The 143,808-nt window shown below is 54.2% G+C and overlaps 1 long non-coding RNA gene across 4 annotated transcripts; it reads left to right on the forward strand.

Annotated features, from left to right (window-relative positions):
- Positions 1–61,089: 61,089 nt before the first annotated feature.
- On the forward strand, positions 61,090–64,009 carry LOC142050874 (uncharacterized). Of its 4 annotated transcripts, none has more exons than XR_012658181.1 (3): positions 61,090–61,225; positions 61,498–61,881; positions 63,714–64,009. It is a non-coding gene; the product is annotated as an uncharacterized LOC142050874 (long non-coding RNA). The 4 variants fall into 4 exon arrangements; XR_012658180.1 differs by having other exon boundaries at positions 61,091–61,225; positions 61,498–61,838; positions 63,714–64,005; XR_012658182.1 differs by lacking the exon at positions 63,714–64,009 and adding an exon at positions 63,007–63,126 and having other exon boundaries at positions 61,091–61,225; positions 61,498–61,838.
- The last annotated feature ends 79,799 nt before the right edge of the window (positions 64,010–143,808 follow it).

Genomic DNA, 143,808 nt, shown 5'->3' on the forward strand with positions numbered 1-143,808 from the left:
TACATCGCTGTACATTCCAGTTCTGTTCCTGTACATCCCAATACATCCCCGTTCCATGCCAGTACATCCCAGTTCCCTACCAGTTCATCCCCGTACATCCCAATTCCCTCCCAGTTCACTACCACTTCTTTCCCAGTGCCTCCCAATACATCCCAGTTCCGTCCCATTACATCCCAGTACATCCCAGGTCCCTCCCAGTACATCCCAGTTCCCTCCCAGTACTGGGAGGGACCTGGGATGTACTGGGAGGCACTACAATGTGCGGGGATGCCCTGGGATGTACTGTGGAGGAACTAGGATGTACAGCCTTGTACTGGGTTGTACCGGGTGGAACTGGCAGGTATTTGGGATGTACCAGGATCTACTGGGATGTACTGGGAGGTAACTGTTATGTAATGGGAAGGAACAGGGAGGGAACTGCGATGTACTGGGAGGGAACTGGGATGTACTGGGAGTGAACTGGTATGTAGTAGGATGTACTGGGTGGGAACTGGGATGTACCAGGATGTACTGGGATGTACTGGGAGGGAACTGGTATGTACTGGGAGTGAACTGGGATGTAGTGGGAGGGAACTGGGATGTACTGGGACATACTGGGAGGGAACTGGGATTTACTGGGAGGGAACTGGGATGTACTGGGACATACTGGGAGGGAACTGGGATGTACTGGGAGGGGATTGGGACGGACTGGGAGGGAACTGGGATGTAGTGGGAGGGAACTGGGACGTACTGTGAGGACACTGGGATGTACTGGTATGTACTGGGAGGGAAGTGTTGTGTACTGAGGGGAACTGGGACGTACTGGGATGTGCTGGGAGGGAACTGTGAAGTACTGGGGTGTACTTAGCAGGAAGTGGGAGGGAACTGGGATGTAGTGTGATGTACTGGGAGGGAACTGGCATGTACTGGGATGTACTGGAATGGAACTGGGAGTGAACTGTGTGTGAACTGTGAGGGAACTGGGATGTACTGGGAGGGAACTGGCATGTACTGGGATGTACTGGAATGGAACTGGGAGTGAACTGTGTGTGAACTGTGAGGGAACTGAGATGTACTGGAGGGAACTGGGATGTACTGGGATATACTGGAGGGAACTGGAATGGACTAAGAGGGAACTGGGACGTACTGGGAGGGAACTAGGACGCACTGGTAGGGAACTGGGACGGAACTGGGATGTACTGGGACGTACTGGGAGGGAACTGGGACGCACTGGGAGGTAACTGTTGTGTACTGGGAGTGAACTGGGAGGGAACTGGTATGTAGTAGGATGTACTGGGAGGGAACTGGGATGTACTGGGACGGAGTGGGAGGGAACTGGGATGTACTGGGATGGAACTTTGAAGTACTGGGATGTACTTAGAGGAAACTGGGAGGCAACTGGCATGTACTGGGATGTATTGGAATGGAACTGGGAGTGAACTGTGTGTGAACTGTGAGGGAACTGGGATGTACTGGGAGGGAACTGGGACGGACTGGGAGGGAACTGGGACGGACTGGGAGGGAAATGGGATGTACTGGGCTGCACTGGTAGGGAACTGGGATGTACTGGGAGGAAACTGGAATATCCCAGTTGACACCCACTTCCCTCCCAGTGCCTCCCAGTATATTCCAGTTTCCACCCAGTATATCCCAGTTTCCTCCCAGTACATCCCAGTAAATTCCAATTTGCTCCCAGTACATCCCAGTACATCGCAGTACATTCCAGTTCCGTTCCTGTACATCCCAATACATCCCCGTTCCATCCCAGTACATCCCAGTTCCCTCCCAGTACATCCCAGTTCCCTCCCAGTACGTCCCACGTCCCTCCCAGTACATCCCAGGTCCCTCCCAGTACTGGGAGGGAACTGGGATGTACTGGGAGGCACTACAATGTGCGGGGATGCCCTGGGATGTACCGTGGAGGAACTAGGATGTACAGGCTTGTACTGGGTTGTACCGGGTGGAACTAGCAGGGATTTGGGATGTACCAGGATCTACTGGGATGTACTGGGATGTACTGGGAGGTAACTGTTATGTACTGGGAAGGAACTGGGAGGGAACTGTGAGGGAACTGTGAGGGAATTGTGAGGAGGGGGGCGGCCCCCCGGGCCCCAGCCCCTCCCCCCCGCCTGGGGCCAGGGCGCCGCGGCCGCCGGCCCCTTCCTCCTCTGCCCGCTCCCGTCGCAGACGGCTCGGTATGTGTCACGAGCGGCAGCCCCGTTCAGCAGCTCTCGGAGGGCGCGCGGCTCTGCCCGGCCGTGACCGGGGCCCGCAGGGGTTTCCCGCTCGCCCCGAGAAGGCGCTGGCCCCGAGCCGGGGCGTCCCGCCCCGCCCCGCCCGGCCCTCGGCGCCCTCGCGAGCTGAGCGCGGCCCGGCCAGCAGGGGGCGCTGGCGCTCACCGGCTGGGCGCGGGGGCGGTCCGGCGCGGGGGCGGGGCCGGTGGGGGCCGTTCCTTCCGGCCGCCCTTTAAGGGCCGCCCCGCGGGGCTCGGGCTTCCGGTGGCGCGTGCGCGGCGCGTCGGAGCGGGGGCGGGAGCGGTGCGTGTGGAGGCCGAAGGGCCGGTGCGTGTGGCGGCCGGGTCGCGAGGCGTCCCTGTGCGGTGCCGGGGCCCCTCTGCGGCCCGGCGTGGGAAGCCCGCGGCCGGCGGAGCCTGCTCGGAGCTGGGCGGGGAGCGCCGCGGCGGTCCGGCCGCCGGCAGCCATCCCCTGCGGTGGCCGGCAGCCCCTCGGGACGCCTGGAGGCCTGGCGGTGCCCGAGCCTCGCCTGCGGCAGCCGCCTGAGAGAGCAGCGCGGCCGTGTCCGGGGGCCGGAGAGCGCTGGTGGGTGAGTTCGGGCAGCGGGTGGGTCTCCGTGTGAGGTGAGGCCTGGCGCGGGCCGGGGGGTATCTCCGTGCGGGTCGGGCCGGGGGCGGGGCGGGGGCCGGGCCCCGCAGAGAAGCCCCGGTCGGGCATCGTTCGCTTTTCCACAATGTAGGGCTCTCCCCGGTTATTTTTTGTGTACTGTGTTTTGGGTCACCTGAAAGCCTTTGGCCGGTTACGTTTGGTGCGGGGAGATGGCAGGTCTGGAGCCTGAAAGATCTCTGGTGGGGGGTGGGGGAGGTATTTCTTGCCTTAAAACTCTGAGCCCACCTCGTGAGTCTCGTGACTGTGGCAAATGGCTGAGTCGGGCGTTTTCTGATAACTAACTTCTGAACGTGTGCGTGTGTAGGCACGGGGAGATTTGTGCAGTGTGACGGAGCCCCTTGTGCTTCTGTGCTAATGTCTACCTGTTCTAGACCTCCAGAGTTGGAAAGCCTTTGTTTAGTGCCTAGTTGTGCCTGCGTAACAAATGTTTTAGCTGCTGATGGGTTATACCTCTGCTGCGAACTTCTTGCTGGGTGGCTTGATTGTTTCTGGTTGTCCGTGTAAATCTAGGCAGCTATTTTCTGCCCGGTGGTGAAGCCTATCGCTTTGGATAACAAAGGGCAGGAGTGCAATAAAGAAAAAGGTGATTCGTCTGCTGCAGCTCCTTGGAAACAATTCGTTCCTTATTTTCTGCCCTTGGGCAGGCGTTGTGCTTTCCAGATAATGCAGCCTCTCCTGTGCCTGTCCACGCCGTGCATTTTGTCCTGCCCTTGCTTGAAAAGGCTCTCCTTGCCTTCCTCCCCTCTGCTGCAGTTGCCTTAATCTCTCGCTGCTGCTGCTGCTGCTGCTGCTGGAAGAGGGATAAAGGGAGTGTTGTCGATCGGGTTGTTAAAAGCTTTTTCGCGGGCTGTAACGCGCGGGAAAGGGGGGCCGGGGGGGAGGATCAGTTTGCGGGGAAAATGGGAAACCAACATCACCTTCCCCTCCTACGGCGCAGCCCGGCCGCACGGCTCCCCGGGGATGCCCCTGCCCGCGGGTGTACCGTGTGTGCGCCCCCCGCGTGGGGCGGGGGACGACGACACCCCCCCACACACCGTCGGCGGCACTGGGGCAACCCCTGCCCCAGGGCTCCGCGCTCGTACCCGGCTCTCCCCGCTCCGGCACGGCACGGGGCTGGACGCACCGAGAAGACCCCGGAGCGGCTTCTCGCGTCCGGGCGAGAACAGGGCCCGGCCCCGAGCAGCAGAGCGGGCACCGCCGGTAGCTCGGAGGAGCGGGGCCGGCTCGGCTCGAGGCGTCAGAGCGAAAAGGGACGAGAACCGTCCCGGAGCGTCCGGGGGTTGGGGGGGTTGGCGGATGGTCCGGTGGCCGGGTTCGGCTCCGTGCCGGGCCGTGGGGCAGCCGGAGCCGCGCCAGAGCAGGTGAGGAGCCGCATGGCCGGGCGCGCTGTGGGTCGGCGGGTTTGGGCTGTGGGGTCTCCCGGTCCGCGGAGCCCCCGGGGGGGCGGCGGGGTGCGGGCAGCAGCGGCCCCGGGCCGAGCGCTGTCGTGGGTCGGTGGTTGGGTTTTGGGGCCGAGCCCGTGCCCGTCCCCGGGGAGTAGGGGCAGCCCCACCCGGCTCTCGACTGCTCCTCGTCGGGGTCTGGCGGCGGCGGCGGCGACCCCGGCGGGGGCTCCTGCGGTGCCGGGCGGGTCCCCCCTTGCCCGCGAGGCAGGCAGGGACCCCGGCTGCTGCCGCCGCGGTTTGCTGGAGGCGGGCTGGGCCCGGCCCCCTGTGGGGTTGGGGTGCGGGCCCGGCGCTGCCGGGGAAACGAGGCCTGCGAGAGCAGGAAGAAAGCGCTGCCGGGCCGGTGCTGGGCTGCCCCGCCGGGGTGCGGGGCCGGGCCCGCGCAGTTCAGTTCCCAAGGCCTCCCCGACAGTGCCCGCGTGGGCCGTGGGGGTGCAGGGCTGCGGGGTGGCTGCGCTCTCCGCGGCCCTGAGCGTTGCCCGTGGGGACTGCGGAGGGGGCCGGGACGCAGCCAGGTTCAGCTGGTTTGGTCCCTGAGCGTGGAGAGCACAGCTCTTCTGTTCCTGGGCCTTGAGAGCAGGCTCCTGTGGCTGACGCCGGGGCCCTGAAACAGATCGAGTCGTGCGTTTTGAGGGCCTGAGCGAGGGGACTAAGTGGTGTGGTTTTGGGCTGAGGAGCAGAGGTCAAGTGCTGTGCTTTTGGGACTTGAGAACAGGCTCAGCAGCTGGGCTTTTTGGCTCAGAACCGGTCCCAAAGTGAGCTGGTTTGGGGGCCAAAAGCAGAAGCCGGTTTGGCTGCTTGTGGGGGTGGCGTGGGGGCATCGGGGGCTGCAGGGGAAAGCAAGGGTTGGGCAGGGTACGAGGACCCTCCCCGGAGGTGGGGGTCCGGTCACATCGGACCCCGAAGTTCGGGAGGCCGGCATGCACCAGAGCGAACTCGCCACCTGAGGCGGGTCTCTGGAGGAAGGGTGCTTTTTGGATCCAGCGCAGCGCACCCTCTTTGGGTCCAGCTCTTCATTCTGCGCTGCTTAGAAGAGTTATTAACCAATTAATTAAACATACAAACTAAGTCACAACAGCTCTATCGGCTCCATCGTGGTTTGGAGCTCTGAATCGGTTTCATTTGGTGTCTAACACATTTTTTCCCCGAGGAGAGGCTACGTTTCAAGTTAATTAGTTTTCTCACAAGTGTGTCAGTCGATAAAATTGAGTTACGATTATTAAAACCACAAAGGTGACAGGAGTCTCACGGATCGGGTCTATTTCTGAAAATGTATTCATCCCATGCAAATGTCATCGGGATACAGATCATCTGCACTTCATGCTCTGACAAGACAAGATGCTGAGACAGGGATGAGCTCCAAAAGGACTACTGAAAAGAAAAAAAACCCACGCACTTCATGAAGTCATGGGGGTTTTTTTTGTTTGCATTTGGGGGGGGCGGGGTGGCTTTAACAAAAGAGTGCAGTGTTGGCTGGCAGCAGCCTGCAGAGCATTTTTGCTGCCTGATCTCTCCTGTTCTTCTCTTCCACTCCTCTTTCAGGGCTGTAATTGTCATTTGGATAGTTTTAGAAGAGCAGTTAAGTTCCTCGCCTGTGTCTCAATGTGCTGGTAATACCAGGAAGGTGAATGCTTGAACCGGTCGGGCGGGTGGGAATAACTTGGCTGCAGGTAGAACTTCTGAGGGAAGACCAGCAAAACCAGGAAGCAAATAGCAAGTTCCCCAAAAATGTGCGGGTGTCAAACACATAAAAGTTTTATTGCCGAATGTTTTGTTTTTGGCAATATGTTCCAAATGCCTATTTTTGGTAAACATAACTTTTCAGGAGATTCAGGGTTGTGTGTGGCAAAACATGTCCCTCTGTTTTTGTGTCCTGCCGCACAAACGGCCGGCGGCAGGGCTCTCGTTCCCTGCTCTCGCTATTGCCACAGCAGGGCTGCGATATTTAGACCTAAGGGATGGGTTTAGGAATGGAAGGAGAGAGAACGCCTGTGTTCTGTAAGGGCTATGAATGCTGACCCTTTGCCTCCGTCTGCCGCTTTTCCTGTGCGGGTGATGAAGCCGTTTTACTTTCCTCTGTTGTTCCTGGTCTAAGTAGTTGCAAGGCTGTCGCCGCTGTGGGTGTGCAATTTGTGTTGCTGTGTTTCTGTGGAGTTCTAGCTACGGCTCGCTTCTAGTGTGGCCAAGCGTCAAGGTAGGGCTTTCAGCTTAAAGCTTCAGAAGCGCTGCGTGCCGAGATGGGTGTAGGTGAAACTGCTGTTGCGCCTGCAGCTGTGCTCGCAGGGATGCTGGGTGGCTCCGCATCAAACCGGCGAGGTGCGCGTGGACCTCCGTCGGGCTGCGCCCTGGGTGCGCGAGCGTGCCGTGTTTTTGCTGTTCCGGCTTGTATGTGCGAGGGCTTAACGTTTGATTTAATGCATTTCCTTTAACGGCAGGCTGTAGTTGGGCTCTAGACGGTATTCCTACGTGGGCGCAGGAGCTGTGGAATGGTTAAGCTGTTGCTGTGCCTCCAGGTGACTTGTTCAGTAACACTGTTTTTCCAGGTGCAGATGGATGAGTCGTGCAGGGCAACGGAGGAGAGCCCAGGGGAGCGCTGTAAGAAGGTGAGTCTGTGTGTAGTACTGGAGGGAAGATGTGACTGATGGCTATAGGGCTCCATTATGGGTTTTACTCTTTTTTTTTTTTTTTTTTTGTGATCTGAGGGTGCTAAGCGATGAGCCGAGCGTGATGTGGGCCCTGGAGGTGAGTCAGGCAAGGTGACCGGTGCTTGGTGGGCTGGAGTAGGTGTTCTTTTTCAGGTTATTCAGGGTTTTTTCTCCTTCTCTTCACTTTCCCATCCCAATTTGGGGCCGATTCCCTCAAACGGGGACTTCCCCCTGTGGGGCTGCTTATGCAGCCTGGGAGCTGCTGCCTGGGCACAAAAATACCTCAAACCCCTTGACTCTGGGCCTGCAATGAGGGGTGAAAATACAGGAAGAATTCTGGTGGAAAGAAAACAACTTGGGGCTTCTGGGAAAGCCAACTCCAGCTGGATTTGTGCGGCTGGAAAGGAAAAAAAAAAAAAGGGGGTGGGGGGAAGGAACAACAACCTAAAAGCACCCACCAACCATTCTCATGCACAAAACCGAAAGTGAAAATGACCATTTTTTGTAGGGCAAAAGCACAAAAAATCCCCACAGAACTCAGTAGTTTGGAAAAGCAACCCCAATTATTACATTATGTAAAGAAGGCGGGGGAAAAAAAAAGAAAACCAAACCAAAACCCGATCACAACCCTGATGCCACATGCCTACAAGCAGTTCCTGGGGCTTATTCTGCGGGGGTGGGAACCCAACCTTGTTCCCCAGGTTTGCTGTGCTGCTTCTCCTCCCTCGAGACACTTTGCTGTTTGGTGCAGAGGCAATGAATGGTGCTGCTGGGGCTGCGAGGGGGAAAGGTGCAGAGGAATAGAAGCTCTGTGGATGCAGCCAAGTTACGGTTTCTGGATGGTATTAATCGAGAAGAGTAATTCAGATAATGCTGCTGCCCAGCGACCAGAATTGGGTACTGAGCCCGGGAGCCGCGCACGCGCGGTGGCGTCCCTGTGATCCCCATTGCTCTCTCCGCAGGTAACAGCCCTGCGATGCTGCAGTGCCTGCGAGGTGATGCCGCCGTGCTCGTTGCTGCTTCCTGGTAAGGAAAGGCCTCCTCTGCTCTTGCTGCAGCGTGGTGGTGTGTCGGACATGATTCCCTGTGTCGGGTGAGGCCTAGGGCTGCCGGCGAGGTGAGCGAGCCCCTTTGGTGGGTGCAGGGGTATCTCCTTGTGTGCCTGTACTACTGGGGCTGGTGGGATGGGAAGCTTCAAATGACCCGCCGAGGCAGGCTTCTGGTATGCTAAAGGCGAGCGGGTGAGGGCAGCCCTAGGAGTTACCCGGGAGCTGATAGAAGGGAAGAGGGAAAGGAGGAGGAGGATGATGACCTTTTCCCCCTGCAGCTTCTGGGTGCAGAAGATGGCCGACTCCCCAGCTCACCAGAGCTCCCCCTCAGCCTCCCCTGGCCCCCCTTGCCCCGTGCGCCTGCCCCCAGCTCCAGCACGGGCGAGCTAGGCTACGTGCCTAGGAAGCCTCATCTGGTAAGAGCTGTAAGACACCCACGTATTCTCTTCAGGTGGAGGACGGCCTAGAGTCTGGAGCTGCAGAAGAGGCAGGGAGGAGAGGAGGGGAAAGAAGCATCTGAACGGCTAAATTGTGCCAGCAGCGCTGAGAGCGAGAGTCGCGGTGAGTCCTGGGCCACTGGGGCCCCGTTGCCTCTCTTGTGCGTCCTGGGCCCTCCCTGTCTCTCCCCCGGCCCCCTCTCTTTCCTTACCTGCTGCAAAATTTACTTTTTTTTTTTGCGCCCCCCCCCCCCCCGCACCTTCTTTCTCCATCTCGCTCTGAGTGTCTCCCTGCCTCCCCATCTTTTCAGTCCTCCCTCTCTCTGTCCTGTAGCCTGTGGCTCCTTTTTCTTTCTCCGCCTCTCTCTGCCTGGCTCTGGCTCCGTTTTTTTTTTTTTTTTCCTCCTGCTCTGTCCTGTAGCCTGTCGGTGTTTTGTTGTTCTCTGGCTCTCTTGATCTGACTTCCTGTGTTACCGAAAAACGCGTTAAAATCGGAAACGACTCCTCAACACCAATTTAGTATTAAAGAGCAGGCATTCTTTATTCGCGGCGCCGGATGCACGGGGGATCGCTCCTCCTGGCGTGCGTACCTCACGCACCTTTCCCGTACAATTTGTAGATCAATGTTTTACGTATTCATACATATTCATTATTGTCCTGTCTGCTGATTGGTACAAACTTGCTCGTTCCGTATGTAAATCGCTGCGCAGGCTCGGTTGTCCTCTTCCGTTGTTCTCTTCTGTTACTTGGGTCGGTGGTGGTCTGTGAGTCGGTGGTCGCGATCTCCCCCTGCCGGAATTACCTTTTACCTTCTTGGCTCTTAATCTTGGCAGTCTTGGCTAGTTTTCTCAGTCCGCTAAGCGAAACCGCGTTTTGTCATCCTTTTCTGACAGAAGCACGTTGTCTGTTGTTCTGCTGACATTAACGATCGCCTAGGGACTAAAATGCAGATCGACAGGTGCGCTGATTGGTACGCTCCATGTTCCCGTAATGGAACACCGTCTCTGGTTGATTTCATCACTTTGGTTACATTTCCCCTGTTTGGAAGTTCTGAAATAATAATTTTCTCAATACTTCCATCCTAGATCAATAACATTCCACTATGTCAGTTTAGTGTTTGCTTCATGTTCTGAAATTTTTCACTTGATTGTGGTCTCCAGGGTGTATGCAGGTCCCATTTTCTACCCAAAATTTTATTAATTTGAAGTACCTCTGCAAAAAAATGTGGTGCTCTATCAGAGGACATTCCCGTTGGCACTCTAAATCTTGGTATTATTTCTTTCAGCAACGTTTTAACTACTACTCTAGCTTTGTCGGTGCAGCACGAGAAAGCTTCTGGCCATCTAGAAAATTTGTCAATCAGCACTGACAAATACTGCTATATCTATTTTGTCTGGGTAACTCAGAGAACTTAATTTGCTAATAATTTCCGGGAGAATTTTTTGTTTTGTTACTCCTAAAGGTTGTTTCCTTTGGTTCAGGGGATTATTTCTAGGACAGATTGGACACTTAGCTACTATGGGTTTAACTATTCTTGTCATGCCTACACACGCTACAGATGTTTTTAAACTCAAAACCGTAGCGCCTACACCCTAATGTGTTTGCTCATGGTTTTCTTTTGCAAGTTCTGTCATAACTTGTGGGGTGGTTGTTGTTATTACTTGTTTTTCTGGTGTTACCTACCATCTCTCTGTGTTTTGTGATGCTTCCAATTGTTCTGCTAATTGCTCATCCAATTTATTATATCTCGGTTTCAACTTTGGAATTCTGATCTGTTTTACTGGTACTAGTGCAAGGATACCTTGCTCTGCAGTCCTCTTTGCAGCTTTATCGGTCAGTCATTTGCTTATGTTTACAGCCGTCTGGCCAAATTGATGAGCTTTGCAACGCTTTACCGCCACTTCTTTTGGTTTCTGCACGTCTTCCGGAAGTTGGAGAATTTCTTCTTTATGCTGTATTGATGATTCTTGGGCTGATGGCAGTCCTTTCTCCTTCCCAATAGCTCCATGATCGTGGATCACACCAAATGCACGTTTGGAATCAGTCTAGATATTTATCCTTTGTCCTTCTGCCATTCGCAGAGCTCGCTTCAATGCTACCAATGCTGCTTTCTGTGCTGAGGTGTTTGCAGGCAGCACCCCTGACTCCGTTCCCTCGGCGGCGATAACGACAGCATATCCGGCCATTCGCTTCTCTTCTCGCCCAGAGCTTCTTCCATCTGTAAACAACTCCAGATCAGGATTTTCCCAGAGGTTTGTGTCTCAGGTCTGGTCTGCTGGAATAGACTTGTTCAATAGTTAGCAAGTGATCATGTTCTAAATTGTCCGTAAGGTTTTCTGTTGTTAAAAACGTAGCAGGATTCAGTATAGCAGTAGTCTTCGATTCCACATCGTCTTGTTCTAACAGAACAACTTGATATTTCAACATTCTGCTAAGGGATAGCCAACGACCCCCCTTTTGTTCTAAAACAGTCACCGCTATGTGCGGGACATATACTGTCATCTTCTGTCCCATTGTTAACTTTGGGGCTTCCCGGATCGGCAGCGCTGTTGTTGCTGCTGCCCGTAAACACCTAGGCCATCTTTTACTCGCGTGGTCGAGTTGTTTGGAGAAGTAGCCCACAGGTCTCTTCCAGGTTCCCAGTCGCTGTGTCAGCACTCCAAGGGCTAAATGTTGTCTTTCGTGGACAAACAACTCAAAAGGTTTAGCGAAATCAGGTAGGCCTAATGCAGGGGCCATCATCGAGGCTCTTTTCAGTTCTTTGAATGCCGTTTGGCATCCGGGCGTCCAGGTTAAATATTTATCCTTTTGAGTCTTTCAATGCCTCAAATAATGGTTTTACATACAGTCTATAGTTCAGAATCCAGAGCTGATGCTATTTCATTGTTTTCAGAAAAGCTCTCAGTTCCTTCGGGCTGCTAGGTTCGGGAATTTGACAAATAGTTTCTTTCTTTTCACTTTCTAATTGTCTTTGTCTTTGAGATATTTCAAATCCTAAATAAATGGCTGCTTCTTTTCCTATTTGGGTTTTGTTTCTGGAAACTCCGCATCTTCCTTGGCCCAGAAAATTTAAAAATTTCAAAACATTTTTCTTTACTTTGTGCCGCTATCAGAATGTCATCCGCATTCTGTAACAAGATGCCTCTCCCTGGGTTCTGTTTTTTCTATATCTCTAATTTTTTTTTGCCAGCTGAGTCTCAAGTATCGTAGGACTATTTTTAAATCCTTGTGGAAGTACGGTCCATGGTAGCTGTGTCTTTCATTCTGTGGTGGGGCTTTCCCATTGCAAAGCAAATAGGCTTTGACTTTTTATGCCTGGAGGTATGCAAAAGAAGGCGTCCTTCAAATCTAGTACAGTAAACCGTTTATGCTCCTCCTTTAAAAGAGGTCAGTAAAGTGTATGGATTAGCTACTACCGGATGTATATCTTGGACCACCTGATTTATAGCCCTTAAATCGTGAACTAGCTAATACTCTTTGCCTCTAGATTTCTTTACTGGCGACACAGGAGTACTATATTCTGATTCACATTCCACTAAAAGCTCATATTCTGAAAAATTTTATAATTAACTTCTGTAATCCTTTTCGAGCCTCTCGCTTAATAGGGTATTGTTTTTGTCTTACGGGCTTGGCTCCAAGCTTTAAGGTTACTTTTACCGGCTCTGCCCACTTAGATCGCTCCGGAGCTCCGCTCGCTCAAACCAAAGGAATTACTACGTTTTCCACTTCCTCGGGAACCCGTTCCTCCCTGGAGGAATCCTGTAACATAAACGCTCTCGCCTCTGTGGCTTTTGATTCTGGTATTAGTGATTTAATCTCTCCATCTTTAAAAGTTACTTGAGCATCTAATTGACCTAATAGATCTCGTCATAACAGAGGCAGTGGACATTCAGGCATATGCAGAAACTGGTGAGTTGCCCATTGCTTCTCCAATTTAAACTTTAATGGCTCTGAGAGGGGCTAATTTTTCTTTGCCCTGTTGCGCTAGCAACATCTACTGATTTATGATCAAATTTCTCTTCACGTGTATTCAATACCAAATAAGTGGCTCCCGTATCTACCAAAAATTCTATTTCTTCATTCCGTAGCTTCAGTGTAACCAGGTGTTCAGCTAGGGTTGATTCCCCTGGTCTCCTTCATGCCAAGCTACTTCAAGCATTTAACCCAGATCTCTGGATTCAGGTTGTTCTAGTTTCTGAAGGTTGTTTTCTCTCCCCCCGCCCCCATCTGGGGCTGATTGTCTTATGAATATAGAGACCAGCTGAATTGCTTTTTCTGGTTTTTCTGGGTTCAAATGAGTATATTTTCTGGTGGTCACCTTCAGTCTTTCCATAAAGGCTGAAGGGGACTCACTTAATTCTTGTCTCACTTCATAAATTTTGACCAATTTATTGCTTTTGGCATTGCTTGTCTTACTCCAAATAAAATCTCTCTCTGACATCTAGTCAACATTCCCCTGGGTCCTGGCTGATTAGGGTCCCACTCGGGATTTGTAGATGGAAAATTCTTATTCATTGTTCTCTGTAAATTCCCGTTAGCATGTGCTCCCTGCACCTGCCTTCTGGCTGTATTCCATACTATTTTCTTGTCAGTTTCATCAAGCGAAGTATCCAGTATCACAAGTAGAGCAACACTCTTTCAAGTTCTCACCACGTTTTCCTCTTTTCAGAAACATTGCCGTAGAATCTTGTGGACATACCTCACGCTGTTTCTGCTGCTCGGGATGATTCCACGGTGTAAAGAACAAATCAACATATGCCACTTCTTCCCGTTTGCCTTCCCTTTTTACAAAACAACATTAATTGCAAGATGGTACGATATTGCAATGTCTCATGTTCTGGCCATTTGTGCCCACCTTCCAATTGATACGTTGGCCACCAATGATTGCAATATTCAATTAATGGTTTCCGAGTTAGTGGGTCACCGCCCCCGACGTCTTTCCAGTGCTTCAAAATACATCGCAAAGGTGTTCTCTGTGGGATAGGTTTCCTACTCAGTAATGCTCCCGTCTCCCAGTCGACTAGTAGTTGTGATAGTGCACTATCACAAATACTAGTCAGAGGGACTCCAACCCCCGTTAGAGGTCTCACTGGAAATCTGCCACTGGGATCTGTAGCCCCCTGCTAGATATCCCTGGAGACTTCAACCCCCTGTTGAAGACTCCCCTACCCTCGGGTCCCGCTCCACAGGCTTTCGCCTAGCAGAGACTTACCAACCGAGGCACCTCTTGGCCCCGACCCTGCGTGGCTTTCGCCGCGCCTTACGGGCAGGCCTGTGGGACTCAAACCCGCTATCCTATCCTATGTGGGAAACTAACCCCACGTATTATTCTACCTAAGTTTCTTCTTCAAAGAATGCCTTGTTTACCTCAATCCAGGGGATCTTGCTCAGAATTCTCTGGCCCGGGGATCGGAAGCTCTCCCGGAGAATTCCTCGGGGCCGGCTGCAGGTCCCACGATCCCACGGATCCGTCGAGATTCAAAAGCAGGTTCCCACCTGGGGTGCCAAAACTGTTACCGAAAAACGCGTTAAAATCGGAAACGACTCCTCAACACCAATTTAGTATTAAAGAGCAGGCATTCTATATTCATGGCGCCGGATGCACGGGGGATCGCTCCTCCTGGCGTGCGTACCTCACGCACCTTTCCTGTACAATTTGTAGATGAAAATTTTACATACTCATACATAGTCATTATTGTCTTGTCTAGCGATGGGTACAAACTTGCTCGTTCCCTATGTCAATCACTGCGCAGGCTCGGTTGTCCTCTTCCGTTGTTCTCTTCTGAGTAGGTGGTGTTACTTGGGTCGGTGGTGGTCTGTGAGTCGGTGGTCGCGATCTCCCCCTGCCGGAATTACCTTTTAGCTTCTTGGCTCTTAATCTTGGCAGTCTTGGCTAGTTTTCTCAGTCCGCTAAGCGAAACCGCGTTTTGTCATCCTTTTCTGACAGAAGCATGTTGTCTGTTGTTCTGCTGACATTAACGATCGCCTAGGCACTAAAATGCAGATCGACAGGTGCGCTGATTGGTACGCTCCATGTTCCCGTAATGGAACACCGTCTCTGGTTGGTTGATTTCATCGCTTTGGTTACACCTGTTCCTGTTGTTCAGTTTCTTCTTTTTTGGCTTTGTGTGATTCTCTCTGTGATTCTGTTTTTCTCTGCCTCGCTTTTCCCAGCTCCCCGTCCCTCACTTTTAATGCCCATTATCCTTCACCAGCACACTCTCCCTTGGTTCCCATCCTCGTTTCTGAATTCCTCCTGCTTTGCCACGTAGCCCGTGACTTTTTTCTTAATCTCTCTCTGTCTGCCTCAACGCTCCCCCCGTGCTTTTTAATTCGTCTTCTCTGCTCTGTACCCTGCTACTGTTCTTGCCTTTCTGAGTTCTTCTCTGTCCAGCTCCCTTGCCCTATTCATGAATTCCTGTTCTTCCTGCAGCCACCGCTGTTCCCTGTGACCTCCATCTCTCTCTGTCCAGCTCCCTGTCCCTAGGTTTTAATTCCTGCCTCTGCCCGCTGTAGCCTGTCTAGATGTTTCTCTCGGCCTCTCTCTCTGTCCGGCTCCCTCTCTCTGTGTTCTAATTCCACGTTCTCTGTCACGTGGACCCGTGCTATTTGTTTGTCCTCATCTCTCTCTGTCCAGCTCCTTGCTGCGATGTTTTATTTCCTCATTTCCTCCCTCTCTGTCTTTGTAGCCCATTGCTGTTGGTTTTTTTTTTTTTTTTTCCACTTGTTTCTTCATGTGTCTCTGTCTGCCTCCCAGTCCCTGATCTTTAATTCCTCCTTCCCTGTAGGCCGCTGTTCCTTTTTTCCATTCTACATTGTGTTCTCTTTGGTCTCGTGTTCTTATTCATTGATTCCCTCCTCGCTGCCCTGTGGCTTGTCCCCATTTTATTGTTGCTTCTCTCTCCCTCTCTCTGGCTTCTTGCCCCTGTTTTTAAAATTCCTCCCTCTCTTCTCTCTTCCCTGTAGGCCGTGTGATCTTTAGCCTTTCTCCATGTCTTTCTGCCCATCTCTCTGTGTCTATTCATTAATTCTTCCCTCTCTGCCCTGTAGCCTGTAGCTTCTGTCCTTTCTCCATCTTGCTGTCCCTGGCTCCCGCGTGACCCTATGCTAGAATTGTTTCTCTCTTCTCTCCGTACGCATTGCGATTCCTTTTGCTCTCTGTCTCCCTTTGGTTTTTTTCTTTTTTTTTTCTGGCTCCCTGTCCCTAATTCTTAATTCTCTGCCTTCTCGTGCCCCATGGTTTGTTCTGTGGGGTTCTCTCGCGGTTCCCTCGCAGTTCCCTCCAGTCCATACTGGGCTATATTGGTCTAGTCCATACTGGGCTATATTGGTCTAGTCCATACTGGGCTATATTGGTCTAGTCCATACTGGGCTATATTGGTCTAGTCCATACTGGGCTATATTGGTCTAGTCCATACTGGGCTATATTGGTCTAGTCCATACTGGGCTATATTGGTCTAGTCCATACTGGGCTATATTGGTCTAGTCCATACTGGGCTATATTGGTCTAGTCCATACTGGGCTATATTGGTCTGTCCCGGCTTCCTCCCACTTCTTTCCCAGTGCCTCACAGTAGGTCCCGGTTCCGTCCATGGGATGAACTGTGAGGGACCTGTGAGGGACCTGTGAGGGACCTGTGAGGGACCTGTGAGGGACCTGTGAGGGACCTGTGAGGGACCTGTGAGGGACCTGTGAGTAGGGGGGCGGCCCCCCGGGCCCCAGCCCCCCCCCCCCGCCTGCGGCCAGGCCCCGCGGCCGCCGGCCCCTTCCTCCTCTGCCCGCTCCCGTCGCAGACGGCTCGGTATGTGTCACGAGCGGCAGCCCCGTTCAGCAGCTCTCGGAGGGCGCGCGGCTGTGCCCGGCCGTGACCGGGGCCCGCAGGGGTTTCCCGCTCGCCCCGAGAAGGCGCTGGCCCCGAGCCGGCGCGTCCCGCCCCGCCCCGCCCGGCCCTCGGCGCCCTCGCGAGCTGAGCGCGGCCCGGCCAGCAGGGGGCGCTGGCGCTCACCGGCTGGGCGCGGTGGCGGGGCCGGTGGGGGCCGTTCCTTCCGGCCGCCCTTTAAGGGCCGCCCCGCGGGGCTCGGGCTTCCGGTGGCGCGTGCGCGGCGCGTCGGAGCGGGGGCGGGAGCGGTGCGTGTGGAGGCCGAAGGGCCGGTGCGTGTGGCGGCCGGGTCGCGAGGCGTCCCTGTGCGGTGCCGGGGCCCCTCTGCGGCCCGGCGTGGGAAGCCCGCGGCCGGCGGAGCCTGCTCGGAGCTGGGCGGGGAGCGCCGCGGCGGTCCGGCCGCCGGCAGCCATCCCCTGCGGTGGCCGGCAGCCCCTCGGGACGCCTGGAGGCCTGGCGGTGCCCGAGCCTCGCCTGCGGCAGCCGCCTGAGAGAGCAGCGCGGCCGTGTCCGGGGGCCGGAGAGCGCTGGTGGGTGAGTTTGGGCAGCGGGGGGCGGGTGTGTGTCTCCGGGCGGGGCCGGGGGGCTCCGTGCCCCGCAGAGGAGCCCCGGTCGGGCATCGTTCGCTTCCGAACAATGCAGGTCTGTCCCTGGTTATTTTCTGTGTACAGTGTTTCGGGCCACCTGAAAGCCTTTGGCCGGGTAGGTTTGGTGCGGGGCGATGGCAGGTGTGGACCCTGAAAGATCTCGGGTGGGGGGTGGGGGAGGTATTTCTTGCCTTAAAACTCTGAGCCCACCTCGCGTGTCATGTCGTGTTATCATGTCGTGAGTCTCGTGACTGTGGCAAATGGCTGAGTCGGGCGTTTTCTGATAACTAACTTCTGAACGTGTGCGTGTGTAGGCACGGGGAGATTTGTGCAGGGTGACGGAGCCCCTTGTGCTTCTGTGCTAATGTCTACCTGTTCTAGACCTCCAGTGTTGGAAAGCCTTTGTTTAGTGCCTAGTTGTGGCTGCGTAACTGCTGTTGCGCCTGCAGCTGTGCTCGCAGGGATGCTGGGTGGCTCCGCATCAAACCGGCCGCCGGGCGGCCGGGTTGTGCCGCAGAGCATGCCGGGAGCTGTAGTCCTTGCGGCTGCCGGGCGGCCGGGTTGTGCCGCAGAGCATGCCGGGAGCTGTATTCCTGGCGCAGTGGCTGCCGGCCCTGTCACGTGGTTCGCCGGGCATGGCGGGAGGCGCGGTCTTCCGGCGCTCGGGTGCCGGGCGGCCGTGGCGCGTACGGTACGCGAGGTGTATTTTTGGGGTTGGCTTCGTGTTGATTACTGGGGGCTTGCGGGTGCGGCCGCTTCCCGAGAAGCGGTGAGTTCCCCGGGAGCTGACAGAAGGGAAGAGGGAAAGGAGGAGGACGATGACCTTTTCCCCGTGCCCAGGGCGCAGATGATGGCCGCGTCCCCGGCCCACCGGAGGTCCCGCTCAGCCTCCCCTGGCCCCCCTTGCCCCGTGCGCCTGCCCCCAGCTCCGGCACCTCCCCATAAGCGTGCTGCATAGCCTTAGGCCGCCCCCAGGCCCTGTCGTGAAGGCAGCAAGCCGTCCCTCAAGCGCACTGGATTCCCCCTTGGTGCAGGGGCCCTTAGCAGTAGCGTGGGGAGGGAGCGGTGTGTCCAGAAGCCCCTGCGGAAGGAGAGGCTTTGGCCAGGGTCGATCGACGGTAATGACGGTCGCTGTTTCTTCTTTCCCTCTCCCAGAGACCGTGCTGAGGACGTGGTTGTCTGTCCTTCCCCCGGGGATGCCGTTGCCTGCGGCCGTCTCAGGCTCGCGTGGCTTCTCTCTGCCCGTCCTCGCCGTCCTCGCAGCGCAGGGCCGAAAAGGGATAGACAAAGCCCTTCCCGGCTGCGGACAGGAGCTGCCTCGGCTGAAGCTGGAGACGCCAACGAAAGGTAAAGAAGAAGAAACTGAAGGTGCTCTGGCTGCCAGCTGCCTTCCTGCCGCAGGCAAGAGAGAGCCTGTCCATGCAGGTGGGGGAGGAAGGATCCCCCTTCATAGCCCGCAGCGGGCCAGGCCACCAACGTGCACCGTAGGGTCTGTACGCGTAACCCGGAGTTGGGTACGGGCGTGTAGTGCACGAGCGAGCTAGGCTACGTGCCTAGGAAGCCTCATCTGGTAAGAGCTGTAAGACACCCACGTATTCTCTTCAGGTGGAGGACGGCCTAGAGTCTGGAGCTGCAGAAGAGGCAGGGAGGAGAGGAGGGGAAAGAAGCATGTGAACGGCTAAATTGTGCCAGCAGCGCTGAGAGCGAGAGTCGCGGTGAGTCCTGGGCCACTGGGGCCCCGTTGCCTCTCTTGTGCGTCCTGGGCCCTCCCTGTCTCTCCCCCGGCCCCCTCTCTTTCCTTACCTGCTGCAAAATTTACTTTTTTTTTTTGCGCGCCCCCCCCCCCCCCCGCACCTTCTTTCTCCATCTCGCTCTGAGTGTCTCCCTGCCTCCCCGTCTTTTCAGTCCTCCCTCTCTCTGTCCTGTAGCCTGTGGCTCCTTTTTCTTTCTCCGCCTCTCTCTGCCTGGCTCTGGCTCTGTTTTTTTTTTTTTTATTCCTCCTGCTCTGTCCTGTAGCCTGTCGGTGTTTTGTTGTTCTCTGGCTCTCTTGATCTGACTCCCTGTGTTACCGAAAAACGCGTTAAAATCGGAAACGACTCCTCAACACCAATTTAGTATTAAAGAGCAGGCATTCTTTATTCGCGGCGCCGGACGCACGGGGGATCGCTCCTCCTCGCGTGCGTACCTCACATAGCTTTCCCGTACAATTTATAGATGAAAATTTCACATACTCATACATAGTCATTATTGTCCTGTCTGCTGATTGGTACAAACTTGCTCGTTCCCTATGTCAATCACTGCGCAGGCTCGGTTGTCCTCCCAGTACAGTGCGAGGAATGGGGACGTACAGTGCGGGGAACGGGGACGTACCAGGATCTACTGGGTTGTACTGGGAGGGAACTGGGACGTACTGGGAGGCTCTACAATGTCCTGGGATGTCCTGGGATGTAGTGTGGAGGAACTAGGATGTACAGGCTTGTACTGGGTTGTACCGGGTGGAACTGGCAGGAATTTGGGATGTACCAGGATGTACTGGGATGTACTGGGAGGTAACTGTTATGTACTGGGAAGGAACTGGTAGGGAACTGGGATGTACTGGTATGTACTGGGAGGGAAGTGTTATGTACTGAGGGTAACTGGGACGTACTGGGATGTACTGGGAGGGAACTGTGAAGTACTGGGATGTACTTAGAGGCAACTGCGATGTGCTGGGAGGGAACTGTGAAGTACTGGGATGTACTTAGAGGGAACTGGGATGTACTGGGAGGGAACTGTGAAGTACTGGGATGTACTGGGATGTACTGGGAAGGCACTGGAATGTAATGGGATGTACTGGGAGGGAACTGGGATGTACTGGGAGGCTCTACAATGTCCTGGGATGTCCTGGGATGTAGTGTGGAGGAACTAGGATGTACAGGCTTGTACTGGGTTGTACCGGGTGGAACTGGCAGGGATTTGGGATGTACCAGGATGTACTGGGATGTACTTGGAGGTAACTGTTATGTACTGGGAAGGAACAGGGAGGGAACTGGGATGTACTGGTAGGGAACTGGGATGTACTGGTAGGGAACTGGGATGTACTGGGAGGGAACTGGGATGTACTGGGAGGGAACTGGGACGTACTGTGAGGACACTGGGATGTACTGTTATGTACTGGGAGGGAAGTGTTATGTACTGAGGGGAACTGGGACGTACTGGGATGTACTGGGAGGGAACTGTGAAGTACTGGGATGTACTGGGAGTGAACTGGGAGGGAACTGGTATGTAGTAGGATGTACTGGGTGGGAACTGGGATGTACTGGGAGGGAACTGGTATGTACTGGGAGGGAACTGGTATGTACTGGGAGGGAACTGGGATGTACTGGGATGTACTGGGAGGGAACTGGTATGTACTGGGAGGGAACTGGGATGTACTGGGGACATACTGGCAGGGAACTGGGATGTACTGGGAGGGGATTGGGATGTACTGGGAGGGAACTTGGATGTATTGGGAGGGAAGTGTTATGTACCACGGGGGAACTGGGACGTACTGGGATGTAGTGGGAGTGAACTGTGAAGTACTGGGATGTACTTAGAGGAAACTGGGAGGCAACTGGGATGTAGTGGGACGTACGGGAATGGAACTGGGAGTGAACTGTGTGTGAACTGGGAGGGAACTGGGATGTACTGTGAGGGAACTGGGATGTACTGGGAGGGACTGGTAGGGATCTGGGATGTACTGGGCTGCACTGGTAGGGAACTGGGATGTACTGGGAGGACACTGGAATGTCCCAGTTGACACCCACTTCCCTCCCAGTTTCCTCCCAGTATATCCCAGTTTCCTCCCAGTAAATCCCAGTTTCCTCCCAGTACATCCCAGTTTCCTCCCAGTACATCCCAGTAAATCCCAGTTCGCTCCCAGTACATCCCAATACATCGCCGTACATTCCAGTTCCGTTCCTGTCCATCCCAATACATCCCCGTTCCATGCCAGTACATCCCAGTTCCCTACCAGTTCATCCCTGTACATCCCAATTCCCTCCCGGTTCACTACCACTTCTTTCCCAGTGCCTCCCAATACATCCCAGTTCCGTCCCATTACATCCCAGTACATCCCAGGTCCCTCCCAGTACATCCCAGCTCCCTCCCAGTACTGGGAGGGAACTGGGATGTACTGGGAGGCACTACAATGTGCGGGGATGCCCTGGGATGTACCGTGGAGGAACTAGGATGTACAGGCTTGTACTGGGTTGTACCAGGTGGAACTGGCAGGAATTTGGGATGTACCAGGATCTACTAGGATGTACTGGGATGTACTGGGAGGTAACTGTTATGTACTGGGAAGGAACTGGGAGGGAACTGGGATGTACTGGGAGGGAACTGGGACGTACCGTGAGGACGCTGGGATGTACTGGTATGTACTGGGAGGGAAGTGTTACGTACTGAGGGGAACTGGGACGTACTGGGATGTAGTGGGAGGGAACTGTGAAGTACTGGGATGTACTGGGAGTGAACTGGGAGGGAACTGGTATGTAGTAGGATGTACCGGGAAGGAACTGGGATGTACCGGGAGGGAACTGGGATGTACTGGGAGGGAACTGGGATGTACTGGGAGGGAACTGGGATGTACTGGGATGTAGTGGGAGGGAACTGGGAGGGAACTGGGATGTACTGGGAGCGAACTGGTATGTACTGGGAGGGAACTGGGATGTACTGGGACATACTGGCAGGGAACTGGGATGTACTGGGAGGGGATTGGGACGGACTGGGAGGGAACTGGGATGTACTGGGCTGCACTGGTAGGGAACTGGGATGTACTGGGAGGAAACTGGAATGTCCCAGTTGACACCCACTTCCCTCCCAATGCCTCCCAGTATATCCCAGTTTCCTCCCAGTATATCCCAGTTTCCTCCCAGTACATCCCAGTAAATCCCAGCTCGCTGCCAGTACATGCCAATACATCGCTGTACATTCCAGTTCTGTTCCTGTACATCCCAATACATCCCCGTTCCATGCCAGTACATCCCAGTTCCCTACCAGTTCATCCCCGTACATCCCAATTCCCTCCCGGTTCACTACCACTTCTTTCCCAGTGCCTCCCATTACATCCCAGTACATCCCAGTTCCCTCCCAGTACTGGGAGGGACCTGGGATGTACTGGGAGGCACTACAATGTGCGGGGATGCCCTGGGATGTACTGTGGAGGAACTAGGATGTACAGGCTTGTACTGGGTTGTACCGGGTGGAACTGGCAGGGATTTGGGATGTACCAGGATCTACTGGGATGTACTGGGAGGGAAGTGTTATGTACTGGGAGTGAACTGGGAGGGAACTGGGATGTACTGGGATGTACTGGGACGGACTGGGAGGGAACTGGGATGTACTGGGAGGGATCTGGGATGTACTGGGATGCACTGGTAGGGAACTGGGATGTACTGGGAGGAAACTGGAATGTCCCAGTTGACACCCACTTCCCTCCCAGTGCCTCCCAGTATATCCCAGTTTCCTCCCAGTACATCCCAGTAAATCCCAGCTCGCTGCCAGTACATCCCAGTACATCGCAGTACATTCCAGTTCCGTTCCTGTACATCCCAATACATCCCCGTTCCATGCCAGTACATCCCAGTTCCCAACCAGTTCATCCCCGTACATTCCAGTTCCCTCCCGGTTCACTACCACTTCTTTCCCAGTTCCGTCCCATTACATCCCAGTTCCGTCCCATTACATCCCAGTACATCCCAGGTCCCTCCCAGTACATCCCAGTTCCCTCCCAGTACATCCAGGGTCCCTCCCAGTACTGGGAGGGAACTGGGATGTACTGGGAGGCACTACAATGTGCGGGGATGCCCTGGGATGTACTGTGGAGGAACTAGGATGTACAGGCTTGTACTGGGTTGTACCGGGTGGAACTGGCAGGGATTTGGGATGTACCAGGATCTACTGGGATGTACTGGGAGGTAACTGTTATGTACTGGGAAGGAACAGGGAGGGAACTGGGATGTACTGGTAGGGAACTGGGATGTACTGTGAGGGAACTGGGACGTACTGTGAGGACACTGGGATGTACTGGTATGTACTGGGAGGGAAGTGTTATGTACTGAGGGGAACTGGGACGTACTGGGATGTACTGGGAGGGAACTGTGAAGTACTGGGATGTACTGGGAGTGAACTGGGAGGGAACTGGTATGTAGTAGGATGTACTGGGAGGGAACTGGGATGTACTGGGAGGGAACTGGGATGTACTGGGATGTACTGGGATGTAGTGGGAGGGAACTGGGAGGGAACTGGGATGTACTGGGAGCGAACTGGTATGTACTGGGAGGGAACTGGGATGTACTGGGACATACTGGCAGGGAACTGGGATGTACTGGGAGGGGATTGGGACGGACTGGGAGGGAACTGGGATGTACTGGGCTGCACTGGTAGGGAACTGGGATGTACTGGGAGGAAACTGGAATGTCCCAGTTGACACCCACTTCCCTCCCAGTTTCCTCCCAGTATATCCCAGTTTCCTCCCAGTACATCCCAGTAAATCCCAGTTTGCTCCCAGTACATCGCAGTACATTCCAGTTCTGTTCCTGTACATCCCAATACATCCCCGTTCCATGCCAGTACATCCCAGTTTCCTACCAGTTCATCCCCGTACATCCCAATTCCCTCCCGGTTCACTACCACTTCTTTCCCAGTGCCTCCCAATACATCCCAGTTCCGTCCCATTACATCCCAGTACATCCCAGTTCCCTCCCAGTACGTCCCAGTTCCCTCCCAGTACATCCCAGGTCCCTCCCAGTACTGGGAGGGAACTGGGATGTACTGGGAGGCACTACAATGTGCGGGGATGCCCTGGGATGTACTGTGGAGGAACTAGGATGTACAGGCTTGTACTGGGTTGTACCGGGTGGAACTGGCAGGGATTTAGGATGTACCAGGATCTACTGGGATGTACTGGGATGTACTGGGAGGTAACTGTTATGTACTGGGAGTGAACTGGGAGGGAACTGGGATGTACTGGTAGGGAACTGGGATGTACTGTGAGGGAACTGGGACGTACTGTGAGGACACTGGGATGTACTGTTATGTACTGGGAGGGAAGTGTTATGTACTGAGGGGAACTGGTGTGTACTGGGATGTACTGGGATGGAACTGTGAAGTACTGGGATGTACTGGGAGTGAACTGGGAGGGAACTGGTATGTAGTAGGATGTACTGGTTGGGAACTGGGATGTACCAGGATGTACTGGGATGTACTGGGAGGGAACTGGTATGTACTGGGAGGGAACTGGGATGTAGTGGGAGGGAACTGGGAGGGAACTGGGATGTACTGGGAGGGAACTGGTATGTACTGGGAGGGAACTGGGATGTACTGGGACATACTGGCGGGGAACTGGGATGTACTGGGAGGGGATTGGGATGTACTGGGAGGGAACTTGGATGTATTGGGAGGGAAGTGTTATGTACCAAGGGGGAACTGGGACGTACTGGGATGTAGTGGGAGTGAACTGTGAAGTACTGGGATGTACTGTGAGGGAACTGGGATGTACTGGGAGGGAACTTTAAAGTACTGGGATGTACTTAGAGGAAACTGGGAGGCAACTGGCATGTACTGGGATGTACTGGAATGGAACTGGGAGTGAACTGTGTGTGAATTGGGAGGGAACTGGGATGTACTGTGAGGGAACTGGGATGTACTGGGATGTACTGGGAGGGACTGGGAGGGATCTGGGATGTACTGGGCTGCACTGGTAGGGAACTGGGATGTACTGGGAGGAAACTGGAATGTCCCAGTTGACACCCACTTCCCTCCCAGGTTCCTCCCAGTATATCCCAGTTTCCTCCCAGTATATCCCAGTTTCCTCCCAGTACATCCCAGTAAATCCCAGTTCGCTCCCAGTACATCCCAATACATCGCCGTACATTCCAGTTCCGTTCCTGTCCATCCCAATACATCCCCGTTCCATGCCAGTACATCCCAGTTTCCTACCAGTTCATCCCCGTACATCCCAATTCCCTCCCGGTTCACTACCACTTCTTTCCCAGTGCCTCCCAATACATCCCAGTTCCGTCCCATTACATCCCAGTACATCCCAGGTCCCTCCCAGTACATCCCAGGTCCCTCCCAGTACATCCCAGTTCCCTCCCAGTACTGGGAGGGAACTGAGATGTACTGGGAGGCACTACAATGTGCGGGGATGCCCTGGGATGTACTGTGGAGGAACTAGGATGTACAGGCTTGTACTGGGTTGTACCGGGTGGAACTGGCAGGGATTTGAAATGTCCTAGTATCTACTAGGATCTACTGGGATGTACTGGGAGGTAACTGTTATGTACTGGGAAGGAACAGGGAGGAAACTGGGATGTACTGGGAGGAAACTGGGATGTACTGTGAGGGAACTGGGACGTACTGTGAGGACACTGGGATGTACTGTTATGTACTGGGAGGGAAGTGTTATGTACTGAGGGGAACTGGGACGTACTGGGATGTACTGGGAGGGAACTGTGAAGTACTGGGATGTACTGGGAGTGAACTGGGAGGGAACTGGTATGTAGTAGGATGTACTGGGTGGGAACTGGTATGTACCAGGATGTACTGGGAGGGAACTGGTATGTACTGGGAAGGAACTGGGATGTACTGGGACATACTGGCAGGGAACTGGGATGTACTGGGAGGGGATTGGGACGGACTGGGAGGGAACTGGGATGTACTGGGAGGGATCTGGGATGTACTGGGCTGCACTGGTAGGGAACTGGGATGTACTGGGAGGAAACTGGAATGTCCCAGTTGACACCCACTTCCCTCCCAGTGCCTCCCAGTATATCCCAGTTTCCTCCCAGTACATCCCAGTAAATCCCAGTTTGCTCCCAGTACATCCCAGTACATCGCAGTACATTCCAGTTCCGTTCCTGTACATCCCAATACATCCTCATTCCATGCCAGTACATCCCAGTTCCCTACCAGTTCATCCCCGTACATCCCAATTCCCTCCCGGTTCACTACCACTTCTTTCCCAGTTCCGTCCCATTACATCCCAGTTCCGTCCCATTACATCCCAGTACATCCCAGGTCCCTCCCAGTACATCCCAGGTCCCTTCCAGTACATCCCAGGTCCCTCCCAGTACTGGGAGGGAACTGGGATGTACTGGGAGGCACTACAATGTGCGGGTATGCCCTGGGATGTACTGTGGAGGAACTAGGATGTACAGGCTTGTACTGGGTTGTACCGGGTGGAACTGGCAGGGATTTGGGATGTACCAGGATCTACTGGGATGTACTGGGAGGTAACTGTTATGTACTGGGAAGGAACAGGGAGGGAACTGGGATGTACTGGTAGGGAACTGGGATGTACTGTGAGGGAACTGGGACGTACTGTGAGGACACTGGGATGTACTGGGATGTACTGGGAGGGAAGTGTTATGTACTGAGGGGAACTGGGACGTACTGGGATGTACTGGGAGGGAACTGTGAAGTACTGGGATGTACTGGGAGTGAACTGGGAGGGAACTGGTATGTAGTAGGATGTACTGGGTGCGAACTGGGATGTACCGGGAGGGAACTGGGATGTACTGGGAGGGAACTGGGATGTACTGGGATGTAGTGGGAGGGAACTGGGAGGAAACTGGGATGTACTGGGAGGGAACTGGTATGTACTGGGAGGGAACTGGGATGTACTGGGACATACTGGCAGGGAACTGGGATGTACTGGGAGGGGATTGGGACGGACTGGGAGGGAACTGGGATGTACTGGGCTGCACTGGTAGGGAACTGGGATGTACTGGGAGGAAACTGGAATGTCCCAGTTGACACCCACTTCCCTCCCAATGCCTCCCAGTATATCCCAGTTTCCTCCCAGTATATCCCAGTTCCTCCCAGTACATCCCAGTAAATCCCAGCTCGCTGCCAGTACATCCCAGTACATCGCTGTACATTCCAGTTCTGTTCCTGTACATCCCAATACATCCCCGTTCCATGCCAGTACATCCCAGTTTCCTACCAGTTCATCCCCGTACATCCCAGTTCCCTCCCGGTTCACTACCACTTCTTTCCCAGTTCCGTCCCATTACATCCCAGTTCCGTCCCATTACATCCCAGTACATCCCAGGTCCCTCCCAGTACATCCCAGTTCCCTTCCAGTACATCCCAGGTCCCTCCCAGTACTGGGAGGGAACTGGGATGTACTGGGAGGCACTACAATGTGCGGGGATGCCCTGGGATGTACTGTGGAGGAACTAGGATGTACAGGCTTGTACTGGGTTGTACCGGGTGGAACTGGCAGGGATTTGGGATGTACCAGGATCTACTGGGATGTACTGGGAGGTAACTGTTATGTACTGGGAAGGAACAGGGAGGGAACTGGGATGTACTGGTAGGGAACTGGGATGTACTGTGAGGGAACTGGGACGTACTGTGAGGACACTGGGATGTACTGGTATGTACTGGGAGGGAAGTGTTATGTACTGAGGGGAACTGGGACGTACTGGGATGTACTGGGAGGGAACTGTGAAGTACTGGGATGTACTGGGAGTGAACTGGGAGGGAACTGGTATGTAGTAGGATGTACTGGGAGGGAACTGGGATGTACTGGGAGGGAACTTTAAAGTACTGGGATGTAGTGGGAGGGAACTGGGAGGGAACTGGGATGTACTGGGAGCGAACTGGTATGTACTGGGAGGGAACTGGGATGTACTGGGACATACTGGCAGGGAACTGGGATGTACTGGGAGGGGCTTGGGACGGACTGGGAGGGAACTGGGATGTACTGGGCTGCACTGGTAGGGAACTGGGATGTACTGGGAGGAAACTGGAATGTCCCAGTTGACATCCAATTCCCTCCCAGTTTCCTCCCAGTATATCCCAGTTTCCTCCCAGTACATCCCAGTAAATCCCAGTTTGCTCCCAGTACATCGCAGTACATTCCAGTTCTGTTCCTGTACATCCCAATACATCCCCGTTCCATGCCAGTACATCCCAGTTTCCTACCAGTTCATCCCCGTACATCCCAATTCCCTCCCGGTTCACTACCACTTCTTTCCCAGTGCCTCCCATTACATCCCAGTTCCGTCCCATTACATCCCAGTACATCCCAGTTCCCTCCCAGTACATCCCAGGTCCCTCCCAGTACTGGGAGGGAACTGGGATGTACTGGGAGGCACTACAATGTGCGGGGATGCCCTGGGATGTACTGTGGAGGAACTAGGATGTACAGGCTTGTACTGGGTTGTACCGGGTGGAACTGGCAGGGATTTGGGATGTACCAGGATCTACTGGGATGTACTGGGAGGTAACTGTTATGTACTGGGAAGGAACAGGGAGGTAACTGGGATGTACTGGTAGGGAACTGGGATATACTGGGAGGGAACTGGGACGTACTGTGAGGACACTGGGATGTACTGGGATGTACTGGGAGGGAACTGTGAAGTACTGGGATGTACTGGGAGTGAACTGGGAGGGAACTGGTATGTAGTAGGATGTACTGGGTGGGAACTGGGATGTACTGGGAGGGAACTGGGATGTACTGGGAGGGAACTGGGATGTACTGGGATGTAGTGGGAGGGAACTGGGAGGGAACTGGGATGTACTGGGAGGGAACTGGTATGTACTGGGAGGGAACTGGGATGTACTGGGACATACTGGCAGGGAACTGGGATGTACTGGGAGGGGATTGGGACGGACTGGGAGGGAACTGGGATGTACTGGGCTGCACTGGTAGGGAACTGGGATGTACTGGGAGGAAACTGGAATGTCCCAGTTGACACCCACTTCGCTCCCAATGCCTCCCAGTATATCCCAGTTTCCTCCCAGTATATCCCAGTTTCCTCCCAGTACATCCCAGTAAATCCCAGCTCGCTGCCAGTACATGCCAATACATCGCTGTACATTCCAGTTCTGTTCCTGTACATCCCAATACATCCCCGTTCCATGCCAGTACATCCCAGTTCCCTACCAGTTCATCCCCGTACATCCCAATTCCCTCCCGGTTCACTACCACTTCTTTCCCAGTGCCTCCCAATACATCCCAGTTCCGTCCCATTACATCCCAGTACATCCCAGTTCCCTCCCAGTACGTCCCAGTTCCCTCCCAGTACATCCCAGGTCCCTCCCAGTACTGGGAGGGAACTGGGATGTACTGGGAGGCACTACAATGTGCGGGGATGCCCTGGGATGTACTGTGGAGGAACTAGGATGTACAGGCTTGTACTCGGTTGTACCGGGTGGAACTGGCAGGGATTTGGGATGTACCAGGATCTACTGGGATGTACTGGGATGTACTGGGAGGTAACTGTTGTGTACTGGGAGTGAACTGGGAGAGAACTGGGATGTACTGGGAGGGAACTGGGATGTACTGTGAGGACACTGGGATGTACTGGTATGTACTGGGAGGGAAGTGTTATGTACTGAGGGGAACTGGGACGTACTGGGACGTTCTGGGAGGGAACTATGAAGTATTGGGATGTACTTAGAGGGAACTGGGATGTACTGGGAGGGAACTGGGAGTGAACTGGGAGGGAACTGTGAAGTACTGGGATGTACTTAGAGGGAACTGGGATGTACTGGGAGGGAACTGGGATGTACTGGGTGGAAAGTGTTGGGAATTGGGATTTACTGGGAGGGAACTGGGATGGACTGGGAGGGAACTGGGATGTAGTGGCACATACTGGGAGGGAACTGGGATGTACTGGGGTGTACTGGGAGGGAACTGTTATGTACCGAGGGGGAACTGGGATGTACTGGGAGTGAACTGTGAAGTACTGGGATGTACTTAGAGGGAAGTGGGAGGGAACTTGGATGTAGTGGGAGGGAACTGGGATTTACTTGGAGGAAAGTGGCATGTACTGGGATGTACTGGAATGGAACTGGGAGTGAACTGTGTGTGAACTGTGAGGGAACTGGGATGTACTGTGAGGGAACTGGGATGTACTGGGATGTACTGGGACGGACTGGGAGGGAACTGGGATGTACTGGGAGGGATCTGGGATGTACTGGGATGCACTGGTAGGGAACTGGGATGTACTGGGAGGAAACTGGAATGTCCCAGTTGACACCCACTTCCCTCCCAGTGCCTCCCAGTATATCCCAGTTTCCTCCCAGTACATCCCAGTAAATCCCAGCTCGCTGCCAGTACATCCCAGTACATCGCAGTACATTCCAGTTCCGTTCCTGTACATCCCAATACATCCCCGTTCCATGCCAGTACATCCCAGTTCCCAACCAGTTCATCCCCGTACATTCCAGTTCCCTCCCGGTTCACTACCACTTCTTTCCCAGTTCCGTCCCATTACATCCCAGTTCCGTCCCATTACATCCCAGTACATCCCAGGTCCCTCCCAGTACATCCCAGTTCCCTCCCAGTACATCCCAGGTCCCTCCCAGTACTGGGAGGGAACTGGGATGTACTGGGAGGCACTACAATGTGCGGGGATGCCCTGGGATGTACTGTGGAGGAACTAGGATGTACAGGCTTGTACTGGGTTGTACCGGGTGGAACTGGCAGGGATTTGGGATGTACCAGGATCTACTGGGATGTACTGGGAGGTAACTGTTATGTACTGGGAAGGAACTGGGAGGGAACTGGGATGTACTGGTAGGGAACTGGGATGTACTGTGAGGGAACTGGGACGTACTGTGAGGACACTGGGATGTACTGGTATGTACTGGGAGGGAAGTGTTATGTACTGAGGGGAACTGGGACGTACTGGGATGTACTGGGAGGGAACTGTGAAGTACTGGGATGTACTGGGAGTGAACTGGGAGGGAACTGGTATGTAGTAGGATGTACTGGGAGGGAACTGGGATGTACTGGGAGGGAACTGGGATGTACTGGGATGTAGTGGGAGGGAACTGGGAGGGAACTGGGATGTACTGGGAGCGAACTGGTATGTACTGGGAGGGAACTGGGATGTACTGGGACATACTGGCAGGGAACTGGGATGTACTGGGAGGGGATTGGGACGGACTGGGAGGGAACTGGGATGTACTGGGCTGCACTGGTAGGGAACTGGGATGTACTGGGAGGAAACTGGAATGTCCCAGTTGACACCCACTTCCCTCCCAGTTTCCTCCCAGTATATCCCAGTTTCCTCCCAGTATATCCCAGTTTCCTCCCAGTACATCCCAGTAAATCCCAGTTTGCTCCCAGTACATCGCAGTACATTCCAGTTCTGTTCCTGTACATCCCAATACATCCCCGTTCCATGCCAGTACATCCCAGTTTCCTACCAGTTCATCCCCGTACATCCCAATTCCCTCCCGGTTCACTACCACTTCTTTCCCAGTGCCTCCCAATACATCCCAGTTCCGTCCCATTACATCCCAGTACATCCCAGTTCCCTCCCAGTACGTCCCAGTTCCCTCCCAGTACATCCCAGGTCCCTCCCAGTACTGGGAGGGAACTGGGATGTACTGGGAGGCACTACAATGTGCGGGGATGCCCTGGGATGTACTGTGGAGGAACTAGGATGTACAGGCTTGTACTGGGTTGTACCGGGTGGAACTGGCAGGGATTTAGGATGTACCAGGATCTACTGGGATGTACTGGGATGTACTGGGAGGTAACTGTTATGTACTGGGAGTGAACTGGGAGGGAACTGGGATGTACTGGTAGGGAACTGGGATGTACTGTGAGGGAACTGGGACGTACTGTGAGGACACTGGGATGTACTGTTATGTACTGGGAGGGAAGTGTTATGTACTGAGGGGAACTGGTGTGTACTGGGATGTACTGGGATGGAACTGTGAAGTACTGGGATGTACTGGGAGTGAACTGGGAGGGAACTGGTATGTAGTAGGATGTACTGGTTGGGAACTGGGATGTACCAGGATGTACTGGGATGTACTGGGAGGGAACTGGTATGTACTGGGAGGGAACTGGGATGTAGTGGGAGGGAACTGGGAGGGAACTGGGATGTACTGGGAGGGAACTGGTATGTACTGGGAGGGAACTGGGATGTACTGGGACATACTGGCGGGGAACTGGGATGTACTGGGAGGGGATTGGGATGTACTGGGAGGGAACTTGGATGTATTGGGAGGGAAGTGTTATGTACCAAGGGGGAACTGGGACGTACTGGGATGTAGTGGGAGTGAACTGTGAAGTACTGGGATGTACTGTGAGGGAACTGGGATGTACTGGGAGGGAACTTTAAAGTACTGGGATGTACTTAGAGGAAACTGGGAGGCAACTGGCATGTACTGGGATGTACTGGAATGGAACTGGGAGTGAACTGTGTGTGAATTGGGAGGGAACTGGGATGTACTGTGAGGGAACTGGGATGTACTGGGATGTACTGGGAGGGACTGGGAGGGATCTGGGATGTACTGGGCTGCACTGGTAGGGAACTGGGATGTACTGGGAGGAAACTGGAATGTCCCAGTTGACACCCACTTCCCTCCCAGGTTCCTCCCAGTATATCCCAGTTTCCTCCCAGTATATCCCAGTTTCCTCCCAGTACATCCCAGTAAATCCCAGTTCGCTCCCAGTACATCCCAATACATCGCCGTACATTCCAGTTCCGTTCCTGTCCATCCCAATACATCCCCGTTCCATGCCAGTACATCCCAGTTTCCTACCAGTTCATCCCCGTACATCCCAATTCCCTCCCGGTTCACTACCACTTCTTTCCCAGTGCCTCCCAATACATCCCAGTTCCGTCCCATTACATCCCAGTACATCCCAGTTCCCTCCCAGTACGTCCCAGTTCCCTCCCAGTACATCCCAGGTCCCTCCCAGTACTGGGAGGGAACTGGGATGTACTGGGAGGCACTACAATGTGCGGGGATGCCCTGGGATGTACTGTGGAGGAACTAGGATGTACAGGCTTGTACTCGGTTGTACCGGGTGGAACTGGCAGGGATTTGGGATGTACCAGGATCTACTGGGATGTACTGGGATGTACTGGGAGGTAACTGTTGTGTACTGGGAGTGAACTGGGAGAGAACTGGGATGTACTGGGAGGGAACTGGGATGTACTGTGAGGACACTGGGATGTACTGGTATGTACTGGGAGGGAAGTGTTATGTACTGAGGGGAACTGGGACGTACTGGGACGTGCTGGGAGGGAACTATGAAGTATTGGGATGTACTTAGAGGGAACTGGGATGTACTGGGAGGGAACTGGGAGTGAACTGGGAGGGAACTGTGAAGTACTGGGATGTACTTAGAGGGAACTGGGATGTACTGGGAGGGAACTGGGATGTACTGGGTGGAAGGTGTTGGGAATTGGGATTTACTGGGAGGGAACTGGGATGGACTGGGAGGGAACTGGGATGTAGTGGCACATACTGGGAGGGAACTGGGATGTACTGGGGTGTACTGGGAGGGAACTGTTATGTACCGAGGGGGAACTGGGATGTACTGGGAGTGAACTGTGAAGTACTGGGATGTACTTAGAGGGAAGTGGGAGGGAACTTGGATGTAGTGGGAGGGAACTGGGATTTACTTGGAGGAAAGTGGCATGTACTGGGATGTACTGGAATGGAACTGGGAGTGAACTGTGTGTGAACTGTGAGGGAACTGGGATGTACTGTGAGGGAACTGGGATGTACTGGGATGTACTGGGACGGACTGGGAGGGAACTGGGATGTACTGGGAGGGATCTGGGATGTACTGGGATGCACTGGTAGGGAACTGGGATGTACTGGGAGGAAACTGGAATGTCCCAGTTGACACCCACTTCCCTCCCAGTGCCTCCCAGTATATCCCAGTTTCCTCCCAGTACATCCCAGTAAATCCCAGCTCGCTGCCAGTACATCCCAGTACATCGCAGTACATTCCAGTTCCGTTCCTGTACATCCCAATACATCCCCGTTCCATGCCAGTACATCCCAGTTCCCAACCAGTTCATCCCCGTACATTCCAGTTCCCTCCCGGTTCACTACCACTTCTTTCCCAGTTCCGTCCCATTACATCCCAGTTCCGTCCCATTACATCCCAGTACATCCCAGGTCCCTCCCAGTACATCCCAGTTCCCTCCCAGTACATCCAGGGTCCCTCCCAGTACTGGGAGGGAACTGGGATGTACTGGGAGGCACTACAATGTGCGGGGATGCCCTGGGATGTACTGTGGAGGAACTAGGATGTACAGGCTTGTACTGGGTTGTACCGGGTGGAACTGGCAGGGATTTGGGATGTACCAGGATCTACTGGGATGTACTGGGAGGTAACTGTTATGTACTGGGAAGGAACAGGGAGGGAACTGGGATGTACTGGTAGGGAACTGGGATGTACTGTGAGGGAACTGGGACGTACTGTGAGGACACTGGGATGTACTGGTATGTACTGGGAGGGAAGTGTTATGTACTGAGGGGAACTGGGACGTACTGGGATGTACTGGGAGGGAACTGTGAAGTACTGGGATGTACTGGGAGTGAACTGGGAGGGAACTGGTATGTAGTAGGATGTACTGGGAGGGAACTGGGATGTACTGGGAGGGAACTGGGATGTACTGGGATGTAGTGGGAGGGAACTGGGAGGGAACTGGGATGTACTGGGAGCGAACTGGTATGTACTGGGAGGGAACTGGGATGTACTGGGACATACTGGCAGGGAACTGGGATGTACTGGGAGGGGATTGGGACGGACTGGGAGGGAACTGGGATGTACTGGGCTGCACTGGTAGGGAACTGGGATGTACTGGGAGGAAACTGGAATGTCCCAGTTGACACCCACTTCCCTCCCAGTTTCCTCCCAGTATATCCCAGTTTCCTCCCAGTACATCCCAGTAAATCCCAGTTTGCTCCCAGTACATCGCAGTACATTCCAGTTCTGTTCCTGTACATCCCAATACATCCCCGTTCCATGCCAGTACATCCCAGTTTCCTACCAGTTCATCCCCGTACATCCCAATTCCCTCCCGGTTCACTACCACTTCTTTCCCAGTGCCTCCCAATACATCCCAGTTCCGTCCCATTACATCCCAGTACATCCCAGTTCCCTCCCAGTACGTCCCAGTTCCCTCCCAGTACATCCCAGGTCCCTCCCAGTACTGGGAGGGAACTGGGATGTACTGGGAGGCACTACAATGTGCGGGGATGCCCTGGGATGTACTGTGGAGGAACTAGGATGTACAGGCTTGTACTGGGTTGTACCGGGTGGAACTGGCAGGGATTTAGGATGTACCAGGATCTACTGGGATGTACTGGGAGGTAACTGTTGTGTACTGGGAGTGAACTGGGAGGGACCTGGGATGTACTGGTAGGGAACTGGGATGTACTGTGAGGGAACTGGGACGTACTGTGAGGACACTGGGATGTACTGTTATGTACTGGGAGGGAAGTGTTATGTACTGAGGGGAACTGGTGTGTACTGGGATGTACTGGGATGGAACTGTGAAGTACTGGGATGTACTGGGAGTGAACTGGGAGGGAACTGGTATGTAGTAGGATGTACTGGTTGGGAACTGGGATGTACCAGGATGTACTGGGATGTACTGGGAGGGAACTGGTATGTACTGGGAGGGAACTGGGATGTAGTGGGAGGGAACTGGGAGGGAACTGGGATGTACTGGGAGGGAACTGGTATGTACTGGGAGGGAACTGGGATGTACTGGGACATACTGGCGGGGAACTGGGATGTACTGGGAGGGGATTGGGATGTACTGGGAGGGAACTTGGATGTATTGGGAGGGAAGTGTTATGTACCAAGGGGGAACTGGGACGTACTGGGATGTAGTGGGAGTGAACTGTGAAGTACTGGGATGTACTGTGAGGGAACTGGGATGTACTGGGAGGGAACTTTAAAGTACTGGGATGTACTTAGAGGAAACTGGGAGGCAACTGGCATGTACTGGGATGTACTGGAATGGAACTGGGAGTGAACTGTGTGTGAATTGGGAGGGAACTGGGATGTACTGTGAGGGAACTGGGATGTACTGGGATGTACTGGGAGGGACTGGGAGGGATCTGGGATGTACTGGGCTGCACTGGTAGGGAACTGGGATGTACTGGGAGGAAACTGGAATGTCCCAGTTGACACCCACTTCCCTCCCAGGTTCCTCCCAGTATATCCCAGTTTCCTCCCAGTATATCCCAGTTTCCTCCCAGTACATCCCAGTAAATCCCAGTTCGCTCCCAGTACATCCCAATACATCGCCGTACATTCCAGTTCCGTTCCTGTCCATCCCAATACATCCCCGTTCCATGCCAGTACATCCCAGTTTCCTACCAGTTCATCCCCGTACATCCCAATTCCCTCCCGGTTCACTACCACTTCTTTCCCAGTGCCTCCCAATACATCCCAGTTCCGTCCCATTACATCCCAGTACATCCCAGGTCCCTCCCAGTACATCCCAGGTCCCTCCCAGTACATCCCAGTTCCCTCCCAGTACTGGGAGGGAACTGAGATGTACTGGGAGGCACTACAATGTGCGGGGATGCCCTGGGATGTACTGTGGAGGAACTAGGATGTACAGGCTTGTACTGGGTTGTACCGGGTGGAACTGGCAGGGATTTGAAATGTCCTAGTATCTACTAGGATCTACTGGGATGTACTGGGAGGTAACTGTTATGTACTGGGAAGGAACAGGGAGGAAACTGGGATGTACTGGGAGGAAACTGGGATGTACTGTGAGGGAACTGGGACGTACTGTGAGGACACTGGGATGTACTGTTATGTACTGGGAGGGAAGTGTTATGTACTGAGGGGAACTGGGACGTACTGGGATGTACTGGGAGGGAACTGTGAAGTACTGGGATGTACTGGGAGTGAACTGGGAGGGAACTGGTATGTAGTAGGATGTACTGGGTGGGAACTGGTATGTACCAGGATGTACTGGGAGGGAACTGGTATGTACTGGGAAGGAACTGGGATGTACTGGGACATACTGGCAGGGAACTGGGATGTACTGGGAGGGGATTGGGACGGACTGGGAGGGAACTGGGATGTACTGGGAGGGATCTGGGATGTACTGGGCTGCACTGGTAGGGAACTGGGATGTACTGGGAGGAAACTGGAATGTCCCAGTTGACACCCACTTCCCTCCCAGTGCCTCCCAGTATATCCCAGTTTCCTCCCAGTACATCCCAGTAAATCCCAGTTTGCTCCCAGTACATCCCAGTACATCGCAGTACATTCCAGTTCCGTTCCTGTACATCCCAATACATCCTCATTCCATGCCAGTACATCCCAGTTCCCTACCAGTTCATCCCCGTACATCCCAATTCCCTCCCGGTTCACTACCACTTCTTTCCCAGTTCCGTCCCATTACATCCCAGTTCCGTCCCATTACATCCCAGTACATCCCAGGTCCCTCCCAGTACATCCCAGGTCCCTCCCAGTACATCCCAGGTCCCTTCCAGTACATCCCAGGTCCCTCCCAGTACTGGGAGGGAACTGGGATGTACTGGGAGGCACTACAATGTGCGGGTATGCCCTGGGATGTACTGTGGAGGAACTAGGATGTACAGGCTTGTACTGGGTTGTACCGGGTGGAACTGGCAGGGATTTGGGATGTACCAGGATCTACTGGGATGTACTGGGAGGTAACTGTTATGTACTGGGAAGGAACAGGGAGGGAACTGGGATGTACTGGTAGGGAACTGGGATGTACTGTGAGGGAACTGGGACGTACTGTGAGGACACTGGGATGTACTGGTATGTACTGGGAGGGAAGTGTTATGTACTGAGGGGAACTGTGAAGTACTGGGATGTACTGGGAGTGAACTGGGAGGGAACTGGTATGTAGTAGGATGTACTGGGTGCGAACTGGGATGTACCGGGAGGGAACTGGGATGTACTGGGAGGGAACTGGGATGTACTGGGAGGGAACTGGGATGTACTGGGATGTAGTGGGAGGGAACTGGGAGGAAACTGGGATGTACTGGGAGGGAACTGGTATGTACTGGGAGGGAACTGGGATGTACTGTGACATACTGGGAGGGAACTGGGATGTACTGGGAGGGGATTGGGACGGACTGGGAGGGAACTGGGATGTACTGGGCTGCACTGGTAGGGAACTGGGATGTACTGGGAGGAAACTGGAATGTCCCAGTTGACACCCACTTCCCTCCCAATGCCTCCCAGTATATCCCAGTTTCCTCCCAGTATATCCCAGTTCCTCCCAGTACATCCCAGTAAATCCCAGCTCGCTGCCAGTACATCCCAGTACATCGCTGTACATTCCAGTTCTGTTCCTGTACATCCCAATACATCCCCGTTCCATGCCAGTACATCCCAGTTTCCTACCAGTTCATCCCCGTACATCCCAGTTCCCTCCCGGTTCACTACCACTTCTTTCCCAGTGCCTCCCAATACATCCCAGTTCCCTCCCAGTACATCCCAGGTCCCTCCCAGTACATCCCAGTTCCCTCCCAGTACTGGGAGGGAACTGGGATGTACTGGGAGGCACTACAATGTGCGGGGATGCCCTGGGATGTACCATGGAGGAACTAGGATGTACAGGCTTGTACTGGGTTGTACCGGGTGGAACTGGCAGGGATTTGAAATGTCCTAGGATCTACTAGGATGTACTGGGATGTACTGGGAGGTAACTGTTGTGTACTGGGAGTGAACTGGGAGAGAACTGGGATGTACTGGGAGGGAACTGGGATGTACTGTGAGGACACTGGGATGTACTGGTATGTACTGGGAGGGAAGTGTTATGTACTGAGGGGAACTGGGACGTACTGGGACGTGCTGGGAGGGAACTATGAAGTATTGGGATGTACTTAGAGGGAACTGGGATGTACTGGGAGGGAACTGGGAGGGAACTGGGTGGGAACTGTGAAGTACTGGGATGTACTGGGAGGGAACTGGTATGTACTGGGAGGGAACTGGGATGTACTGGGTGGAAAGTGTTGGGAATTGGGATTTACTGGGAGGGAACTGGGATGGACTGGGAGGGAACTGGGATGTAGTGGGACATACTGGGAGGGAACTGGGATGTACTGGGGTGTACTGGGAGGGAACTGTTATGTACCGAGGGGGAACTGGGATGTACTGGGAGTGAACTGTGAAGTACTGGGATGTACTTAGAGGGAAGTGGGAGGGAACTTGGATGTAGTGGGAGGGAGCTGGGGTTTACTTGGAGGAAAGTGGCATGTACTGGGATGTACTGGAATGGAACTGGGAGTGAACTGTGTGTGAACTGTGAGGGAACTGGGATGTACTGTGAGGGAACTGGGATGTACTGGGATGTACTGGGACGGACTGGGAGGGAACTGGGATGTACTGGGAGGGATCTGGGATGTACTGGGCTGCACTGGTAGGGAACTGGGATGTACTGGGAGGAAACTGGAATGTCCCAGTTGACACCCACTTCCCTCCCAGTGCCTCCCAGTATATCCCAGTTTCCTCCCAGTACATCCCAGTAAATCCCAGCTCGCTGCCAGTACATCCCAGTACATCGCAGTACATTCCAGTTCCGTTCCTGTACATCCCAATACATCCCCGTTCCATGCCAGTACATCCCAGTTCCCTACCAGTTCATCCCCATACATCCCAATTCCCTCCCAGTTCACTACCACTTCTTTCCCAGTTCCGTCCCATTACATCCCAGTTCCGTCCCATTACATCCCAGCACATCCCAGTTCCCTCCCAGTACATCCCAGGTCCCTCCCAGTACATCCCAGGTCCCTCCCAGTACTGGGAGGGAACTGGGATGTACTGGGAGGCACTACAATGTGCGGGGATGCCCTGGGATGTACTGTGGAGGAACTAGGATGTACAGGCTTGTACTGGGTTGTACCGGGTGGAACTGGCAGGGATTTGAAATGTCCTAGGATGTACTGGGATGTACTGGGAGGTAACTGTTATGTACTGGGAAGGAACAGGGAGGGAACTGGGATGTACTGGTAGGGAACTGGGATGTACTGTGAGGGAACTGGGACGTACCGTGAGGACACTGGGATGTACTGGTATGTACTGGGAGGGAAGTGTTATGTACTGAGGGGAACTGGGACGTACTGGGATGTACTGGGAGGGAACTGTGAAGTACTGGGATGTACTGGGAGTGAACTGGGAGGGAACTGGTATGTAGTAGGATGTACTGGGTGGGAACTGGGATGTACCAGGATGTACTGGGATGTACTGGGAGGGAACTGGTATGTACTGGGAGGGAACTGGGATGTACTGGGATGTAGTGGGAGGGAACTGGGAGGGAACTGGGATGTACTGGGAGGGAACTGGTATGTACTGGGAGGGAACTGGGATGTACTGGGACATACTGGCAGGGAACTGGGATGTACTGGAAGGGGATTGGGACGGACTGGGAGGGAACTGGGATGTACTGGGCTGCACTGGTAGGGAACTGGGATGTACTGGGAGGAAACTGGAATGTCCCAGTTGACACCCACTTCCCTCCCAATGCCTCCCAGTATATCCCAGTTTCCTCCCAGTATATCCCAGTTTCCTCCCAGTACATCCCAGTAAATCCCAGCTCGCTGCCAGTACATGCCAATACATCGCTGTACATTCCAGTTCTGTTCCTGTACATCCCAATACATCCCCGTTCCATGCCAGTACATCCCAGTTCCCTACCAGTTCATCCCCGTACATCCCAATTCCCTCCCGGTTCACTACCACTTCTTTCCCAGTGCCTCCCAATACATCCCAGTTCCGTCCCATTACATCCCAGTACATCCCAGGTCCCTCCCAGTACATCCCAGTTCCCTCCCAGTACATCCCAGGTCCCTCCCAGTACTGGGAGGGAACTGGGATGTACTGGGAGGCACTACAATGTGCGGGGATGCCCTGGGATGTACTGTGGAGGAACTAGGATGTACAGGCTTGTACCGGGTTGTACCGGGTGGAACTGGCAGGGATTTGGGATGTACCAGGATCTACTGGGATGTACTGGGATGTACTGGGAGGTAACTGTTGTGTACTGGGAGTGAACTGGGAGGGAACTGGGATGTACTGTGAGGACACTGGGATGTACTGGTATGTACTGGGAGGGAAGTGTTATGTACTGAGGGGAACTGGGACGTACTGGGACGTTCTGGGAGGGAACTATGAAGTATTGGGATGTACTTAGAGGGAACTGGGATGTACTGGGAGGGAACTGGGAGTGAACTGGGAGGGAACTGTGAAGTACTGGGATGTACTTAGAGGGAACTGGGATGTACTGGGAGGGAACTGGGATGTACTGGGTGGAAAGTGTTGGGAATTGGGATTTACTGGGAGGGAACTGGGATGGACTGGGAGGGAACTGGGATGTAGTGGGACATACTGGGAGGGAACTGGGATGTACTGGGGTGTACTGGGAGGGAACTGTTATGTACCGAGGGGGAACTGGGATGTACTGGGAGTGAACTGTGAAGTACTGGGATGTACTTAGAGGGAAGTGGGAGGGAACTTGGATTTAGTGGGAGGGAACTGGGGTTTACTTGGAGGAAAGTGGCATGTACTGGGATGTACTGGAATGGAACTGGGAGTGAACTGTGTGTGAACTGTGAGGGAACTGGGATGTACTGTGAGGGAACTGGGATGTACTGGGATGTACTGGGACGGACTGGGAGGGAACTGGGATGTACTGGGAGGGATCTGGGATGTACTGGGCTGCACTGGTAGGGAACTGGGATGTACTGGGAGGAAACTGGAATGTCCCAGTTGACACCCACTTCCCTCCCAGTGCCTCCCAGTATATCCCAGTTTCCTCCCAGTACATCCCAGTAAATCCCAGCTCGCTGCCAGTACATGCCAATACATCGCAGTACATTCCAGTTCTGTTCCTGTACATCCCAATACATCCCCGTTCCATGCCAGTACATCCCAGTTCCCAACCAGTTCATCCCCGTACATTCCAGTTCCCTCCCGGTTCACTACCACTTCTTTCCCAGTTCCGTCCCATTACATCCCAGTACATCCCAGGTCCCTCCCAGTACATCCCAGTTCCCTTCCAGTACATCCCAGGTCCCTCCCAGTACTGGGAGGGAACTGGGATGTACTGGGAGGCACTACAATGTGCGGGGATGCCCTGGGATGTACTGTGGAGGAACTAGGATGTACAGGCTTGTACTGGGTTGTACCGGGTGGAACTGGCAGGGATTTGGGATGTACCAGGATCTACTGGGATGTACTGGGAGGTAACTGTTATGTACTGGGAAGGAACAGGGAGGTAACTGGGATATACTGGGATGGAACTGGGATGTACTGGGAGGGAACTGGGACGTACTGTGAGGACACTGGGATGTACTGGTATGTACTGGGAGGGAAGTGTTATGTACTGAGGGGAACTGGGACGTACTGGGATGTACTGGGAGGGAACTGTGAAGTACTGGGATGTACTGGGAGTGAACTGGGAGGGAACTGGTATGTAGTAGGATGTACTGGGTGGGAACTGGGATGTACCAGGATGTACTGGGATGTACTGGGAGGGAACTGGTATGTACTGGGAGGGAACTGGTATGTACTGGGAGGGAACTGGGATGTACTGGGACATACTGGCAGGGAACTGGGATGTACTGGGAGGGGATTGGGACGGACTGGGAGGGAACTGGGATGTACTGGGCTGCACTGGTAGGGAACTGGGATGTACTGGGAGGAAACTGGAATGTCCCAGTTGACACCCACTTCCCTCCCAATGCCTCCCAGTATATCCCAGTTTCCTCCCAGTATATCCCAGTTTCCTCCCAGTACATCCCAGTAAATCCCAGCTCGCTGCCAGTACATGCCAATACATCGCTGTACATTCCAGTTCTGTTCCTGTACATCCCAATACATCCCCGTTCCATGCCAGTACATCCCAGTTCCCTACCAGTTCATCCCCATACATCCCAATTCCCTCCCGGTTCACTACCACTTCTTTCCCAGTTCCGTCCCATTACATCCCAGTTCCGTCCCATTACATCCCAGTACATCCCAGTTCCCTCCCAGTACATCCCAGTTCCCTCCCAGTACTGGGAGGGAACTGGGATGTACTGGGAGGCACTACAATGTGCGGGGATGCCCTGGGATGTACCGTGGAGGAACTAGGATGTACAGGCTTGTACTGGGTTGTACCGGGTGGAACTGGCAGGGATTTGGGATGTACCAGGATGTACTGGGATGTACTGGGATGTACTGGGAGGTAACTGTTGTGTACTGGGATTGAACTGGGAGGGACCTGGGATGTACTGGAAGGCACTACAATGTGCGGGGATGCACAGGGATGTACTGTGGAGGAACTAGGATGTACAGGCTTGTACTGGGTTGTACCGGGTGGAACTGGCAGGGATTTGAAATGTCCTAGTATCTACTAGGATGTAATGGGATGTACTGGGAGGTAACTGTTGTGTACTGGGAGTGAACTGGGAGGGAACTGTGAAGTACTGGGATGTACTTAGAGGGAACTGGGATGTACTGGGAGGGAACTGGGATGTACTGGGTGGAAAGTGTTGGGAATTGGGATTTACTGGGAGGGAACTGGGATGGACTGGGAGGGAACTGGGATGTAGTGGGACATACTGGGAGGGAACTGGGGTGTACTGGGGTGTACTGGGAGGGAATTGTTATGTACCGAGGGGGAACTGGGATGTACTGGGAGTGAACTGTGAAGTACTGGGATGTCCTTAGAGGGAAGTGGGAGGGAACTTGGATTTAGTGGGAGGGAACTGGGATTTACTTGGAGGAAAGTGGCATGTACTGGGCTGTACTGGAATGGAACTGGGAGTGAACTGTGTGTGAACTGTGAGGGAACTGGGATGTACTGTGAGGGAACTGGGATGTACTGGGACGTACTGGGACAGACTGGGAGAGATCTGGGATGTACTGGGAGGGATCTGGGATGTACTGGGAGGCACTACAATGTGCGGGGATGCCCTGGGATGTACTGTGGAGGAACTAGGATGTACAGGCTTGTACTGGGTTGTACCGGGTGGAACTGGCAGGGATTTGGGATGTACCAGGATCTACTGGGATGTACTGGGATGTACTGGGAGGTAACTGTTGTGTACTGGGAGAGAACTGGGATGTACTGGTAGGGAACTGGGATGTACTGTGAGGACACTGGGATGTACTGGTATGTACTGGGAGGGAAGTGTTATGTACTGAGGGGAACTGGGACGTACTGGGACGTGCTGGGAGGGAACTATGAAGTATTGGGATGTACTTAGAGGGAACTGGGATGTACTGGTAGGGAACTGGGATGTACTGGGTGGAAAGTGTTGGGAATTGGGATTTACTGGGAGGGAACTGGGATGGACTGGGAGGGAACTGGGATGTACTGGGATGTACTGGGACGGACTGGGAGGGAACTGGGATGTACTGGGAGGGATCTGGGATGTACTGGGCTGCACTGGTAGGGAACTGGGATGTACTGGGAGGAAACTGGAATGTCCCAGTTGACACCCACTTCCCTCCCAATGCCTCCCAGTATATCCCAGTTTCCTCCCAGTATATCCCAGTTTCCTCCCAGTACATCCCAGTAAATCCCAGTTTGCTCCCAGTACATCCCAGTACATCGCAGTACATTCCAGTTCCGTTCCTGTACATCCCAATACATCCCCGTTCCATGCCAGTACATCCCAGTTCCCTACCAGTTCATCCCCGTACATCCCAATTCCCTCCCGGTTCACTACCACTTCTTTCCCAGTTCCGTCCCATTACATCCCAGTTCCGTCCCATTACATCCCAGCACATCCCAGTTCCCTCCCAGTACATCCCAGTTCCCTTCCAGTACATCCCAGGTCCCTCCCAGTACTGGGAGGGAACTGGGATGTACTGGGAGGCACTACAATGTGCGGGGATGCCCTGGGATGTACTGTGGAGGAACTAGGATGTACAGGCTTGTACTGGGTTGTACCGGGTGGAACTGGCAGGGATTTGGGATGTACCAGGATCTACTGGGATGTACTGGGAGGTAACTGTTATGTACTGGGAAGGAACAGGGAGGGAACTGGGATGTACTGGTAGGGAACTGGGATGTACTGGGAGGGAACTGGGACGTACTGTGAGGACACTGGGATGTACTGTTATGTACTGGGAGGGAAGTGTTATGTACTGAGGGGAACTGGGACGTACTGGGATGTACTGGGATGGAACTGTGAAGTACTGGGATGTACTGGGAGTGAACTGGGAGGGAACTGGTATGTAGTAGGATGTACTGGGTGGGAACTGGGATGTACCGGGAGGGAACTGGGATGTACTGGGAGGGAACTGGGAGGGAACTGGGATGTACTGGGAGGGAACTGGGACTTACTGTGAGGACACTGGGATGTACTGGTATGTACTGGGAGGGAAGTGTTATGTACTGAGGGGAACTGGGATGTACTGGGAGGGAACTGTGAAGTACTGGGATGTACTGGGAGTGAACTGGGAGGGAACTGGTATGTAGTAGGATGTACTGGGTGGGAACTGGGATGTACCGGGAGGGAACTGGGATGTACTGGGAGGGAACTGGTATGTACTGGGAGGGAACTGGGATGTACTGGGATGTAGTGGGAGGGAACTGGGAGGGAACTGGGATGTACTGGGAGGGAACTGGTATGTACTGGGAGGGAACTGGGATGTACTGGGACATACTGGCAGGGAACTGGGATGTACTGGGAGGGGATTGGGACGGACTGGGAGGGAACTGGGATGTACTGGGCTGCACTGGTAGGGAACTGGGATGTACTGGGAGGAAACTGGAATGTCCCAGTTGACACCCACTTCCCTCCCAATGCCTCCCAGTATATCCCAGTTTCCTCCCAGTATATCCCAGTTTCCTCCCAGTACATCCCAGTAAAATCCAGCTCGCTGCCAGTACATGCCAATACATCGCTGTACATTCCAGTTCTGTTCCTGTACATCCCAATACATCCCCGTTCCATGCCAGTACATCCCAGTTTCCTACCAGTTCATCCCAGTACATCCCAATTCCCTCCCGGTTCACTACCACTTCTTTCCCAGTGCCTCCCAATACATCCCAGTTCCGTCCCATTACATCCCAGTACATCCCAGTTCCCTCCCAGTACGTCCCAGTTCCCTCCCAGTACATCCCAGGTCCCTCCCAGTACTGGGAGGGAACTGGGATGTACTGGGAGGCACTACAATGTGCGGGGATGCCCTGGGATGTACTGTGGAGGAACTAGGATGTACAGGCTTGTACTGGGTTGTACCGGGTGGAACTGGCAGGGATTTGGGATGTACCAGGATCTACTGGGATGTACTGGGATGTACTGGGAGGTAACTGTTGTGTACTGGGAGTGAACTGGGAGAGAACTGGGATGTACTGGGAGGGAACTGGGAGTGAACTGGGAGGGAACTGTGAAGTACTGGGATGTACTTAGAGGGAACTGGGATGTACTGGGTGGAAAGTGTTGGGAATTGGGATGTACTGGGAGGGAACTGGGATGTACTGGGAGGGAACTGGGATGTACTGGGACATACTGGCGGGGAACTGGGATGTACTGGGAGGGGATTGGGACGGACTGGGAGGGAACTGGGATGTACTGGGGTGCACTGGTAGGGAACTGGGATGTACTGGGAGGAAACTGGAATGTCCCAGTTGACACCCACTTCCCTCCCAGTTTCCTCCCAGTATATCCCAGTTTCCTCCCAGTATATCCCAGTTTCCTCCCAGTACATCCCAGTAAATCCCAGTTTGCTCCCAGTACATCGCAGTACATTCCAGTTCTGTTCCTGTACATCCCAATACATCCCCGTTCCATGCCAGTACATCCCAGTTTCCTACCAGTTCATCCCCGTACATCCCAATTCCCTCCCGGTTCACTACCACTTCTTTCCCAGTGCCTCCCAATACATCCCAGTTCCGTCCCATTACATCCCAGTACATCCCAGTTCCCTCCCAGTACGTCCCAGTTCCCTCCCAGTACATCCCAGGTCCCTCCCAGTACTGGGAGGGAACTGGGATGTACTGGGAGGCACTACAATGTGCGGGGATGCCCTGGGATGTACTGTGGAGGAACTAGGATGTACAGGCTTGTACTGGGTTGTACCGGGTGGAACTGGCAGGGATTTGAAATGTCCTAGGATCTACTAGGATGTACTGGGAGGTAACTGTTATGTACTGGGAGTGAACTGGGAGGGAACTGGGATGTACTGGGAGGGAACTGGGATGTACTGGGAGGGAACTGGGATGTACTGGTATGTACTGGGAGGGAAGTGTTATGTACTGAGGGGAACTGGGACGTACTGGGATGTACTGGGAGGGAACTGTGAAGTACTGGGATGTACTGGGAGTGAACTGGGAGGGAACTGGTATGTAGTAGGATGTACTGGGTGGGAACTGGGATGTACCAGGATGTACCAGGATGTACTGGGAGGGAACTGGTATGTACTGGGAGGGAACTGGGATGTACTGGGATGTAGTGGGAGGGAACTGGGAGGGAACTGGGATGTACTGGGAGGGAACTGGTATGTACTGGGAGGGAACTGGGATGTACTGGGACATACTGGCAGGGAACTGGGATGTACTGGGAGGGGATTGGGACGGACTGGGAGGGAACTGGGATGTACTGGGCTGCACTGGTAGGGAACTGGGATGTACTGGGAGGAAACTGGAATGTCCCAGTTGACACCCACTTCCCTCCCAATGCCTCCCAGTATATCCCAGTTTCCTCCCAGTATATCCCAGTTTCCTCCCAGTACATCCCAGTAAATCCCAGCTCGCTGCCAGTACATGCCAATACATCGCTGTACATTCCAGTTCTGTTCCTGTACATCCCAATACATCCCCGTTCCATGCCAGTACATCCCAGTTCCCTACCAGTTCATCCCCGTACATCCCAATTCCCTCCCGGTTCACTACCACTTCTTTCCCAGTGCCTCCCAATACATCCCAGTTCCGTCCCATTACATCCCAGTACATCCCAGGTCCCTCCCAGTACGTCCCAGTTCCCTCCCAGTACATCCCAGGTCCCTCCCAGTACTGGGAGGGAACTGGGATGTACTGGGAGGCACTACAATGTGCGGGGATGCCCTGGGATGTACTGTGGAGGAACTAGGATGTACAGGCTTGTACTGGGTTGTACCGGGTGGAACTGGCAGGGATTTGGGATGTACCAGGATCTACTGGGATGTACTGGGAGGTAACTGTTATGTACTGGGAAGGAACAGGGAGGTAACTGGGATGTACTGGTAGGGAACTGGGATATACTGGGAGGGAACTGGGACGTACTGTGAGGACACTGGGATGTACTGGTATGTACTGGGAGGGAAGGGTTATGTACTGAGGGGAACTGGGACGTACTGGGATGTACTGGGAGGGAACTGTGAAGTACTGGGATGTACTGGGAGTGAACTGGGAGGGAACTGGTATGTAGTAGGATGTACTGGGTGCGAACTGGGATGTACCGGGAGGGAACTGGGATGTACTGGGAGGGAACTGGGATGTACTGGGATGTAGTGGGAGGGAACTGGGAGGGAACTGGGATGTACTGGGAGCGAACTGGTATGTACTGGGAGGGAACTGGGATGTACTGGGACATACTGGCAGGGAACTGGGATGTACTGGGAGGGGATTGGGACGGACTGGGAGGGAACTGGGATGTACTGGGCTGCACTGGTAGGGAACTGGGATGTACTGGGAGGAAACTGGAATGTCCCAGTTGACACCCACTTCCCTCCCAGTTTCCTCCCAGTATATCCCAGTTTCCTCCCAGTATATCCCAGTTTCCTCCCAGTACATCCCAGTAAATCCCAGCTCGCTGCCAGTACATGCCAATACATCGCTGTACATTCCAGTTCTGTTCCTGTACATCCCAATACATCCCCGTTCCATGCCAGTACATCCCAGTTTCCTACCAGTTCATCCCAGTACATCCCAATTCCCTCCCGGTTCACTACCACTTCTTTCCCAGTGCCTCCCAATACATCCCAGTTCCGTCCCATTACATCCCAGTACATCCCAGGTCCCTCCCAGTACATCCCAGTTCCCTTCCAGTACATCCCAGGTCCCTCCCAGTACTGGGAGGGACCTGGGATGTACTGGGAGGCACTACAATGTGCGGGGATGCCCTGGGATGTACTGTGGAGGAACTAGGATGTACAGGCTTGTACTCGGTTGTACCGGGTGGAACTGGCAGGGATTTGGGATGTACCAGGATCTACTGGGATGTACTGGGATGTACTGGGAGGTAACTGTTGTGTACTGGGAGTGAACTGGGAGAGAACTGGGATGTACTGGGAGGGAACTGGGATGTACTGTGAGGACACTGGGATGTACTGTTATGTACTGGGAGGGAAGTGTTATGTACTGAGGGGAACTGGGACGTACTGGGACGTTCTGGGAGGGAACTATGAAGTATTGGGATGTACTTAGAGGGAACTGGGATGTACTGGGAGGGAACTGGGAGTGAACTGGGAGGGAACTGTGAAGTACTGGGATGTACTTAGAGGGAACTGGGATGTACTGGGAGGGAACTGGGATGTACTGGGTGGAAAGTGTTGGGAATTGGGATTTACTGGGAGGGAACTGGGATGGACTGGGAGGGAACTGGGATGTAGTGGGACATACTGGGAGGGAACTGGGATGTACTGGGGTGTACTGGGAGGGAACTGTTATGTACCGAGGGGGAACTGGGATGTACTGGGAGTGAACTGTGAAGTACTGGGATGTACTTAGAGGGAAGTGGGAGGGAACTTGGATGTAGTGGGAGTGAACTGGGATTTACTTGGAGGAAAGTGGCATGTACTGGGATGTACTGGAATGGAACTGGGAGTGAACTGTGTGTGAACTGTGAGGGAACTGGGATGTACTGTGAGGGAACTGGGATGTACTGGGATGTACTGGGACGGACTGGGAGGGAACTGGGATGTACTGTGAGGGAACTGGGATGTACTGGGATGTACTGGGATGCACTGGTAGGGAACTGGGATGTACTGGGAGGAAACTGGAATGTCCCAGTTGACACCCACTTCCCTCCCAGTGCCTCCCAGTATATCCCAGTTTCCTCCCAGTACATCCCAGTAAATCCCAGCTCGCTGCCAGTACATCCCAGTACATCGCAGTACATTCCAGTTCCGTTCCTGTACATCCCAATACATCCCCGTTCCATGCCAGTACATCCCAGTTCCCAACCAGTTCATCCCCGTACATTCCAGTTCCCTCCCGGTTCACTACCACTTCTTTCCCAGTTCCGTCCCATTACATCCCAGTTCCGTCCCATTACATCCCAGTACATCCCAGGTCCCTCCCAGTACATCCCAGTTCCCTTCCAGTACATCCCAGGTCCCTCCCAGTACTGGGAGGGAACTGGGATGTACTGGGAGGCACTACAATGTGCGGGGATGCCCTGGGATGTACTGTGGAGGAACTAGGATGTACAGGCTTGTACTGGGTTGTACCGGGTGGAACTGGCAGGGATTTGGGATGTACCAGGATCTACTGGGATGTACTGGGAGGTAACTGTTATGTACTGGGAAGGAACAGGGAGGGAACTGGGATGTACTGGTAGGGAACTGGGATGTACTGTGAGGGAACTGGGACGTACTGTGAGGACACTGGGATGTACTGGTATGTACTGGGAGGGAAGTGTTATGTACTGAGGGGAACTGGGACGTACTGGGATGTACTGGGAGGGAACTGTGAAGTACTGGGATGTACTGGGAGTGAACTGGGAGGGAACTGGTATGTAGTAGGATGTACTGGGAGGGAACTGGTATGTACTGGGAGGGAACTGGGATGTACTGGGATGTAGTGGGAGGGAACTGGGAGGGAACTGGGATGTACTGGGAGGGAACTGGTATGTACTGGGAGGGAACTGGGATGTACTGTGACATACTGGCAGGGAACTGGGATGTACTGGGAGGGGATTGGGACGGACTGGGAGGGAACTGGGATGTACTGGGCTGCACTGGTAGGGAACTGGGATGTACTGGGAGGAAACTGGAATGTCCCAGTTGACACCCACTTCCCTCCCAGTTTCCTCCCAGTATATCCCAGTTTCCTCCCAGTATATCCCAGTTTCCTCCCAGTACATCCCAGTAAATCCCAGTTTGCTCCCAGTACATCGCAGTACATTCCAGTTCTGTTCCTGTACATCCCAATACATCCCCGTTCCATGCCAGTACATCCCAGTTTCCTACCAGTTCATCCCCGTACATCCCAATTCCCTCCCGGTTCACTACCACTTCTTTCCCAGTGCCTCCCAATACATCCCAGTTCCGTCCCATTACATCCCAGTACATCCCAGTTCCCTCCCAGTACGTCCCAGTTCCCTCCCAGTACATCCCAGGTCCCTCCCAGTACTGGGAGGGAACTGGGATGTACTGGGAGGCACTACAATGTGCGGGGATGCCCTGGGATGTACTGTGGAGGAACTAGGATGTACAGGCTTGTACTGGGTTGTACCGGGTGGAACTGGCAGGGATTTGAAATGTCCTAGGATCTACTAGGATGTACTGGGAGGTAACTGTTATGTACTGGGAGTGAACTGGGAGGGAACTGGGATGTACTGGTAGGGAACTGGGATGTACTGTGAGGGAACTGGGACGTACTGTGAGGACACTGGGATGTACTGTTATGTACTGGGAGGGAAGTGTTATGTACTGAGGGGAACTGGTGTGTACTGGGATGTACTGGGATGGAACTGTGAAGTACTGGGATGTACTGGGAGTGAACTGGGAGGGAACTGGTATGTAGTAGGATGTACTGGTTGGGAACTGGGATGTACCAGGATGTACTGGGATGTACTGGGAGGGAACTGGTATGTACTGGGAGGGAACTGGGATGTAGTGGGAGGGAACTGGGAGGGAACTGGGATGTACTGGGAGGGAACTGGTATGTACTGGGAGGGAACTGGGATGTACTGGGACATACTGGCGGGGAACTGGGATGTACTGGGAGGGGATTGGGATGTACTGGGAGGGAACTTGGATGTATTGGGAGGGAAGTGTTATGTACCAAGGGGGAACTGGGACGTACTGGGATGTAGTGGGAGTGAACTGTGAAGTACTGGGATGTACTGTGAGGGAACTGGGATGTACTGGGAGGGAACTTTAAAGTACTGGGATGTACTTAGAGGAAACTGGGAGGCAACTGGCATGTACTGGGATGTACTGGAATGGAACTGGGAGTGAACTGTGTGTGAATTGGGAGGGAACTGGGATGTACTGTGAGGGAACTGGGATGTACTGGGATGTACTGGGAGGGACTGGGAGGGATCTGGGATGTACTGGGCTGCACTGGTAGGGAACTGGGATGTACTGGGAGGAAACTGGAATGTCCCAGTTGACACCCACTTCCCTCCCAGGTTCCTCCCAGTATATCCCAGTTTCCTCCCAGTATATCCCAGTTTCCTCCCAGTACATCCCAGTAAATCCCAGTTCGCTCCCAGTACATCCCAATACATCGCCGTACATTCCAGTTCCGTTCCTGTCCATCCCAATACATCCCCGTTCCATGCCAGTACATCCCAGTTTCCTACCAGTTCATCCCCGTACATCCCAATTCCCTCCCGGTTCACTACCACTTCTTTCCCAGTGCCTCCCAATACATCCCAGTTCCGTCCCATTACATCCCAGTACATCCCAGGTCCCTCCCAGTACATCCCAGGTCCCTCCCAGTACATCCCAGTTCCCTCCCAGTACTGGGAGGGAACTGAGATGTACTGGGAGGCACTACAATGTGCGGGGATGCCCTGGGATGTACTGTGGAGGAACTAGGATGTACAGGCTTGTACTGGGTTGTACCGGGTGGAACTGGCAGGGATTTGAAATGTCCTAGTATCTACTAGGATCTACTGGGATGTACTGGGAGGTAACTGTTATGTACTGAGAAGGAACAGGGAGGAAACTGGGATGTACTGGGAGGAAACTGGGATGTACTGTGAGGGAACTGGGACGTACTGTGAGGACACTGGGATGTACTGTTATGTACTGGGAGGGAAGTGTTATGTACTGAGGGGAACTGGGACGTACTGGGATGTACTGGGAGGGAACTGTGAAGTACTGGGATGTACTGGGAGTGAACTGGGAGGGAACTGGTATGTAGTAGGATGTACTGGGTGGGAACTGGTATGTACCAGGATGTACTGGGAGGGAACTGGTATGTACTGGGAAGGAACTGGGATGTACTGGGACATACTGGCAGGGAACTGGGATGTACTGGGAGGGGATTGGGACGGACTGGGAGGGAACTGGGATGTACTGGGAGGGATCTGGGATGTACTGGGCTGCACTGGTAGGGAACTGGGATGTACTGGGAGGAAACTGGAATGTCCCAGTTGACACCCACTTCCCTCCCAGTGCCTCCCAGTATATCCCAGTTTCCTCCCAGTACATCCCAGTAAATCCCAGTTTGCTCCCAGTACATCCCAGTACATCGCAGTACATTCCAGTTCCGTTCCTGTACATCCCAATACATCCTCATTCCATGCCAGTACATCCCAGTTCCCTACCAGTTCATCCCCGTACATCCCAATTCCCTCCCGGTTCACTACCACTTCTTTCCCAGTTCCGTCCCATTACATCCCAGTTCCGTCCCATTACATCCCAGTACATCCCAGGTCCCTCCCAGTACATCCCAGGTCCCTCCCAGTACATCCCAGGTCCCTTCCAGTACATCCCAGGTCCCTCCCAGTACTGGGAGGGAACTGGGATGTACTGGGAGGCACTACAATGTGCGGGGATGCCCTGGGATGTACTGTGGAGGAACTAGGATGTACAGGCTTGTACTGTGTTGTACCGGGTGGAACTGGCAGGGATTTGGGATGTACCAGGATCTACTGGGATGTACTGGGAGGTAACTGTTATGTACTGGGAAGGAACAGGGAGGGAACTGGGATGTACTGGTAGGGAACTGGGATGTACTGTGAGGGAACTGGGACGTACTGTGAGGACACTGGGATGTACTGGTATGTACTGGGAGGGAAGTGTTATGTACTGAGGGGAACTGGGACGTACTGGGATGTACTGGGAGGGAACTGTGAAGTACTGGGATGTACTGGGAGTGAACTGGGAGGGAACTGGTATGTAGTAGGATGTACTGGGTGCGAACTGGGATGTACCGGGAGGGAACTGGGATGTACTGGGAGGGAACTGGGATGTACTGGGATGTAGTGGGAGGGAACTGGGAGGAAACTGGGATGTACTGGGAGGGAACTGGTATGTACTGGGAGGGAACTGGGATGTACTGTGACATACTGGGAGGGAACTGGGATGTACTGGGAGGGGATTGGGACGGACTGGGAGGGAACTGGGATGTACTGGGCTGCACTGGTAGGGAACTGGGATGTACTGGGAGGAAACTGGAATGTCCCAGTTGACACCCACTTCCCTCCCAATGCCTCCCAGTATATCCCAGTTTCCTCCCAGTATATCCCAGTTCCTCCCAGTACATCCCAGTAAATCCCAGCTCGCTGCCAGTACATCCCAGTACATCGCTGTACATTCCAGTTCTGTTCCTGTACATCCCAATACATCCCCGTTCCATGCCAGTACATCCCAGTTTCCTACCAGTTCATCCCCGTACATCCCAGTTCCCTCCCGGTTCACTACCACTTCTTTCCCAGTGCCTCCCAATACATCCCAGTTCCCTCCCAGTACATCCCAGGTCCCTCCCAGTACATCCCAGTTCCCTCCCAGTACTGGGAGGGAACTGGGATGTACTGGGAGGCACTACAATGTGCGGGGATGCCCTGGGATGTACCATGGAGGAACTAGGATGTACAGGCTTGTACTGGGTTGTACCGGGTGGAACTGGCAGGGATTTGAAATGTCCTAGGATCTACTAGGATGTACTGGGATGTACTGGGAGGTAACTGTTGTGTACTGGGAGTGAACTGGGAGAGAACTGGGATGTACTGGGAGGGAACTGGGATGTACTGTGAGGACACTGGGATGTACTGGTATGTACTGGGAGGGAAGTGTTATGTACTGAGGGGAACTGGGACGTACTGGGACGTGCTGGGAGGGAACTATGAAGTATTGGGATGTACTTAGAGGGAACTGGGATGTACTGGGAGGGAACTGGGAGGGAACTGGGGGGGAACTGTGAAGTACTGGGATGTACTGGGAGGGAACTGGTATGTACTGGGAGGGAACTGGGATGTACTGGGTGGAAAGTGTTGGGAATTGGGATTTACTGGGAGGGAACTGGGATGGACTGGGAGGGAACTGGGATGTAGTGGGACATACTGGGAGGGAACTGGGATGTACTGGGGTGTACTGGGAGGGAACTGTTATGTACCGAGGGGGAACTGGGATGTACTGGGAGTGAACTGTGAAGTACTGGGATGTACTTAGAGGGAAGTGGGAGGGAACTTGGATGTAGTGGGAGGGAGCTGGGGTTTACTTGGAGGAAAGTGGCATGTACTGGGATGTACTGGAATGGAACTGGGAGTGAACTGTGTGTGAACTGTGAGGGAACTGGGATGTACTGTGAGGGAACTGGGATGTACTGGGATGTACTGGGACGGACTGGGAGGGAACTGGGATGTACTGGGAGGGATCTGGGATGTACTGGGCTGCACTGGTAGGGAACTGGGATGTACTGGGAGGAAACTGGAATGTCCCAGTTGACACCCACTTCCCTCCCAGTGCCTCCCAGTATATCCCAGTTTCCTCCCAGTACATCCCAGTAAATCCCAGCTCGCTGCCAGTACATCCCAGTACATCGCAGTACATTCCAGTTCCGTTCCTGTACATCCCAATACATCCCCGTTCCATGCCAGTACATCCCAGTTCCCTACCAGTTCATCCCCATACATCCCAATTCCCTCCCAGTTCACTACCACTTCTTTCCCAGTTCCGTCCCATTACATCCCAGTTCCGTCCCATTACATCCCAGCACATCCCAGTTCCCTCCCAGTACATCCCAGGTCCCTCCCAGTACATCCCAGGTCCCTCCCAGTACTGGGAGGGAACTGGGATGTACTGGGAGGCACTACAATGTGCGGGGATGCCCTGGGATGTACTGTGGAGGAACTAGGATGTACAGGCTTGTACTGGGTTGTACCGGGTGGAACTGGCATGGATTTGAAATGTCCTAGGATGTACTGGGATGTACTGGGAGGTAACTGTTATGTACTGGGAAGGAACAGGGAGGGAACTGGGATGTACTGGTAGGGAACTGGGATGTACTGTGAGGGAACTGGGACGTACCGTGAGGACACTGGGATGTACTGGTATGTACTGGGAGGGAAGTGTTATGTACTGAGGGGAACTGGGACGTACTGGGATGTACTGGGAGGGAACTGTGAAGTACTGGGATGTACTGGGAGTGAACTGGGAGGGAACTGGTATGTAGTAGGATGTACTGGGTGGGAACTGGGATGTACCAGGATGTACTGGGATGTACTGGGAGGGAACTGGTATGTACTGGGAGGGAACTGGGATGTACTGGGATGTAGTGGGAGGGAACTGGGAGGGAACTGGGATGTACTGGGAGGGAACTGGTATGTACTGGGAGGGAACTGGGATGTACTGGGACATACTGGCAGGGAACTGGGATGTACTGGAAGGGGATTGGGACGGACTGGGAGGGAACTGGGATGTACTGGGCTGCACTGGTAGGGAACTGGGATGTACTGGGAGGAAACTGGAATGTCCCAGTTGACACCCACTTCCCTCCCAATGCCTCCCAGTATATCCCAGTTTCCTCCCAGTATATCCCAGTTTCCTCCCAGTACATCCCAGTAAATCCCAGCTCGCTGCCAGTACATGCCAATACATCGCTGTACATTCCAGTTCTGTTCCTGTACATCCCAATACATCCCCGTTCCATGCCAGTACATCCCAGTTCCCTACCAGTTCATCCCCGTACATCCCAATTCCCTCCCGGTTCACTACCACTTCTTTCCCAGTTCCGTCCCATTACATCCCAGTTCCGTCCCATTACATCCCAGCACATCCCAGTTCCCTCCCAGTACATCCCAGTTCCCTTCCAGTACATCCCAGGTCCCTCCCAGTACTGGGAGGGAACTGGGATGTACTGGGAGGCACTACAATGTGCGGGGATGCCCTGGTATGTACTGTGGAGGAACTAGGATGTACAGGCTTGTACTGGGTTGTACCGGGTGGAACTGGCAGGGATTTGGGATGTACCAGGATCTACTGGGATGTACTGGGAGGTAACTGTTATGTACTGGGAAGGAACAGGGAGGGAACTGGGATGTACTGGTAGGGAACTGGGATGTACTGGGAGGGAACTGGGACGTACTGTGAGGACACTGGGATGTACTGTTATGTACTGGGAGGGAAGTGTTATGTACTGAGGGGAACTGGGACGTACTGGGATGTACTGGGATGGAACTGTGAAGTACTGGGATGTACTGGGAGTGAACTGGGAGGGAACTGGTATGTAGTAGGATGTACTGGGTGGGAACTGGGATGTACCGGGAGGGAACTGGGATGTACTGGGAGGGAACTGGTATGTACTGGGAGGGAACTGGGATGTACTGGGATGTAGTGGGAGGGAACTGGGAGGGAACTGGGATGTACTGGGAGCGAACTGGTATGTACTGGGAGGGAACTGGGATGTACTGGGACATACTGGCAGGGAACTGGGATGTACTGGGAGGGGATTGGTACGGACTGGGAGGGAACTGGGATGTACTGGGCTGCACTGGTAGGGAACTGGGATGTACTGGGAGGAAACTGGAATGTCCCAGTTGACACCCACTTCCCTCCCAGTTTCCTCCCAGTATATCCCAGTTTCCTCCCAGTATATCCCAGTTTCCTCCCAGTATATCCCAGTTCCTCCCAGTACATCCCAGTAAATCCCAGTTTGCTCCCAGTACATCGCAGTACATTCCAGTTCTGTTCCTGTACATCCCAATACATCCCCGTTCCATGCCAGTACATCCCAGTTTCCTACCAGTTCATCCCCGTACATCCCAATTCCCTCCCGGTTCACTACCACTTCTTTCCCAGTGCCTCCCAATACATCCCAGTTCCGTCCCATTACATCCCAGTACATCCCAGGTCCCTCCCAGTACATCCCAGGTCCCTCCCAGTACTGGGAGGGAACTGGGATGTACTGGGAGGCACTACAATGTGCGGGGATGCCCTGGGATGTACTGTGGAGGAACTAGGATGTACAGGCTTGTACTGGGTTGTACCGGGTGGAACTGGCAGGGATTTGGGATGTACCAGGATCTACTGGGATGTACTGGGATGTACTGGGAGGTAACTGTTATGTACTGGGAAGGAACTGGGAGGGAACTGGGATGTACTGGGATGGAACTGGGATGTACTGGGAGTGAACTGGTATGTAGTAGGATGTACTGGGTGGGAACTGGGATGTACCAGGATGTACTGGGATGTACTGGGAGGGAACTGGTATGTACTGGGAGGGAACTGGGATGTAGTGGGAGGGAACTGGGAGGGAACTGGGATTTACTGGGAGGGAACTGGGATGTACTGGGACATACTGGGAGGGAACTGGGATGTACTGGGAGGGGATTGGGACGGACTGGGAGGGAACTGGGATGTACTGGGAGGGAACTGGGACGTACTGTGAGGACACTGGGATGTACTGGTATGTACTGGGAGGGAAGTGTTATGTACTGAGGGGAACTGGGACGTACTGGGATGTGCTGGGAGGGAACTGTGAAGTACTGGGGTGTACTTAGCAGGAACTGGGAGGGAACTGGGATGTAGTGTGATGTACTGGGAGGGAACTGGCATGTACTGGGATGTACTGGAATGGAACTGGGAGTGAACTGTGTGTGAACTGTGAGGGAACTGGGATGTACTGGGAGGGAACTGGCATGTACTGGGATGTACTGGAATGGAACTGGTAGTGAACTGTGTGTGTACTGTGAGGGAACTGAGATGTACTGGAGGGACCTGGGATGTACTGGGATATACTGGAGGGAACTGGAATGGACTAAGAGGGAACTGGGACGTACTGGGAGGGAACTAGGACGCACTGGTAGGGAACTGGGACGGAACTGGGATGTACTGGGACGTACTGGGAGGGAACTGGGACGTACTGGGAGGTAACTGTTGTGTACTGGGAGTGAACTGGGAGGGAACTGGTATGTAGTAGGATGTACTGGGAGGGAACTGGGATGTACTGGGACGGAGTGGGAGGGAACTGGGATGTACTGGGATGGAACTTTGAAGTACTGGGATGTACTTAGAGGAAACTTGGAGGCAACTGGCATGTACTGGGATGTACTGGAATGGAACTGGGAGTGAACTGTGTGTGAACTGTGAGGGAACTGGGATGTACTGGGAGGGAACTGGGACGGACTGGGAGGGAACTGGGACGGACTGGGAGGGAAATGGGATGTACTGGGCTGCACTGGTAGGGAACTGGGATGTACTGGGAGGAAACTGGAATGTCCCAGTTGACACCCACTTCCCTCCCAGTGCCTCCCAGTATATTCCAGTTTCCACCCAGTATATCCCAGTTTCCTCCCAGTACATCCCAGTAAATTCCTATTTGCTCCCAGTACATCCCAGTACATCGCAGTACATTCCAGTTCCGTTCCTGTACATCCCAATACATCCCCGTTCCATGCCAGTACATCCCAGTTCCCTACCAGTTCATCCCCATACATCCCAATTCCCTCCCGGTTCACTACCACTTCTTTCCCAGTTCCGTCCCATTACATCCCAGTTCCGTCCCATTACATCCCAGTACATCCCAGTTCCCTCCCAGTACATCCCAGGTCCCTCCCAGTACTGGGAGGGACCTGGGATGTACTGGGAGGCACTACAATGTGCGGGGATGCACAGGGATGTACCGTGGAGGAACTAGGATGTACAGGCTTGTACTGGGTTGTACCGGGTGGAACTGGCAGGGATTTGGGATGTACCAGGATCTACTGGGATGTACTGGGAGGTAACTGTTATGTAGTGGGAAGGAACTGGGAGGGAACTGGGATGTACTGGTAGGGAACTGGGATGTACTGTGAGGGAACTGGGACGTAGTGTGAGGACACTGGGATGTACTGTTATGTACGGGGAGGGAAGTGTTATGTACTGAGGGGAACTGGGACGTACTGGGATGTGCTGGGAGGGAACTGTGAAGTACTGGGATGTACTTAGAGGGGACTGGGATGTACTGGGAGGGAACTGTGAAGTACTGGGATGTACTGGGATGGAACTGGGATGGAACTGGGATGGAACTGGGAGGGAACTGGTATGTAGTAGGATGTACTGGTTGGGAACTGGGATGTACCAGGATGTACTGGGATGTACTGGGAGGGAACTGGTATGTACTGGGAGGGAACTGGGATGTACTGGGATGTACTGGGAGGGAACTGGGATGTACTGTGAGGGAACTGGGATGTACTGGGACATACTGGCAGGGAACTGGGATGTACTGGGAGGGAATCGGGATGTAATGGGAGGGAACTGGGATGTATTGGGAGGGAAGTGTTATGTACCAAGGGGGAACTGGGACATACTGGGATGTAGTGGGAGTGAACTGTGAAGTACTGGGATGTACTGTGAGGGAACTGGGATGTACTGGGAGGGAACTTTGAAGTACTGGGATGTACTTAGAGGAAACTGGGAGGCAACTGGCATGTACTGGGATGTACTGGAATGGAACTGGGAGTGAACTGTGTGTGAACTGGGAGGGAACTGGGATGTACTGTGAGGGAACTGGGATGTACTGGGACGGACTGGGAAGGAACTGGGACGGACTGGGAGGGATCTGGGATGTACTGGGCTGCACTGGTAGGCAACTGGGATGTACTGGGAGGGAACTGGGATGTACTGGGCGTCGCTGGGAGGGAGCTGGGATGTACTGGGATCCATACTGTGTGGCATGTTGGTCATTACTGGGACGCACTGGTCTATACGCGCGGGCTGATATCTGACCCCTCTGGCCCCACCCACCTTTGCGACAGGCCCCGCCCCCTGGCGAGGGCCTGGTGGGGTGGGGCCGTGCTCGTGTGCTCCCCAGCATCCCCAGTTAGCAACAGGTCCCACCCCCTGGTGACAGCCTGGGGGTGTTGCTGGTGCTGCCTGGCCCCACCCTCCATAGCAACAGGCCCTGCCCTTGGTGATGGCTCCAGGGGCATTGCCAGCGTCCCTTTGGACACACCCCCTTAGTGACAGGCCCCACCCCCCGGCAACGGCCCGGGGGTCGGTGCCGGCTCTCTCCCCTTAGCGACAGGCCCCACCCCCCGGCAACGGCCCGGGGGGCGGTGCCGGCTCTCTCCCCTTAGCGACAGGCCCCACCCCCCGGCAACAGCCCGAGCCTGTGTTTGCTCCGCTCGGGGGGCTCGGTTTGGGTGTTTTCTCTCCCCCCTCCCTCCCGTGCCGGGAACTCCAGGCGGCTCTCGTACGGCTCCCGGGGCCTTCACCCCCCGGGGGGCTCGGCCCGCCCCTTTCGCGGGGCGCTGTGGGAAGGGCGGGGGCGGGGCCCGGGGGTGGAAGAGCCCCGGCTCTGGCCCTGGGCTTCTCTGGCGTCGGTGCTCCCGTGTTCCCTCGGGCGGTCGCAGCTTTGGGGCTGTCTCAGCCCCCCGGGCAGGCGTGCTCTGGCGTTTAGAGAAGCGGAGGCGTTGCCTGAGGTAAGGATTCCAGAGCTTGGCACTCTTTGGCGGCATCTGTACTAGAAAGGTCCCTTGTGGCCTGCTTTGCTTTTTTTCTCCCAGGATGCTGTTTTGGGCGCTGAGGGGGCGGTGAGACGGGTTAGTGGTATGGTGTTCTGTTTGGGGTTTGGTTTTTGCTTTGCTGTTTTTTTTCCCCTCGTGAGATCATTTTATTGTGCTGCTGCAATTCCTGTCTTTACTGAACCCGGAACCTTGGGGGTTTTCACTAGTTGTGCCGTTCACTGTTTCAGGTGTTGCCTTGGCCTCTCAACAGCCGTGGCACAACCTGCAGCGATGCTGCCTCTCCAGGCCCCCGCAGGCCCCGCTTTCTTGTCCAGCCAGGCGGGAAAGCGTGGTTGTTGCAGAAACAGCTACACCCTGCGACTCCTCCTCAGGTTGTTGGCTCGGCCCCAACAGCGTACAGGCTGCTGAGGTCACCGCCTCCGCGCGGGACGCAGGCGGCCCGGAGAGCTTTACCCCGCGCCATTTCCGTCCCCTCTGGGCAGCAGCGGAGCTGCCGCCGCTTCAGGCGGCCGCTTTCTCGAGGGCGAGGAGCTGGGATGACAACGGGCCGCTGCAGACTCTGGTCAGGGTAAGAGGCTGTTCCCTGGGGAGCCGGCGCAGGGGGAGCGGAGGTACGCACGGGCACTTGTCGGTGCCCCTGGCCGGTAAAGGGAAGGTTAAATTGTTAGAGTGCAAATAAATACATATTATTTAGGGAGGAGTCGTGACTAAATTTAATCACACCTATTACTGAACAAACCAGGCAGTCATTATTCCTAATCTGTAGTTAAAAAAAATAAAGGCAGTCCTTTTTTATGCCATAAATAGAGTTGCGAGTCATTAATAGCTCAATCTAAATACAGCCGTTACTAAATCAACTGCAGGCATTAATGACTCCTGATCAGAAACAAAATAAGGAAATTTTCGAATCTAGAATGAAAATCGACCCGGAAAGCTAAATTGGGAGCGGGTAGTACTGAAATTGTAACAGGGCTGTTAGAAAGTTCAGAGGCAGCGACAGCTCCTGCTTCCAACCCAAGCAGTAAACGAAGCTTTAGGTTCTTAAATGAAGAGAAATAAAGGTGAGCTGTTAAACAGTGGCTGGGGTCAAGCGTAGCTATTAAGAAAATTTGCAGGTACGGGTGATTCCTGAGCAGAACTAACAATTCCAGAAGATTTAGATTTAAAAACTACAGAGCTAATGGAGTGCCACAACCGCCCGGATGTAACTGCAGCCGCTTTGGGGGAATGCCCCAGCCCCCCCAGCCACCGCTATTAATTACTGCCAAGGAGAGCGAAAGTGAAAGTAGAAGCAGTGCAGGTGAAGTGTGAGCAGTACGCTTTTTCCTAAGTCATCTCTTCGTGTCAGGAGAGGAAAGAAAATGGAAAGAAGATGTTTGCAGGGGGTCTGTGCTGGGTTACCTGCGCGTCTCTTCCGTGCGTCCTTGAGGAGACATTTAGCTCCTGTTGGGCGCTCGCAGGTGGAGACAGGGCGAGCTGGAGGCGGGATCGGTGCCGGCCCTGAAAAAGGGATGGGCAACGAGCTGAGAGAAGAGGGGGCAAGGGCTGAAAAAGGGTCACCGGTTCTGCAGGGAAGGCAGCGGGATGTGACTCGGCAACCGCTCTGACGAGCGCAGGGTCATTCGCTGCGATGAAGTCAGGGTCTGCGGCTGGCCCGGAGAGGCAGCAGAAATCCCAAACTCTTTGCAGGGGTACCGGCCAGATTAGGGCAACACCTGAACAGTAAAACCATTTAGGGGAAGCAGAGCTGGGCTGCACCGCGTGGCCAACCTCCCTCTTCTCCGTGAGTCCCAAAGGGGCAGCTCCAAGAATGTGCTGAGAATTCATCCCTTGCGCTAAAAATGAGACGCAAGTAGCACCCACCCGTGAATTTTATTTTCTCTCTCGCTCTGCGGCTCCTGCCTGCTTGTCTCTCCTCAGTGCTCACCTGCACCCGTGCTCGGATGGGGCAGCTGAGGGAAGGTGCTGCCATCTCCCCAGCCCCGGCGGACCGCCCCTCAGCTGTGTCCTCTGTCAGGGAGCGTCGTCATCTCTCCTGCCTCCCAGAGCGTGTCCTGTAGTGGCAGACGCGCGGGCTTTTCCCTGCACGCGCATACGGGAAGGGAAGCACAGTGAGAGCTGGGCTTGTCAAAGAGTAATGGGGGTGGTGGGAAGCGTAGCTAGAACCGGAGAGCTACAGCGCAAAAGCGAAGCGGACGGGACACAAAAGTAAAATGGTGCACAGGAATGCTGAGGAGAGAACTCCCGCAGCACACAGGAAATCAGTGTCAGAATCTATTGTCTTCTGACTGCCAAATTAAAAATAATGGCACGCTTTGCAACGCTAAGCTCGCTCTAATCGTCTGAACTGTTTCTTTCCAACCCCCACCGCCCCCAGCACACCGCTCAGCCTCCTCAGCCTGAAATGCCTTGTTTTCCTTCTTTTTTTTTTTTTTTATGACAGGGCAACTTCTGTTCCCGAGGTGGTGCCTACGGTACAGCTATCTCTTCGAAGACAGTTTGGTTTAGGTCAGAGAATGTTGAGCCTGGACTGAATCAGCCTCTGTTTCTATTTCTGGAAATCGTCGGTCCTGTGCATCAAGCCCGGAAAAAAGGAAATATGAACCAAAGGACGTGGGGCCTGCAGGGCTAGGAAGTTATTTGAGAAGAGGTTCAGTGGGGAAATGACTCTTTGTCTGTGGGGCGTCCAGGCAAGCAACCCAGCTGCTAGAAAGCGGCGCTGTCCCCAGGATGGCCTCGGCGGTCCCGTTGGAGTCGGGGCAACAAGGACAAGGCAGGGTGAAGCATCTGGCCTGCCGTGTGGAACGTGACTGTACAAAGCACGTGTGATGCACTGCAAGTTCATTTGTTTAAACTGTGAGTTAAAGAAGGTGTGCGGTTGCTTTGTAAACAGCCGACGCTCTAAAGCTACACCCATCTAATTGCTAGCTGTATTAAATCTATCGTATTGCTGTTTCTGCATTAAAAAATAAAAAAGAAAAAAACCAACACACCTATGTAAGCACTTCTAAGTACAACGGAAAACCACTGTTTAACGCGTGGCATGTGTGGGTTGTTTTTTTGGGGTGGGAGGGTGGGGTGTATGACAAAAACCTGCGAGAGACACACGCACATATGCACATGTCATGTTTAGCGCTCACCTAAACCCAAAAAAGAAAATCCACTCTTTATTTTGCAGCATTGGCATTAGCTTCCAGCGCACAGCCTGAGCGCGCACCTCTGCTCTCACCGTCTGCTCCCTCTTCAACCGTGTGTGGCTGTCATCAGCTTGCACAGGCTTTGCTCGTGCAAGTTTCCGCGACAGCTTACGAGAAGGCAGGGAAACCAACCCAGCAAGACGCGTAGTGCCTTCCTCTATGGGCTCCGTCCAGCCTTTGTTAAAATGAGCAGAAAAGAAATCTGCTGCTGCCTTTACCCTGACTGACTCTTACAGAGAGCATCTGACTTGACCCGCAGCAAAGTGATGCCCCAGGCAGCAGCACGTATTGGCGCGGACCGCGGTTTCACCCACCTGTTTTACTGCGCCGGTCCTTTCCCACGGCCGATGCCGCAGATGTGGCGCGCCCCACCCCCAAACCTCTTTACGAGGGTTCCCTGGGCTCTGCAAGTCGCCTGCTGGACGTGTTGCTGATTCAGGCACGGGCAAAGTCAGCTTCTTCGCTGGCCTCGGGCCAGGGCAGCCACGTACTCGAGGGAAACTCAGAATATCTCCAGCGAGATCTCACCGGGAGGCTGGGACCTCGTCAGTAGGGGAGAAAGCCAAGCGACTGACACTGAAAGGGAGCTCTTTGCTAGGCTGTAGATCGTAAAGTTAACAAAGAAAACAAACCTGCCTTTTTAAAAATGCCCTCTTTTGAGTCTGCCACATTTGATACGGATTTTTTAAATTGCAGGGTATATCTCCTACAGGCCTCATGCAAAGGGAAGTGAGTACCTCTGGCTCTCAGGACAAGGGGGTCCCTCAGGAGCCCAGGTGCTCACGCCAGCCGGCATCTGGCACAGCACAGGGCAGGAGCTTTGGCAGTAGTACGTGAGCTGAGAATGAGAGTTAGGCAGCACTGCGCGCTTCTCCTGTGAGCCGCCGAGGCTCGCGCGCTGTACCTTCCACAAATAAAAGGCCAGAAGAGTCAGCATTTCTGCTAGTTCCAGCCTCATCCGTACCCTCGTCGGTGTAGCTGTAAGCAAGTGTCCCGTAGCGACTGGGAGCGTGGCAGCTGGGCTTCCTGCGCTGCCTTAGGTTGTGCCCTTGGAGAGACCCTTCTCCGAGCCCCGTGAGCCCCGGGGTGGGTGGGCTGCGGTGCCGTTCAACGCTGAATAGGCACGAAGGCCTGTAAACAAAAGGTATTTATATCGCACCCATACCCGGCAGCCAACCGCCGCTTTATTTACGTATTCTGCACCTCCTGCCGACGCTTTTAAACTTAGCCGATATTGCCGCAGTTTTCACTGACGGGGCAGGGGGCTGCCACGCTGCAGGGGGAGTGTCTGGGTGTCTCCCACGGACACAGACGTCCTCAGCTGGGTAGGGACAGGGTGAGAGCTGGAACAACTCTGCTGACATGTAAGGGCCGTCCCAGGGCAAGGCTCCTGGGTCTGGGGGCTGAAAGGCGAGCCGCGCTGGGTGGTTGGTGTGGGAGTTGTGGAGCAAGTAGGGGGAAAAAAAACCAACAAGAAAAAACCATCCAAATGTTTCACAGCAGGTAGAAAGCTAGGCAGAAAGCAAACTGAATGCTGTAAAGACAAAAGCCGAAAGCCGGCTATGGACTGTACGAAGAGTCAGTGCCACGGAAGGAGGTTATTTCTTCAACTGACCATAGGAGGCTTTTTGTGAGAAAACACAACACCTTTCTGCTACGGCGCGGTACCGCAGCAGTAATGGGCCAGAGCGTGCGAGCGCCTTTGGCAGGATCGGTAACGGCCGGGGCACGGCCGACCGGCCAGCCCACCTTCCGCACAAGGAAAACACCATTCCCCTGGAACGCCACGCAGACCCAGGACGGGTAAGGCGGAGGCCGAGCCCAGGCGCCCCCATTGCCAAGGACCACCTTGGCCTTGCAGCGTCTCACGCTTCGGGGTGTTTTGCAGGCCGTGGCTAAGCTCAGGCCCCCTGCTAGTGGCTGCCCCCGGTCGCCCGGCGCCGGTCGGGCCCCAGCCCCCAGCGCGGTGCGGCGCAGGGCAGTGACCCAGCAGGGCGGCCCCCCGGGCCCCAGCCCCCCCCCCCCGCCTGCGGCCAGGCCCCGCGGCCGCCGGCCTCTTCCTCCTCTGCCCGCTCCCGTCGCAGACGGCTCGGTATGTGTCACGAGCGGCAGCCCCGTTCAGCAGCTCTCGGAGGGCGCGCGGCTCTGCCCGGCCGTGACCGGGGCCCGCAGGGGTTTCCCGCTCGCCCCGAGAAGGCGCTGGCCCCGAGCCGGGGCGTCCCGCCCCGCCCCGCCCGGCCCTCGGCGCCCTCGCGAGCTGAGCGCGGCCCGGCCAGCAGGGGGCGCTGGCGCTCACCGGCTGGGCGCGGGGGCGGTCCGGCGCGGGGGCGGGGCCGGTGGGGGCCGCTCCTTCCGGCCGCCCTTTAAGGGCCGCCCCGCGGGGCTCGGGCTTCCGGTGGCGCGTGCGCGGCGCGTCGGAGCGGGGGCGGGAGCGGTGCGTGTGGAGGCCGAAGGGCCGGTGCGTGTGGCGGCCGGGTCGCGAGGCGTCCCTGTGCGGTGCCGGGGCCCCTCTGCGGCCCGGCGTGGGAAGCCCGCGGCCGGCGGAGCCTGCTCGGAGCTGGGCGGGGAGCGCCGCGGCGGTCCGGCCGCCGGCAGCCATCCCCTGCGGTGGCCGGCAGCCCCTCGGGACGCCTGGAGGCCTGGCGGTGCCCGAGCCTCGCCTGCGGCAGCCGCCTGAGAGAGCAGCGCGGCCGTGTCCGGGGGCCGGAGAGCGCTGGTGGGTGAGTTCGGGCAGCGGGTGGGTCTCCGTGTGAGGTGAGGCCTGGCGCGGGCCGGGGGGTATCTCCGTGCGGGTCGGGCCGGGGGCGGGGCGGGGGCCGGGCCCCGCAGAGAAGCCCCGGTCGGGCATCGTTCGCTTTTCCACAATGTAGGGCTCTCCCCGGTTATTTTTTGTGTACTGTGTTTTGGGTCACCTGAAACCCTTTGGCCGGTTACGTTTGGTGCGGGGAGATGGCAGGTCTGGAGCCTGAAAGATCTCTGGTGGGGGGTGGGGGAGGTATTTCTTGCCTTAAAACTCTGAGCCCACCTCGTGAGTCTCGTGACTGTGGCAAATGGCTGAGTCGGGCGTTTTCTGATAACTAACTTCTGAACGTGTGCGTGTGTAGGCACGGGGAGATTTGTGCAGTGTGACGGAGCCCCTTGTGCTTCTGTGCTAATGTCTACCTGTTCTAGACCTCCAGAGTTGGAAAGCCTTTGTTTAGTGCCTAGTTGTGCCTGCGTAACAAATGTTTTAGCTGCTGATGGGTTATACCTCTGCTGCGAACTTCTTGCTGGGTGGCTTGATTGTTTCTGGTTGTCCGTGTAAATCTAGGCAGCTATTTTCTGCCCGGTGGTGAAGCCTATCGCTTTGGATAACAAAGGGCAGGAGTGCAATAAAGAAAAAGGTGATTCGTCTGCTGCAGCTCCTTGGAAACAATTCGTTCCTTATTTTCTGCCCTTGGGCAGGCGTTGTGCTTTCCAGATAATGCAGCCTCTCCTGTGCCTGTCCACGCCGTGCATTTTGTCCTGCCCTTGCTTGAAAAGGCTCTCCTTGCCTTCCTCCCCTCTGCTGCAGTTGCCTTAATCTCTCGCTGCTGCTGCTGCTGCTGCTGCTGGAAGAGGGATAAAGGGAGTGTTGTCGATCGGGTTGTTAAAAGCTTTTTCGCGGGCTGTAACGCGCGGGAAAGGGGGGCCGGGGGGGAGGATCAGTTTGCGGGGAAAATGGGAAACCAACATCACCTTCCCCTCCTACGGCGCAGCCCGGCCGCACGGCTCCCCGGGGATGCCCCTGCCCGCGGGTGTACCGTGTGTGCGCCCCCCGCGTGGGGCGGGGGACGACGACACCCCCCCACACACCGTCGGCGGCACTGGGGCAACCCCTGCCCCAGGGCTCCGCGCTCGTACCCGGCTCTCCCCGCTCCGGCACGGCACGGGGCTGGACGCACCGAGAAGACCCCGGAGCGGCTTCTCGCGTCCGGGCGAGAACAGGGCCCGGCCCCGAGCAGCAGAGCGGGCACCGCCGGTAGCTCGGAGGAGCGGGGCCGGCTCGGCTCGAGGCGTCAGAGCGAAAAGGGACGAGAACCGTCCCGGAGCGTCCGGGGGTTGGGGGGGTTGGCGGATGGTCCGGTGGCCGGGTTCGGCTCCGTGCCGGGCCGTGGGGCAGCCGGAGCCGCGCCAGAGCAGGTGAGGAGCCGCATGGCCGGGCGCGCTGTGGGTCGGCGGGTTTGGGCTGTGGGGTCTCCCGGTCCGCGGAGCCCCCGGGGGGGCGGCGGGGTGCGGGCAGCAGCGGCCCCGGGCCGAGCGCTGTCGTGGGTCGGTGGTTGGGTTTTGGGGCCGAGCCCGTGCCCGTCCCCGGGGAGTAGGGGCAGCCCCACCCGGCTCTCGACTGCTCCTCGTCGGGGTCTGGCGGCGGCGGCGGCGACCCCGGCGGGGGCTCCTGCGGTGCCGGGCGGGTCCCCCCTTGCCCGCGAGGCAGGCAGGGACCCCGGCTGCTGCCGCCGCGGTTTGCTGGAGGCGGGCCGGGCCCGGCCCCCTGTGGGGTTGGGGTGCGGGCCCGGCGCTGCCGGGGAAACGAGGCCTGCGAGAGCAGGAAGAAAGCGCTGCCGGGCCGGTGCTGGGCTGCCCCGCCGGGGTGCGGGGCCGGGCCCGCGCAGTTCAGTTCCCAAGGCCTCCCCGACAGTGCCCGCGTGGGCCGTGGGGGTGCAGGGCTGCGGGGTGGCTGCGCTCTCCGCGGCCCTGAGCGTTGCCCGTGGGGACTGCGGAGGGGGCCGGGACGCAGCCAGGTTCAGCTGGTTTGGTCCCTGAGCGTGGAGAGCACAGCTCTTCTGTTCCTGGGCCTTGAGAGCAGGCTCCTGTGGCTGACGCCGGGGCCCTGAAACAGATCGAGTCGTGCGTTTTGAGGGCCTGAGCGAGGGGACTAAGTGGTGTGGTTTTGGGCTGAGGAGCAGAGGTCAAGTGCTGTGCTTTTGGGACTTGAGAACAGGCTCAGCAGCTGGGCTTTTTGGCTCAGAACCGGTCCCAAAGTGAGCTGGTTTGGGGGCCAAAAGCAGAAGCCGGTTTGGCTGCTTGTGGGGGTGGCGTGGGGGCATCGGGTGCTGCAGGGGAAAGCAAGGGTTGGGCAGGGTACGAGGACCCTCCCCGGAGGTGGGGGTCCGGTCACATCGGACCCCGAAGTTCGGGAGGCCGGCATGCACCAGAGCGAACTCGCCACCTGAGGCGGGTCTCTGGAGGAAGGGTGCTTTTTGGATCCAGCGCAGCGCACCCTCTTTGGGTCCAGCTCTTCATTCTGCGCTGCTTAGAAGAGTTATTAACCAATTAATTAAACATACAAACTAAGTCACAACAGCTCTATCGGCTCCATCGTGGTTTGGAGCTCTGAATCGGTTTCATTTGGTGTCTAACACATTTTTTCCCCGAGGAGAGGCTACGTTTCAAGTTAATTAGTTTTCTCACAAGTGTGTCAGTCGATAAAATTGAGTTACGATTATTAAAACCACAAAGGTGACAGGAGTCTCACGGATCGGGTCTATTTCTGAAAATGTATTCATCCCATGCAAATGTCATCGGGATACAGATCATCTGCACTTCATGCTCTGACAAGACAAGATGCTGAGACAGGGATGAGCTCCAAAAGGACTACTGAAAAGAAAAAAAACCCACGCACTTCATGAAGTCATGGGGGGTTTTTTTGTTTGCATTTGGGGGGGCGGGGTGGCTTTAACAAAAGAGTGCAGTGTTGGCTGGCAGCAGCCTGCAGAGCATTTTTGCTGCCTGATCTCTCCTGTTCTTCTCTTCCACTCCTCTTTCAGGGCTGTAATTGTCATTTGGATAGTTTTAGAAGAGCAGTTAAGTTCCTCGCCTGTGTCTCAATGTGCTGGTAATACCAGGAAGGTGAATGCTTGAACCGGTCGGGCGGGTGGGAATAACTTGGCTGCAGGTAGAACTTCTGAGGGAAGACCAGCAAAACCAGGAAGCAAATAGCAAGTTCCCAAAAAATGTGCGGGTGTCAAACACATAAAAGTTTTATTGCCGAATGTTTTGTTTTTGGCAATATGTTCCAAATGCCTATTTTTGGTAAACATAACTTTTCAGGAGATTCAGGGTTGTGTGTGGCAAAACATGTCCCTCTGTTTTTGTGTCCTGCCGCACAAACGGCCGGCGGCAGGGCTCTCGTTCCCCGCTCTCGCTATTGCCACAGCAGGGCTGCGATATTTAGACCTAAGGGATGGGTTTAGGAATGGAAGGAGAGAGAACGCCTGTGTTCTGTAAGGGCTATGAATGCTGACCCTTTGCCTCCGTCTGCCGCTTTTCCTGTGCGGGTGATGAAGCCGTTTTACTTTCCTCTGTTGTTCCTGGTCTAAGTAGTTGCAAGGCTGTCGCCGCTGTGGGTGTGCAATTTGTGTTTCTGTGTTTCTGTGGAGTTCTAGCTACGGCTCGCTTCTAGTGTGGCCAAGCGTCAAGGTAGGGCTTTCAGCTTAAAGCTTCAGAAGCGCTGCGTGCCGAGATGGGTGTAGGTGAAACTGCTGTTGCGCCTGCAGCTGTGCTCGCAGGGATGCTGGGTGGCTCCGCATCAAACCGGCGAGGTGCGCGTGGACCTCCGTCGGGCTGCGCCCTGGGTGCGCGAGCGTGCCGTGTTTTTGCTGTTCCGGCTTGTATGTGCGAGGGCTTAACGTTTGATTTAATGCATTTCCTTTAACGGCAGGCTGTAGTTGGGCTCTAGATGGTATTCCTACGTGGGCGCAGGAGCTGTGGAATGGTTAAGCTGTTGCTGTGCCTCCAGGTGACTTGTTCAGTAACACTGTTTTTCCAGGTGCAGATGGATGAGTCGTGCAGGGCAACGGAGGAGGGCCCAGGGGAGCGCTGTAAGAAGGTGAGTCTGTGTGTAGTACTGGAGGGAAGATGTGACTGATGGCTATAGGGCTCCATTATGGGTTTTACTCTTTTTTTTTTTTTTTTGTGATCTGAGGGTGCTAAGCGATGAGCCGAGCGTGATGTGGGCCCTGGAGGTGAGTCAGGCAAGGTGACCGGTGCTTGGTGGGCTGGAGTAGGTGTTCTTTTTCAGGTTATTCAGGGTTTTTTCTCCTTCTCTTCACTTTCCCATCCCAATTTGGGGCCGATTCCCTCAAACGGGGACTTCCCCCTGTGGGGCTGCTTATGCAGCCTGGGAGCTGCTGCCTGGGCACAAAAATACCTCAAACCCCTTGACTCTGGGCCTGCAATGAGGGGTGAAAATACAGGAAGAATTCTGGTGGAAAGAAAACAACTTGGGGCTTCTGGGAAAGCCAACTCCAGCTGGATTTGTGCGGCTGGAAAGGAAAAAAAAAAGGGGGTGGGGGGAAGGAACAACAACCTAAAAGCACCCGCCAACCATTCTCATGCACAAAACCGAAAGTGAAAATGACCATTTTTTGTAGGGCAAAAGCACAAAAAATCCCCACAGAACTCAGTAGTTTGGAAAAGCAACCCCAATTATTACATTATGTAAAGAAGGCGGGGGAAAAAAAAAGAAAACCAAACCAAAACCCGATCACAACCCTGATGCCACATGCCTACAAGCAGTTCCTGGGGCTTATTCTGCGGGGGTGGGAACCCAACCTTGTTCCCCAGGTTTGCTGTGCTGCTTCTCCTCCCTCGAGACACTTTGCTGTTTGGTGCAGAGGCAATGAACGGCGCTGCTGGGGCTGCGAGGGGGAAAGGTGCAGAGGAATAGAAGCTCTGTGGATGCAGCCAAGTTACGGTTTCTGGATGGTATTAATCGAGAAGAGTAATTCAGATAATGCTGCTGCCCAGCGACCAGAATTGGGTACTGAGCCCGGGAGCCGCGCACGCGCGGTGGCGTCCCTGTGATCCCCATTGCTCTCTCCGCAGGTAACAGCCCTGCGATGCTGCGGTGCCTGCGAGGTGATGCCGCCGTGCTCGTTGCTGCTTCCTGGTAAGGAAAGGCCTCCTCTGCTCTTGCTGCAGCGTGGTGGTGTGTCGGACACGATTCCCTGTGTCGGGTGAGGCCTAGGGCTGCCGGCGAGGTGAGCGAGCCCCTTTGGTGGGTGCAGGGGTATCTCCTTGTGTGCCTGTACTACTGGGGCTGGTGGGATGGGAAGCTTCAAATGACCCGCCGAGGCAGGCTTCTGGTATGCTAAAGGCGAGCGGGTGAGGGCAGCCCTAGGAGTTACCCGGGAGCTGATAGAAGGGAAGAGGGAAAGGAGGAGGAGGATGATGACCTTTTCCCCCTGCAGCTTCTGGGTGCAGAAGATGGCCGACTCCCCAGCTCACCAGAGCTCCCCCTCAGCCTCCCCTGGCCCCCCTTGCCCCGTGCGCCTGCCCCCAGCTCCAGCACGGGCGAGCTAGGCTACGTGCCTAGGAAGCCTCATCTGGTAAGAGCTGTAAGACACCCACGTATTCTCTTCAGGTGGAGGACGGCCTAGAGTCTGGAGCTGCAGAAGAGGCAGGGAGGAGAGGAGGGGAAAGAAGCATGTGAACGGCTAAATTGTGCCAGCAGCGCTGAGAGCGAGAGTCGCGGTGAGTCCTGGGCCACTGGGGCCCCGTTGCCTCTCTTGTGCGTCCTGGGCCCTCCCTGTCTCTCCCCCGGCCCCCTCTCTTTCCTTACCTGCTGCAAAATTTACTTTTTTTTTTTGCGCCCCCCCCCCCCCCCGCACCTTCTTTCTCCATCTCGCTCTGAGTGTCTCCCTGCCTCCCCGTCTTTTCAGTCCTCCCTCTCTCTGTCCTGTAGCCTGTGGCTCCTTTTTCTTTCTCCGCCTCTCTCTGCCTGGCTCTGGCTCCGTGTTTTTTTTTTTTTATTCCTCCTGCTCTGTCCTGTAGCCTGTCGGTGTTTTGTTGTTCTCTGGCTCTCTTGATCTGACTTCCTGTGTTACCGAAAAACGCGTTAAAATCGGAAACGACTCCTCAACACCAATTTAGTATTAAAGAGCAGGCATTCTTTATTCGCGGCGCCGGATGCACGGGGGATCGCTCCTCCTGGCGTGCGTACCTCACGCACCTTTCCCGTACAATTTGTAGATCAATGTTTTACGTATTCATACATATTCATTATTGTCCTGTCTGCTGATTGGTACAAACTTGCTCGTTCCGTATGTAAATCGCTGCGCAGGCTCGGTTGTCCTCTTCCGTTGTTCTCTTCTGTTACTTGGGTCGGTGGTGGTCTGTGAGTCGGTGGTCGCGATCTCCCCCTGCCGGAATTACCTTTTAGCTTCTCGGCTCTTACTCTTGGCAGTCTTGGCTAGTTTTCTCAGTCCGCTAAGCGAAACAGCGTTTTGTCATCCTTTTCTGACAGAAGCACGTTGTCTGTTGTTCTGTTCGCATTAATGATCGCCTAGGGACTAAAATGCAGATCGACAGGTGCGCCGATTGGTACGCTCCATGTTCCCGTAATGGAACACCGTCTCTGGTTGATTTCATCACTTTGGTTACATTTCCCCTGTTTGGAAGTTCTGAAATAATAATTTTCTCAATACTTCCATCCTAGATCAATAATATTCCACTATGTCAGTTTAGTGTTTGCTTCATGTTCTGAAATTTTTCACTTGATTGTGGTCTCCAGGGTGTATGCAGGTCCCATTTTCTACCCAAAATTTTATTAATTTGTTGAAGTACCTCTGCAAAAAAATGTGGTGCTCTATCAGAGGACATTCCCGTTGGCACTCTAAATCTTGGTATTATTTCCTTCAGCAACGTCTTAACTACTACTCTAGCTTTGTCGGTGCAGCACGAGAAAGCTGCTGGCCATCTAGAAAATTTGTCAATCAGCACTGACAAATACTGCTCTATCTATTTTGTCTGGGTAACTCAGAGAACTTAATTTGCTAATAATTTCCGGGAGAATTTTTTGTTTTGTTACTCCTAAAGGTTGTTTCCTTTGGTTCAGGGGATTATTTCTAGGACAGATTGGACACTTAGCTACTATGGGTTTAACTATTCTTGTCGTGCCTACACACGCTACAGATGTTTTTAAACTCAAAACCGTAGCGCCTACAGCCTAATGTGTTTGCTCATGGTTTTCTTTTGCAAGTTCTGTCATAACTTGTGGGGTGGTTGTTGTTATTACTTGTTTTTCTGGTGTTACCTACCATCTCTCTGTGTTTTGTGACGCTTCCAATTGTTCTGCTAATTGCTCATCCAATTTATTATATCTCGGTTTCAACTTTGGAATTCTGATCTGTTTTACTGGTACTAGTGCAAGGATACCTTGCTCTGCAGTCCTCTTTGCAGCTTTATCGGTCAGTCGTTTGCTTATGTTTACAGCCGTCTGGCCAAATTGATGAGCTTTGCAACGCTTTACCGCCACTTCTTTTGGTTTCTGCACGTCTTCCGGAAGTTGGAGAATTTCTTCTTTATGCTGTATTGATGATTCTTGGGCTGATGGCAGTCCTTTCTCCTTCCCAATAGCTCCATGATCGTGGATCACACCAAATGCACGTTTGGAATCAGTCTAGATATTTATCCTTTGTCCTTCTGCCATTCGCAGAGCTCGCTTCAATGCTACCAATACTGCTTTCTGTGCTGAGGTGTTTGCAGGCAGCACCCCTGACTCCATTCCCTCGGCGGCGATAACGACAGCATATCCGGCCATTCGCTTCTCTTCTCGCCCAGAGCTTCTTCCATCTGTAAACAACTCCAGATCAGGATTTTCCCAGAGGTTTGTGTCTCAGGTCTGGTCTGCTGGAATAGACTTGTTCAATAGTTAGCAAGCGATCGTGTTCTAAATTGTCCGTAAGGTTTTCTGTTGTTAAAAACATAGCAGGATTCAGTATAGCAGTAGTCTTCGATTCCACATCGTCTTGTTCTAACAGAACAACTTGATATTTCAACATTCTGCTAAGGGATAGCCAACGACCCCCCTTTTGTTCTAAAACAGTCACCGCTATGTGCGGGACATATACTGTCATCTTCTGTCCCATTGTTAACTTTGGGGCTTCCCGGATCGGCAGCGCTGTCGTTGCTACTGCCCGTAAACACCTAGGCCATCTTTTACTCGCGTGGTCAGGTTGTTTGGAGAAGTAGCCCACAGGTCTCTTCCAGGTTCCCAGTCGCTGTGTCAGCACTCCAAGGGCTAAATGTTGTCTTTCGTGGACAAACAACTGAAAAGGTTTAGCGAAATCAGGTAGGCCTAATGCAGGGGCCATCATCGAGGCTCTTTTCAGTTCTTTGAATGCCGTTTGGCATCCGGGCGTCCAGGTTAAATATTTATCCTTTTGAGTCTTTCAATGCCTCAAATAATGGTTTTACATACAGTCTACAGTTCAGAATCCAGAGCTGATGCTATTTCATTGTTTTCAGAAAAGCTCTCAGTTCCTTCGGGCTGCTAGGTTCGGGAATTTGACAAATAGTTTCTTTCTTTTCACTTTCTAATTGTCTTTGTCTTTGAGATATTTCAAATCCTAAATAAATGGCTGCTTCTTTTCCTATTTGGGTTTTGTTTCTGGAAACTCCGCATCTTCCTTGGCCCAGAAAATTTAAAAATTTCAAAACATTTTTCTTTACTTTGTGCCGCTATCAGAATGTCATCCGCATTCTGTAACAAGATGCCTCTCCCTGGGTTCTGTTTTTTCTATATCTCTAATTTTTTTTTGCCAGCTGAGTCTCAAGTATCGTAGGACTATTTTTAAATCCTTGTGGAAGTACGGTCCATGGTAGCTGTGTCTTTCATTCTGTGGTGGGGCTTTCCCATTGCAAAGCAAATAGGCTTTGACTTTTTATGCCTGGAGGTATGCAAAAGAAGGCGTCCTTCAAATCTAGTACAGTAAACCATTTATGCTCCTCCTTTAAAAGAGGTCAGTAAAGTGTATGGATTAGCTACTACCGGATGTATATCTTGGACCACCTGATTTATAGCCCTTAAATCGTGAACTAGCTAATACTCTTTGCCTCTAGATTTCTTTACTGGCGACACAGGAGTACTATATTCTGATTCACATTCCACTAAAAGCTCATATTCTGAAAAATTTTATAATTAACTTCTGTAATCCTTTTCGAGCCTCTCGCTTAATAGCGTATTGTTTTTGTCTTACGGGCTTGGCTCCAAGCTTTAAGGTTACTTTTACCGGCTCTGCCCACTTAGATCGCTCCGGAGCTCCGCTCGCTCAAACCAAAGGAATTACTACGTTTTCCACTTCCTCGGGAACCCGTTCCTCCCTGGAGGAATCCTGTAACATAAACGCTCTCGCCTCTGTGGCTTTTGATTCTGGTATTAGTGATTTAATCTCTCCATCTTTAAAAGTTACTTGAGCATCTAATTGACCTAATAGATCTCGTCATAACAGAGGCAGTGGACATTCAGGCATATGCAGAAACTGGTGAGTTGCCCATTGCTTCTCCAATTTAAACTTTAATGGCTCTGAGAGGGGCTAATTTTTCTTTGCCCTGTTGCGCTAGCAACATCTACTGATTTATGATCAAATTTCTCTTCACGTGTATTCAATACCAAATAAGTGGCTCCCGTATCTACCAAAAATTCTATTTCTTCATTCCGTAGCTTCAGTGTAACCAGGTGTTCAGCTAGGGTTGATTCCCCTGGTCTCCTTCATGCCAAGCTACTTCAAGCATTTAACCCAGATCTCTGGATTCAGGTTGTTCTAGTTTCTGAAGGTTGTTTTCTCTCCCCCCGCCCCCATCTGGGGCTGATTGTCTTATGAATATAGAGACCAGCTGAATTGCTTTTTCTGGTTTTTCTGGGTTCAAATGAGTATATTTTCTGGTGGTCACCTTCAGTCTTTCCATAAAGGCTGAAGGGGACTCACTTAATTCTTGTCTCACTTCATAAATTTTGACCAATTTATTGCTTTTGGCATTGCTTGTCTTACTCCAAATAAAATCTCTCTCTGACATCTAGTCAACATTCCCCTGGGTCCTGGCTGATTAGGGTCCCACTCGGGATTTGTAGATGGAAAATTCTTATTCATTGTTCTCTGTAAATTCCCGTTAGCATGTGCTCCCTGCACCTGCCTTCTGGCTGTATTCAGTACTATTTTCTTGTCAGTTTCATCAAGCGAAGTATCCAGTATCACAAGTAGAGCAACACTCTTTCAAGTTCTCACCACGTTTTCCTCTTTTCAGAAACATTGCCGTAGAATCTTGTGGACATACCTCACGCTGTTTCTGCTGCTCGGGATGATTCCACGGTGTAAAGAACAAATCAACATATGCCACTTCTTCCCATTTGCCTTCCCTTTTTACAAAACAACATTAATTGCAAGACGGTACGATATTGCAATGTCTCATGTTCTGGCCATTTGTGCCCACCTTCCAATTGATACGTTGGCCACCAATGATTGCAATATTCAATTAATGGTTTCCGAGTTAGTGGGTCACCGCCCCCGACGTCTTTCCAGTGCTTCAAAATACATCGCAAAGGTGTTCTCTGTGGGATAGGTTTCCTACTCAGTAATGCTCCCGTCTCCCAGTCAACTAGTAGTTGTGATTGTGCGCTATCGCAAATAGTAGTCAGAGGGACTCCAACCCCCGTTAGAGGTCTCACTGGAAATCTGCCACTGGGATCTGTAGCCCCCTGCTAGATATCCCTGGAGACTTCAACCCCCTGTTGAAGACTCCCCTACCCTCGGGTCCCGCTCCACAGGCTTTCGCCTAGCAGAGACTTACCAACCGAGGCACCTCTTGGCCCCGACCCTGCGTGGCTTTCGCCGCGCCTTACGGGCAGGCCTGTGGGACTCAAACCCGCTATCCTATCCTATGTGGGAAACTAACCCCACGTATTATTCTACCTAAGTTTCTTCTTCAAAGAATGCCTTGTTTACCTCAATCCAGGGGATCTTGCTCAGAATTCTCTGGCCCGGGGATCGGAAGCTCTCCCGGAGAATTCCTCGGGGCCGGCTGCAGGTCCCACGATCCCACGCATCCGTCGAGATTCAAAAGCAGGTTCCCACCTGGGGTGCCAAAACTGTTACCGAAAAACGCGTTAAAATCGGAAACGACTCCTCAACACCAATTTAGTATTAAAGAGCAGGCATTCTATATTCACGGCGCCGGATGCACGGGGGATCGCTCCTCCTGGCGTGCGTACCTCACGCACCTTTCCTGTACAATTTGTAGATGAAAATTTTACATACTCATACATAGTCATTATTGTCTTGTCTAGCGATGGGTACAAACTTGCTCGTTCCGTATGTCAATCACTGCGCAGGCTCGGTTGTCCTCTTCCGTTGTTCTCTTCTGAGTAGGTGGTGTTACTTGGGTCGGTGGTGGTCTGTGAGTCGGTGGTCGCGATCTCCCCCTGCCGGAATTACCTTTTAGCTTCTCGGCTCTTACTCTTGGCAGTCTTGGCTAGTTTTCTCAGTCCGCTAAGCGAAACCGCGTTTTGTCATCCTTTTCTGACAGAAGCATGTTGTCTGTTGTTCTGCTGACATTAACGATCGCCTAGGCACTAAAATGCAGATCGACAGGTGCGCTGATTGGTACGCTCCATGTTCCCGTAATGGAACACCGTCTCTGGTTGGTTGATTTCATCGCTTTGGTTACACCTGTTCCTGTTGTTCAGTTTCTTCTTTTTTGGCTTTGTGTGATTCTCTCTGTGATTCTGTTTTTCTCTGCCTCGCTTTTCCCAGCTCCCCGTCCCTCACTTTTAATGCCCGTTATCCTTCACCAGCACACTCTCCCTTGGTTCCCATCCTCGTTTCTGAATTCCTCCTGCTTTGCCACGTAGCCCGTGACTTTTTTCTTAATCTCTCTCTGTCTGCCTCAACGCTCCCCCCGTGCTTTTTAATTTGTCTTCTCTGCTCTGTACCCTGCTACTGTTCTTGCCTTTCTGAGTTCTTCTCTGTCCAGCTCCCTTTCCCTATTCATGAATTCCTGTTCTTCCTGCAGCCACCGCTGTTCCCTGTGACCTCCATCTCTCTCTGTCCAGCTCCCTGTCCCTAGGTTTTAATTCCTGCCTCTGCCCGCTGTAGCCTGTCTAGATGTTTCTCTCGGCCTCTCTCTCTGTCCGGCTCCCTCTCTCTGTGTTCTAATTCCACGTTCTCTGTCACGTGGACCCGTGCTATTTGTTTGTCCTCATCTCTCTCTGTCCAGCTCCTTGCTGCGATGTTTTATTTCCTCATTTCCTCCCTCTCTGTCTTTGTAGCCCATTGCTGTTGGTTTGTTTGTTGTTTTTTTTTTTCCACTTGTTTCTTCATGTGTCTCTGTCTGCCTCCCAGTCCCTGATCTTTAATTCCTCCTTCCCTGTAGGCCGCTGTTCCTTTTTTCCATTCTACATTGTGTTCTCTTTGGTCTCGTGTTCTTATTCATTGATTCCCTCCTCGCTGCCCTGTGGCTTGTCCCCATTTTATTGTTGCTTCTCTCTCCCTCTCTCTGGCTTCTTGCCCCTGTTTTTAAAATTCCTCCCTCTCTTCTCTCTTCCCTGTAGGCCGTGTGATCTTTAGCCTTTCTCCATGTCTTTCTGCCCATCTCTCTGTGTCTATTCATTAATTCTTCCCTCTCTGCCCTGTAGCCTGTAGCTTCTGTCCTTTCTCCATCTTGCTGTCCCTGGCTCCCGCGTGACCCTATGCTAGAATTGTTTCTCTCTTCTCTCCGTACGCATTGCGATTCCTTTTGCTCTCTGTCTCCCTTTGGTTTTTTTCTTTTTTTTTTCTGGCTCCCTGTCCCTAATTCTTAATTCTCTGCCTTCTCGTGCCCCATGGTTTGTTCTGTGGGGTTCTCTCGCGGTTCCCTCGCAGTTCCCTCCAGTCCATACTGGGCTATATTGGTCTAGTCCATACTGGGCTATATTGGTCTGTCCCGGCTTCCTCCCACTTCTTTCCCAGTGCCTCACAGTAGGTCCTGGTTCCGTCCATGGGATGAACTGTGAGGGAACTGTGAGGGAACTGTGAGGGAACTGTGAGGGAACTGTGAGGGAACTGTGAGGGAACTGTGAGGGAACTGTGAGGGAACTGTGAGGGAACTGTGAGGGAACTGTGAGGGAACTGTGAGGGAACTGTGAGGGAACTGTGAGGGAACTGTGAGGGAACTGTGAGGGAACTGTGAGGGAACTGTGAGGGAACTGTGAGGGAACTGTGAGGGAACTGTGAGGGAACTGTGAGGGAACTGTGAGGGAACTGTGAGGGAACTGTGAGGGAACTGTGAGGGAACTGTGAGGGAACTGTGAGGGAACTGTGAGGGAACTGTGAGGGAACTGTGAGGGAACTGTGAGGGAACTGTGAGGGAACTGTGAGGGAACTGTGAGTAGGGGGGCGGCCCCCCGGGCCCCAGCCCCCCCCCCCCCCGCCTGGGGCCAGGGCGCCGCGGCCGCCGGCCCCTTCCTCCTCTGCCCGCTCCCGTCGCAGACGGCTCGGTATGTGTCACGAGCGGCAGCCCCGTTCAGCAGCTCTCGGAGGGCGCGCGGCTGTGCCCGGCCGTGACCGGGGCCCGCAGGGGTTTCCCGCTCGCTCCGAGAAGGCGCTGGCCCCGAGCCGGCGCGTCCCGCCCCGCCCGGCCCTCGGCGCCCTCGCGAGCTGAGCGCGGCCCGGCCAGCAGGGGGCGCTGGCGCTCACCGGCTGGGCGCGGTGGCGGGGCCGGTGGGGGCCGTTCCTTCCGGCCGCCCTTTAAGGGCCGCCCCGCGGGGCTCGGGCTTCCGGTGGCGCGTGCGCGGCGCGTCGGAGCGGGGGCGGGAGCGGTGCGTGTGGAGGCCGAAGGGCCGGTGCGTGTGGCGGCCGGGTCGCGAGGCGTCCCTGTGCGGTGCCGGGGCCCCTCTGCGGCCCGGCGTGGGAAGCCCGCGGCCGGCGGAGCCTGCTCGGAGCTGGGCGGGGAGCGCCGCGGCGGTCCGGCCGCCGGCAGCCATCCCCTGCGGTGTCCGGCAGCCCCTCGGGACGCCTGGAGGCCTGGCGGTGCCCGAGCCTCGCCTGCGGCAGCCGCCTGAGAGAGCAGCGCGGCCGTGTCCGGGGGCCGGAGAGCGCTGGTGGGTGAGTTCGGGCAGCGGGGGGCGGGTGTGTGTCTCCGGGCGGGGCCGGGGGGCTCCGTGCCCCGCAGAGGAGCCCCGGTCGGGCATCGTTCGCTTCCGAACAATGCAGGTCTGTCCCTGGTTATTTTCTGTGTACAGTGTTTCGGGCCACCTGAAAGCCTTTGGCCGGGTAGGTTTGGTGCGGGGCGATGGCAGGTGTGGACCCTGAAAGATCTCGGGTGGGGGGCGTGGGAGGTATTTCTTGCCTTAAAACTCTGAGCCCACCTCGTGTGTCATGTCGTGTTATCATGTCGTGAGTCTCGTGACTGTGGCAAATGGCTGAGTCGGGCGTTTTCTGATAACTAACTTCTGAACGTGTGCGTGTGTAGGCACGGGGAGATTTGTGCAGGGTGACGGAGCCCCTTGTGCTTCTGTGCTAATGTCTACCTGTTCTAGACCTCCAGTGTTGGAAAGCCTTTGTTTAGTGCCTAGTTGTGGCTGCGTAACTGCTGTTGCGCCTGCAGCTGTGCTCGCAGGGATGCTGGGTGGCTCCGCATCAAACCGGCCGCCGGGCGGCCGGGTTGTGCCGCAGAGCATGCCGGGAGCTGTAGTCCTGGCGCAGTGGCTGCCGGCCCTGTCACGTGGTTCGCCGGGCATGGCGGGAGGCGCAGTCTTCCGGCGCTCGGGTGCCGGGCGGCCGTGGCGCGTACGGTACGCGAGGTGTATTTTTGGGGTTGGCTTCGTGTTGATTACTGGGGGCTTGCGGGTGCGGCCGCTTCCCGAGAAGCGGTGAGTTCCCCGGGAGCTGACAGAAGGGAAGAGGGAAAGGAGGAGGACGATGACCTTTTCCCCGTGCCCAGGGCGCAGATGATGGCCGCCTCCCCGGCCCACCGGAGGTCCCGCTCAGCCTCCCCGGGCACCCCTTGCCCCGTGTGCCTGCCCCCAGCTCCGGCACCTCCCCATAAGCGTGCTGCATAGCCTTAGGCCGCCCCCAGGCCCTGTCGTGAAGGCAGCAAGCCGTCCCTCAAGCGCACTGGATTCCCCCTTGGTGCAGGGGCCCTTAGCAGTAGCGTGGGGAGGGAGCGGTGTGTCCAGAAGCCCCTGCGGAAGGAGAGGCTTTGGCCAGGGTCGATCGACGGTAATGACGGTCACTGTTTCTTCTTTCCCTCTCCCAGAGACCGTGCTGAGGACGTGGTTGTCTGTCCTTCCCCCGGGGATGCCATTGCCTGCGGCCGTCTCAGGCTCGCGTGGCTTCTCTCTGCCCGTCCTCGCCGTCCTCGCAGCGCAGGGCCGAAAAGGGATAGACAAAGCCCTTCCCGGCTGCGGACAGGAGCTGCCTCAGCTGAAGCTGGAGACGCCAACGAAAGGTAAAGAAGAAGAAACTGAAGGTGCTCTGGCTGCCAGCTGCCTTCCTGCCGCAGGCAAGAGAGAGCCTGTCCATGCAGGTGGGGGAGGAAGGATCCCCCTTCATAGCCCGCAGCGGGCCAGGCCACCAACGTGCACCGTAGGGTCTGTACGCGTAACCCGGAGTTGGGTACGGGCGTGTAGTGCACGAGCGAGCTAGGCTACGTGCCTAGGAAGCCTCATCTGGTAAGAGCTGTAAGACACCCACGTATTCTCTTCAGGTGGAGGACGGCCTAGAGTCTGGAGCTGCAGAAGAGGCAGGGAGGAGAGGAGGGGAAAGAAGCATGTGAACGGCTAAATTGTGCCAGCAGCGCTGAGAGCGAGAGTCGCGGTGAGTCCTGGGCCACTGGGGCCCCGTTGCCTCTCTTGTGCGTCCTGGGCCCTCCCTGTCTCTCCCCCGGCCCCCTCTCTTTCCTTACCTGCTGCAAAATTTACTTTTTTTTTTTGCGCCCCCCCCCCCCCGCACCTTCTTTCTCCATCTCGCTCTGAGTGTCTCCCTGCCTCCCCGTCTTTTCAGTCCTCCCTCTCTCTGTCCTGTAGCCTGTGGCTCCTTTTTCTTTCTCCGCCTCTCTCTGCCTGGCTCTGGCTCCGTGTTTTTTTTTTTTTTATTCCTCCTGCTCTGTCCTGTAGCCTGTCGGTGTTTTGTTGTTCTCTGGCTCTCTTGATCTGACTCCCTGTGTTACCGAAAAACGCGTTAAAATCGGAAACGACTCCTCAACACCAATTTAGTATTAAAGAGCAGGCATTCTTTATTCGCGGCGCCGGATGCACGGGGGATCGCTCCTCCTGGCGTGCGTACCTCACGCACCTTTCCCGTACAATTTGTAGATCAATGTTTTACGTATTCATACATATTCATTATTGTCCTGTCTGCTGATTGGTACAAACTTGCTCGTTCCGTATGTAAATCGCTGCGCAGGCTCGGTTGTCCTCTTCCGTTGTTCTCTTCTGTTACTTGGGTCGGTGGTGGTCTGTGAGTCGGTGGTCGCGATCTCCCCCTGCCGGAATTACCTTTTAGCTTCTCGGCTCTTACTCTTGGCAGTCTTGGCTAGTTTTCTCAGTCCGCTAAGCGAAACAGCGTTTTTTCATCCTTTTCTGACAGAAGCACGTTGTCTGTTGTTCTGTTCGCATTAATGATCGCCTAGGGACTAAAATGCAGATCGACAGGTGCGCTGATTGGTACGCTCCATGTTCCCGTAATGGAACACCGTCTCTGGTTGATTTCATCACTTTGGTTACATTTCCCCTGTTTGGAAGTTCTGAAATAATAATTTTCTCAATACTTCCATCCTAGATCAATAATATTCCACTATGTCAGTTTAGTGTTTGCTTCATGTTCTGAAATTTTTCACTTGATTGTGGTCTCCAGGGTGTATGCAGGTCCCATTTTCTACCCAAAATTTTATTAATTTGTTGAAGTACCTCTGCAAAAAAATGTGGTGCTCTATCAGAGGACATTCCCGTTGGCACTCTAAATCTTGGTATTATTTCCTTCAGCAACGTCTTAACTACTACTCTAGCTTTGTCGGTGCAGCACGAGAAAGCTGCTGGCCATCTAGAAAATTTGTCAATCAGCACTGACAAATACTGCTCTATCTATTTTGTCTGGGTAACTCAGAGAACTTAATTTGCTAATAATTTCCGGGAGAATTTTTTGTTTTGTTACTCCTAAAGGTTGTTTCCTTTGGTTCAGGGGATTATTTCTAGGACAGATTGGACACTTAGCTACTATGGGTTTAACTATTCTTGTCGTGCCTACACACGCTACAGATGTTTTTAAACTCAAAACCGTAGCGCCTACAGCCTAATGTGTTTGCTCATGGTTTTCTTTTGCAAGTTCTGTCATAACTTGTGGGGTGGTTGTTGTTATTACTTGTTTTTCTGGTGTTACCTACCATCTCTCTGTGTTTTGTGATGCTTCCAATTGTTCTGCTAATTGCTCATCCAATTTATTATATCTCGGTTTCAACTTTGGAATTCTGATCTGTTTTACTGGTACTAGTGCAAGGATACCTTGCTCTGCAGTCCTCTTTGCAGCTTTATCGGTCAGTCGTTTGCTTATGTTTACAGCCGTCTGGCCAAATTGATGAGCTTTGCAACGCTTTACCGCCACTTCTTTTGGTTTCTGCACGTCTTCCGGAAGTTGGAGAATTTCTTCTTTATGCTGTATTGATGATTCTTGGGCTGATGGCAGTCCTTTCTCCTTCCCAATAGCTCCATGATCGTGGATCACACCAAATGCACGTTTGGAATCAGTCTAGATATTTATCCTTTGTCCTTCTGCCATTCGCAGAGCTCGCTTCAATGCTACCAATACTGCTTTCTGTGCTGAGGTGTTTGCAGGCAGCACCCCTGACTCCATTCCCTCGGCGGCGATAACGACAGCATATCCGGCCATTCGCTTCTCTTCTCGCCCAGAGCTTCTTCCATCTGTAAACAACTCCAGATCAGGATTTTCCCAGAGGTTTGTGTCTCAGGTCTGGTCTGCTGGAATAGACTTGTTCAATAGTTAGCAAGCGATCGTGTTCTAAATTGTCCGTAAGGTTTTCTGTTGTTAAAAACATAGCAGGATTCAGTATAGCAGTAGTCTTCGATTCCACATCGTCTTGTTCTAACAGAACAACTTGATATTTCAACATTCTGCTAAGGGATAGCCAACGACCCCCCTTTTGTTCTAAAACAGTCACCGCTATGTGCGGGACATATACTGTCATCTTCTGTCCCATTGTTAACTTTGGGGCTTCCCGGATCGGCAGCGCTGTCGTTGCTACTGCCCGTAAACACCTAGGCCATCTTTTACTCGCGTGGTCAGGTTGTTTGGAGAAGTAGCCCACAGGTCTCTTCCAGGTTCCCAGTCGCTGTGTCAGCACTCCAAGGGCTAAATGTTGTCTTTCGTGGACAAACAACTGAAAAGGTTTAGCGAAATCAGGTAGGCCTAATGCAGGGGCCATCATCGAGGCTCTTTTCAGTTCTTTGAATGCCGTTTGGCATCCGGGCGTCCAGGTTAAATATTTATCCTTTTGAGTCTTTCAATGCCTCAAATAATGGTTTTACATACAGTCTACAGTTCAGAATCCAGAGCTGATGCTATTTCATTGTTTTCAGAAAAGCTCTCAGTTCCTTCGGGCTGCTAGGTTCGGGAATTTGACAAATAGTTTCTTTCTTTTCACTTTCTAATTGTCTTTGTCTTTGAGATTTCAAATCCTAAATAAATGGCTGCTTCTTTTCCTATTTGGGTTTTGTTTCTGGAAACTCCGCATCTTCCTTGGCCCAGAAAATTTAAAAATTTCAAAACATTTTTCTTTACTTTGTGCCGCTATCAGAATGTCATCCGCATTCTGTAACAAGATGCCTCTCCCTGGGTTCTGTTTTTTCTATATCTCTAATTTTTTTTTGCCAGCTGAGTCTCAAGTATCGTAGGACTATTTTTAAATCCTTGTGGAAGTACGGTCCATGGTAGCTGTGTCTTTCATTCTGTGGTGGGGCTTTCCCATTGCAAAGCAAATAGGCTTTGACTTTTTATGCCTGGAGGTATGCAAAAGAAGGCGTCCTTCAAATCTAGTACAGTAAACCATTTATGCTCCTCCTTTAAAAGAGGTCAGTAAAGTGTATGGATTAGCTACTACCGGATGTATATCTTGGACCACCTGATTTATAGCCCTTAAATCGTGAACTAGCTAATACTCTTTGCCTCTAGATTTCTTTACTGGCGACACAGGAGTACTATATTCTGATTCACATTCCACTAAAAGCTCATATTCTGAAAAATTTTATAATTAACTTCTGTAATCCTTTTCGAGCCTCTCGCTTAATAGCGTATTGTTTTTGTCTTACGGGCTTGGCTCCAAGCTTTAAGGTTACTTTTACCGGCTCTGCCCACTTAGATCGCTCCGGAGCTCCGCTCGCTCAAACCAAAGGAATTACTACGTTTTCCACTTCCTTGGGAACCTGTTCCTCCCTGGAGGAATCCTGTAACATAAACGCTCTCGCCTCTGTGGCTTTTGATTCTGGTGTTAGTGATTTAATCTCTCCATCTTTAAAAGTTACTTGAGCATCTAATTGACCTAATAGATCTCGTCATAACAGAGGCAGTGGACATTCAGGCATATGCAGAAACTGGTGAGTTGCCCATTGCTTCTCCAATTTAAACTTTAATGGCTCTGAGAGGGGCTAATTTTTCTTTGCCCTGTTGCGCTAGCAACATCTACTGATTTATGATCAAATTTCTCTTCACGTGTATTCAATACCAAATAAGTGGCTCCCGTATCTACCAAAAATTCTATTTCTTCATTCCGTAGCTTCAGTGTAACCAGGTGTTCAGCTAGGGTTGATTCCCCTGGTCTCCTTCATGCCAAGCTACTTCAAGCATTTAACCCAGATCTCTGGATTCAGGTTGTTCTAGTTTCTGAAGGTTGTTTTCTCTCCCCCCGCCCCCATCTGGGGCTGATTGTCTTATGAATATAGAGACCAGCTGAATTGCTTTTTCTGGTTTTTCTGGGTTCAAATGAGTATATTTTCTGGTGGTCACCTTCAGTCTTTCCATAAAGGCTGAAGGGGACTCACTTAATTCTTGTCTCACTTCATAAATTTTGACCAATTTATTGCTTTTGGCATTGCTTGTCTTACTCCAAATAAAATCTCTCTCTGACATCTAGTCAACATTCCCCTGGGTCCTGGCTGATTAGGGTCCCACTCGGGATTTGTAGATGGAAAATTCTTATTCATTGTTCTCTGTAAATTCCCGTTAGCATGTGCTCCCTGCACCTGCCTTCTGGCTGTATTCAGTACTATTTTCTTGTCAGTTTCATCAAGCGAAGTATCCAGTATCACAAGTAGAGCAACACTCTTTCAAGTTCTCACCACGTTTTCCTCTTTTCAGAAACATTGCCGTAGAATCTTGTGGACATACCTCACGCTGTTTCTGCTGCTCGGGATGATTCCACGGTGTAAAGAACAAATCAACATATGCCACTTCTTCCCATTTGCCTTCCCTTTTTACAAAACAACATTAATTGCAAGACGGTACGATATTGCAATGTCTCATGTTCTGGCCATTTGTGCCCACCTTCCAATTGATACGTTGGCCACCAATGATTGCAATATTCAATTAATGGTTTCCGAGTTAGTGGGTCACCGCCCCCGACGTCTTTCCAGTGCTTCAAAATACATCGCAAAGGTGTTCTCTGTGGGATAGGTTTCCTACTCAGTAATGCTCCCGTCTCCCAGTCAACTAGTAGTTGTGATTGTGCGCTATCGCAAATACTAGTCAGAGGGACTCCAACCCCCGTTAGAGGTCTCACTGGAAATCTGCCACTGGGATCTGTAGCCCCCTGCTAGATATCCCTGGAGACTTCAACCCCCTGTTGAAGACTCCCCTACCCTCGGGTCCCGCTCCACAGGCTTTCGCCTAGCAGAGACTTACCAACCGAGGCACCTCTTGGCCCCGACCCTGCGTGGCTTTCGCCGCGCCTTACGGGCAGGCCTGTGGGACTCAAACCCGCTATCCTATCCTATGTGGGAAACTAACCCCACGTATTATTCTACCTAAGTTTCTTCTTCAAAGAATGCCTTGTTTACCTCAATCCAGGGGATCTTGCTCAGAATTCTCTGGCCCGGGGATCGGAAGCTCTCCCGGAGAATTCCTCGGGGCCGGCTGCAGGTCCCACGATCCCACGGATCCGTCGAGATTCAAAAGCAGGTTCCCACCTGGGGTGCCAAAACTGTTACCGAAAAACGCGTTAAAATCGGAAACGACTCCTCAACACCAATTTAGTATTAAAGAGCAGGCATTCTATATTCACGGCGCCGGATGCACGGGGGATCGCTCCTCCTGGCGTGCGTACCTCACGCACCTTTCCTGTACAATTTGTAGATGAAAATTTTACATACTCATACATAGTCATTATTGTCTTGTCTAGCGATGGGTACAAACTTGCTCGTTCCGTATGTCAATCACTGCGCAGGCTCGGTTGTCCTCTTCCGTTGTTCTCTTCTGAGTAGGTGGTGTTACTTGGGTCGGTGGTGGTCTGTGAGTCGGTGGTCGCGATCTCCCCCTGCCGGAATTACCTTTTAGCTTCTCGGCTCTTACTCTTGGCAGTCTTGGCTAGTTTTCTCAGTCCGCTAAGCGAAACCGCGTTTTGTCATCCTTTTCTGACAGAAGCATGTTGTCTGTTGTTCTGCTGACATTAACGATCGCCTAGGCACTAAAATGCAGATCGACAGGTGCGCTGATTGGTACGCTCCATGTTCCCGTAATGGAACACCGTCTCTGGTTGGTTGATTTCATCGCTTTGGTTACACCTGTTCCTGTTGTTCAGTTTCTTCTTTTTTGGCTTTGTGTGATTCTCTCTGTGATTCTGTTTTTCTCTGCCTCGCTTTTCCCAGCTCCCCGTCCCTCACTTTTAATGCCCGTTATCCTTCACCAGCACACTCTCCCTTGGTTCCCATCCTCGTTTCTGAATTCCTCCTGCTTTGCCACGTAGCCCGTGACTTTTTTCTTAATCTCTCTCTGTCTGCCTCAACGCTCCCCCCGTGCTTTTTAATTTGTCTTCTCTGCTCTGTACCCTGCTACTGTTCTTGCCTTTCTGAGTTCTTCTCTGTCCAGCTCCCTTTCCCTATTCATGAATTCCTGTTCTTCCTGCAGCCACCGCTGTTCCCTGTGACCTCCATCTCTCTCTGTCCAGCTCCCTGTCCCTAGGTTTTAATTCCTGCCTCTGCCCGCTGTAGCCTGTCTAGATGTTTCTCTCGGCCTCTCTCTCTGTCCGGCTCCCTCTCTCTGTGTTCTAATTCCACGTTCTCTGTCACGTGGACCCGTGCTATTTGTTTGTCCTCATCTCTCTCTGTCCAGCTCCTTGCTGCGATGTTTTATTTCCTCATTTCCTCCCTCTCTGTCTTTGTAGCCCATTGCTGTTGGTTTGTTTGTTGTTTTTTTTTTTCCACTTGTTTCTTCATGTGTCTCTGTCTGCCTCCCAGTCCCTGATCTTTAATTCCTCCTTCCCTGTAGGCCGCTGTTCCTTTTTTCCATTCTACATTGTGTTCTCTTTGGTCTCGTGTTCTTATTCATTGATTCCCTCCTCGCTGCCCTGTGGCTTGTCCCCATTTTATTGTTGCTTCTCTCTCCCTCTCTCTGGCTTCTTGCCCCTGTTTTTAAAATTCCTCCCTCTCTTCTCTCTTCCCTGTAGGCCGTGTGATCTTTAGCCTTTCTCCATGTCTTTCTGCCCAGCTCTCTGTGTCTATTCATTAATTCTTCCCTCTCTGCCCTGTAGCCTGTAGCTTCTGTCCTTTCTCCATCTTGCTGTCCCTGGCTCCCGCGTGACCCTATGCTAGAATTGTTTCTCTCTTCTCTCCGTACGCATTGCGATTCCTTTTGCTCTCTGTCTCCCTTTGGTTTTTTTCTTTTTTTTTTCTGGCTCCCTGTCCCTAATTCTTAATTCTCTGCCTTCTCGTGCCCCATGGTTTGTTCTGTGGGGTTCTCTCGCGGTTCCCTCGCAGTTCCCTCCAGTCCATACTGGGCTATATTGGTCTAGTCCATACTGGGCTATATTGGTCTAGTCCATACTGGGCTATATTGGTCTGTCCCGGCTTCCTCCCACTTCTTTCCCAGTGCCTCACAGTAGGTCCCGGTTCCGTCCATGGGATGAACTGTGAGGGAACTGTGAGGGAACTGTGAGGGAACTGTGAGGGAACTGTGAGGGAACTGTGAGGGAACTGTGAGGGAACTGTGAGGGAACTGTGAGGGAACTGTGAGGGAACTGTGAGGGAACTGTGAGGGAACTGTGAGGGAACTGTGAGGGAACTGTGAGGGAACTGTGAGGGAACTGTGAGGGAACTGTGAGGGAACTGTGAGGGAACTGTGAGGGAACTGTGAGGGAACTGTGAGGGAACTGTGAGGGAACTGTGAGGGAACTGTGAGGGAACTGTGAGGGAACTGTGAGGGAACTGTGAGGGAACTGTGAGGGAACTGTGAGGGAACTGTGAGGGAACTGTGAGGGAACTGTGAGGGAACTGTGAGGGAACTGTGAGGGAACTGTGAGGGAACTGTGAGGGAACTGTGAGGGAACTGTGAGGGAACTGTGAGGGAACTGTGAGGGAACTGTGAGGGAACTGTGAGGGAACTGTGAGGGAACTGTGAGGGAACTGTGAGGGAACTGTGAGGGAACTGTGAGGGAACTGTGAGGGAACTGTGAGGGAACTGTGAGGGAACTGTGAGGGAACTGTGAGGGAACTGTGAGGGAACTGTGAGGGAACTGTGAGGAGGGGGGCGGCCCCCCGGGCCCCAGCCCCTCCCCCCCGCCTGGGGCCAGGCCCCGCGGCCGCCGGCCCCTTCCTCCTCTGCCCGCTCCCGTCGCAGACGGCTCGGTATGTGTCACGAGCGGCAGCCGCGTTCAGCAGCTCTCGGAGGGCGCGCGGCTGTGCCCGGCCGTGACCGGGGCCCGCAGGGGTTTCCCGCTCGCTCCGAGAAGGCGCTGGCCCCGAGCCGGCGCGTCCCGCCCCGCCCGGCCCTCGGCGCCCTCGCGAGCTGAGCGCGGCCCGGCCAGCAGGGGGCGCTGGCGCTCACCGGCTGGGCGCGGTGGCGGGGCCGGTGGGGGCCGTTCCTTCCGGCCGCCCTTTAAGGGCCGCCCCGCGGGGCTCGGGCTTCCGGTGGCGCGTGCGCGGCGCGTCGGAGCGGGGGCGGGAGCGGTGCGTGTGGAGGCCGAAGGGCCGGTGCGTGTGGCGGCCGGGTCGCGAGGCGTCCCTGTGCGGTGCCGGGGCCCCTCTGCGGCCCGGCGTGGGAAGCCCGCGGCCGGCGGAGCCTGCTCGGAGCTGGGCGGGGAGCGCCGCGGCGGTCCGGCCGCCGGCAGCCATCCCCTGCGGTGGCCGGCAGCCCCTCGGGACGCCTGGAGGCCTGGCGGTGCCCGAGCCTCGCCTGCGGCAGCCGCCTGAGAGAGCAGCGCGGCCGTGTCCGGGGGCCGGAGAGCGCTGGTGGGTGAGTTCGGGCAGCGGGGGGCGGGTGTGTGTCTCCGGGCGGGGCCGGGGGGCTCCGTGCCCCGCAGAGGAGCCCCGGTCGGGCATCGTTCGCTTCCGAACAATGCAGGTCTGTCCCTGGTTATTTTCTGTGTACAGTGTTTCGGGCCACCTGAAAGCCTTTGGCCGGGTAGGTTTGGTGCGGGGCGATGGCAGGTGTGGACCCTGAAAGATCTCGGGTGGGGGGCGTGGGAGGTATTTCTTGCCTTAAAACTCTGAGCCCACCTCGTGTGTCATGTCGTGTTATCATGTCGTGAGTCTCGTGACTGTGGCAAATGGCTGAGTCGGGCGTTTTCTGATAACTAACTTCTGAACGTGTGCGTGTGTAGGCACGGGGAGATTTGTGCAGGGTGACGGAGCCCCTTGTGCTTCTGTGCTAATGTCTACCTGTTCTAGACCTCCAGTGTTGGAAAGCCTTTGTTTAGTGCCTAGTTGTGGCTGCGTAACTGCTGTTGCGCCTGCAGCTGTGCTCGCAGGGATGCTGGGTGGCTCCGCATCAAACCGGCCGCCGGGCGGCCGGGTTGTGCCGCAGAGCATGCCGGGAGCTGTAGTCCTGGCGCAGTGGCTGCCGGCCCTGTCACGTGGTTCGCCGGGCATGGCGGGAGGCGCAGTCTTCCGGCGCTCGGGTGCCGGGCGGCCGTGGCGCGTACGGTACGCGAGGTGTATTTTTGGGGTTGGCTTCGTGTTGATTACTGGGGGCTTGCGGGTGCGGCCGCTTCCCGAGAAGCGGTGAGTTCCCCGGGAGCTGACAGAAGGGAAGAGGGAAAGGAGGAGGACGATGACCTTTTCCCCGTGCCCAGGGCGCAGATGATGGCCGCCTCCCCGGCCCACCGGAGGTCCCGCTCAGCCTCCCCGGGCACCCCTTGCCCCGTGTGCCTGCCCCCAGCTCCGGCACCTCCCCATAAGCGTGCTGCATAGCCTTAGGCCGCCCCCAGGCCCTGTCGTGAAGGCAGCAAGCCGTCCCTCAAGCGCACTGGATTCCCCCTTGGTGCAGGGGCCCTTAGCAGTAGCGTGGGGAGGGAGCGGTGTGTCCAGAAGCCCCTGCGGAAGGAGAGGCTTTGGCCAGGGTCGATCGACGGTAATGACGGTCACTGTTTCTTCTTTCCCTCTCCCAGAGACCGTGCTGAGGACGTGGTTGTCTGTCCTTCCCCCGGGGATGCCATTGCCTGCGGCCGTCTCAGGCTCGCGTGGCTTCTCTCTGCCCGTCCTCGCCGTCCTCGCAGCGCAGGGCCGAAAAGGGATAGACAAAGCCCTTCCCGGCTGCGGACAGGAGCTGCCTCAGCTGAAGCTGGAGACGCCAACGAAAGGTAAAGAAGAAGAAACTGAAGGTGCTCTGGCTGCCAGCTGCCTTCCTGCCGCAGGCAAGAGAGAGCCTGTCCATGCAGGTGGGGGAGGAAGGATCCCCCTTCATAGCCCGCAGCGGGCCAGGCCACCAACGTGCACCGTAGGGTCTGTACGCGTAACCCGGAGTTGGGTACGGGCGTGTAGTGCACGAGCGAGCTAGGCTACGTGCCTAGGAAGCCTCATCTGGTAAGAGCTGTAAGACACCCACGTATTCTCTTCAGGTGGAGGACGGCCTAGAGTCTGGAGCTGCAGAAGAGGCAGGGAGGAGAGGAGGGGAAAGAAGCATGTGAACGGCTAAATTGTGCCAGCAGCGCTGAGAGCGAGAGTCGCGGTGAGTCCTGGGCCACTGGGGCCCCGTTGCCTCTCTTGTACGTCCTGGGCCCTCCCTGTCTCTCCCCCGGCCCCCTCTCTTTCCTTACCTGCTGCAAAATTTACTTTTTTTTTTTGCGCCCCCCCCCCCCCGCACCTTCTTTCTCCATCTCGCTCTGAGTGTCTCCCTGCCTCCCCGTCTTTTCAGTCCTCCCTCTCTCTGTCCTGTAGCCTGTGGCTCCTTTTTCTTTCTCCGCCTCTCTCTGCCTGGCTCTGGCTCCGTGTTTTTTTTTTTTTATTCCTCCTGCTCTGTCCTGTAGCCTGTCGGTGTTTTGTTGTTCTCTGGCTCTCTTGATCTGACTCCCTGTGTTACCGAAAAACGCGTTAAAATCGGAAACGACTCCTCAACACCAATTTAGTATTAAAGAGCAGGCATTCTTTATTCGCGGCGCCGGATGCACGGGGGATCGCTCCTCCTGGCGTGCGTACCTCACGCACCTTTCCCGTACAATTTGTAGATCAATGTTTTACGTATTCATACATATTCATTATTGTCCTGTCTGCTGATTGGTACAAACTTGCTCGTTCCGTATGTAAATCGCTGCGCAGGCTCGGTTGTCCTCTTCCGTTGTTCTCTTCTGTTACTTGGGTCGGTGGTGGTCTGTGAGTCGGTGGTCGCGATCTCCCCCTGCCGGAATTACCTTTTAGCTTCTCGGCTCTTACTCTTGGCAGTCTTGGCTAGTTTTCTCAGTCCGCTAAGCGAAACAGCGTTTTTTCATCCTTTTCTGACAGAAGCACGTTGTCTGTTGTTCTGTTCGCATTAATGATCGCCTAGGGACTAAAATGCAGATCGACAGGTGCGCTGATTGGTACGCTCCATGTTCCCGTAATGGAACACCGTCTCTGGTTGATTTCATCACTTTGGTTACATTTCCCCTGTTTGGAAGTTCTGAAATAATAATTTTCTCAATACTTCCATCCTAGATCAATAATATTCCACTATGTCAGTTTAGTGTTTGCTTCATGTTCTGAAATTTTTCACTTGATTGTGGTCTCCAGGGTGTATGCAGGTCCCATTTTCTACCCAAAATTTTATTAATTTGTTGAAGTACCTCTGCAAAAAAATGTGGTGCTCTATCAGAGGACATTCCCGTTGGCACTCTAAATCTTGGTATTATTTCCTTCAGCAACGTCTTAACTACTACTCTAGCTTTGTCGGTGCAGCACGAGAAAGCTGCTGGCCATCTAGAAAATTTGTCAATCAGCACTGACAAATACTGCTCTATCTATTTTGTCTGGGTAACTCAGAGAACTTAATTTGCTAATAATTTCCGGGAGAATTTTTTGTTTTGTTACTCCTAAAGGTTGTTTCCTTTGGTTCAGGGGATTATTTCTAGGACAGATTGGACACTTAGCTACTATGGGTTTAACTATTCTTGTCGTGCCTACACACGCTACAGATGTTTTTAAACTCAAAACCGTAGCGCCTACAGCCTAATGTGTTTGCTCATGGTTTTCTTTTGCAAGTTCTGTCATAACTTGTGGGGTGGTTGTTGTTATTACTTGTTTTTCTGGTGTTACCTACCATCTCTCTGTGTTTTGTGATGCTTCCAATTGTTCTGCTAATTGCTCATCCAATTTATTATATCTCGGTTTCAACTTTGGAATTCTGATCTGTTTTACTGGTACTAGTGCAAGGATACCTTGCTCTGCAGTCCTCTTTGCAGCTTTATCGGTCAGTCGTTTGCTTATGTTTACAGCCGTCTGGCCAAATTGATGAGCTTTGCAACGCTTTACCGCCACTTCTTTTGGTTTCTGCACGTCTTCCGGAAGTTGGAGAATTTCTTCTTTATGCTGTATTGATGATTCTTGGGCTGATGGCAGTCCTTTCTCCTTCCCAATAGCTCCATGATCGTGGATCACACCAAATGCACGTTTGGAATCAGTCTAGATATTTATCCTTTGTCCTTCTGCCATTCGCAGAGCTCGCTTCAATGCTACCAATACTGCTTTCTGTGCTGAGGTGTTTGCAGGCAGCACCCCTGACTCCATTCCCTCGGCGGCGATAACGACAGCATATCCGGCCATTCGCTTCTCTTCTCGCCCAGAGCTTCTTCCATCTGTAAACAACTCCAGATCAGGATTTTCCCAGAGGTTTGTGTCTCAGGTCTGGTCTGCTGGAATAGACTTGTTCAATAGTTAGCAAGCGATCGTGTTCTAAATTGTCCGTAAGGTTTTCTGTTGTTAAAAACATAGCAGGATTCAGTATAGCAGTAGTCTTCGATTCCACATCGTCTTGTTCTAACAGAACAACTTGATATTTCAACATTCTGCTAAGGGATAGCCAACGACCCCCCTTTTGTTCTAAAACAGTCACCGCTATGTGCGGGACATATACTGTCATCTTCTGTCCCATTGTTAACTTTGGGGCTTCCCGGATCGGCAGCGCTGTCGTTGCTACTGCCCGTAAACACCTAGGCCATCTTTTACTCGCGTGGTCAGGTTGTTTGGAGAAGTAGCCCACAGGTCTCTTCCAGGTTCCCAGTCGCTGTGTCAGCACTCCAAGGGCTAAATGTTGTCTTTCGTGGACAAACAACTGAAAAGGTTTAGCGAAATCAGGTAGGCCTAATGCAGGGGCCATCATCGAGGCTCTTTTCAGTTCTTTGAATGCCGTTTGGCATCCGGGCGTCCAGGTTAAATATTTATCCTTTTGAGTCTTTCAATGCCTCAAATAATGGTTTTACATACAGTCTACAGTTCAGAATCCAGAGCTGATGCTATTTCATTGTTTTCAGAAAAGCTCTCAGTTCCTTCGGGCTGCTAGGTTCGGGAATTTGACAAATAGTTTCTTTCTTTTCACTTTCTAATTGTCTTTGTCTTTGAGATATTTCAAATCCTAAATAAATGGCTGCTTCTTTTCCTATTTGGGTTTTGTTTCTGGAAACTCCGCATCTTCCTTGGCCCAGAAAATTTAAAAATTTCAAAACATTTTTCTTTACTTTGTGCCGCTATCAGAATGTCATCCGCATTCTGTAACAAGATGCCTCTCCCTGGGTTCTGTTTTTTCTATATCTCTAATTTTTTTTTGCCAGCTGAGTCTCAAGTATCGTAGGACTATTTTTAAATCCTTGTGGAAGTACGGTCCATGGTAGCTGTGTCTTTCATTCTGTGGTGGGGCTTTCCCATTGCAAAGCAAATAGGCTTTGACTTTTTATGCCTGGAGGTATGCAAAAGAAGGCGTCCTTCAAATCTAGTACAGTAAACCATTTATGCTCCTCCTTTAAAAGAGGTCAGTAAAGTGTATGGATTAGCTACTACCGGATGTATATCTTGGACCACCTGATTTATAGCCCTTAAATCGTGAACTAGCTAATACTCTTTGCCTCTAGATTTCTTTACTGGCGACACAGGAGTACTATATTCTGATTCACATTCCACTAAAAGCTCATATTCTGAAAAATTTTATAATTAACTTCTGTAATCCTTTTCGAGCCTCTCGCTTAATAGCGTATTGTTTTTGTCTTACGGGCTTGGCTCCAAGCTTTAAGGTTACTTTTACCGGCTCTGCCCACTTAGATCGCTCCGGAGCTCCGCTCGCTCAAACCAAAGGAATTACTACGTTTTCCACTTCCTTGGGAACCTGTTCCTCCCTGGAGGAATCCTGTAACATAAACGCTCTCGCCTCTGTGGCTTTTGATTCTGGTGTTAGTGATTTAATCTCTCCATCTTTAAAAGTTACTTGAGCATCTAATTGACCTAATAGATCTCGTCATAACAGAGGCAGTGGACATTCAGGCATATGCAGAAACTGGTGAGTTGCCCATTGCTTCTCCAATTTAAACTTTAATGGCTCTGAGAGGGGCTAATTTTTCTTTGCCCTGTTGCGCTAGCAACATCTACTGATTTATGATCAAATTTCTCTTCACGTGTATTCAATACCAAATAAGTGGCTCCCGTATCTACCAAAAATTCTATTTCTTCATTCCGTAGCTTCAGTGTAACCAGGTGTTCAGCTAGGGTTGATTCCCCTGGTCTCCTTCATGCCAAGCTACTTCAAGCATTTAACCCAGATCTCTGGATTCAGGTTGTTCTAGTTTCTGAAGGTTGTTTTCTCTCCCCCCGCCCCCATCTGGGGCTGATTGTCTTATGAATATAGAGACCAGCTGAATTGCTTTTTCTGGTTTTTCTGGGTTCAAATGAGTATATTTTCTGGTGGTCACCTTCAGTCTTTCCATAAAGGCTGAAGGGGACTCACTTAATTCTTGTCTCACTTCATAAATTTTGACCAATTTATTGCTTTTGGCATTGCTTGTCTTACTCCAAATAAAATCTCTCTCTGACATCTAGTCAACATTCCCCTGGGTCCTGGCTGATTAGGGTCCCACTCGGGATTTGTAGATGGAAAATTCTTATTCATTGTTCTCTGTAAATTCCCGTTAGCATGTGCTCCCTGCACCTGCCTTCTGGCTGTATTCAGTACTATTTTCTTGTCAGTTTCATCAAGCGAAGTATCCAGTATCACAAGTAGAGCAACACTCTTTCAAGTTCTCACCACGTTTTCCTCTTTTCAGAAACATTGCCGTAGAATCTTGTGGACATACCTCACGCTGTTTCTGCTGCTCGGGATGATTCCACGGTGTAAAGAACAAATCAACATATGCCACTTCTTCCCATTTGCCTTCCCTTTTTACAAAACAACATTAATTGCAAGACGGTACGATATTGCAATGTCTCATGTTCTGGCCATTTGTGCCCACCTTCCAATTGATACGTTGGCCACCAATGATTGCAATATTCAATTAATGGTTTCCGAGTTAGTGGGTCACCGCCCCCGACGTCTTTCCAGTGCTTCAAAATACATCGCAAAGGTGTTCTCTGTGGGATAGGTTTCCTACTCAGTAATGCTCCCGTCTCCCAGTCAACTAGTAGTTGTGATTGTGCGCTATCGCAAATACTAGTCAGAGGGACTCCAACCCCCGTTAGAGGTCTCACTGGAAATCTGCCACTGGGATCTGTAGCCCCCTGCTAGATATCCCTGGAGACTTCAACCCCCTGTTGAAGACTCCCCTACCCTCGGGTCCCGCTCCACAGGCTTTCGCCTAGCAGAGACTTACCAACCGAGGCACCTCTTGGCCCCGACCCTGCGTGGCTTTCGCCGCGCCTTACGGGCAGGCCTGTGGGACTCAAACCCGCTATCCTATCCTATGTGGGAAACTAACCCCACGTATTATTCTACCTAAGTTTCTTCTTCAAAGAATGCCTTGTTTACCTCAATCCAGGGGATCTTGCTCAGAATTCTCTGGCCCGGGGATCGGAAGCTCTCCCGGAGAATTCCTCGGGGCCGGCTGCAGGTCCCACGATCCCACGGATCCGTCGAGATTCAAAAGCAGGTTCCCACCTGGGGTGCCAAAACTGTTACCGAAAAACGCGTTAAAATCGGAAACGACTCCTCAACACCAATTTAGTATTAAAGAGCAGGCATTCTATATTCACGGCGCCGGATGCACGGGGGATCGCTCCTCCTGGCGTGCGTACCTCACGCACCTTTCCTGTACAATTTGTAGATGAAAATTTTACATACTCATACATAGTCATTATTGTCTTGTCTAGCGATGGGTACAAACTTGCTCGTTCCGTATGTCAATCACTGCGCAGGCTCGGTTGTCCTCTTCCGTTGTTCTCTTCTGAGTAGGTGGTGTTACTTGGGTCGGTGGTGGTCTGTGAGTCGGTGGTCGCGATCTCCCCCTGCCGGAATTACCTTTTAGCTTCTCGGCTCTTACTCTTGGCAGTCTTGGCTAGTTTTCTCAGTCCGCTAAGCGAAACCGCGTTTTGTCATCCTTTTCTGACAGAAGCATGTTGTCTGTTGTTCTGCTGACATTAACGATCGCCTAGGGACTAAAATGCAGATCGACAGGTGCGCTGATTGGTACGCTCCATGTTCCCGTAATGGAACACCGTCTCTGGTTGGTTGATTTCATCGCTTTGGTTACACCTGTTCCTGTTGTTCAGTTTCTTCTTTTTTGGCTTTGTGTGATTCTCTCTGTGATTCTGTTTTTCTCTGCCTCGCTTTTCCCAGCTCCCCGTCCCTCACTTTTAATGCCCGTTATCCTTCACCAGCACACTCTCCCTTGGTTCCCATCCTCGTTTCTGAATTCCTCCTGCTTTGCCACGTAGCCCGTGACTTTTTTCTTAATCTCTCTCTGTCTGCCTCAACGCTCCCCCCGTGCTTTTTAATTTGTCTTCTCTGCTCTGTACCCTGCTACTGTTCTTGCCTTTCTGAGTTCTTCTCTGTCCAGCTCCCTTTCCCTATTCATGAATTCCTGTTCTTCCTGCAGCCACCGCTGTTCCCTGTGACCTCCATCTCTCTCTGTCCAGCTCCCTGTCCCTAGGTTTTAATTCCTGCCTCTGCCCGCTGTAGCCTGTCTAGATGTTTCTCTCGGCCTCTCTCTCTGTCCGGCTCCCTCTCTCTGTGTTCTAATTCCACGTTCTCTGTCACGTGGACCCGTGCTATTTGTTTGTCCTCATCTCTCTCTGTCCAGCTCCTTGCTGCGATGTTTTATTTCCTCATTTCCTCCCTCTCTGTCTTTGTAGCCCATTGCTGTTGGTTTGTTTGTTGTTTTTTTTTTTTCCACTTGTTTCTTCATGTGTCTCTGTCTGCCTCCCAGTCCCTGATCTTTAATTCCTCCTTCCCTGTAGGCCGCTGTTCCTTTTTTCCATTCTACATTGTGTTCTCTTTGGTCTCGTGTTCTTATTCATTGATTCCCTCCTCGCTGCCCTGTGGCTTGTCCCCATTTTATTGTTGCTTCTCTCTCCCTCTCTCTGGCTTCTTGCCCCTGTTTTTAAAATTCCTCCCTCTCTTCTCTCTTCCCTGTAGGCCGTGTGATCTTTAGCCTTTCTCCATGTCTTTCTGCCCATCTCTCTGTGTCTATTCATTAATTCTTCCCTCTCTGCCCTGTAGCCTGTAGCTTCTGTCCTTTCTCCATCTTGCTGTCCCTGGCTCCCGCGTGACCCTATGCTAGAATTGTTTCTCTCTTCTCTCCGTACGCATTGCGATTCCTTTTGCTCTCTGTCTCCCTTTGGTTTTTTTCTTTTTTTTTTCTGGCTCCCTGTCCCTAATTCTTAATTCTCTGCCTTCTCGTGCCCCATGGTTTGTTCTGTGGGGTTCTCTCGCGGTTCCCTCGCAGTTCCCTCCAGTCCATACTGGGCTATATTGGTCTAGTCCATACTGGGCTATATTGGTCTAGTCCATACTGGGCTATATTGGTCTGTCCCGGCTTCCTCCCACTTCTTTCCCAGTGCCTCACAGTAGGTCCCGGTTCCGTCCATGGGATGAACTGTGAGGGAACTGTGAGGGAACTGTGAGGGAACTGTGAGGGAACTGTGAGGGAACTGTGAGGGAACTGTGAGGGAACTGTGAGGGAACTGTGAGGGAACTGTGAGGGAACTGTGAGGGAACTGTGAGGGAACTGTGAGGGAACTGTGAGGGAACTGTGAGGGAACTGTGAGGGAACTGTGAGGGAACTGTGAGGGAACTGTGAGGGAACTGTGAGGGAACTGTGAGGGAACTGTGAGGGAACTGTGAGGGAACTGTGAGGGAACTGTGAGGGAACTGTGAGGGAACTGTGAGGGAACTGTGAGTAGGGGGGCGGCCCCCCGGGCCCCAGCCCCGCCCCCCCCGCCTGGGGCCAGGGCGCCGCGGCCGCCGGCCCCTTCCTCCTCTGCCCGCTCCCGTCGCAGACGGCTCGGTATGTGTCACGAGCGGCAGCCCCGTTCAGCAGCTCTCGGAGGGCGCGCGGCTGTGCCCGGCCGTGACCGGGGCCCGCAGGGGTTTCCCGCTCGCTCCGAGAAGGCGCTGGCCCCGAGCCGGCGCGTCCCGCCCCGCCCGGCCCTCGGCGCCCTCGCGAGCTGAGCGCGGCCCGGCCAGCAGGGGGCGCTGGCGCTCACCGGCTGGGCGCGGTGGCGGGGCCGGTGGGGGCCGTTCCTTCCGGCCGCCCCGCGGGGCTCGGGCTTCCGGTGGCGCGTGCGCGGCGCGTCGGAGCGGGGGCGGGAGCGGTGCGTGTGGAGGCCGAAGGGCCGGTGCGTGTGGCGGCCGGGTCGCGAGGCGTCCCTGTGCGGTGCCGGGGCCCCTCTGCGGCCCGGCGTGGGAAGCCCGCGGCCGGCGGAGCCTGCTCGGAGCTGGGCGGGGAGCGCCGCGGCGGTCCGGCCGCCGGCAGCCATCCCCTGCGGTGTCCGGCAGCCCCTCGGGACGCCTGGAGGCCTGGCGGTGCCCGAGCCTCGCCTGCGGCAGCCGCCTGAGAGAGCAGCGCGGCCGTGTCCGGGGGCCGGAGAGCGCTGGTGGGTGAGTTTGGGCAGCGGGGGGCGGGTGTGTGTCTCCGGGCGGGGCCGGGGGGCTCCGTGCCCCGCAGAGGAGCCCCGGTCGGGCATCGTTCGCTTCCGAACAATGCAGGTCTGTCCCTGGTTATTTTCTGTGTACAGTGTTTCGGGCCACCTGAAAGCCTTTGGCCGGGTAGGTTTGGTGCGGGGCGATGGCAGGTGTGGACCCTGAAAGATCTCGGGTGGGGGGCGTGGGAGGTATTTCTTGCCTTAAAACTCTGAGCCCACCTCGTGTGTCATGTCGTGTTATCATGTCGTGAGTCTCGTGACTGTGGCAAATGGCTGAGTCGGGCGTTTTCTGATAACTAACTTCTGAACGTGTGCGTGTGTAGGCACGGGGAGATTTGTACAGGGTGACGGAGCCCCTTGTGCTTCTGTGCTAATGTCTACCTGTTCTAGACCTCCAGTGTTGGAAAGCCTTTGTTTAGTGCCTAGTTGTGGCTGCGTAACTGCTGTTGCGCCTGCAGCTGTGCTCGCAGGGATGCTGGGTGGCTCCGCATCAAACCGGCCGCCGGGCGGCCGGGTTGTGCCGCAGAGCATGCCGGGAGCTGTAGTCCTGGCGCAGTGGCTGCCGGCCCTGTCACGTGGTTCGCCGGGCATGGCGGGAGGCGCGGTCTTCCGGCGCTCGGGTGCCGGGCGGCCGTGGCGCGTACGGTACGCGAGATGTATTTTTGGGGTTGGCTTCGTGTTGATTACTGGGGGCTTGCGGGTGCGGCCGCTTCCCGAGAAGCGGTGAGTTCCCCGGGAGCTGACAGAAGGGAAGAGGGAAAGGAGGAGGACGATGACCTTTTCCCCGTGCCCAGGGCGCAGATGATGGCCGCGTCCCCGGCCCACTGGAGGTCCCGCTCAGCCTCCCCTGGCCCCCCTTGCCCCGTGCGCCTGCCCCCAGCTCCGGCACCTCCCCATAAGCGTGCTGCATAGCCTTAGGCCGCCCCCAGGCCCTGTCGTGAAGGCAGCAAGCCGTCCCTCAAGCGCACTGGATTCCCCCTTGGTGCAGGGGCCCTTAGCAGTAGCGTGGGGAGGGAGCGGTGTGTCCAGAAGCCCCTGCGGAAGGAGAAGCTTTGGCCAGGGTCGATCGACGGTAATGACGGTCGCTGTTTCTTCTTTCCCTCTCCCAGAGACCGTGCTGAGGACGTGGTTGTCTGTCCTTCCCCCGGGGATGCCGTTGCCTGTGGCCGTCTCAGGCTCGCGTGGCTTCTCTCTGCCCGTCCTCGCCGTCCTCGCAGCGCAGGGCCGAAAAGGGATAGACAAAGCCCTTCCCGGCTGCGGACAGGAGCTGCCTCGGCTGAAGCTGGAGACGCCAACGAAAGGTAAAGAAGAAGAAACTGAAGGTGCTCTGGCTGCCAGCTGCCTTCCTGCCGCAGGCAAGAGAGAGCCTGTCCATGCAGGTGGGGGAGGAAGGATCCCCCTTCATAGCCCGCAGCGGGCCAGGCCACTAACGTGCACCGTAGGGTCTGTATGCGTAACCCGGAGTTGGGTACGGGCGTGTAGTGCACGAGCGAGCTAGGCTACGTGCCTAGGAAGCCTCATCTGGTAAGAGCTGTAAGACACCCACGTATTCTCTTCAGGTGGAGGACGGCCTAGAGTCTGGAGCTGCAGAAGAGGCAGGGAGGAGAGGAGGGGAAAGAAGCATCTGAACGGCTAAATTGTGCCAGCAGCGCTGAGAGCGAGAGTCGCGGTGAGTCCTGGGCCAGTGGGGCCCCGTTGCCTCTCTTGTACGTCCTGGGCCCTCCCTGTCTCTCCCCCGGCCCCCTCTCTTTCCTTACCTGCTGCAAAATTGACTTTTTTTTTTGCGCCCCCCCCCCCCGCACCTTCTTTCTCTGTCTCGCTCTGAGTGTCTCCCTGCCTCCCCGTCTTTTCAGTCCTCCCTCTCTCTGTCCTGTAGCCTGTGGCTCCTTTTTCTTTCTCCGCCTTTCTCTGCCTGGCTCTGGCTCCGTTTTTTTTTTTTTTTTTATTCCTCCTGCTCTGTCCTGTAGCCTGTCGGTGTTTTGTTGTTCTCTGGCTCTCTTGATCTGACTCCCTGTGTTACCGAAAAACGCGTTAAAATCGGAAACGACTCCTCAACACCAATTTAGTATTAAAGAGCAGGCATTCTTTATTCGCGGCGCCGGATGCACGGGGGATCGCTCCTCCTGGCGTGCGTACCTCACGCACCTTTCCCGTACAATTTATAGATGAAAATTTCACATACTCATACATAGTCATTATTGTCTTGTCTAGTGATGGGTACAAACTTGCTCGTTCCCTATGTCAGTCACTGCGCAGGCTCGGTTGTCCTCCCAGTACAGTGCGGGGAACGGGGACGTACAGTGCGGGGAACGGGGACGTACCAGGATCTACTGGGTTGTACTGGGAGGGAACTGGGACGTACTGGGAGGCTCTACAATGTCCTGGGATGTCCTGGGATGTAGTGTGGAGGAACTAGGATGTACAGGCTTGTACTGGGTTGTACCGGGTGGAACTGGCAGGAATTTGGGATGTACCAGGATGTACTGGGATGTACTGGGAGGTAACTGTTATGTACTGGGAAGGAACTGGTAGGGAACGGGGATGTACTCGTATGTACTGGGAGGGAAGTGTTATGTACTGAGGGTAACTGGGACGTACTGGGATGTGCTGGGAGGGAACTGTGAAGTACTGGGATGTACTGGGAGGGAACTGGGATGTACTGGGATGGAACTGGGATGTACTGGGAGGGCACTGGAATGTAATGGGATGTACTGGGAGGGAACTGGGGTGTACTGGGAGGCACTACAATGTGCTGGGATGTCCTGGGATGTACCGTGGAGGAAGTAGGGTGTACAGGCTTGTACTGGGTTGTACCGGGTGGAACTAGCAGGGATTTGGGATGTACCAGGATCTACTGGGATGTACTGGGATGTACTGGGAGGGAAGTGTTATGTACTGAGGGGAACTGGGACGTACTGGGATGTGCTGGGAGGGAACTGTGAAGTACTGGGATGTACTGGGAGGGAACTGGGATGTACTGGGAGGGAACTGGGATGTACTGGGTGGGAAGTGTTGGGAATTGGGATTTACTGGGAGGGAACTGGGATGGACTGGGAGGGAGCTGGGATGTAGTGGGACATACTGGGAGGGAACTGGGATGTACTGGGGTGTACTGGGAGGGGACTGTTATGTACCGAGGGGGAACTGGGATGTACTGGGAGTGAACTGTGAAGTACTGGGATGTACTTAGAGGGAAGTGGGAGGGAACTTGGATGTAGTGGGAGGGAACTGGGATTTACTTGGAGGAAAGTGGCATGTACTGGGCTGTACTGGAATGGAACTGGGAGTGAACTGTGTGTGAACTGTGAGGGAACTGGGATGTACTGTGAGGGAACTGGGATGTACTGGGATGTACTGGGATGCACTGGTAGGGATCTGGGATGTACTGGGATGCACTGGTAGGGAACTGGGATGTACTGGGAGGAAACTGGAATGTCCCAGTTGACACCCACTTCCCTCCCAGTGCCTCCCAGTATATCCCAGTTTCCTCCCAGTACATCCCAGTAAATCCCAGTTTGCTCCCAGTACATCCCAGTACATCGCAGTACATTCCAGTTCCGTTCCTGTACATCCCAATACATCCCCGTTCCATGCCAGTACATCCCAGTTCCCTACCAGTTCATCCCCGTACATCCCAATTCCCTCCCGGTTCACTACCACTTCTTTCCCAGTGCCTCCCAATACATCCCAGTTCCGTCCCATTACATCCCAGTATATCCCAGTTCCCTCCCAGTACATCCCAGGTCCCTCCCAGTACTGGGAGGGACCTGGGATGTACTGGGAGGCACTACAATGTGCGGGGATGCTCTGGGATGTACTGTGGAGGAACTAGGATGTACAGGCTTGTACTGGGTTGTACCGGGTGCAACTGGCAGGGATATGGGATGTACCAGGATGTACTGGGATGTACTGGGAGGTAACTGTTATGTACTGGGAAGGAACAGGGAGGGAACTGGGATGTACTGTGAGGGAACTGGGACGTAGTGTGAGGACACTGGGATGTACTGTTATGTACTGGGAGGGAAGTGTTATGTACTGAGGGGAACTGGGACGTACTGGGATGTACTGGGAGGGAACTGTGAAGTACTGGGATGTACTGGGAGTCAACTGGGAGGGAACTGGTATGTAGTAGGATGTACTGGGTGGGAACTGGGATGTACCAGGATGTACTGGGATGTACTGGGAGGGAACTGGGATGTACTGGGATGTACTGGGAGGGAACTGGTATGTACTGGGAGGGAACTGGGATGTACTGGGGACATACTGGCAGGGAACTGGGATGTACTGGGAGGGGATTGGGATGTACTGGGAGGGAACTTGGATGTATTGGGAGGGAAGTGTTATGTACCAAGGGGGAACTGGGACGTACTGGGATGTAGTGGGAGTGAACTGTGAAGTACTGGGATGTACTTAGAGGGAACTGGGATGTACTGGGAGGGAACTTTGAAGTACTGGGATGTAATTAGAGGAAACTGGGAGGCAACTGGGATGTAGTGGGACGTACTGGAATGGAACTGTGTGTGAACTGTGTGTGAACTGGGAGGGTACTGGGATGTACTGTGAGGGTACTGGGATGTACTGGGAGGGACTGGGAGGGATCTGGGATGTACTGGGCTGCACTGGTAGGGAACTGGGATGTACTGGGAGGACACTGGAATGTCCCAGTTGACACCCACTTCCCTCCCAGTTTCCTCCCAGTATATCCCAGTTTCCTCCCAGTAAATCCCAGTTTCCTCCCAGTAAATCCCAGTTTCCTCCCAGTACATCCCAGTTTCCTCCCAGTACATCCCAGTAAATCCCAGTTCGCTCCCAGTACAACCCAATACATCGCCGTACATTCCAGTTCCGTTCCTGTACATCCCAATACATCCCCGTTCCATGCCAGTACATCCCAGTTCCCTACCAGTTCATCCCCGTACATCCCAATTCCCTCCCGGTTCACTACCACTTCTTTCCCAGTGCCTCCCAATACATCCCAGATCCGTCCCATTACATCCCAGTACATCCCAGTTCCCTCCCAGTACATCCCAGATACCTCCCACTACTGGGAGGGAACTGGGATGTACTGGGAGGCACTACAATGTGCGGGGATGCCCTGGGATGTACTGTGGAGGAACTAGGATGTACAGGCTTGTACTGGGTTGTACCGGGTGGAAGTAGCAGGGATTTGAAATGTCCTAGGATCTACTGGGATGTACTGGGATGTACTGGGAGGTAACTGTTGTGTACTGGGAGTGAACTGGGAGGGAACTGGGATGTACTTGGAGGGAAATGGGAGAGAACTGAGATGTACTGGAGGGAACTGGAACGGAATAAGAGGCAACTAGGACGCACTGGTCGGAAACAGGGACGGAACTGTGATGTACTGGGACGTACTGGGAGGGAACTGGGACGTACTGGGAAGGAACTGTTGTGTACTGGGAGTGAACTGGGAGGGAACTGGTATGTAGTAGGATGTACTGGGAGGGAACTGGGATGTACTGGGAGGAAACTGGAATGTCCCAGTTGACACCCAGTTTCCTCCCAGTATATCCCAGTTTCCTCCCAGTACATCCCAGTAAATCCCAGTTTGCTCCCAGTACATCGCAGTACATTCCAGTTCCGTTCCTGTACATCCCAATACATCCCCGTTCCATGCCAGTACATCCCAGTTCCCTACCAGTTCATCCCCGTACATCCCAATTCCCTCCCGGTTCACTACCACTTCTTTCCCAGTGCCTCCCAATACATCCCAGTTCCGTCCCATTACATCCCAGTACGTCCCAGTTCCCTCCCAGTACGTCCCAGTTCCCTCCCAGTACTGGGAGGGAACTGGGATGTACTGGGAGGCACTACAATGTGCGAGGATGCCCTGGGATGTACCGTGGAGGAACTAGGATGTACAGGCTTGTACTGGGTTGTACCGGGTGGAACTGGCAGGGATTTGGGATGTACCAGGATCTACTGGGATGTACTGGGATGTACTGGGAGGTAACTGTTGTGTACTGGGAGTGAACTGGGAGGGACCTGGGATGTACTGGAAGGCACTACAATGTGCGGGGATGCACAGGGATGTACCGTGGAGGAACTAGGATGTACAGGCTTGTACTCGGTTGTACCGGGTGGAACTGGCAGGGATTTGAAATGTCCTAGTATCTACTAGGATGTACTGGGATGTACTGGGAGGTAACTGTTGTGTACTGGGAGTGAACTGGGAGGGAACTGTGAAGTACTGGGATGTACTGTGAGGGAACTGGGATGTACTGGGAGGGAACTGGGATGTACTGGGTGGAAAGTGTTGGGAATTGTGATTTACTGGGAGGGAACTGGGATGGACTGGGAGGGAACTGGGATGTAGTGGGACATACTGGGAGGGAACTGGGATGTACTGGGGTGTACTGGGAGGGAATTGTTATGTACCGAGGGGGAACTGGGATGTACTGGGAGTGAACTGTGAAGTACTGGGATGTACTTAGAGGGAAGTGGGAGGGAACTTGAATGTAGTGGGAGGGTACTGGGATTTACTTGGAGGAAAGTGGCATGTACTGGGCTGTACTGGAATGGAACTGGGAGTGAACTGTGTGTGAACTGTGAGGGAACTGGGATGTACTGTGAGGGAACTGGGATGTACTGGGACGTACTGGGACAGACTGGGAGGGATCTCGGATGTACTGGGAGGGATCTGGGATGTACTGGGAGGCACTACAATGTGCGGGGATGCCCTGGGATGTACTGTGGAGGAACTAGGATGTACAGGCTTGTACTGGGTTGTACCGGGTGGAACTGGCAGGGATTTGGGATGTACCAGGATCTACTGGGATGTACTGGGAGGTAACTGTTATGTACTGGGAAGGAACAGGGAGGGAACTGGGATGTACTGGGAGGAAACTGGGATGTACTGTGAGGGAACTGGGACGTACTGTGAGGACACTGGGATGTACTGGTATGTACTGGGAGGGAAGTGTTATGTACTGAGGGGAACTGGGACGTACTGGGATGTACTGGGAGGGAACTGTGAAGTACTGGGATGTACTGGGAGTGAACTGGGAGGGAACTGGTATGTAGTAGGATGTACTGGGTGGGAACTGGGATGTACCGGGAGGGAACTGGGATGTACTGGGAGGGAACTGGTATGTACTGGGAGGGAACTGGGATGTAGTGGGAGGGAACTGGTAGGGAACTGGGATGTACTGGGAGGGAACTGGTATGTACTGGGAGGGAACTGGGATGTACTGGGACATACTGGCAGGGAACTGGGATGTACTGGGAGGGGATTGGGACGGACTGGGAGGGAACTGGGATGTACTGGGCTGCACTGGTAGGGAACTGGGATGTACTGGGAGGAAACTGGAATGTCCCAGTTGACACCCACTTCCCTCCCAGTGCCTCCCAGTATATCCCAGTTTCCTCCCAGTACATCCCAGTAAATCCCAGTTTGCTCCCAGTACATCGCAGTACATTCCAGTTCCGTTCCTGTCCATCCCAATACATCCCCGTTCCATGCCAGTACATCCCAGTTTCCTACCAGTTCATCCCCGTACATCCCAGTTCCCTCCCGGTTCACTACCACTTCTTTCCCAGTGCCTCCCAATACATCCCAGTTCCGTCCCATTACATCCCAGTACATCCCAGTTCCCTCCCAGTACGTCCCAGTTCCCTCCCAGTACGTCCCAGTTCCCTCCCAGTACGTCCCAGTTCCCTCCCAGTACGTCCCAGTTCCCTCCCAGTACGTCCCAGGTCCCTCCCAGTACTGGGAGGGAACTGGGAGGTACTGGGAGGCACTACAATGTGCGGGGATGCCCTGGGATGTACTGTGGAGGAACTAGGATGTACAGGCTTGTACTGGGTTGTACCGGGTGGATCTGGCAGGGATTTGAAATGTCCTAGGATCTACTAGGATGTACTGGGAGGTAACTGTTATGTACTGGGAGTGAACTGGGAGGGAACTGGGATGTACTGGGAGGGAACTGGGACGTACTGTGAGGACACTGGGATGTACTGGTATGTACTGGGAGGGAAGTGTTATGTACTGAGGGGAACTGGGACGTACTGGGATGTACTGGGAGGGAACTGTGAAGTACTGGGATGTACTGGGAGTGAACTGGGAGGGAACTGGTATGTAGTAGGATGTACTGGGTGGGAACTGGGATGTACCAGGATGTACCGGGATGTACTGGGAGAGAACTGGTATGTACTGGGAGGGAACTGGGATGTACTGGGATGTAGTGGGAGGGAACTGGGAGGGAACTGGGATGTACTGGGAGGGAACTGGTATGTACTGGGAGGGAACTGGGATGTACTGGGACATACTGGCAGGGAACTGGGATGTACTGGGAGGGGATTGGGACGGACTGGGAGGGAACTGGGATGTACTGGGCTGCACTGGTAGGGAACTGGGAAGTACTGGGAGGAAACTGGAATGTCCCAGTTGACACCCACTTCCCTCCCAATGCCTCCCAGTATATCCCAGTTTCCTCCCAGTATATCCCGGTTTCCTCCCAGTACATCCCAGTAAATCCCAGCTCGCTGCCAGTACATGCCAATACATCGCTGTACATTCCAGTTCTGTTCCTGTACATCCCAATACATCCCCGTTCCATGCCAGTACATCCCAGTTTCCTGCCAGTTCATCCCCGTACATCCCAATTCCCTCCCGGTTCACTACCACTTCTTTCCCAGTGCCTCCCAATACATCCCAGTTCCGTCCCAGTTCCCTCCCAGTACATCCCAGGTCCCTCCCAGTACTGGGAGGGAACTGGGATGTACTGGGAGGCACTACAATGTGCGGGGATGCCCTGGGATGTACTGTGGAGGAACTAGGATGTACAGGCTTGTACTCGGTTGTACCGGGTGGAACTGGCAGGGATTTGGGATGTACCAGGATCTACTGGGATGTACTGGGATGTACTGGGAGGTAACTGTTGTGTACTGGGAGTGAACTGGGAGAGAACTGGGATGTACTGGGAGGGAACTGGGATGTACTGTGAGGACACTGGGATGTACTGGTATGTACTGGGAGGGAAGTGTTATGTACTGAGGGGAACTGGGACGTACTGGGACGTGCTGGGAGGGAAGTATGAAGTATTGGGATGTACTTAGAGGGAACTGGGATGTACTGGGAGGGAACTGGGAGTGAACTGGGAGGGAACTGTGAAGTACTGGGATGTACTGGGAGGGAACTGGGATGTACTGGGAGGGAACTGAGATGTACTGGGTGGAAAGTGTTGGGAATTGGGATTTACTGGGAGGGAACTGGGATGGACTGGGAGGGAACTGGGATGTAGTGGGACATACTGGGAGGGAACTGGGATGTACTGGGGTGTACTGGGAGGGAACTGTTATGTACCGAGGGGGAACTGGGATGTAGTGGGAGTGAACTGTGAAGTACTGGGATGTACTTAGAGGGAAGTGGGAGGGAACTTGGATGTAGTGGGAGGGAACTGGGGTTTACTTGGAGGAAAGTGGCATGTACTGGGATGTACTGGAATGGAACTGGGAGTGAACTGTGTGTGAACTGTGAGGGAACTGGGATGTACTGTGAGGGAACTGGGATGTACTGGGATGTACTGGGACGGACTGGGAGGGAACTGGGATGTACTGGTAGGGATCTGGGATGTACTGGGCTGCACTGGTAGGGAACTGGGATGTACTGGGAGGAAACTGGAATGTCCCAGTTGACACCCACTTCCCTCCCAGTGCCTCCCAGTATATCCCAGTTTCCTCCCAGTACATCCCAGTAAATCCCAGCTCGCTGCCAGTACATCCCAGTACATCGCAGTACATTCCAGTTCCGTTCCTGTAATCCCAATACATCCCCGTTCCATGCCAGTACATCCCAGTTCCCTACCAGTTCATCCCCGTACATCCCAATTCCCTCCCGGTTCACTACCACTTCTTTCCCAGTTCCGTCCCATTACATCCCAGTTCCGTCCCATTACATCCCAGTACGTCCCAGTTCCCTCCCAGTACGTCCCAGTTCCCTCCCAGTACATCCCAGGTCCCTCCCAGTACTGTGAGGGAACTGGGACGTACTGTGAGGACACTGGGATGTACTGGTATGTACTGGGAGGGAAGTGTTATGTACTGAGGGGAACTGGGACGTACTGGGATGTACTGGGAGGGAACTGTGAAGTACTGGGATGTACTGGGAGTGAACTGGGAGGGAACTGGTATGTAGTAGGATGTACTGGGTGGGAACTGGGATGTACTGGGAGGGAACTGGGATGTACTGGGAGGGAACTGGTATGTACTGGGAGGGAACTGGGATGTACTGGGATGTAGTGGGAGGGAACTGGGAGGGAACTGGGATGTACTGGGAGGGAACTGGTATGTACTGGGAGGGAACTGGGATGTACTGGGACATACTGGCAGGGAACTGGGATGTACTGGGAGGGGATTGGGACGGACTGGGAGGGAACTGGGATGTACTGGGCTGCACTGGTAGGGAACTGGGATGTACTGGGAGGAAACTGGAATGTCCCAGTTGACACCCACTTCCCTCCCAATGCCTCCCAGTATATCCCAGTTTCCTCCCAGTATATCCCAGTTTCCTCCCAGTACATCCCAGTAAATCCCAGCTCGCTGCCAGTACATGCCAATACATCGCTGTACATTTCAGTTCTGTTCCTGTACATCCCAATACATCCCCGTTCCATGCCAGTACATCCCAGTTCCCTACCAGTTCATCCCCGTACATCCCAATTCCCTCCCGGTTCACTACCACTTCTTTCCCAGTGCCTCCCAATACATCCCAGTTCCGTCCCATTACATCCCAGTACGTCCCAGTTCCCTCCCAGTACGTCCCAGTTCCCTCCCAGTACATCCCAGGTCCCTCCCAGTACTGGGAGGGAACTGGGATGTACTGGGAGGCACTACAATGTGCGGGGATGCCCTGGGATGTACCGTGGAGGAACTAGGATGTACAGGCTTGTACTGGGTTGTACCGGGTGGAACTGGCAGGGATTTGAAATGTCCTAGGATCTACTAGGATGTACTGGGAGGTAACTGTTATGTACTGGGAGTGAACTGGGAGGGAACTGGGATGTACTGGGAGGGAACTGGGACGTACCGTGAGGACACTGGGATGTACTGGTATGTACTGGGAGGGAAGTGTTATGTACTGAGGGGAACTGGGACGTACTGGGATGTACTGGGAGGGAACTGTGAAGTACTGGGATGTACTGGGAGTGAACTGGGAGGGAACTGGTATGTAGTAGGATGTACTGGGTGGGAACTGGGATGTACCAGGATGTACTGGGATGTACTGGGAGGCAACTGGTATGTACTGGGAGGGAACTGGGATGTACTGGGATGTAGTGGGAGGGAACTGGGCGGAAACTGGGATGTACTGGGAGGGAACTGGTATGTACTGGGAGGGAACTGGGATGTACTGGGACATACTGGCAGGGAACTGGGATGTACTGGGAGGGGATTGGGACGGACTGGGAGGGAACTGGGATGTACTGGGCTGCACTGGTAGGGAACTGGGATGTACTGGGAGGAAACTGGAATGTCCCAGTTGACACCCACTTCCCTCCCAATGCCTCCCAGTATATCCCAGTTTCCTCCCAGTATATCCCAGTTTCCTCCCAGTACATCCCAGTTTCCTCCCAGTACATCCCAGTAAATCCCAGCTCGCTGCCAGTACATGCCAATACATCGCTGTACATTCCAGTTCTGTTCCTGTACATCCCAATACATCCCCGTTCCATGCCAGTACATCCCAGTTCCCTACCAGTTCATCCCCGTACATCCCAATTCCCTCCCGGTTCACTACCACTTCTTTCCCAGTTCCGTCCCATTACATCCCAGTTCCCTCCCAGTACATCCCAGGTCCCTCCCAGTACATCCCAGGTCCCTCCCAGTACTGGGAGGGAACTGGGATGTACTGGGAGGCACTACAATGTGCGGGGATGCCCTGGGATGTACTGTGGAGGAACTAGGATGTACAGGCTTGTACTGGGTTGTACCGGGTGGAACTGGCAGGGATTTGGGATGTACCAGGATCTACTGGGATGTACTGGGATGTACTTGGAGGTAACTGTTATGTACTGGGAGTGAACAGGGAGGGAACTGGGACGTACTGGTAGGGAACTGGGATGTACTGTGAGGGAACTGGGACGTAGTGTGAGGACACTGGGATGTACTGGTATGTACTGGGAGGGAAGTGGTATGTACTGAGGGGAACTGGTGCGTACTGGGATGTACTGGGAGGGAACTGTGAAGTACTGGGATGTACTGGGAGTGAACTGGGAGGGAACTGGTATGTAGTAGGATGTACTGGGTGGGAACTGGGATGTACCAGGATGTACTGGGATGTACTGGGAGGGAACTGGTATGTACTGGGAGGGAACTGGGATGTAGTGGGAGGGAACTGGGAGGGAACTGGGATGTAGTGGGAGGGAACTGGTATGTACTGGTAGGGAACTGGGATGTACTGGGACATACTGGCAGGGAACTGGGATGTACTGGGAGGGGATTGGGATGTACTGGGAGGGAACTTGGATGTATTGGGAGGGAAGTGTTATGTACCAAGGGGGAACTGGGACGTACTGGGATGTAGTGGGAGTGAACTGTGAAGTACTGGGATGTACTGTGAGGGAACTGGGATGTACTGGGAGGGAACTTTAAAGTACTGGGATGTACTTAGAGGAAACTGGGAGGCAACTGGCATGTACTGGGATGTACTGGAATGGAACTGGGAGTGAACTGTGTGTGAACTGGGAGGGAACTGGGATGTACTGTGAGGGAACTGGGATGTACTGGGATGTACTGGGAGGGACTGGGAGGGATCTGGGATGTACTGGGCTGCACTGGTAGGGAACTGGGATGTACTGGGAGGAAACTGGAATGTCCCAGTTGACACCCACTTCCCTCCCAGTTTCCTCCCAGTATATCCCAGTTTCCTCCCAGTATATCCCAGTTTCCTCCCAGTACATCCCAGTAAATCCCAGTTCGCTCCCAGTACATCCCAATACATCGCCGTACATTCCAGTTCCGTTCCTGTCCATCCCAATACATCCCCGTTCCATGCCAGTACATCCCAGTTTCCTACCAGTTCATCCCCGTACATCCCAATTCCCTCCCGGTTCACTACCACTTCTTTCCCAGTGCCTCCCAATACATCCCAGTTCCGTCCCATTACATCCCAGTACATCCCAGTTCCCTCCCAGTACATCCCAGTTCCCTCCCAGTACTGTGAGGGAACTGGGACGTACTGTGAGGACACTGGGATGTACTGGTATGTACTGGGAGGGAAGTGTTATGTACTGAGGGGAACTGGGACGTACTGGGATGTACTGGGAGGGAACTGTGAAGTACTGGGATGTACTGGGAGTGAACTGGGAGGGAACTGGTATGTAGTAGGATGTACTGGGTGGGAACTGGGATGTACCGGGAGGGAACTGGGATGTACTGGGAGGGAACTGGTATGTACTGGGAGGGAACTGGGATGTACTGGGATGTAGTGGGAGGGAACTGGGAGGGAACTGGTATGTACTGGGAGGGAACTGGTATGTACTGGGAGGGAACTGGTATGTACTGGGAGGGAACTGGGATGTACTGGGACATACTGGCAGGGAACTGGGATGTACTGGGAGGGGATTGGGACGGACTGGGAGGGAACTGGGATGTACTGGGCTGCACTGGTAGGGAACTGGGATGTACTGGGAGGAAACTGGAATGTCCCAGTTGACACCCACTTCCCTCCCAATGCCTCCCAGTATATCCCAGTTTCCTCCCAGTATATCCCAGTTTCCTCCCAGTACATCCCAGTAAATCCCAGCTCGCTGCCAGTACATGCCAATACATTGCTGTATATTCCAGTTCTGTTCCTGTACATCCCAATACATCCCCGTTCCATGCCAGTACATCCCAGTTCCCTACCAGTTCATCCCCGTACATCCCAATTCCCTCCCGGTTCACTACCACTTCTTTCCCAGTGCCTCCCAATACATCCCAGTTCCGTCCCATTACATCCCAGTACATCCCAGTTCCCTCCCAGTACATCCCAGTTCCCTCCCAGTACATCCCAGGTCCCTCCCAGTACTGGGAGGGAACTGGGATGTACTGGGAGGCACTACAATGTGCGGGGATGCCCTGGGATGTACCGTGGAGGAACTAGGATGTACAGGCTTGTACTGGGTTGTACCGGGTGGAACTGGCAGGGATTTGAAATGTCCTAGGATCTACTAGGATGTACTGGGAGGTAACTGTTATGTACTGGGAGTGAACTGGTAGGGAACTGGGATGTACTGGGAGGGAACTGGGACGTACCGTGAGGACACTGGGATGTACTGGTATGTACTGGGAGGGAAGTGTTATGTACTGAGGGGAACTGGGACGTACTGGGATGTACTGGGAGGGAACTGTGAAGTACTGGGATGTACTGGGAGTGAACTGGGAGGGAACTGGTATGTACCAGGATGTACTGGGTGGGAACTGGGATGTACCAGGATGTACTGGGATGTACTGGGAGGCAACTGGTATGTACTGGGATGTACTGGGATGTAGTGGGAGGGAACTGGGACGTACTGGGATGTAGTGGGAGGGAACTGGTATGTACTGGGAGGGAACTGGGATGTACTGGGACATACTGGCAGGGAACTGGGATGTACTGGGAGGGGATTGGGACGGACTTGGAGGGAACTGGGATGTACTGGGCTGCACTGGTAGGGAACTGGGATGTACTGGGAGGAAACTGGAATGTCCCAGTTGACACCCACTTCCCTCCCAATGCCTCCCAGTATATCCCAGTTTCCTCCCAGTATATCCCAGTTTCCTCCCAGTACATCCCAGTAAATCCCAGCTCGCTGCCAGTACATGCCAATACATCGCTGTACATTCCAGTTCTGTTCCTGTACATCCCAATACATCCCCGTTCCATGCCAGTACATCCCAGTTCCCTACCAGTTCATCCCCGTACATCCCAATTCCCTCCCGGTTCACTACCACTTCTTTCCCAGTTCCGTCCCATTACATCCCAGTTCCCTCCCAGTACATCCCAGGTCCCTCCCAGTACTGGGAGGGAACTGGGATGTACTGGGAGGCACTACAATGTGCGGGGATGCCCTGGGATGTATTGTGGAGGAACTAGGATGTACAGGCTTGTACTGGGTTGTACCGGGTGGAACTGGCAGGGATTTGGGATGTACCAGGATCTACTGGGATGTACTGGGATGTACTGGGAGGTAACTGTTATGTACTGGGAGTGAACTGGGAGGGAACTGGGACGTACTGGTAGGGAACTGGGATGTACTGTGAGGGAACTGGGACGTAGTGTGAGGACACTGGGATGTACTGGTATGTACTGGGAGGGAAGTGTTATGTACTGAGGGGAACTGGTGCGTACTGGGATGTACTGGGAGGGAACTGTGAAGTACTGGGATGTACTGGGAGTGAACTGGGAGGGAACTGGTATGTAGTAGGATGTACTGGGTGGGAACTGGGATGTACCAGGATGTACTGGGAGGGAACTGGTATGTACTGGGAGGGAACTGGGATGTAGTGGGAGGGAACTGGGAGGGAACTGGGATGTAGTGGGAGGGAACTGGTATGTACTGGGAGGGAACTGGGATGTACTGGGACATACTGGCAGGGAACTGGGATGTACTGGGAGGGGATTGGGATGTACTGGGAGGGAACTTGGATGTATTGGGAGGAAAGTGTTATGTACCAAGGGGGAACTGGGACGTACTGGGATGTAGTGGGAGTGAACTGTGAAGTACTGGGATGTACTGTGAGGGAACTGGGATGTACTGGGAGGGAACTTTAAAGTACTGGGATGTACTTAGAGGAAACTGGGAGGCAACTGGCATGTACTGGGATGTACTGGAATGGAACTGGGAGTGAACTGTGTGTGAACTGGGAGGGAACTGGGATGTACTGTGAGGGAACTGGGATGTACTGGGATGTACTGGGAGGGACTGGGAGGGATCTGGGATGTACTGGGCTGCACTGGTAGGGAACTGGGATGTACTGGGAGGAAACTGGAATGTCCCAGTTGACACCCACTTCCCTCCCAGTTTCCTCCCAGTATATCCCAGTTTCCTCCCAGTATATCCCAGTTTCCTCCCAGTACATCCCAGTAAATCCCAGTTCGCTCCCAGTACATCCCAATACATCGCCGTACATTCCAGTTCCGTTCCTGTCCATCCCAATACATCCCCGTTCCATGCCAGTACATCCCAGTTTCCTACCAGTTCATCCCCGTACATCCCAATTCCCTCCCGGTTCACTACCACTTCTTTCCCAGTGCCTCCCAATACATCCCAGTTCCGTCCCATTACATCCCAGTACATCCCAGTTCCCTCCCAGTACATCCCAGTTCCCTCCCAGTACTGTGAGGGAACTGGGACGTACTGTGAGGACACTGGGATGTACTGGTATGTACTGGGAGGGAAGTGTTATGTACTGAGGGGAACTGGGACGTACTGGGATGTACTGGGAGGGAACTGTGAAGTACTGGGATGTACTGGGAGTGAACTGGGAGGGAACTGGTATGTAGTAGGATGTACTGGGTGGGAACTGGGATGTACCGGGAGGGAACTGGGATGTACTGGGAGGGAACTGGGATGTACTGGGAGGGAACTGGTATGTAGTGGGAGGGAACTGGGATGTACTGGGATGTAGTGGGAGGGAACTGGATGGAAACTGGTATGTACTGGGAGGGAACTGGGATGTACTGGGACATACTGGCAGGGAACTGGGATGTACTGGGAGGGGATTGGGACGGACTGGGAGGGAACTGGGATGTACTGGGCTGCACTGGTAGGGAACTGGGATGTACTGGGAGGAAACTGGAATGTCCCAGTTGACACCCACTTCCCTCCCAGTTTCCTCCCAGTATATCCCAGTTTCCTCCCAGTATATCCCAGTTTCCTCCCAGTACATCCCAGTAAATCCCAGCTCGCTCCCAGTACATCCCAATACATCGCCGTACATTCCAGTTCCGTTCCTGTACATCCCAATACATCCCCGTTCCATGCCAGTACATCCCAGTTCCCTACCAGTTCATCCCCGTACATCCCAATTCCCTCCCGGTTCACTACCACTTCTTTCCCAGTTCCGTCCCATTACATCCCAGTTCCGTCCCATTACATCCCAGTTCCGTCCCATTACATCCCAGTACATCCCAGTTCCCTCCCAGTACATCCCAGGTCCCTCCCAGTACATCCCAGGTCCCTCCCAGTACTGGGAGGGAACTGGGATGTACTGGGAGGCACTACAATGTGCGGGGATGCCCTGGGATGTACTGTGGAGGAACTAGGATGTACAGGCTTGTACTGGGTTGTACCGGGTGGAACTGGCAGGGATTTGGGATGTACCAGGATCTACTGGGATGTACTGGGATGTACTGGGAGGTAACTGTTGTGTACTGGGAGTGAACTGGGAGGGACCTGGGATGTACTGGAAGGCACTACAATGTGCGGGGATGCACAGGGATGTACTGTGGAGGAACTAGGATGTACAGGCTTGTACTCGGTTGTACCGGGTGGAACTGGCAGGGATTTGAAATGTCCTAGTATCTACTAGGATGTACTGGGATGTACTGGGAGGTAACTGTTGTGTACTGGGAGTGAACTGGGAGGGAACTGTGAAGTACTGGGATGTACTGTGAGGGAACTGGGATGTACTGGGAGGGAACTGGGATGTACTGGGTGGAAAGTGTTGGGAATTGGGATTTACTGGGAGGGAACTGGGATGGACTGGGAGGGAACTGGGATGTAGTGGGACATACTGGGAGGGAACTGGGATGTACTGGGGTGTACTGGGAGGGAACTGTTATGTACCGAGGGGGAACTGGGATGTACTGGGAGTGAACTGTGAAGTACTGGGATGTACTTAGAGGGAAGTGGGAGGGAACTTGAATGTAGTGGGAGGGTACTGGGATTTACTTGGAGGAAAGTGGCATGTACTGGGCTGTACTGGAATGGAACTGGGAGTGAACTGTGTGTGAACTGTGAGGGAACTGGGATGTACTGTGAGGGAACTGGGATGTACTGGGACGTACTGGGACAGACTTGGACGGATCTGGGATGTACTGGGAGGGATCTGGGATGTACTGGGAGGCACTACAATGTGCGGGGATGCCCTGGGATGTACTGTGGAGGAACTAGGATGTACAGGCTTGCACTGGGTTGTACCGGGTGGAACTGGCAGGGATTTGGGATGTACCAGGATCTACTGGGATGTACTGGGATGTACTGGGAGGTAACTGTTATGTACTGGGAAGGAACAGGGAGGGAACTGGGATGTACTGGGAGGAAACTGGGATGTACTGTGAGGGAACTGGGACGTAGTGTGAGGACACTGGGATGTACTGGTATGTACTGGGAGGGAAGTGTTATGTACTGAGGGGAACTGGTGCGTACTGGGATGTACTGGGAGGGAACTGTGAAGTACTGGGATGTACTGGGAGTGAACTGGGAGGGAACTGGTATGTAGTAGGATGTACTGGGTGGGAACTGGGATGTACCAGGATGTACTGGGATGTACTGGGAGGGAACTGGTATGTACTGGGAGGGAACTGGGATGTAGTGGGAGGGAACTGGGAGGGAACTGGGATGTAGTGGGAGGGAACTGGGAGGGAACTGGGATGTAGTGGGAGGGAACTGGTATGTACTGGGAGGGAACTGGGATGTACTGGGACATACTGGCAGGGAACTGGGATGTACTGGGAGGGGATTGGGATGTACTGGGAGGGAACTTGGATGTATTGGGAGGGAAGTGTTATGTACCAAGGGGGAACTGGGACGTACTGGGATGTAGTGGGAGTGAACTGTGAAGTACTGGGATGTACTGTGAGGGAACTGGGATGTACTGGGAGGGAACTTTAAAGTACTGGGATGTACTTAGAGGAAACTGGGAGGCAACTGGCATGTACTGGGATGTACTGGAATGGAACTGGGAGTGAACTGTGTGTGAACTGGGAGGGAACTGGGATGTACTGTGAGGGAACTGGGATGTACTGGGATGTACTGGGAGGGACTGGGAGGGATCTGGGATGTACTGGGCTGCACTGGTAGGGAACTGGGATGTACTGGGAGGAAACTGGAATGTCCCAGTTGACACCCACTTCCCTCCCAGTTTCCTCCCAGTATATCCCAGTTTCCTCCCAGTATATCCCAGTTTCCTCCCAGTACATCCCAGTAAATCCCAGTTCGCTCCCAGTACATCCCAATACATCGCCGTACATTCCAGTTCCGTTCCTGTCCATCCCAATACATCCCCGTTCCATGCCAGTACATCCCAGTTTCCTACCAGTTCATCCCCGTACATCCCAATTCCCTCCCGGTTCACTACCACTTCTTTCCCAGTGCCTCCCAATACATCCCAGTTCCGTCCCATTACATCCCAGTACATCCCAGTTCCCTCCCAGTACATCCCAGTTCCCTCCCAGTACTGTGAGGGAACTGGGACGTACTGTGAGGACACTGGGATGTACTGGTATGTACTGGGAGGGAAGTGTTATGTACTGAGGGGAACTGGGACGTACTGGGATGTACTGGGAGGGAACTGTGAAGTACTGGGATGTACTGGGAGTGAACTGGGAGGGAACTGGTATGTAGTAGGATGTACTGGGTGGGAACTGGGATGTACCGGGAGGGAACTGGGATGTACTGGGAGGGAACTGGTATGTACTGGGAGGGAACTGGGATGTACTGGGATGTAGTGGGAGGGAACTGGGAGGGAACTGGTATGTACTGGGAGGGAACTGGTATGTACTGGGAGGGAACTGGGATGTACTGGGACATACTGGCAGGGAACTGGGATGTACTGGGAGGGGATTGGGACGGACTGGGAGGGAACTGGGATGTACTGGGCTGCACTGGTAGGGAACTGGGATGTACTGGGAGGAAACTGGAATGTCCCAGTTGACACCCACTTCCCTCCCAATGCCTCCCAGTATATCCCAGTTTCCTCCCAGTATATCCCAGTTTCCTCCCAGTACATCCCAGTAAATCCCAGCTCGCTGCCAGTACATGCCAATACATTGCTGTATATTCCAGTTCTGTTCCTGTACATCCCAATACATCCCCGTTCCATGCCAGTACATCCCAGTTCCCTACCAGTTCATCCCCGTACATCCCAATTCCCTCCCGGTTCACTACCACTTCTTTCCCAGTGCCTCCCAATACATCCCAGTTCCGTCCCATTACATCCCAGTACATCCCAGTTCCCTCCCAGTACATCCCAGGTCCCTCCCAGTACAACCCAGGTCCCTCCCAGTACTGGGAGGGAACTGGGATGTACTGGGAGGCACTACAATGTGCGGGGATGCCCTGGGATGTACCGTGGAGGAACTAGGATGTACAGGCTTGTACTGGGTTGTACCGGGTGGAACTGGCAGGGATTTGAAATGTCCTAGGATCTACTAGGATGTACTGGGAGGTAACTGTTATGTACTGGGAGTGAACTGGTAGGGAACTGGGATGTACTGGGAGGGAACTGGGACGTACCGTGAGGACACTGGGATGTACTGGTATGTACTGGGAGGGAAGTGTTATGTACTGAGGGGAACTGGGACGTACTGGGATGTACTGGGAGGGAACTGTGAAGTACTGGGATGTACTGGGAGTGAACTGGGAGGGAACTGGTATGTAGTAGGATGTACTGGGTGGGAACTGGGATGTACCAGGATGTACTGGGATGTACTGGGAGGCAACTGGTATGTACTGGGATGTACTGGGATGTAGTGGGAGGGAACTGGGACGTACTGGGATGTAGTGGGAGGGAACTGGTATGTACTGGGAGGGAACTGGGATGTACTGGGACATACTGGCAGGGAACTGGGATGTACTGGGAGGGGATTGGGACGGACTGGGAGGGAACTGGGATGTACTGGGCTGCACTGGTAGGGAACTGGGATGTACTGGGAGGAAACTGGAATGTCCCAGTTGACACCCACTTCCCTCCCAATGCCTCCCAGTATATCCCAGTTTCCTCCCAGTATATCCCAGTTTCCTCCCAGTACATCCCAGTAAATCCCAGCTCGCTGCCAGTACATGCCAATACATCGCTGTACATTCCAGTTCTGTTCCTGTACATCCCAATACATCCCCGTTCCATGCCAGTACATCCCAGTTCCCTACCAGTTCATCCCCGTACATCCCAATTCCCTCCCGGTTCACTACCACTTCTTTCCCAGTTCCGTCCCATTACATCCCAGTTCCCTCCCAGTACATCCCAGGTCCCTCCCAGTACTGGGAGGGAACTGGGATGTACTGGGAGGCACTACAATGTGCGGGGATGCCCTGGGATGTATTGTGGAGGAACTAGGATGTACAGGCTTGTACTGGGTTGTACCGGGTGGAACTGGCAGGGATTTGGGATGTACCAGGATCTACTGGGATGTACTGGGATGTACTGGGAGGTAACTGTTATGTACTGGGAGTGAACTGGGAGGGAACTGGGACGTACTGGTAGGGAACTGGGATGTACTGTGAGGGAACTGGGACGTAGTGTGAGGACACTGGGATGTACTGGTATGTACTGGGAGGGAAGTGTTATGTACTGAGGGGAACTGGTGCGTACTGGGATGTACTGGGAGGGAACTGTGAAGTACTGGGATGTACTGGGAGTGAACTGGGAGGGAACTGGTATGTAGTAGGATGTACTGGGTGGGAACTGGGATGTACCAGGATGTACTGGGAGGGAACTGGTATGTACTGGGAGGGAACTGGGATGTAGTGGGAGGGAACTGGGAGGGAACTGGGATGTAGTGGGAGGGAACTGGTATGTACTGGGAGGGAACTGGGATGTACTGGGACATACTGGCAGGGAACTGGGATGTACTGGGAGGGGATTGGGATGTACTGGGAGGGAACTTGGATGTATTGGGAGGGAAGTGTTATGTACCAAGGGGGAACTGGGACGTACTGGGATGTAGTGGGAGTGAACTGTGAAGTACTGGGATGTACTGTGAGGGAACTGGGATGTACTGGGAGGGAACTTTAAAGTACTGGGATGTACTTAGAGGAAACTGGGAGGCAACTGGCATGTACTGGGATGTACTGGAATGGAACTGGGAGTGAACTGTGTGTGAACTGGGAGGGAACTGGGATGTACTGTGAGGGAACTGGGATGTACTGGGATGTACTGGGAGGGACTGGGAGGGATCTGGGATGTACTGGGCTGCACTGGTAGGGAACTGGGATGTACTGGGAGGAAACTGGAATGTCCCAGTTGACACCCACTTCCCTCCCAGTTTCCTCCCAGTATATCCCAGTTTCCTCCCAGTATATCCCAGTTTCCTCCCAGTACATCCCAGTAAATCCCAGTTCGCTCCCAGTACATCCCAATACATCGCCGTACATTCCAGTTCCGTTCCTGTCCATCCCAATACATCCCCGTTCCATGCCAGTACATCCCAGTTTCCTACCAGTTCATCCCCGTACATCCCAATTCCCTCCCGGTTCACTACCACTTCTTTCCCAGTGCCTCCCAATACATCCCAGTTCCGTCCCATTACATCCCAGTACATCCCAGTTCCCTCCCAGTACATCCCAGTTCCCTCCCAGTACTGTGAGGGAACTGGGACGTACTGTGAGGACACTGGGATGTACTGGTATGTACTGGGAGGGAAGTGTTATGTACTGAGGGGAACTGGGACGTACTGGGATGTACTGGGAGGGAACTGTGAAGTACTGGGATGTACTGGGAGTGAACTGGGAGGGAACTGGTATGTAGTAGGATGTACTGGGTGGGAACTGGGATGTACCGGGAGGGAACTGGGATGTACTGGGAGGGAACTGGGATGTACTGGGAGGGAACTGGTATGTAGTGGGAGGGAACTGGGATGTACTGGGATGTAGTGGGAGGGAACTGGATGGAAACTGGTATGTACTGGGAGGGAACTGGGATGTACTGGGACATACTGGCAGGGAACTGGGATGTACTGGGAGGGGATTGGGACGGACTGGGAGGGAACTGGGATGTACTGGGCTGCACTGGTAGGGAACTGGGATGTACTGGGAGGAAACTGGAATGTCCCAGTTGACACCCACTTCCCTCCCAGTTTCCTCCCAGTATATCCCAGTTTCCTCCCAGTATATCCCAGTTTCCTCCCAGTACATCCCAGTAAATCCCAGCTCGCTCCCAGTACATCCCAATACATCGCCGTACATTCCAGTTCCGTTCCTGTACATCCCAATACATCCCCGTTCCATGCCAGTACATCCCAGTTCCCTACCAGTTCATCCCCGTACATCCCAATTCCCTCCCGGTTCACTACCACTTCTTTCCCAGTTCCGTCCCATTACATCCCAGTTCCGTCCCATTACATCCCAGTTCCGTCCCATTACATCCCAGTACATCCCAGTTCCCTCCCAGTACATCCCAGGTCCCTCCCAGTACATCCCAGGTCCCTCCCAGTACTGGGAGGGAACTGGGATGTACTGGGAGGCACTACAATGTGCGGGGATGCCCTGGGATGTACTGTGGAGGAACTAGGATGTACAGGCTTGTACTGGGTTGTACCGGGTGGAACTGGCAGGGATTTGGGATGTACCAGGATCTACTGGGATGTACTGGGATGTACTGGGAGGTAACTGTTGTGTACTGGGAGTGAACTGGGAGGGACCTGGGATGTACTGGAAGGCACTACAATGTGCGGGGATGCACAGGGATGTACTGTGGAGGAACTAGGATGTACAGGCTTGTACTCGGTTGTACCGGGTGGAACTGGCAGGGATTTGAAATGTCCTAGTATCTACTAGGATGTACTGGGATGTACTGGGAGGTAACTGTTGTGTACTGGGAGTGAACTGGGAGGGAACTGTGAAGTACTGGGATGTACTGTGAGGGAACTGGGATGTACTGGGAGGGAACTGGGATGTACTGGGTGGAAAGTGTTGGGAATTGGGATTTACTGGGAGGGAACTGGGATGGACTGGGAGGGAACTGGGATGTAGTGGGACATACTGGGAGGGAACTGGGATGTACTGGGGTGTACTGGGAGGGAACTGTTATGTACCGAGGGGGAACTGGGATGTACTGGGAGTGAACTGTGAAGTACTGGGATGTACTTAGAGGGAAGTGGGAGGGAACTTGAATGTAGTGGGAGGGTACTGGGATTTACTTGGAGGAAAGTGGCATGTACTGGGCTGTACTGGAATGGAACTGGGAGTGAACTGTGTGTGAACTGTGAGGGAACTGGGATGTACTGTGAGGGAACTGGGATGTACTGGGACGTACTGGGACAGACTTGGACGGATCTGGGATGTACTGGGAGGGATCTGGGATGTACTGGGAGGCACTACAATGTGCGGGGATGCCCTGGGATGTACTGTGGAGGAACTAGGATGTACAGGCTTGCACTGGGTTGTACCGGGTGGAACTGGCAGGGATTTGGGATGTACCAGGATCTACTGGGATGTACTGGGATGTACTGGGAGGTAACTGTTATGTACTGGGAAGGAACTGGGAGGGAACTGGGAGGGAACTGTGAGGGAACTGTGAGGGAACTGTGAGTAGGGGGGCGGCCCCCCGGGCCCCAGCCCCTCCCCCCCGCCTGGGGCCAGGGCGCCGCGGCCGCCGGCCCCTTCCTCCTCTGCCCGCTCCCGTCGCAGACGGCTCGGTATGTGTCACGAGCGGCAGCCCCGTTCAGCAGCTCTCGGAGGGCGCGCGGCTGTGCCCGGCCGTGACCGGGGCCCGCAGGGGTTTCCCGCTCGCCCCGAGAAGGCGCTGGCCCCGAGCCGGCGCGTCCCGCCCCGCCCGGCCCTCGGCGCCCTCGCGAGCTGAGCGCGGCCCGGCCAGCAGGGGGCGCTGGCGCTCACCGGCTGGGCGCGGTGGCGGGGCCGGTGGGGGCCGTTCCTTCCGGCCGCCCTTTAAGGGCCGCCCCGCGGGGCTCGGGCTTCCGGTGGCGCGTGCGCGTCGGAGCGGGGGCGGGAGCGGTGCGTGTGGAGGCCGAAGGGCCGGTGCGTGTGGCGGCCGGGTCGCGAGGCGTCCCTGTGCGGTGCCGGGGCCCCTCTGCGGCCCGGCGTGGGAAGCCCGCGGCCGGCGGAGCCTGCTCGGAGCTGGGCGGGGAGCGCCGCGGCGGTCCGGCCGCCGGCAGCCATCCCCTGCGGTGGCCGGCAGCCCCTCGGGACGCCTGGAGGCCTGGCGGTGCCCGAGCCTCGCCTGCGGCAGCCGCCTGAGAGAGCAGCGCGGCCGTGTCCGGGGGCCGGAGAGCGCTGGTGGGTGAGTTCGGGCAGCGGGGGGCGGGTGTGTGTCTCCGGGCGGGGCCGGGGGGCTCCGTGCCCCGCAGAGGAGCCCCGGTCGGGCATCGTTCGCTTCCGAACAATGCAGGTCTGTCCCTGGTTATTTTCTGTGTACAGTGTTTCGGGCCACCTGAAAGCCTTTGGCCGGGTAGGTTTGGTGCGGGGCGATGGCAGGTGTGGACCCTGAAAGATCTCGGGTGGGGGGCGTGGGAGGTATTTCTTGCCTTAAAACTCTGAGCCCACCTCGCGTGTCATGTCGTGTTATCATGTCGTGAGTCTCGTGACTGTGGCAAATGGCTGAGTCGGGCGTTTTCTGATAACTAACTTCTGAACGTGTGCGTGTGTAGGCACGGGGAGATTTGTGCAGGGTGACGGAGCCCCTTGTGCTTCTGTGCTAATGTCTACCTGTTCTAGACCTCCAGTGTTGGAAAGCCTTTGTTTAGTGCCTAGTTGTGGCTGCGTAACTGCTGTTGCGCCTGCAGCTGTGCTCGCAGGGATGCTGGGTGGCTCCGCATCAAACCGGCCGCCGGGCGGCCGGGTTGTGCCGCAGAGCATGCCGGGAGCTGTAGTCCTTGCGGCTGCCGGGCGGCCGGGTTGTGCCGCAGAGCATGCCGGGAGCTGTATTCGGCGCAGTGGCTGCCGGCCCTGTCACGTGGTTCGCCGGGCATGGCGGGAGGCGCGGTCTTCCGGCGCTCGGGTGCCGGGCGGCCGTGGCGCGTACGGTACGCGAGGTGTATTTTTGGGGTTGGCTTCGTGTTGATTACTGGGGGCTTGCGGGTGCGGCCGCTTCCCGAGAAGCGGTGAGTTCCCCGGGAGCTGACAGAAGGGAAGAGGGAAAGGAGGAGGACGATGACCTTTTCCCCGTGCCCAGGGCGCAGATGATGGCCGCGTCCCCGGCCCACCGGAGGTCCCGCTCAGCCTCCCCTGGCCCCCCTTGCCCCGTGCGCCTGCCCCCAGCTCCGGCACCTCCCCATAAGCGTGCTGCATAGCCTTAGGCCGCCCCCAGGCCCTGTCGTGAAGGCAGCAAGCCGTCCCTCAAGCGCACTGGATTCCCCCTTGGTGCAGGGGCCCTTAGCAGTAGCGTGGGGAGGGAGCGGTGTGTCCAGAAGCCCCTGCGGAAGGAGAGGCTTTGGCCAGGGTCGATCGACGGTAATGACGGTCACTGTTTCTTCTTTCCCTCTCCCAGAGACCGTGCTGAGGACGTGGTTGTCTGTCCTTCCCCCGGGGATGCCGTTGCCTGTGGCCGTCTCAGGCTCGCGTGGCTTCTCTCTGCCCGTCCTCGCCGTCCTCGCAGCGCAGGGCCGAAAAGGGATAGACAAAGCCCTTCCCGGCTGCGGACAGGAGCTGCCTCGGCTGAAGCTGGAGACGCCAACGAAAGGTAAAGAAGAAGAAACTGAAGGTGCTCTGGCTGCCAGCTGCCTTCCTGCCGCAGGCAAGAGAGAGCCTGTCCATGCAGGTGGGGGAGGAAGGATCCCCCTTCATAGCCCGCAGCGGGCCAGGCCACCAACGTGCACCGTAGGGTCTGTACGCGTAACCCGGAGTTGGGTACGGGCGTGTAGTGCACGAGCAAGCTAGGCTACGTGCCTAGGAAGCCTCATCTGGTAAGAGCTGTAAGACACCCACGTATTCTCTTCAGGTGGAGGACGGCCTAGAGTCTGGAGCTGCAGAAGAGGCAGGGAGGAAGGAGGGGAAAGAAGCATGTGAACGGCTAAATTGTGCCAGCAGCGCTGAGAGCGAGAGTCGCGGTGAGTCCTGGGCCACTGGGGCCCCGTTGCCTCTCTTGTACGTCCTGGGCCCTCCCTGTCTCTCCCCCGGCCCCCTCTCTTTCCTTACCTGCTGCAAAATTATTTTTTTTTGCGCTCCCCCCGCACCTTCTTTCTCCGTCTCGCTCTGAGTGGCTCCCTGCCTCCCCGTCTTTTCAGTCCTCCCTCTCTCTGTCCTGTAGCCTGTGGCTCCTTTTTCTTTCTCCGCCTCTCTCTGCCTGGCTCTGGCTCCGTTTTTTTTTTTTTTTTTATTCCTCCTGCTCTGTCCTGTAGCCTGTCGGTGTTTTGTTGTTCTCTGGCTCTCTTGATCTGACTCCCTGTGTTACCGAAAAACGCGTTAAAATCGGAAACGACTCCTCAACACCAATTTAGTATTAAAGAGCAGGCATTCTTTATTCGCGGCGCCGGATGCACGGGGGATCGCTCCTCCTGGCGTGCGTACCTCACGCACCTTTCCCGTACAATTTATAGATGAAAATTTCACATACTCATACATAGTCATTATTGTCTTGTCTAGTGATGGGTACAAACTTGCTCGTTCCCTATGTCAGTCACTGCGCAGGCTCGGTTGTCCTCCCAGTACAGTGCGGGGAACGGGGACGTACAGTGCGGGGAACGGGGACGTACCAGGATCTACTCGGTTGTACTGGGAGGGAACTGGGACGTACTGGGAGGCTCTACAATGTCCTGGGATGTCCTGGGATGTAGTGTGGAGGAACTAGGATGTACAGGCTTGTACTGGGTTGTACCGGGTGGAACTGGCAGGAATTTGGGATGTACCAGGATGTACTGGGATGTACTGGGAGGTAACTGTTATGTACTGGGAAGGAACTGGTAGGGAACTGGGATGTACTGGTATGTACTGGGAGGGAAGTGTTATGTACTGAGGGTAACTGGGACGTACTGGGATGTGCTGGGAGGGAACTGGGATGTACTGGGAGGGAACTGGGATGTACTGGGATGTACTGGGAGGGCACTGGAATGTAATGGGATGTACTGGGAGGGAACTGGGGTGTACTGGGAGGCACTACAATGTGCTGGGATGCCCTGGGATGTACTGTGGAGGAACTAGGATGTACAGGCTTGTACTGGGTTGTACCGGGTGGAACTGGCAGGGATTTGGGATGTACCAGGATCTACTGGGATGTACTGGGATGTACTGGGAGGTAACTGTTATGTACTGGGAAGGAACAGGGAGGGAACTGGGATGTACTGGGATGTACTGGGAGGTAACTGTTGTGTACTGGGAGTGAACTGGGAGGGAACTGTGAAGTACTGGGATGTACTTAGAGGGAACTGGGATGTACTGGGAGGGAACTGGGATGTACTGGGTGGAAAGTGTTGGCAATTGGGATTTACTGGGAGGGAACTGGGATGGACTGGGAGGGAACTGGGATGTAGTGGGACATACTGGGAGGGAACTGGGATGTACTGGGGTGTACTGGGAGGGGACTGTTATGTACCGAGGGGGAACTGGGATGTACTGGGAGTGAACTGTGAAGTACTGGGATGTACTTAGAGGGAAGTGGGAGGGAACTTGGATGTAGTGGGAGGGAATTGGGATTTACTTGGAGGAAAGTGGCATGTACTGGGCTGTACTGGAATGGAACTGGGAGTGAACTGTGTGTGAACTGTGAGGGAACTGGGATGTACTGTGAGGGAACTGGGATGTACTGGGACAGACTGGGAGGGATCTGGGATGTACTGGGATGCACTGGTAGGGAACTGGGATGTACTGGGAGGAATCTGGAATGTCCCAGTTGACACCCACTTCCCTCCCAGTGCCTTCCAGTATATCCCAGTCTCCTCCCAGTACATCCCAGTAAATCCCAGTTTGCTCCCAGTACATCCCAGTACATCGCAGTACATTCCAGTTCCGTGCCTGTACATCCCAATACATCCCCGTTCCATGCCACTACATCCCAGTTCCCTACCAGTTCATCCCCGTACATCCCAATTCCCTCCCGGTTCACTACCACTTCTTTCCCAGTGCCTCCCAATACATCCTAGTTCCGTCCCATTACATCCCAGTTCCGTCCCATTACATCCCAGTACATCCCAGTTCCCTCCCAGTTAATCCCAGTTCCCTCCCAGTACTGGGAGGGAACTGGGATGTACTGGGAGGCACTACAATGTGCGGGGATGCCCTGGGATGTACTGTGGAGGAACTAGGATGTACAGGCTTGTACTGGGTTGTACCGGGTGGAACTGGCAGGGATTTTGGATGTACCAGGATGTACTGGGATGTACTGGGAGGTAACTGTTATGTACTGGGAAGGAACAGGGAGGGAACTGGGATGTACTGGTAAGGAACTGGGATGTACTGTGAGGGAACTGGGATGTACTGTGAGGACACTGGGATGTACTGTTATGTGCTGGGAGGGAAGTGTTATGTACTGAGGGGAACTGGGACGTACTGGGAGGGAACTGTGAAGTACTGGGATGTACTGGGAGTCAACTGGGAGGGAACTGGTATGTAGTAGGATGTACTGGGTGGGAACTGGGATGTACCAGGATGTACTGGGATGTACTAGGAGGGAACTGGTATGTACTGGGAGGGAACTGGGATGTACTGGGATGTAGTGGGAGGGAACTGGGAGGGAACTGGGATGTACTGGGAGGGAACTGGGATGTACTGAGAGCGAACTGGGATGTACTGGGGACATACTGGCAGGGAACTGGGATGTACTGGGAGGGGATTGGGATGTACTGGGAGGGAACTTGGATGTATTGGGAGGGAAGTGTTATGTACCAAGGGGGAACTGGGACGTACTGGGATGTAGTGGGAGTGAACTGTGAAGTACTGGGATGTACTTAGAGGGAACTGGGATGTACTGGGAGGGAAGTTTGAAGTACTGGGATGTACTTAGAGGAAACTGGGAGGCAACTGGCATGTACTGGGATGTACTGGAATGGAACTGGGAGTGAACTGTGTGTGAACTGGGAGGGAACTGGGATATAATGTGAGGGAACTGGGATGTACTGGGAGGGATTGGGAGGGATCTGGGATGTACTGGCCTGCACTGGTAGGGAACTGGGATGTACTGGGAGGAAACTGGAATGTCCCAGTTGACACCCACTTCCCTCCCAGTTTCCTCCCAGTATATCCCAGTTTCCTCCCAGTACATCCCAGTAAATCCAGCTCGCTGCCAGTACATGCCAATACTTCGCCGTATATTCCAGTTCCGTTCCTGTACATCCCAATACATCCCCGTTCCATGCCAGTACATCCCAGTTCCCTACCAGTTCATCCCCGTACATCCCAATTCCCTCCCGGTTCACTACCACTTCTTTCCCAGTGCCTCCCAATACATCCCAGTTCCATCCCATTACATCCCAGTACATCCCAGTTCCCTCCCAGTACTGCGAGGGAGCTGGGATGTACTGGGAGGCACTACAATGTGCGGGGATGTCCTGGGATGTACCATGGAGGAACTAGGATGTACAGGCTTGTACTGGGTTGTACCGGGTGGAGCTGGCAGGGATTTGGGATGTACCAGGATCTACTGGGATGTACTGGGATGTACTGGGAGGTAACTGTTGTGTACTGGGAGTGAACTGGGAGGGACCTGGGATGTACTGGAAGGCACTACAATGTGCGGGGATGCACAGGGATGTACTGTGGAGGAACTAGGATGTACAGGCTTGTACTGGGTTGTACCGGGTGGAACTGGCAGGGATTTGGGATGTACCAGGATCTACTGGGATGTACTGGGAGGTAACTGTTATGTACTGGGAAGGAACAGGGAGGGAACTGGGATGTACTGGGAGGAAACTGGGATGTACTGGGTGGGAACTGGGACGTACTGTGAGGACACTGGGATGTACTGGTATGTACTGGGAGGGAAGTGTTATGTACTGAGGGGAACTGGGACGTACTGGGATGTACTGGGAGGGAACTGTGAAGTACTGGGATGTACTGGGAGTGAACTGGGAGGGATCTGGTATGTAGTAGGATGTACTGGGTGGGAACTGGGATGTACTGGGAGGGGATTGGGACGGACTGGGAGGGAACTGGGATGTACTGGGCTGCACTGGTAGGGAACTGGGATGTACTGGGAGGAAACTGGAATGTCCCAGTTGACACCCACTTCCCTCCCAATGCCTCCCAGTATATCCCAGTTTCCTCCCAGTATATCCCAGTTTCCTCCCAGTATATCCCAGTTTCCTCCCAGTACATCCCAGTAAATCCCAGCTCGCTGCCAGTACATCGCAGTACATTCCAGTTCCGTTCCTGTACATCCCAATACATCCCCGTTCCATGCCAGTACATCCCAGTTCCCAACCATTTCATCCCCGTACATTCCAGTTCCCTCCCGGTTCACTACCACTTCTTTCCCAGTTCCGTCCCATTACATCCCAGTTCCGTCCCATTACATCCCAGTACATCCCAGTTCCCTTCCAGTACATCCCAGTTCCCTCCCAGTACTGGGAGGGAACTGGGATGTACTGGGAGGCACTACAATGTGCGGGGATGCCCTGGGATGTACTGTGGAGGAACTAGGATGTACAGGCTTGTACTGGGTTGTACCGGGTGGAACTGGCAGGGATTTGGGATGTACCAGGATCTACTGGGATGTACTGGGAGGTAACTGTTATGTACTGGGAAGGAACAGGGAGGTAACTGGGATGTACTGGTAGGGAACTGGGATGTACTGGGAGGGAACTGGGACGTACTGTGAGGACACTGGGATGTACTGGTATGTACTGGGAGGGAAGTGTTATGTACTGAGGGGAACTGGGACGTACTGGGATGTACTGGGAGGGAACTGTGAAGTACTGGGATGTACTGGGAGTGAACTGGGAGGGAACTGGTATGTAGTAGGATGTACTGGGTGGGAACTGGGATGTACTGGGAGGGAACTGGTATGTACTGGGAGGGAACTGGTATGTACTGGGAGGGAACTGGGATGTACTGGGATGTAGTGGGAGGGAACTGGGAGGGAACTGGGATGTACTGGGAGGGAACTGGTATGTACTGGGAGGGAACTGGGATGTACTGGGACATACTGGCAGGGAACTGGGATGTACTGGGAGGGGATTGGGACGGACTGGGAGGGAACTGGGATGTACTGGGCTGCACTGGTAGGGAACTGGGATGTACTGGGAGGAAACTGGAATGTCCCAGTTGACACCCACTTCCCTCCCAGTTTCCTCCCAGTATATCCCAGTTTCCTCCCAGTATATCCCATTTTCCTCCCAGTACATCCCAGTAAATCCCAGTTTGCTCCCAGTACATCGCAGTACATTCCAGTTCTGTTCCTGTACATCCCAATACATCCCCGTTCCATGCCGGTACATCCCAGTTTCCTACCAGTTCATCCCCGTACATCCCAATTCCCTCCCGGTTCACTACCACTTCTTTCCCAGTGCCTCCCAATACATCCCAGTTCCGTCCCATTACATCCCAGTACATCCCAGTTCCCTCCCAGTACGTCCCAGTTCCCTCCCAGTACATCCCAGGTCCCTCCCAGTACTGGGAGGGAACTGGGATGTACTGGGAGGCACTACAATGTGCGGGGATGCCCTGGGATGTACTGTGGAGGAACTAGGATGTACAGGCTTGTACTGGGTTGTACCGGGTGGAACTGGCAGGGATTTGGGATGTACCAGGATCTACTGGGATGTACTGGGAGGTAACTGTTATGTACTGGGAGTGAACTTGTAGGGAACTGGGATGTACTGGGAGGGAACTGGGACGTAGTGTGAGGACACTGGGATGTACTGGTATGTACTGGGAGGGAAGTGTTATGTACTGAGGGGAACTGGGACGTACTGGGACATACTGGGAGGGAACTGGGATGTACTGGGAGGGGATTGGGACGGACTGGGAGGGAACTGGGATGTACTGGGAGGGAACTGGGACGTACTGTGAGGACACTGGGATGTACTGGTATGTACTGGGAGGGAAGTGTTATGTACTGAGGGGAACTGGGACGTACTGGGATGTGCTGGGAGGGAACTGTGAAGTACTGGGGTGTACTTAGCAGGAAGTGGGAGGGAACTGGGATGTAGTGTGATGTACTGGGAGGGAACTGGCATGTACTGGGATGTACTGGAATGGAACTGGGAGTGAACTGTGTGTGAACTGTGAGGGAACTGGGATGTACTGGGAGGGAACTGGCATGTACTGGGATGTACTGGAATGGAACTGGGAGTGAACTGTGTGTGAACTGTGAGGGAACTGAGATGTACTGGAGGGAACTGGGATGTACTGGGATATACTGGAGGGAACTGGAATGGACTAAGAGGGAACTGGGACGTACTGGGAGGGAACTAGGACGCACTGGTAGGGAACTGGGACGGAACTGGGATGTACTGGGACGTACTGGGAGGGAACTGGGACGCACTGGGAGGTAACTGTTGTGTACTGGGAGTGAACTGGGAGGGAACTGGTATGTAGTAGGATGTACTGGGAGGGAACTGGGATGTACTGGGACGGAGTGGGAGGGAACTGGGATGTACTGGGATGGAACTTTGAAGTACTGGGATGTACTTAGAGGAAACTGGGAGGCAACTGGCATGTACTGGGATGTATTGGAATGGAACTGGGAGTGAACTGTGTGTGAACTGTGAGGGAACTGGGACGGACTGGGAGGGAACTGGGACGGACTGGGAGGGAACTGGGACGGACTGGGAGGGAAATGGGATGTACTGGGCTGCACTGGTAGGGAACTGGGATGTACTGGGAGGAAACTGGAATATCCCAGTTGACACCCACTTCCCTCCCAGTGCCTCCCAGTATATTCCAGTTTCCACCCAGTATATCCCAGTTTCCTCCCAGTACATCCCAGTAAATTCCAATTTGCTCCCAGTACATCCCAGTACATCGCAGTACATGCCAGTTCCGTTCCTGTACATCCCAATACATCCCAGTTCCATCCCAGTACATCCCAGTTCCCTCCCAGTACGTCCCACGTCCCTCCCAGTACATCCCAGGTCCCTCCCAGTACATCCCAGGTCCCTCCCAGTACTGGGAGGGAACTGGGATGTACTGGGAGGCACTACAATGTGCGGGGATGCCCTGGGATGTACCGTGGAGGAACTAGGATGTACAGGCTTGTACTGGGTTGTACCGGGTGGAACTGGCAGGGATTTGGGATGTACCAGGATCTACTGGGATGTACTGGGATGTACTGGGAGGTAACTGTTATGTACTGGGAAGGAACTGGGAGGGAACTGGGAGGGAACTGTGAGGGAACTGTGAGGGAACTGTGAGTAGGGGGGCGGCCCCCCGGGCCCCAGCCCCTCCCCCCCGCCTGGGGCCAGGGCGCCGCGGCCGCCGGCCCCTTCCTCCTCTGCCCGCTCCCGTCGCAGACGGCTCGGTATGTGTCACGAGCGGCAGCCCCGTTCAGCAGCTCTCGGAGGGCGCGCGGCTCTGCCCGGCCGTGACCGGGGCCCGCAGGGGTTTCCCGCTCGCCCCGAGAAGGCGCTGGCCCCGAGCCGGGGCGTCCCGCCCCGCCCCGCCCGGCCCTCGGCGCCCTCGCGAGCTGAGCGCGGCCCGGCCAGCAGGGGGCGCTGGCGCTCACCGGCTGGGCGCGGTGGCGGGGCCGGTGGGGGCCGTTCCTTCCGGCCGCCCTTTAAGGGCCGCCCCGCGGGGCTCGGGCTTCCGGTGGCGCGTGCGCGGCGCGTCGGAGCGGGGGCGGGAGCGGTGCGTGTGGAGGCCGAAGGGCCGGTGCGTGTGGCGGCCGGGTCGCGAGGCGTCCCTGTGCGGTGCCGGGGCCCCTCTGCGGCCCGGCGTGGGAAGCCCGCGGCCGGCGGAGCCTGCTCGGAGCTGGGCGGGGAGCGCCGCGGCGGTCCGGCCGCCGGCAGCCATCCCCTGCGGTGGCCGGCAGCCCCTCGGGACGCCTGGAGGCCTGGCGGTGCCCGAGCCTCGCCTGCGGCAGCCGCCTGAGAGAGCAGCGCGGCCGTGTCCGGGGGCCGGAGAGCGCTGGTGGGTGAGTTCGGGCAGCGGGTGGGTCTCCGTGTGAGGTGAGGCCTGGCGCGGGCCGGGGGGTATCTCCGTGCGGGTCGGGCCGGGGGCGGGGCGGGGGCCGGGCCCCGCAGAGAAGCCCCGGTCGGGCATCGTTCGCTTTTCCACAATGTAGGGCTCTCCCCGGTTATTTTTTGTGTACTGTGTTTTGGGTCACCTGAAACCCTTTGGCCGGTTACGTTTGGTGCGGGGAGATGGCAGGTCTGGAGCCTGAAAGATCTCTCTGGTGGGGGGTGGGGGAGGTATTTCTTGCCTTAAAACTCTGAGCCCACCTCGTGAGTCTCGTGACTGTGGCAAATGGCTGAGTCGGGCGTTTTCTGATAACTAACTTCTGAACGTGTGCGTGTGTAGGCACGGGGAGATTTGTGCAGTGTGACGGAGCCCCTTGTGCTTCTGTGCTAATGTCTACCTGTTCTAGACCTCCAGAGTTGGAAAGCCTTTGTTTAGTGCCTAGTTGTGCCTGCGTAACAAATGTTTTAGCTGCTGATGGGTTATACCTCTGCTGCGAACTTCTTGCTGGGTGGCTTGATTGTTTCTGGTTGTCCGTGTAAATCTAGGCAGCTATTTTCTGCCCGGTGGTGAAGCCTATCGCTTTGGATAACAAAGGGCAGGAGTGCAATAAAGAAAAAGGTGATTCGTCTGCTGCAGCTCCTTGGAAACAATTCGTTCCTTATTTTCTGCCCTTGGGCAGGCGTTGTGCTTTCCAGATAATGCAGCCTCTCCTGTGCCTGTCCACGCCGTGCATTTTGTCCTGCCCTTGCTTGAAAAGGCTCTCCTTGCCTTCCTCCCCTCTGCTGCAGTTGCCTTAATCTCTCGCTGCTGCTGCTGCTGCTGCTGCTGGAAGAGGGATAAAGGGAGTGTTGTCGATCGGGTTGTTAAAAGCTTTTTCGCGGGCTGTAACGCGCGGGAAAGGGGGGCCGGGGGGGAGGATCAGTTTGCGGGGAAAATGGGAAACCAACATCACCTTCCCCTCCTACGGCACAGCCCGGCCGCACGGCTCCCCGGGGATGCCCCTGCCCGCGGGTGTACCGTGTGTGCGCCCCCCGCGTGGGGCGGGGGACGACGACACCCCCCCACACACCGTCGGCGGCACTGGGGCAACCCCTGCCCCAGGGCTCCGCGCTCGTACCCGGCTCTCCCCGCTCCGGCACGGCACGGGGCTGGACGCACCGAGAAGACCCCGGGGCGGCTTCTCGCGGCTGGGCGAGAACAGGGCCTGGCCCCGAGCAGCAGAGCGGGCACCGCCGGTAGCTCGGAGGAGCGGGGCCGGCTCGGCTCGAGGCGTCAGAGCGAAAAGGGACGAGAACCGTCCCGGAGCGTCCGGGGGTTGGGGGGGTTGGCGGATGGTCCGGTGGCCGGGTTCGGCTCCGTGCCGGGCCGTGGGGCAGCCGGAGCCGCGCCAGAGCAGGTGAGGAGCCGCATGGCCGGGCGCGCTGTGGGTCGGCGGGTTTGGGCTGTGGGGTCTCCCGGTCCGCGGAGCCCCCGGGGGGGCGGCGGGGTGCGGGCAGCAGCGGCCCCGGGCCGAGCGCTGTCGTGGGTCGGTGGTTGGGTTTTGGGGCCGAGCCCGTGCCCGTCCCCGGGGAGTAGGGGCAGCCCCACCCGGCTCTCGACTGCTCCTCGTCGGGGTCGGGCGGCGGCGGCGGCGACCCCGGCGGGGGCTCCTGCGGTGCCGGGCGGGTCCCCCCTTGCCCGCGAGGCAGGCAGGGACCCCGGCTGCTGCCGCCGCGGTTTGCTGGAGGCGGGCCGGGCCCGGCCCCCTGTGGGGTTGGGGTGCGGGCCCGGCGCTGCCGGGGAAACGCGGCCTGCGAGAGCAGGAAGAAAGCGCTGCCGGGCTGGCGCTGGGCTGCCCCGCCGGGGTGCGGGGCCGGGCCCGCGCAGTTCAGTTCCCAAGGCCTCCCCGACAGTGCCCGCGTGGGCCGTGGGGGTGCAGGGCTGCGGGGTGGCTGCGCTCTCCGCGGCCCTGAGCGTTGCCCGTGGGGACTGCGGAGGGGGCCGGGACGCAGCCAGGTTCAGCTGGTTTGGTCCCTGAGCGTGGAGAGCACAGCTCTTCTGTTCCTGGGCCTTGAGAGCAGGCTCCTGTGGCTGACGCCGGGGCCCTGAAACAGATCGAGTCGTGCGTTTTGAGGGCCTGAGCGAGGGGACTAAGTGGTGTGGTTTTGGGCTGAGGAGCAGAGGTCAAGTGCTGTGCTTTTGGGACTTGAGAACAGGCTCAGCAGCTGGGCTTTTTGGCTCAGAACCGGTCCCAAAGTGAGCTGGTTTGGGGGCCAAAAGCAGAAGCCGGTTTGGCTGCTTGTGGGGGTGGCGTGGGGGCATCGGGGGCTGCAGGGGAAAGCAAGGGTTGGGCAGGGTACGAGGACCCTCCCCGGAGGTGGGGGTCCGGTCACATCAGACCCCGAAGTTCGGGAGGCCGGCATGCACCAGAGCGAACTCGCCACCTGAGGCGGGTCTCTGGAGGAAGGGTGCTTTTTGGATCCAGTGCAGCGCACCCTCTTTGGGTCCAGCTCTTCATTCTGCGCTGCTTAGAAGAGTTATTAACCAATTAATTAAACATACAAACTAAGTCACAACAGCTCTATCGGCTCCATCGTGGTTTGGAGCTCTGAATCGGTTTCATTTGGTGTCTAACACATTTTTTCCCCGAGGAGAGGCTACGTTTCAAGTTAATTAGTTTTCTCACAAGTGTGTCAGTCGATAAAATTGAGTTACGATTATTAAAACCACAAAGGTGACAGGAGTCTCACGGATCGGGTCTATTTCTGAAAATGTATTCATCCCATGCAAATGTCATCGGGATACAGATCATCTGCACTTCATGCTCTGACAAGACAAGATGCTGAGACAGGGATGAGCTCCAAAAGGACTACTGAAAAGAAAAAAAACCCACGCACTTCATGAAGTCATGGGGGTTTTTTTTGTTTGCATTTGGGGGGGCGGGGTGGCTTTAACAAAAGAGTGCAGTGTTGGCTGGCAGCAGCCTGCAGAGCATTTTTGCTGCCTGATCTCTCCTGTTCTTCTCTTCCACTCCTCTTTCAGGGCTGTAATTGTCATTTGGATAGTTTTAGAAGAGCAGTTAAGTTCCTCGCCTGTGTCTCAATGTGCTGGTAATACCAGGAAGGTGAATGCTTGAACCGGTCGGGCGGGTGGGAATAACTTGGCTGCAGGTAGAACTTCTGAGGGAAGACCAGCAAAACCAGGAAGCAAATAGCAAGTTCCCCAAAAATGTGCGGGTGTCAAACACATAAAAGTTTTATTGCCGAATGTTTTGTTTTTGGCAATATGTTCCAAATGCCTATTTTTGGTAAACATAACTTTTCAGGAGATTCAGGGTTGTGTGTGGCAAAACATGTCCCTCTGTTTTTGTGTCCTGCCGCACAAACGGCCGGCGGCAGGGCTCTCGTTCCCTGCTCTCGCTATTGCCACAGCAGGGCTGCGATATTTAGACCTAAGGGATGGGTTTAGGAATGGAAGGAGAGAGAACGCCTGTGTTCTGTAAGGGCTATGAATGCTGACCCTTTGCCTCCGTCTGCCGCTTTTCCTGTGCGGGTGATGAAGCCGTTTTACTTTCCTCTGTTGTTCCTGGTCTAAGTAGTTGCAAGGCTGTCGCCGCTGTGGGTGTGCAATTTGTGTTGCTGTGTTTCTGTGGAGTTCTAGCTACGGCTCGCTTCTAGTGTGGCCAAGCGTCAAGGTAGGGCTTTCAGCTTAAAGCTTCAGAAGCGCTGCGTGCCGAGATGGGTGTAGGTGAAACTGCTGTTGCGCCTGCAGCTGTGCTCGCAGGGATGCTGGGTGGCTCCGCATCAAACCGGCGAGGTGCGCGTGGACCTCCGTCGGGCTGCGCCCTGGGTGCGCGAGCGTGCCGTGTTTTTGCTGTTCCGGCTTGTATGTGCGAGGGCTTAACGTTTGATTTAATGCATTTCCTTTAACGGCAGGCTGTAGTTGGGCTCTAGATGGTATTCCTACGTGGGCACAAGAGCTGTGGAATGGTTAAGCTGTTGCTGTGCCTCCAGGTGACTTGTTCAGTAACACTGTTTTTCCAGGTGCAGATGGATGAGTCGTGCAGGGCAACGGAGGAGAGCCCAGGGGAGCGCTGTAAGAAGGTGAGTCTGTGTGTAGTACTGGAGGGAAGATGTGACTGATGGCTATAGGGCTCCATTATGGGTTTTACTCTTTTTTTTTTTTTTTTTTGTGATCTGAGGGTGCTAAGCGATGAGCCGAGCGTGATGTGGGCCCTGGAGGTGAGTCAGGCAAGGTGACCGGTGCTTGGTGGGCTGGAGTAGGTGTTCTTTTTCAGGTTATTCAGGGTTTTTTCTCCTTCTCTTCACTTTCCCATCCCAATTTGGGGCCGATTCCCTCAAACGGGGACTTCCCCCTGTGGGGCTGCTTATGCAGCCTGGGAGCTGCTGCCTGGGCACAAAAATACCTCAAACCCCTTGACTCTGGGCCTGCAATGAGGGGTGAAAATACAGGAAGAATTCTGGTGGAAAGAAAACAACTTGGGGCTTCTGGGAAAGCCAACTCCAGCTGGATTTGTGCGGCTGGAAAGGAAAAAAAAAAAAGGGGGTGGGGGGAAGGAACAACAACCTAAAAGCACCCACCAACCATTCTCATGCACAAAACCGAAAGTGAAAATGACCATTTTTTGTAGGGCAAAAGCACAAAAAATCCCCACAGAACTCAGTAGTTTGGAAAAGCAACCCCAATTATTACATTATGTAAAGAAGGCGGGGGAAAAAAAAAGAAAACCAAACCAAAACCCGATCACAACCCTGATGCCACATGCCTACAAGCAGTTCCTGGGGCTTATTCTGCGGGGGTGGGAACCCAACCTTGTTCCCCAGGTTTGCTGTGCTGCTTCTCCTCCCTCGAGACACTTTGCTGTTTGGTGCAGAGGCAATGAATGGCGCTGCTGGGGCTGCGAGGGGGAAAGGTGCAGAGGAATAGAAGCTCTGTGGATGCAGCCAAGTTACGGTTTCTGGATGGTATTAATCGAGAAGAGTAATTCAGATAATGCTGCTGCCCAGCGACCAGAATTGGGTACTGAGCCCGGGAGCCGTGCACGCGCGGTGGCGTCCCTGTGATCCCCATTGCTCTCTCCGCAGGTAACAGCCCTGCGATGCTGCAGTGCCTGCGAGGTGATGCCGCCGTGCTCGTTGCTGCTTCCTGGTAAGGAAAGGCCTCCTCTGCTCTTGCTGCAGCGTGGTGGTGTGTCGGACACGATTCCCTGTGTCGGCTGAGGCCTAGGGCTGCCGGCGAGGTGAGCGAGCCCCTTTGGTGGGTGCAGGGGTATCTCCTTGTGTGCCTGCACTACTGGGGCTGGTGGGATGGGAAGCTTCAAATGACCCGCCGAGGCAGGCTTCTGGTATGCTAAAGGCGAGCGGGTGAGGGCAGCCCTAGGAGTTACCCGGGAGCTGATAGAAGGGAAGAGGGAAAGGAGGAGGAGGATGATGACCTTTTCCCCCTGCAGCTTCTGGGTGCAGAAGATGGCCGACTCCCCAGCTCACCAGAGCTCCCCCTCAGCCTCCCCTGGCCCCCCTTGCCCCGTGCGCCTGCCCCCAGCTCCAGCACGGGCGAGCTAGGCTACGTGCCTAGGAAGCCTCATCTGGTAAGAGCTGTAAGACACCCACGTATTCTCTTCAGGTGGAGGACGGCCTAGAGTCTGGAGCTGCAGAAGAGGCAGGGAGGAGAGGAGGGGAAAGAAGCATGTGAACGGCTAAATTGTGCCAGCAGCGCTGAGAGCGAGAGTCGCGGTGAGTCCTGGGCCACTGGGGCCCCGTTGCCTCTCTTGTGCGTCCTGGGCCCTCCCTGTCTCTCCCCCGGCCCCCTCTCTTTCCTTACCTGCTGCAAAATTTACTTTTTTTTTTTGCGCCCCCCCCCCCCCCCGCACCTTCTTTCTCCATCTCGCTCTGAGTGTCTCCCTGCCTCCCCGTCTTTTCAGTCCTCCCTCTCTCTGTCCTGTAGCCTGTGGCTCCTTTTTCTTTCTCCGCCTCTCTCTGCCTGGCTCTGGCTCCGTTTTTTTTTTTTTTTTTCCTCCTGCTCTGTCCTGTAGCCTGTCGGTGTTTTGTTGTTCTCTGGCTCTCTTGATCTGACTTCCTGTGTTACCGAAAAACGCGTTAAAATCGGAAACGACTCCTCAACACCAATTTAGTATTAAAGAGCAGGCATTCTTTATTCGCGGCGCCGGATGCACGGGGGATCGCTCCTCCTGGCGTGCGTACCTCACGCACCTTTCCCGTACAATTTGTAGATCAATGTTTTACGTATTCATACATATTCATTATTGTCCTGTCTGCTGATTGGTACAAACTTGCTCGTTCCGTATGTAAATCGCTGCGCAGGCTCGGTTGTCCTCTTCCGTTGTTCTCTTCTGTTACTTGGGTCGGTGGTGGTCTGTGAGTCGGTGGTCGCGATCTCCCCCTGCCGGAATTACCTTTTACCTTCTTGGCTCTTAATCTTGGCAGTCTTGGCTAGTTTTCTCAGTCCGCTAAGCAAAACCGCGTTTTGTCATCCTTTTCTGACAGAAGCACGTTGTCTGTTGTTCTGCTGACATTAACGATCGCCTAGGGACTAAAATGCAGATCGACAGGTGCGCTGATTGGTACGCTCCATGTTCCCGTAATGGAACACCGTCTCTGGTTGATTTCATCACTTTGGTTACATTTCCCCTGTTTGGAAGTTCTGAAATAATAATTTTCTCAATACTTCCATCCTAGATCAATAACATTCCACTATGTCAGTTTAGTGTTTGCTTCATGTTCTGAAATTTTTCACTTGATTGTGGTCTCCAGGGTGTATGCAGGTCCCATTTTCTACCCAAAATTTTATTAATTTGTTGAAGTACCTCTGCAAAAAAATGTGGTGCTCTATCAGAGGACATTCCCGTTGGCACTCTAAATCTTGGTATTATTTCTTTCAGCAACGTTTTAACTACTACTCTAGCTTTGTCGGTGCAGCACGAGAAAGCTGCTGGCCATCTAGAAAATTTGTCAATCAGCACTGACAAATACTGCTATATCTATTTTGTCTGGGTAACTCAGAGAACTTAATTTGCTAATAATTTCCGGGAGAATTTTTTGTTTTGTTACTCCTAAAGGTTGTTTCCTTTGGTTCAGGGGATTATTTCTAGGACAGATTGGA

Source organism: Phalacrocorax aristotelis, unplaced genomic scaffold (assembly GCF_949628215.1).
Source record: "Phalacrocorax aristotelis unplaced genomic scaffold, bGulAri2.1 scaffold_39, whole genome shotgun sequence".
NCBI lineage: Eukaryota > Metazoa > Chordata > Aves > Suliformes > Phalacrocoracidae > Phalacrocorax > Phalacrocorax aristotelis.